Raw genomic sequence first — 130,000 nt, 5'->3', positions numbered from 1 at the left:
CTCTGAACAACATTGTCTTCGGCAAGTCAGTGAAACACAGTTGTCTTGAATGGTCAGTCAAGTCGGTGTAGCGTAAATGAACATCTCCACAATACAGTTATCAGTGTTGAGCTCGTATGTATGCTACATCATACCATTTAGCAGACGCCGTTAGTGAGAGCGTCTGATTTTACATTCATTCCATTTCTACAGCTGGATGTTTTACTGTAGCATTTTAGGCTACCTTCCTCAATGGTGCAACGACAGCGCCCCAGTTGGGAACCCACAGCCTCTGCGTAAGTTTCCAGTGCACTGAATTGCATTACCGCTCTGACATGTAGGATTCTAACATGGATACATACACTCTATCAGAGGAGAATGTTCAACACTAGTGTTGATATACATTGTAGTTCATTGTAAAGTTCAGGTTAATTTGTCAATGCAGTATGTCTAAGTAATGTGACATCACTCACGACTATTATCGACAGGCTCTTGTGCATGATAATAATAATCTGGACCTTCATTTACTGTGTCAACTTTGACGAAGAGAAATATTGTTATGAAAACCTTAACATGTTAATGATATTGTTTCTCATGAGTCACTCTACCATAAAATAAGTGGAACATTATTTGACTAAGAATAAATACGGGATAAATGCAACGCTAAATTCAAGTCTAATGAAAAATAAAATTAAAAGTAATGTAAATTCAAGTAATACAAAACTACTTGTAAACGATAAAAGGGAATTGCAACTTCAATTAAATGAGGAGTGAATGTGGCTAGATTCTGCCAAGGATAATGAACGCAATATGCCCTTTCTGGTGTTTTGTATTGGTAGGTATGTAATCTACCCGATATGTCTGCGAATGGACAAAAACTTAGGCGAATTAGAATTAAAACTAATAATAATAAAAATAAAAATAATACTAATAATAATAATAATAATAATGAAGAAGAATAAGAACAATAATAATAATAACCATCATCGTCGTCCTCATCATCATCATCACAGCGTTCTTTCCTCCTTTCCTGCATGGTCCACTGTCAACGCACCTGTTGTATTTCGATCAATTAGGCTAGGTCTTATTAATTGTAAATGTTCGCTCGTCGTGTTTGTGCAAAGATGAGGCCTAACACCAAACGGTACACTTTTGAAATAAATATTGTGATTAGATTCCTCTGGCAGGCCTACCTTATATGCTACCGTTTCCACACTCTAAATAACGCCTGAATAGCAACTAGCGAATATAGGCTAATACACTTGAATATCTACACATGGTATGTCCAGAGAATGTCAGTCACTTGCATACCAAACATCGTAAGTTGCTTTAAAGTAGGCATACACTGGGTAAGTAATTTTCAGTTTATTTCACATCTTAATTCAGCATTACAATATAAAAAGAAGTTTTTATCCTATACAAGTGGGGCCCAACATCTGACTCTTCTCCTTAGATTGCCTGTAGGCTATATTATATACATTGAACGTGTACACCATTATTAACAGATCACAAAGTAAATTTGAGACCAAGTAATTATTGTGATCAAGTAAATTCCAAATCCCAATAAAACTAAAGACATTCAGTCCGTTAACACGATAGGCTACATATAATTTATACAATTGAGACATACAAAAAAATGATTGTCACCGGTTAAAGCGCTTGATCTGGAATAGAAAAAGAATTACGTCAGTGCTTTTTTGTTCCGTTTCTGTAATCCGTTTCCGAATCGACCTCGAATAATGTTTTCTTTTTTTGTGGGGTACTAGAACACAATTCACCGCTGACTGCTGTACAGCGTGTTAACGAAGCCGACAGTATTGCACAAGTATCAGAGTAACAACGAGTATCAATTCTATCTGTCCTCATAAACAAACCATCGTTCACATTTATACAAAACACCGAAGCACGTTATAGCTACATGGTTTGTGTCGTTTAAAATCGACTGGTAATCCATCAAAATTATTTATCTACAGTGCTTACAAATAAGGTATATTGAAATAATTTACTGCGATGGAATAAAATGTCTTCCTGGATCAGTTTTATGAATGATTTTGATGAACCAATGTAAATTAAATGACTATATAAAAGGATAAATAGCCCTCCAATTAATAACTTAACTGTTCATGTATGGGTCTTTCTATTGTCTTTCTGTGAAACATTTGCTGAAGTAAGGGTGGCTCATATTATCATTATTATTATTATTATTATTAAGAAGAAGAAGAAGAAGGGGGGAAAGAAAAAGAAGAATGTATTTTGAATTGCACAAATGATTTCACACATTAAAAATACTGAGAATACAGTTGTTCCCTGTAAAAATGCAAGCCATTCTGTTTTCTGTTTTTTTTTTTTTTTTCTTACAAAAATAATAATTGTAATATTAATTACAGCCGAAGTAATTACGAATAAATTACATCTTGAATGGTAAAACAGTGTTGCTCAAACTGGTCTCAGCAGCGGCACGGAGGTCACTATGGGGTGTGAGTAATATACCGGGTGGGGAAAGGTGAGGAGCGACTGACTGACTGGCACGTTGCCCGTAGAGTTCCCTGTCTCTGAGGCTGAGTTCTCGTGGTACAGAATGGGCACTCTCACAATCCTCTGCGCTGCCGCGTGACTCAGGTTGGCGGCCTCCAACTCTGCGGCCAGTTGCCTCTTCCACTTATTTCTTCTGTTTTGGAACCAAATCTTAACTTGAGTTTCTGTGAGATGTAAAGAAGCCGCCAGACCTGCCCTTTCCGAACTACTCAGGTAGCGTTTCATATCAAAGGTCGATTCCAGTTGAAACACCTGACTCCTGGAAAAGACTGTGCGTGTTTTCTTTTTCCGGCACGGTTTTTTATCCGGGCTGTCCTCCCTTTTCTTCCAGTCATCTACCTCGTCCTCTTTCTTTGCTTCTTCTGAATCGCTCTCTTCCAGCACGACTTCATCTGCGCTTTTACTGCCGTCATCCTCTTTGGCATCTGGGTCGGATTTGAGCACAAGATCTGGCGAATCTCTGTCTGTACCCGAAGCTGGCGAAGAGTCCCTCACACTAGCCTTCTCCACGGCTAGAATGGAAATATAATTTTTGTTAAACGTCGACAACTAAAATTGTGTTTACATATTTGATCCTCCCTCCCGTGCCATATAAAACCATAGAACAGTATTTTCTTTTTTGGAAATTATTTAGAATTTCCTCGCGAATTTCATTAATGCAACACGATTGAGAGTATGAATTATCTGCGAATTATACTTAATTAGCACGTAAATAAAATAAGGTATTCAGCAGATTAACTCATACTCTTGTAGAAATTGGGAACAAATTTAAATAATCTCTTCAGCCTAACAGTTAAATAGCATACAATTATGTGTCCGCGATAGGCTATGAACGCAATAATTTCGTACAGAATGAATAAATCTATGCAAATATCCTGTAGTTAAACTGGCATTCATCATTTCTAAAAGCATCCTCTCAGGAATATACATGACATAAAAGTTTGTTTATGCCGTGCGATCATTTTCAAAAGTGTAGGAGAACAAAGTGGATAATATATAGATCTCACCTGCTGTCCTGTGTATATGGCCGGACGAACCCAGGGTGTAGGGGTACCACCATGCTGAGGCTCGTTCCAAGTAATGCGCCGGCAAAGCAAACCTCTGGGTCGGTATGTCAAAACGAGGAAAGCTCAGGTCCCCTACTTGGGTGAGTGAAAAACCTCCTTCTAAAACTCCTTTTGCGGAAGCAAGGAGAGGTTTAGGTTTCGACGGTTTGTTGTCACAGTTCAGCAAGTTCTTAATGGAAAAAGGCGAGTCCTTAGAGGGAGCACAGGTTTCTTGCTCTGTCTCTGGCATCGCTGCTGGATTGTTTCTGTCCGATAACCTCAGACCATAAATAACTGAAAGGCAAAAGAGAGCGAGACGGGTGAGTTTAAAGACGGAAATTGTTCGTTTAATTTCTCTTCCTTAAGTGAGCGTATCTTCAGTCTTCCTTCTGCGGATAATTACATAAATAACACGTGAATAAAAACATTTGAAGTAGTATTCAGTCTACATTCAGGTACAGCGAAGATCTTCAGTAGAAATGGAATTGGTGTTCACTGCGTCGGTGTGGTGCCAGATGCTAATGATGAAATAAAAATGTCATCCCAGTTAAATGCGTTGAGTACACGGCGATTGGGCACGTACCATGGCAAATGGGATTAAAGAAGAAATGGGAAAGAGAGCGAGAGTGAGAGAGAATAGGCTTGAAGCGAAGTCCACCCTCCCTAGACCCTGTGCCGTGGCTATAGGCTGCCAGCACTCGCATGTTATTGGTCTTATATAGTCCAATTAGGCAGCAAATGAGGACAACGCTATTAGTACAAAGGGATGTGGGTTTTGCTTAAGCGCCACTAGAAGCGTAGAGGCTACATATTGTTATTTAAAATCTTCAAGGTAGTTTTGAGAATAAATCTCTAGGATTAATTTCTCTTTGGTATTTTTTGACTGGTCATTATAAATACATAATTTAATTGCTGCGGGCGAAGTTAATATTCACGAGCACATTTCTCCTTAATTAAAAATAGCGAGATAACTTGACTTGAAATAAATAAATAAATAAATTACAGCATTGGAAACAAGTGGTCTCGGTACCCACAACGATGACAGTGACGCACAGAGCGCGTGAGCGTGTCTATAGCCCACAAGGACCCTGAATAGCAGTCTCCTAAGAAACATTTCAAAAATGCATCATCACAGTTCCGCATTCACAGCTCAAACATTAGCACCGAAGAATTATAATTGAATAGATGGTCTGTATTTCAACTACATTTTCTGTGTCGTTTTCCTTGAAAGAGACAGCATATTAATGTAAACAGTTTTACAGAAGCCTGTTTACTAAATGTAGGCTACCAAAGCAATATAATTCTTAAGACGTCCATCTGCAAGACGCTTATTAAAAATTGAACAGTTGCTCACGTCTTATGTTAAAAATGTTACAGATCAAATCAAATGTAGATCAAATCAAAAATAGGAAGGAAACACGCTTAATAAACCAATGAGGTTTGATTGAATTTTTCCATGGAAGCTCATTGGTTGGTAAAGCGTGTTTAATGTTATTGATCATGACAGTTGCATATTTTTAATTTGTACAATTCCTTAATAGGATGTGAAGTATCCGTAAATTGTATTTCAATTGTGGAGATCAACACATTTTTAAAATATATTACGTATGATATAGGCCAAATGGAAATGTGCCTGTTGAATCACCCTGTGTGTATAGGCTATACAATGCAATTTGCTGGTTGATTTAGCATGTTTGACCACTAATGGACGCAGCAGCTATACCTGGACAGCTTATAGCCAATAGCATACACTAGGAAATATTATAAATGCATAGCATTTATGTACATCATCATGTAAAAAGTTGTTGAAATCACATGTAATTAACATGACATAACATTAACGTGCAGTGTATTATTATTATTATTATTATTATTATTTACATGATATACATCTATTTATTTTAAGGGAAATCACTGTCCTGGTAAAAAAACAATTTTAGTGAAGAATAGTGTGGCTTTGATTCATATTATTACAAAAAATATAGTAACTATAATAAGTATACATTATTTCTGAGAAGTTTATGCAGGCTCTCCCACAGTTAGATATAGGTCGAAGACCGAGGACCATCTCATGAACCTTTTATGTAACATGAATAAATTTTGGCATGGTAAACGGGGTAATAATTTAACAGTGTTAACGTTTTATTTGATTTTAGCTGTTCATGGTGTTTATATGCTGTTCACTTATCCCATTTTCTTTAAACTGAGCACAATATTTGGTGGTGTTGTTTTGACTACAGTGATTCATTCTGGCTACCCATTGTTTTAACTCAACAACTACTTTCACCAAGTAGCAACATTCGTCCTCGTAGAATCATTGTTTTCATCTGCACATATTACTGCAGCAGTATTTTCACTTTTCAGCAGAAGTATATCTATAACTTAGAGTAGGGCTCTAAATGAAAGCAGGGTCATAAGAACAGCAAAGGTTAAATGAAATGTATTATATAAGCATCTGTACTTTTACTCCATGTCTTTTTGTGTGTACTGGTGTATTCTAATAATGATATACTATTGCTATTACTGCTACTACTACGTATACTATTACTACTACTACTACTACTACTACTATTATTATTATTATTATTATTATTATTATTATTAATATTATTATTATTATTATGTACATCCTAATTTTTTGTTATCCATCTGTCATGCTAGAGGTATTTTACTGAAACACTGCACTCTTTTAAGCTTGAAGCACTGTAATCATATACCTCCAGTCACAAAACAACAGAACGTGAATTTCTGGTGAGACAAAAATCAAGTGAGAGAGCCCCACCTGGTGTTTACCTTTGGAAAACCAGCGTTGTAACTCAATATCTGAGCAAATGTGGCGCCAGCTTCTAATGCACATGGCATAAGTAAACAAACAGAAGAATAGAAAATTAAAATACAATGATGAAATGTATTACTTTGTAACATATTTCTGTACTCCTTTTGTTCTTTTTCTCCATATTGGAATGGAATGGAAATGCTGTACCACCTCACTGCTACAATTGTGCTCAGTTCCGAAGGGTGCTAATTAGCAAGCTCTTATTCTGAAGCACATGCAGCCAGCCACATTTTTTATATTTATTTATTTAACCTTTATTTAACCAGAAAGCCTCGTTGAGATCTCTTCTTCAAGAGAGACCTGGCTAAGGTAACAGCCAGTGCATTGTCTATGTAAAACAATGGGGTACATATAACATATAAAACATACAGTAAAAATAAAATAAAATAAAATAAAATAAAAAAATCACAGATTGAATTTGGGTGTTGTAGCTTTATCACACAGGGCTTTTACGTGCTTCAATTACAGAGTTTTGTATGGTGCTTTTAAAATCAGCCATTGATATGAAACAGGCTAATTTGAGCTCCTTCTGTAGTTTGTTCCAAAAGCATGGCACATAATAGCTAAAAGCAGTTTGACTGAAAAAGCCCTGGGAACAATGAAAAGCATCATCATCTTTCCATCCAACAGCTACACGTTTGTGCAGTTCAGTCAGTCAGTCTGCAGGCATCTAAATGTCAGAGGCCATTGTAATGGCAACGAGGAGGGGAGGGCCCTACTGACTGCAACCTTTGGGGAATGTATTAGCAAATTATGCACCAACCATGGAGCTACAACCGCAGTTGGCACTGAATTTGATTAGGGATTGCGAGGCATATCACTACACCAAGAACTAGTTCTTTAGCTTGATCCACCACACTGCAGTTCCCATTTAATCTGTAAGATTGAAATGTGCTTTCCAAGCTTGAGAGCGAAGTTTCACAAAGAAACTTGTGCCACCTTGATAGCTGATTGCGTGCTGAATAAGTAATAATGTCTTCATTTAGTTATTTATGATTGTTTTTTTTTACTCTTATGCCTTTATGTTTTCATATATTATACCCAGATACCATAAATGTGAATTAAATAAACACACAAATGCTCTGACATGTAGTGACAGAAAGAACTGCTGCCAATAAGCATATTGTGATGAATGAACAACAGATAGCGATGGATAGCTTCCATGTCAATTCGTTTTATGTTGCCTTGCCATCCATCAAAAGGTAAAGGATGGCACAACTCCCTCAAGAATTCACTAAAGGGTCCTCCTTGGAGATCCCTTAAATTAGCAGTTTTGGGAAACATTGTAAAGATCTGACCCACTTAGTTAAAATAAATCATAAGAATCTCCACTGACCCTGCAGCTTGTCACTCTTGGGGGAATGGACAGCTGGAGGATCTTTAAGTTGTTTGTAAAGGACATTAAAACAGATCAGATTGAACAAACTCATGAACAGTAAAGCACAAGTAAAATTAATATGTATTATTAGAGCCATAGGAAGTTCACACTTTATGTGAAGGCAACATGTGCAGATGTTATAGATAATACTAATAGAGTAGTTCAACCCTACTCTCACCCTGTTCAGTTAGGATCAGGGTGAGAGTAGGCTTTGTTGAGATAATGTATAATTAAACCAGCCATACAATTGTTTTGCATTTGTTTTTAAGTAGATGCTGTATAATACTTACCCCCCCCGCCCCACACACACACACACACACAAATATATATATATATATATATATATATATAGAGAGAGAGAGAGAGAGAGAGGTGATCATTAGCGTTAGTGGTGATTTTCTAATCATGATGAATATACCTACAGTAGTTTAAAAGCATTTGCTAATTTGTACATTTTAAGTAGGAAGTATGCTAATTATGACATTATTAAAGAACCACAGCTATTATGATGGTTGATTGTAAATGTAACCCCTGGGGAGCTAAAGCATCACCCCATCTATTATAGCAGTGTTGAACCCAGTATGCGTGTGAGCTTGGAGTATAGGCAAAAAAGATTGCTATCACAATCTAAAACAGCCCTTTGTTGAAGCATTAAATGATGACTATATGCACAGCACTCTAACAATAGGCTATACCATGTAACCACTCAGTCCTTGCCCATCTTTCGTTGTGGTCTGAAGACTCATCTCTTCAGACTATACCTGAACTAACTAACTGTCACCACTCTGCAGGGCACTCCCAATCTGTGATCATTTTTATCACTTAAATCCCTCTACTTTGTTCCTATAGTACTTTCGTGTTACACACCTACCTCCTGTGCCACTTTCTTGTTACATGGCCCTCCATCCAGCACTTATATAGTACTTTGTATCATTATCTTGATGTTGTAGCTTTCCATGCCTCCTAATTTGACTTAGCATAGGCTTGGTCAGAGAGTAATGTTTACTGTGTGAACGGGACTTATGTGTTCATGGCTATGAATAACTGTTACAAAATGAGAATTGTACCTTATCGGACCTGTGTATTGTAGATGTTCCAATGACCTTCGGTATGCACTTATATACTTTGTATACAAGTATCTGCCAAATGAAATATAATGTATTGTAATTCAATGATATTTGTAGAAATTAGAAAACAGTCTTGCTCAACTAGAAGGAATTGCATCGCATTACTTATTAATATGGGATGTTTCGATGGCCATACATTTATTTTTCAGGTAACATTACAGTAAGGTTCCATTAGCTAACATGAGTTCATGCATTAACTAACAAGGCATTTGTTAACATGAACAAATCATTTATTTGAATTTTACCAAATCATGTACTATTCTCTTGTAGCGTTGTTTGTACATTTCTGAGGAAAGCTGTCTGCCCCAATAAATTATATAAAAAAATGCAATGCTATAAAACTGCTGTATGCATGAAAATTGCAATTTGTGAAATGTACAACCAATTTTGTTTTGGTTCCCTCTGTCCAGTCTTGTGGCTATTTGATATACTAATACATTTCTTCTCATTATTTGTGGTTAGACACAATAGGCTGGATAAATGTGACAATGAAGTACTATAACAGATGCATCAGTTTCAATACTTTAGCAGTGAGCTATAGTGTAAGTAAGTAATTTTTTTCACAGTGAATTTAGTCTTTTGTTTTGTCTGAATACAAATCATTTTTATGTATAGCAAAACCAAAAACTATACTTTTACTTACTGTAAAAAAAAATACCTTGAAAAGGCAAAAGGAGTATTATTCTTTGTGCATTATTTTATAGAATAATATCGGTCTATTTCTGTGCCTTTAAGGTCCAGCATGGGGAGATGTAATGTAGCTCGACTTTTATGTCATTTATTTCAAAGCCATGCTATTGATTATTTCACACAGAAAATGACAAATGGCACCTCAGAACAACATGGTCAGCAGGTTCTATCACAGAAATGGTGGCATTGCTCATGGTTTGTTAAAAGGCTCAGTTTAGATACATTATAGGTCTACATCCATCACCATCTAATGACTGGAATGATAAAAAATTTGAACCCAGCCCACCCCGGGCCCGTGCTATAACTTTTATTAGTAATTGCCTCGAGACGTTGCAATGGATTTTTTGTTTTGATATCTGGTTAGAGTTTCTCTCTGGCTTTCCATAAAATGGTGTGATGGTAACTTTAGATGAATACAAAGAAGAGGCATTGGGAAGAAGTGTGCGGGCAGTGTGTGATGGGAAACACAGAAGAAGCCTGTGGCTGGCATTTTGCACCGCTCAACGCTCAAGATGGCGTCATTTCAATACCGCTTTTCAACATTTAAAATCTTTATGGCCTTAGCCAAAAGCTCAGGCAAATTGCTGTAGTAATTGAATTAATATTAGCATATGTTGGGAGTCTTATAATGATAAACTGAAAAAAAAATAATAATGCTGATAACAATAATGGTGATACGGTGAACGGTAACAATAATCGCCATCATTGTCTGTATTTCCATTTTCATAATTGCCATTTTTACAGGTCAGTGATGCGTGACTGAAGGCTGTTGGTAGCTTAAGGAAAATCTCACTGTATCTACCGGCCACAGACATTAGTGATTCCAATCATTTGCAGATAATGCAGCACTATTTCATATTATATAAATTCTCCAACAGCTAGACCTGTGTAAGGGCACACAAGATGTTCACTGCTGTAGGCGTCAGAAAACATCCTCTCAGTTCTCAATCCGTCTAAAGTGGTTTATACAGAGCTGGAATTAACATGTTCAGCTGAACCAAGGGTGCAGTTAGCCTGGGAAGAAGTGAATTGCAATTAGTGTTGCATTTTCACTTTTCCATCTAATCACCTTTTGAGCCTTTTTGGCCTGCTGATGTTCACATTGTATACTGAAATTGATTTGTGAAAACACATTCAATTTGTTTTTGTTATGATAACAAGTAGCCTTGGATCAAGAGAAAATATTTATTTACATTTTTCGTTCCATTTGAAATGCCGATCATATTCATAAGCCCCGTCTTACCACTGCAACATCCTCGTGATGAATAAACGGCAAGTAGCTCATGATCAAAAACCTATTAAGTCTGAAGAAGCTGGAAACTGAAATTGTGCCTGGAAAAAATGGTCAAAGCCCTGAGAAGTGTCAGACAAGGATTAACAAAGTACCAACTGCAGAGATATGAATGCATGTGTTCACCATGCTTTAAAAATGCAGCTATTTGTAAAACATCTTTTTGCCTTGTGTAGTGTTAGTAATAGCAAAATTGTGCGCAATTTAATTTGGTTATGCAAAAAGACTGCTTACACATGTGCATGTCTTCTTTTGCATTTCATCTGCTTGGTACAGTTTATGAACTGTGTAAATACATTTGGATGCCACATCATACAGCTCTGTTTATTTTTTGATTTAAAAAAAAGCATTTTTAGTGAATGAGAATATGTGCTGCAATAATATTGGAGAAATTGGTTAATGTAGATTTGCATTCCAGATACCGTGATCGATTTGAATCTTCGGATGTCAGCTGACCCTAATGGCACTTGTGAGCTGCCATTATGGTTTAATGGCTTCTTTCTATCCACAGCGTGTAAAAAGGACCATTGAAAACCTGGAAGGTCAGGGAGGTCTCGTCTTAAATTTGCAGGGTTTAAACATCGCTCTTAACTTGTAGAGGAATTCGAGCGGCCTCTCTTTGACCCAAGTGTCCTAATTGTAATTGTCTAAGTATTGATTGCTGAAGGACAAGGGTGTCCTGAGTTATGGCGTGATTAGCAACATGCTTGCTGTTTATTCAACTATAGTGAGGCTGAAGAGGAGCGGGGACGTCTCGCTGACATTGAGAGGGTGAGAAAGTGCTGTTCGTCATGTCTCTTCAAACATCTCACCACCGGTTGATTGGTCAACCGTGCCTACGAGGCAGGAAATGGTTTTGGCAGGGAGTTTTAGATCTTATGTGATAACATGCTCTTTTAAATATTATGTTCCTTGTGTAACATATCCCAACGTTGTTGTTTTTTCCCCCCAGTGATTTCAAGGTGACCTTGAACACAGTAACCTTATTCAGGCACATTTGCACATCATTTCCATTTGAAGATCAAAACTATCTAAACGAATCCTGTTGTTGTTCTTACGATGTTGGACGCTGACAGTTGCTGGAAGTTTTCTGATTTGCAAACGTATTTCTGTCAAGGTTCCAAAAAACATACCCCCCCCCCCCATCTGTGCTCATCAAGATTCCTATAAAATACCGGAAGCTGTACAATCGGTCTACCTCTTGATTGAGTGGCCATGGGTGAGACATTGGGTGAAAGTACTGAGACATTGGGTGAATTGGGTGAAAGTACTGAGCTTTCATTAGGGGGCGCTAAATCCAGACAATGCCCCATCGCCACCAGCCATACACACACTCATGCCGATGTGCGCACATGCGTACAGGTGAAGGTGTGGGTGTGGGTGTAGATGCATGTGTGTGCATGCAAGCTGGCCCTCTACATTTCACAGCTCCATCCGTATTCTTCCTGCCTCTCTGTGTCATTACACAGTGTAATCTGGTCTGGGGAACAGAAGGGTTCTTATCAGTGTCAGGCCGGGATATAGATATGGGCTGGGTTACAAATGGCCGCATGTGCAGGCAGGAGAGCGCACCATCAATAAAGCAATTTCTGGTGTCATAACAGCTACGCTTTCCTGCAAAGCCACCTTTCAAAAACTTTTCCCTCTGCAAAGCACTGCGGCCCCGGCCATTAGAGTCTGCTGCGAGAATTTAATGGATTCCGTACAAATAATATTCTGCTGTAATGGAAAAGGTTGAAGTCGCCGAAGACAGATGAAGTCATAAACACACGTAATTGAGAATCAAAGACCGATAAATTTTAAACTGCTATTCATTTTCTCCTCTTAGATGATGATCTATGTCGCCGAGGCGACTGGGAAATGGAAGAGATTATGAGGGAAAATTATAACAATAAATTTTCTAAACATACACCTTGATTATGCTTCGATTTTTCGGGGAAGGCCCGGGGATCGCTGAAAGCTTGCGAGCTAAATGGCGCCATAAAATAGGTCCCCGGCTCCACTGGCTTTGCAACCCAGTGTGCCTGGAGGTGTGATTTTCTCCCCCTAAATGGAGGAAATGAGTTGTGTAATATATTGCAAACTCGAGCGCTGTGAGATCAGATCAGCATATCCCATCAAAGGAACAACAATCAATCAGAGTCTAGTTAACAGCTTGAAACACATAAACCAGGGCACCTAATGGCTTTCCAATTTAATAGATTGATAGACTTATCCATTCCCAGGGGATGAATTAAGAAAATCGGCTACTTTCACACATGCTGTGGCACGTCTGACAGGGGCTGTTTTGTATGTATATAGAAATAAGGGTGAAGTTCTGACAGTTGAAAGCTTGGCGAACTGAGAATTGTTATTCAGCAGGGTGAGGAAGTGTGTGGAATGTAGGATGTGTTCCTCAGATCACCAGGTCTTTCAGGGAATGTTCTGATCTGTGAAATTACTCGTAATACCAGCTTAAGGAGATTTTCATTGGGAACTTATACATTTGACCCCAGAAAGGTCCTCTGATTTTTTGGCAAAAGGAGAACTGTTGTTGTTGCAAACATCTGTGATAACAGACCTTTTAGAGCACATCTCAGCCCCAGCACAAGAGGGTGAACCGTGACCTTCACAAAACCAAGCAAAACCTACCAACCCATTCTAGCCAGGCACAGAAAATGGCTGGAGTCTCTCCTCTGTCTGCTGGACTGAACTAGAATATCAAACAATATGATAGAGGGATGTTGTATACAGGTCCATTGAGGTCAAACCTTTAGCAGCACCAGATAATGCTGCTATTTGTTCCAGAGATCCCAGCTACATAGAAGGATCTTCTGCTAACACATTTCATGTCTGATAAGTACAGTCATGGAGGATGACTGTGTCTGCAGATATTTGTTTCCTGTCAATCAGCAGTCAGTTAAGGCCTTGAGAACAAGGTGTGTGAGCGTTTTAGCCAATCAATGACTTAAATGGATCACTGGTGCTTAAAAACACCAAAAAACAGTGGACACTACAGCCCTCCGGGACTTGATTCTGTTACTTGTGTACTAGAACATGTATCTGTTCTAGTACAACTGTCAGAACCATGCCGGATACAGTCACTCCAGGAAACAGAGTACAAACAGATATGCTGCAACTGAATTAATGCATGCAAATGACTGGGAGCGGACACAATACAATGTGTTCAGTACTTGTGCTTGAGCAAGTGGGTTGGTTGAGATGGGACGCATCACCGGGAGTCTACTTGGGTGACCCTGTGATTACACCGCGTGACGCAAGGCGGAGGAGATCAGCCACAGATCACAAACATTATCGCAACTACTTGTGTGACAATTGCTGTTTTGTTTGCTCTTCATCTCCCAGTCCTCCCTCTCTTCTTCTGCTTGGTAGAGTGCGCTATTACAACATGCGATTAGTATGCATGGCTTCTTCAGCTATGGGGGTGTGCAAACATATAGCATGCTGGGGGTTGGGAAAAATTCTACCTGAAAATGGGAACCGGGGCAGGTTCTTTTCTGTCAACAGCCTGCATCAATCTCACGTCCTCATGTACAGTACATCTCATCCTCTGTTGGCAAGAGCAGCAGCATCTGCTTTGCGTATCGGTAAGCTAAAATAGGCTTTCAGTCCAGCAATTATAAATGAATCTTCAGGGTTCATTTTAATTATTATTCACCTTCACACCCCCACAACAGGAGGGAGCTCCATGGAGTTTTGGCTCCACAGATTTCCCCATGAAGTCCTGAGGGCAGGGAGCAAATTAACCATTAGCCGATTTATGGTCGTAAATTACAGGTCCCCTCAGAAGGACCACAAATCAACTTGATACAAACAAAGGACCCCCTGTCTGGGTCACGATTGGAGGGCATAATTAAGAATATCACTGAGAAGGTAGAAAGACACGTCTCGTTCCATAGAGCTATAACGCAGCAGAGGGAGGCCTGGGAGGGCTTGCCAATATATACAGGAGTTGTTTGAAAACAAGGGCTCCACGTATTGGCAAGCGTTTTACGACACTTTCAGTTCTCTTTAAAAGGTTATATTTCCTCACTTTATTTGTCCTCAGAGGAACAAGTGTGCTGTGTTACTCAAGAAGCAGGTATTGGATAAAAGAGCTTTGCACCAGAAGAGAATTTGGTGACTAGTATAACCGATACATCTAGAAAAACGAGCAATTCTCATGCATTAAGCTATAGGTCAACCACTCCAATTAGTCAATAAGATGAAGAATTGATAGTCCCTTAAAAATCTTAAAGACATGATTTAAAAAATAATCAATGGAGAGGGGATAGGCATTAACCATTTGTGTAGTCACTACAATGGCTTCAATGACATCATACTACCATCTCTTGAACTCTTAAGAAATGTATTCTTAGACTGAGAATGGAAGTTTTATTAAGGGTCTTATTGTCTTTTGTCTTTTATCCTTAATGATTCAAGGGTGCAGTTTTTACAGCTCCTAGTCCTATTTGTATACTTATTCCTTTGAGATAGAAATGCAGGTAAGATGATGAGAGAGAGAGAGAGAGAGAGAGAGAGGGAGGGAGGGAAGGGGCAGACAATGAAGGAAACAGGGTGCTGCTCAATGGGAGCAATCCACATCCTGTTATATTATGTCAAGGCACACAGCAGTATCATGTATTAACAGATGACAAATGTGTACTCATAGAACATCAATTGGCCATTATTAGTGTCTATTGACATGCTGGGCCATGAAATGGAGAGGGTCCCCACACTCATTTTTCACACTTTGCTCTTTTCTCCCTGATATGGTTTTAATGTTTATTCATGTTTTTGCCCATTTATAAAAAATAAATTAAAAAATAAATAAATAAAAATAATGATAATCTACTCATGGATTAAACAATATTAAATTAAACTGGGTCATATAAACTAGCTCAGCTCTGCAGAGGTTTACCCCAGCTCAGGCTATGAAACCTAGCCAGTATAAATTCAGTTTGCTATTAATCTGTGAAGGTCAGTACTTGTAAAGAAGCACCTGTTTTTGAAATTTGACCCACATTCTCTTATATAAAGCCGATTTTTAAGTAAAAAATAAACTCTGTCCTTTCATCAGTTTGTACTTTACATTGTTTTTCAGCAAACACTTTTTGGAAAGCAAAGCAGCTTATATTTCTTCCTCTTTCTGCTGGAAGTGGGGTAGGGAATACAAAATAACGTAACTTGTAAAATTGCATCTCATGTAACTTTTTCCAGGGTTTGTTCAGTGAGGTAATTTTTGCAATTTAATATTTATCGGCACAAGTTATTAATGGTGTTTCTTCAGTCAACCTGTGGCAAGGCATTTTCTGCACACTGAATTGACACTCACTTGTGGTAAATAATGAATTTTGGAGCTTTTCCACTGTGCTTGTGAGATCACACCCTTACAATGGCTGTAACAGCCAGAAAACATTAGCAATTAGCATTAGCAACATTAGCATTCAAGTTGTGGACATGGTTGATATGACACTGAATCAAAGAGAAAGTGGATCTCCACTGTGTTTTTCATATTTATTTGATTATTTATTATTTTTTTTTGCCATATCAAATATCAGAAACATTTCGCAATTATATTACATTACCTCACAATACAAATAATCTAATGGGATCCTTACTTCAGGCTGAATAGAGGTCTAGCCCAACCATTGATAGATTGATAGTCTTAATATGCTGTATATTCTTTCTTTCTGTATATACTGTATAAGTGTATATATATATATATATATATTTTTTTTTTTTTTTTTTTTTTTTTTCTTCTTTTCCCATCCACATCCAGATGGGTTTTAGGTGAGATATGTCTGGGTGTTTTATAGAGTGACCCTAATAAACTGCAGTGTGGCGTGGCAGGTTTGTCACTGTCACAGGTGAAAAATGTAATTAATGGGGCCCGGAGCCGGGCTGCCCGGCGCGTTCCCTTTAAATACTTCTCCAGCTGACTGGGTTTTGCCGGAGCCCAGCTGGACACGGCCGCGGCCGATCGATAAGGTCGGGGGTCAGTCATCCCTCCCGTCATCTCCTGGCTAACGATGCCTGCAGGAGCCGCGCGCGGTCCGCCATGCCTCCATCACGGCCGTCATTAACCTCTCCCTTCTGCGCGAATCCCTCGCTCTCGCGCACCGACACCAGGCCTGCGCTTTTGCAGCGCAGGTAACAAGCACACACGACCACACAAACAAAGAGTCTGTGCAGTTAGTCTTTCACCTCACAGCAACGTGTACATACCGTACTGCGTATATGTGCGCAGTGCACTCTTTCTCTTACTGCGCACCTGCTTTCTCTTACTGCACACGACTAATGTTAACAGTCACCAAGTAGAAATCTATTTGTTTTGTCTTTTCACTTTTCTTGTAGGTAAATTAAGAGAAATGCTTTTTGATTATGTCTAGTACATTAACTTAGGCTTCCTCATGGATTAATGAAACCATGGAGGAGCTGCAACATGTCATGCATTCATTACCATTAATTTCAGTAACACTTGTTTGTATTTTTATGTGTTTCTACATATTTAAACCTAAAATGTGTTTCTACAATATTACATGTCATAAAAAATGAACTAAAATGAGCTGAACTCAACATGTTGGCATGAATGCACTGCATAGTTATTGCTAAGTGCTATTATAGTTTAAATTAAGTAGCTGGACTGGATGTCTCCTTAAATCTATAAAAAAAGGCAAACAGGTCTCGGGAATCTGGATGATTCTGGCAGCCCCAACCCCAAAGGAATTATTTTCCACTTGTTTTCATGAAACCCGGTAATACTACTACTGCTACTACTACTATTACTACTAATACTAATAATAATCACCAAAATAAAAACAACAACATGAAAGACTGATGACAAACAAAATAAATATGAATGAGAGGAACTGTCACAGTGAACATTGTTTTGTCTGACATAAGTGTGTTTTATGCATTGGCTCAGAGCTGAAATCACACAGGCCGCTGGCCAGTGGATCAAGAATGTTTTAAAATGGGCGGGAGCAGTTACTAAATTATCCCTGGACGGGCTGGGCAATCCATTAAGCCGTTCTGTTACTGTGAGTGAAATACTCGTAATAAGGTGACTGTAGGCTCAGAAATATCATTCAGGAAAGTGAGCTATGGTTATCAGGTGACACACGAGAAAAATGTCCCCACTTTTCAAGTTGTACAAATTACATTTGGCCATAGTAACTCAAAACTGGACACTTAATTTCAAGTTGTGTCTGACTGATATGGTCAAAAGCTATTACATCATCCGCTTTATTTGTTGCCTGCAGTTCTTAGGTTCGGATCCTCAAATGAATGATAGTAAACTGCCACTGTCGTCCATGTTACGCCGTTTGACTGGGTCTGGATGGTATTCATTGTAGTTTAAAATAGTACTTCAAAGCAGGCCTAATGTCAGGAGCCAGGTTTGACAGTTGCTGCACCTGCACCAGAGACCAACATCCCAAACTAATATCAGTAACAACTATTAATAACATTAGAAAAAAATCAAATGGCACAAAAAGATGTGGATTTCATTAAAATATCAACAAAATATGTTAAGTCAGAGGTGGTAACATGAATATTGTTGACAGAATATTACTAAATGAAATTCAGAAGTCCAGAATTTTGCCTTTACACATGAATGTGAGAGGGACTCAAATTTCACATTTTTTTAAACTGTAGCTTCATGGTGTTACTTTAACACAAACAAATGTAGCGGAATATATTCTGAAGGCACAGTGGTAATGTTTAAAACTAATATCTAACATTGAGATCTAAACAACACCTGGAGTCCAATTCTGCAAACTACTCGAATTCTGTCTGTATAGCTGGACAGTCTTGAAAACTGAACAGAACTGTCATATACCTCAGTATGCCTTCCAAAGGTAGAACTAAGCGGGGGATGTTTTGGATCATGCAGGAAATTAATCAAGGAAATGGGTTTTATGTGACATATACGAAATCCAATCTGTCCTTTATGCGCGTGTGGCTTGTTCCAATTCTCGAGGACTGCGCGCCCCTTTATGAAAAGCTACTTGTTCCCTGCATAATTAGAGTTCTCGTAGCCGCTTTAAAAAGAGGGGGCGGAGAAGGGGGAGGAGGACCTTGTTTGCCAATGTAAAGTGTGATCCAGATAATAGCATTTTCATCAAAGGCAGCAATTACATTCATTAGACGAGCTCCGGCGTGGTAGCTAGGAAATCGAGAGGTGGGAGACTGAAAAGCTCAATACTCGCTTTCTTTATTCTAATCCGTTCCCTTTTCCTCTTTTTCAAATGCCCCATGCCGAGTCGGAGATCTTGAGGAATAAATAGATTCCGAACAAGAGGAATAAATAATGCCGCAGAAGTCCCCCTTCACCTTTCCGTTGTAATGAAACTAGCAGTGGCGCCTGTGAAGACTTGTTACTATAGCTGCACTTTTCAAGAACCAAAAATCCTTTCTGTAGTGCTAATATCCTACGCAGCTTTTAAATGAGCTCAGCATATGACGGTAGCCTTGAAAAAGGCTCCAGGGCTTCTCAAAATTAATTCCCCCTGCCTTTCAGATGGAAATGAATTGTTTTGTGTTCGGTAAAACTGCAAACAGTACATAAATCAACCCGTTTAGTGGAGACACAAGCTTTTTTAATTTAGTCCCTTTAGATCTGAATTAGGATAAGTGGATAACTCTGACTTTCTTTATAAGCAGGTGTAAACTAGAGGGGTTGCATGTAAAGGGCAAAGGGCATATGCAAATACATGAAACTGGCGCAATACCAAGCTGCATCGTGGACCGAATTCCAGTTTGACTTTTTAAACAAGGAATTGTGAGAAAATGCATGCAATACGAAATATAGGCTACATATACTTTTAAAAAAATGTCTAACAAATATAAGCAAAGTCTACATTTTAGTTTGCATTGCGAAGTACTTGAAAACCAACTAAGTATGCACACATTGATATAGCCTACATAAACATCTGTGTACAAAAAGAATGTATTGAAAGCACAATGGCGATAAATGGCAAGTTGCAAATTATGATAGCAATTGATAGTCTCCTTCCTTGCAGCATTGAGCCTGGCTTCGTAGCTGGAAGGAAGGGAGCTGAATCATGAAACAATATTTTAAAATTTAAGCCCATAAAGAGAAACCCACATAATTTCCAATATAGCCAAGTGCCACAGTCCACGTATTAATGTATCTTGTGACAAATGTCTTCCATTTTCAGCTTGGAATTCTTCATAAACAAATCACAGGTTCCAATATTCTCATTTTTCCTCATTTGTTAGACCTGCAAAGAAAAGGTTGGAACCACTGCACAACCAAGAAGGAATCATGATTCACAAACCTCGATTTGAACGATCCGTAAAAAAAGAAAAAAAGAGGCAAATTTCCTTCGCTCACAACTGGATTAAGATACACATCTGGTGGTAGGACATATGGTAAAGCACATGGCTCTTTCATTACACCAATAAATAAATAAACTAGAACCCAATCTGAATCATACAGGGAAAATAAATGCAATCATTGAGATAAAAAAAAAAATCAAGAAGGATAAGGGTGATAATTCATTTCACCTACTCTGTACAAATCCACCAAACTCAAAGAGATACGCATAGCATTTCTGAAAACTTGTAGACATCCCATAAAATGGTAATGCATTTCAAATGCACTTGTCCTGTTCAAATCTAGATTCATCACTGGTATCCACACCTTTAAGGACTTGCAGAGTCAGTTGTTGCAGTTCACCGTAGCAACAATGGTGAAATTTATTGGTGAACCTCACTGATAAATACCTGAAGAAGAGAAAACTTTCTTACACATATTTTTTCAGTTAGAAATGAACGCTTAGCTTTGTGATCCTCTTCTTAATTGTCTCAGAGCCGGTGCTCAGAGCAGTTTAGATACAGTGAAAAAAAACACCAAAGACTGTAGATGTTCTGTGAACTGCTCTCTTAGTTCATCGTCATTTATTTCCCTGAGGAAAACTGTTCTAGAAAACACACTGTAGGAACATTGATCAGTGTTTATTATTGAGTCATCTTGCATGTTTTCCAGGCAGATGAAGTGACAGTACCTCTCCAGAGCTCCTGGATGCATAGGGGCCCCTTTACTACTTACTTTGAAGTCCAGAATGATGCCATCCTTTGTGTGTAATTGTATGCAACTGTACAATAGTGCTGTTTAATAACATTAATCATTTAGCTATTTTACAAATATCTGAACAATAAATTGCTCCTGTAAAATTTGGAGTAATTTATACAGATTGTTAGCTGCGTTTTGATTGCCTATAAAATTATAGTCCCACTAACATTGCAATTTTCAAAAGACCTTGAAAATGAATTGGTTTTTCTCTGCGGTCTGAAAGGTTGACATTTACTGTTGTTCCTTTGGCTATTCAAACATGTTTCTGACAGCAGTAAAAAGAGAAGTATAGCATCTGCCAGTAACTCCTGTTTAGCAAATAAACAAGATAAAAAAACAGACCAATGTAGTAATGGTGGTAACATTTTCAGTGCATTTGAGGTCAGGTACCATCCAGAGAGGACATCTTCATTCAAAAGAAGCAAGCTAAGCACCCAGCAATCATATTTTACAGGGTCCATTGTTATTGCCAAATTGTGAGGGGTGGAAAATTGTACTGGAGTGGAAATAAGTATTCATAAATTCAGTCCATATTCATTGCTCCTCTGGCCTGTGAAACAAGGTGCATCTTTACTCACATTTTCAGCATACAAAACTGCTCCCAGGCATTAAAAACATTAGTAATGTCAGTACTGGCACAATTCATTATCTTAGCTGGCTGGTTGTTTTACATAGCACTAAATACAGAAGAAACCACAACATAGTACCAAAACTAGCTTCACTGTCAGCTGCCTCAAAACTGATGAATGCTATCTGCCCTTTTCAGGAAAAACCTTTTAAGGAATTTTGTGGAAAAACCTCCCACTAATTAAATTTATATGTGTAAGCATCTCTGTGAGCCCTGTTTTGTGAACCAAAACAGGTGATTAAGTTCATCAAAGGACTATTGGATTCTGTGCAGGAATCATCAGATTGAATTGAACAATTTTTCTTATTTTCACTTGAATATATATCATTTATTTTTATTATCCAAAGAGGTAACTTTGCCAGCTGTTACAGCCACCTGTCTGATTCTGCCCAATGGACTGGTCTCCAATAAATCTTGTTCCACTGACAAATGACGGCTGCTATGGGTGAATTATTTATTGTAAGTTCTCAGTCTGAAACTTGATAATTAAATTGAAACAAAACAGCATTAAGGGCAACAGGCTATTAGAAGGTGTTGTAATTGACCGCTGGTTTTGTCGCAGTAAGGTAGGACAACGGATACATTTACCCCAGCTGTTCCACTCCATGCCAATCATTACAATACAACAGGAAAGAGTCTGGTCTCATTCATTAGTCATTTCAAATGACCTCTCAATATGCAGATGACATTTACACAAAATTTAAATGTCTGTCAGTAATGAACATAGCAATATTTTTTAATTGTGCCTTATAAAAGCTAGGTTTTGATCAAAAAGATTAAAATCTTTAAAAATATGGTTGTACAGAAAAATAAGTATGAACGCTTTAAACAGCATCACACTATTTGAAAATATGGTTTTAGAAAACTGCACATAAAGATGCTCACCAGAAGCCATCCGTAGGTGGGATGTGCTTAATGATATGCTAATTGTTCCACAAAATGACCAATCAATGAGCAGGGAGTGTCAAGTAGTATAATAAAACTTGCACGAGTTCTGAATGGTGGCTTGGCAACTGCATGCCACTACAGTGATTTAGTTCTGGCACCTCATGAACCCTTGCTGTAGGATCATCTTGATGTGATGACACACACGCCCTTATTCAGCTCAACTTGGGGAGAGGCTAATGTGACAGTTACCCTTGCATGTCAGACTTAAATAAAATACAGAACCGTATTTGACATTTTTGGCATTAGTTCAGATTATGTGTGACATCATAGGCTCAGACAAATGCTTGTGCGTTCCTCTTTCTTGTTAACTGCTATCCTGTGGTTTTGTTTAAGGCAAAACCTGAATAATATTTATCATTTGTATAATCAAATTACTCAAACTGAAAAAATTCATTAATTTCACAGCACTGCAGGTGAGAAATCTATGCATCCACTGTAGTTTAAAAAAATTGAAAGTTCCTATGCATTTGGGCATTATGCAATAATTTTAACAATTTAATTTTTTTTTTTTTTTTTTGGGAATAGCACCAAGTCTCACATTTCAATACAGCTTTATTTGGCTGTATGGATGCACGTCCTCAGACATCATTTTTCATGAGTGAACCTGTTAATGTACTGGCATTGTATAATCCATTTGAAGCACGGTACACTTTCATCAGAGTATAGCCTGACATCATGCGCCACCTAGTGTCTACTGCTCATATTGCTATTGAGCAATAGAGGCAGGTTAGGTATAACAATGTTTACATGCAACCTACTAATCAGTAGTTTATAATATTTACAATAAACCACTTAATCTTTTTATAAACACTGTAAAACAGCTAATTTAAAATCACATTTTATCATTCAGTATTTCAACAATGATCATCCAAAATGAGAGAGGCAGAACTAATATTCTTGTAATTAATATTCTATTTAACAGAATTAACAGAACAGACTCATATTTTTAATCCCTTGTCCTTGTAGATTAGTTTATGAACATGTTCATCACTAATAATGTTTTGCAACTTTAGCATTTGCATTTTCAGATGAGAGACTTCATTTCGAAGCATTCATCAATAAGGCTTTAAAAGTGTGGCTTTCTACTAAGAAGGTGAAACAGTCAGGGTGTATCCATGCCAGGTCTTATTCAGCCAAGTAAAAACAAAACACAGACAAATACATTTGAATATTCTATATTTATTGGAAGTCTCTGTTCTACAGTGTTAAAATAGCTTTTTGAAACAAACACAGACCGTTAATTTTTCAGAACCATTTTTAACCCATTAAACTGTGACTAGAAGTGTATACAGAATGTTATCAAATGGACAGATACACACTTTCTTTTCCAAGGTTTCCAATATGAAGCCCATTCACATCACAGTGATGATGAGGGATCTGAACCCAGAGAAACAGGCTATGTGTCTAAGCTGCTCCATCTCTCTATGCTCACATGAGTCCACAATGCTATCATAGAGCTCAGGTATCAAGGCATGTGTCTCTATTGCTGCTCTCCCCCTGCTTTTTGTCTCTAATCTCTTACTGGGGGACATGGGGGTGGGGCAGTGTGGTTGGACAAAAAAAATAATTCTGACCTTAAGGCACTGACACATGCACAAGTTCTGAAATTCACCCAAACAGAAAAATTAAGGAACAAACCTTCATGAGGAACAGTGAACAAAGGACAGTGGATACAAATCTCATTCAGTCACGTGTACACCTGTATTTGCGATTATGATTAAACTGCCCTAAAATATTAATGTGCTTCGAGCATTATTGAAAAACCTGGAAACGGACATGAAAACACCACAAGGGAAACACAGCTACTGTCTCAATAAAAGCCATATGGGAAGGAAACCGGAAGCGGAACACTGCTTTAAATTGGTTACTTAAACATAACATGGTTCCATTCAAGCTATGCTTGCATTTCTCAATTTGTCAACTGCATTTAAAGGAAGCAGAACTACCTTATAGTTACGACAGAAAAATTCAAGTGGAACCAATCTATTCTGTATTGGAATTGCAAATGAATTATGGGGGGGGGGTGGGAGTGCTTTTTATACTATACATAGCACACCTAGTGCCAGTCATCAGTAACAGTTTTCTTAACTTCACTATACTAGTCAAAGAGCTGCCTAACGTATTAGCAACAGTAGCGCATCGACACTACTGGATTTACATTTAATGACAAACAGCCAGTGGGATAGCAGCAAGAAATATTGGTACATTTTGCTCATGTGTCCTGCCAGTATAATTTAAAAACAGGTTATTGGATATCCCCGCCGAGTAGAACGTAATCATTTAGTGTATAGTTGATATGTGAAGAAATCAAAACTACTGCACACTGATATTAAAATGCTTGATTAAACTGTTGTTGCTTTGAAATCATGACGACAAAGGTTCAGCACAGCAATATTCTACAAAAAATACACAACTTCTTAAAGCATTTTCCCACCCACGCTCCAAACCCTGCCTTAGGGCCATATTTACTAAGCATGCGGCAAATTACTGATTACTAATTATTCTGCGTCGCTGCATGTTTTCAATTTAGCGGGGTATTTACTAACACTGGTCATGTAAATGAGCACAGCCGCAGTGAGTTTATTTGAATGGACTGCCCGGCATTTAAGATGCGTTTTGCGCATGGCAGAAAAGCAACACCGCTCTGTAAAAACTTCAGAACTCAGTTTTAATATTTCAAGTTGTTTAATTTGTATCCAAAGACCAACCATCTCCAAAGTCACTGTCTCGCAACTTCTCTAGATGGAGGCACGTGCTTTAAACGTAGAGAAGAATCGCCATAAACGCTTTCTAAATGGATCACGTTCAATAACGTAATGTAGGCTATAATGTGGCTACCGTAGCCATTTCATTTCCTCTACCACCTTCCAAAGGAACGCCGCACTGATATAACCTCTGCGGGAAAACTGAAAAGCTCAGCTCACTCAAAAACAGTTTTCCAGAAAACTGTTTTTGAGTGAGCTAAGTAAATAATAATAATAATAATAATAATAATAAATTTTATGTACAATAAATCAAATCATATGTCAAAGTTTAGGGATGCCGCATTTCTCTCGTTTTACCACCTTAGTAAATATGGAAAAACGCTATTTGTCTCGTTAGATTCTATAAAAGCCCAGCAGATCCTTAGTAAATATGGTCCTTAGTCTTTTATAAAAGCAGTGAATCGTCGAAAAGTCGTGGTTCAGCTGTTGCTCATAGTTCAGTGGTCATACTCTTGGTCAATGAACTTGGCCATGGTAGTGAGCTGGATATTAGTAGTGCCTTCATAAATTGTACCTGTAAAACAAAATGCAACATATGAATACATTAACAAATGCACAATAAATTGCTGAAGATCTAGAGGCCTACAAGAAACTGTGAGTGACAAAATATGATACATACAAGGGAAAAAAACAAGAAAATGAAAATGTAGATTTTTATATTAGGCCTGTAAATATACATTTAAGCTACTGAGCTGAAGCAACTCAAGTTTACCTTAAAAAATACTTACACCAATTGTCGCCCTAATAAATGACAATATAAAGCACGTTTTTCTGCTTAAAAAAAGATACAGCTTTGACCAGACTGGAACTCAATCCCTTAGGTCACTCTGACACTAAAGAAAGGAAAGGAACCATTCTACCTGGACAACTTCTGGGCTGGACGGCCATTTACTGCCATCCATTTCTGCCCATTCAATGTCAGCCAATGACATAACAGCAGGGCAGCGTCGAGTTACTAGGCTCCCACGCTGCCGTATCCCACAATGCTTTGTTCCCATCTGATAGGCGCAGGCCACAAAGCTTGTTGCAATGTCACAACAGTCAGAGATAATATCAGCCCAGAAATACCAAACTAGATGCACTTGGGAGTACAGAACATTGGCTGTAAGGAGCTACCATTCAGCTGAACAGGTTCGGCTTTTCAACTGGCCTTGTATGAGAATGCAAAGGTTCATAGAGCACAAAGGAGATTAAATGTATGGAAGGAAGAAAGAAAGAAAAAAAACAATCACCATGCTTTAACCACTTAGGATTGTAAAAAGAGGGAAAGGCACCAGAAAACCTCCCACAGGCTGACAGGAAACACACTCACCTATTTTGCAGTCTCTGTAGTACTTCTCTATAGGGTAATCTTTAGTGAAGCCCACCCCTCCCATCCATTCTATGCATTTTGATGTTGTCAAAGTCGCAACCTAAGAAATGTCAAAAATAAATAAGTAAATGATCAAAACAATGTGACGTTAGTACCATAAGGACATTAACGGCTCAGCTTGTACTTGTTTTTTCTGCTTTAAACTACACATCAAACAAAGATACTGAACACATAGCCATAGCTTTGAAATAGTAAAATAAAGCCAGTAAAAGCTGGGTCCTATTACAAGTCCTGATGAATACACCCGAAATCATTTGTTTTAAATTAGAGTACTGCAACCTGAGGGAATGCCTGTCTGCAAAGGCATTGTGAATGAATGGATGAATGGACGAATGAATGAATGAATTTATTTGACAATTTAAAAACAAGATTTCATAAGACTGAATAGCAGACAGTAATCCTTTAAAAATTGTCGAGGACAGAAACACGAGAAAGCCACCATTGTGGTCATCTGACATTCGAACATAGACAAGACAGAACATCAAATACTGTACAATTAATGCAATACAAACAGATATGACAGAACAATACATTCACCACAGGACGGACAGCACATCAGTGAATTAGACTGAGTGGATCACCTCAGCAGCAAAGTACTTGGCCATGCAGGCCTCCTTGATGAAGGGTCTACCAGCCTCCTTCAGACGAGCTGCGTTATAGGTCAGGAGCCTGGCCGCCTCCAGCTGAGTGGCCACATGGGCGATCTGGTGCTGCATGCCCTACAATGAAAACCACGCCCACTCAGCCAATCACTTCCAAGCATGTCCAAACATGGGCGTTCTAGCACAGCACTGAAAATTTTTGCTTCAACCCTAATGTAGGACATTTCTATTTGTGGGGTCTCTAGCTGTTCCCACCGGGACCAGTTTTCTATTAAACAAAATAGGGGCGGCTCAAAAAAACACAGTTACCTGAAAGTCAAAAATCCGCTTGCCGAACTGAACCCTCTGCCTGGTGTAAGGAACTGCATTATCAAAGCAGCCTTGAGCAAGCCCCAGCATCTGTAAGGCAATGAAATTGAGATTGGAGGAAAGCAGGGTCAATTATGACCAGACTTGCAAAAATAATTATCACTTTGAAAGCTTCAGACACATGTAAAATTCCCAGTTTTTGATAATGGTACTGAAGCCAAGTGGCCTGTCGTCATGGTGATTCACCTGAGCTGCGATCCCAATCCTCCCCTCGTTCAGCATTCCGATGGCGTACTTATAGCCATGACCGGCTTTCCCCAGAATGTTCTTCTCCGGAACCTGTAGCAGAAGAGACGTAGGGATTACTGCACTTCAGATCATTGGTCTTGCTCTACCTCATAGCCACGTTGTTTCTGGACATGGGGCCCACCTTGACGTTGTCGAAATTGAGGGGGCAGGTGGAGGAGGCGCGCAGTCCCAACTTGTTCTCCTTTTTGCCGATCTCCAGCCCCTCTGTGTCCCGGTCCACTATGAAACAGGTGATTCCTCTGTAGCCCTGGTGGTAAAAACATAACTACAGGGTGAGTACTGGGAAGGAACAGTTCTGAGCGCAAGAAGGCTTTGTGATTCAACATCCTGAATTAAGTCTATTTATTTCCAACTGGAATCCAGATCAAAGAGTACACCAAGAAAACAGCCTTGGAAACAGAGGTCTAAGTGAAATGAATTTTGGTAATCTGATTTGTGATTCCAGTGTTTTAAGACTTAATGTGAGAGTGATCCAATCGCAGGCCTTCCATTTTCAGGGGCAGAGCGCTTGAATTTGTCCTACTCTGACGTTTCTCTGCGGGAGTCACTCACGGCCGACGGGTCCACGTTGGCCATCACCAGGAAGACCCCAGCCTGCTCTGCATTGCTGATCCACATCTTGGAGCCGTTAATGACAAAATAGTCCTTGTGTTTCTCCGCACGCGTCTTTAAAGAGAACGCGTCGCTCCCCGACCCAGCTTCTGACAGGCAGAAGCTTCCAATCTACAGGACAAAGTAAGAAACAATCCAGTAGCAGTTATTCTGTAGCAATAACAAAAAGCTGTACTGAAGATTTGTTAAAGCATGTAAAAGATTAAGATATGAAACATCTGAGAATCCAGCTACATTTGTATTATACCTACAAACCTTACCATCCACCACACCATTGTATACCCTCATGTTCTGATGAGTGCACTCAAAATGCATACTTCTAGCATTCTTAAGTACAACCTCCCTTACATAAATGGAACTAAAAGGCTACTCAAAATACAATACGAAATTGTCGATAGTAGACTGTCTGGTGGCAGGTTTAGTCAGAAGCTGCATTTGTAATGGTCCTTTCTCTCTCCCTATGGAATCCCCCCTCACCATATCTGTAGAGAGTGCGGGGAGGTACTGCTGTTTCTGGGCCTCGGTGCCAAGCTTAGTGACCAGTGTGTTGATCAGCGTGTTCTGGATATCGCAGAGCACCGCAACTGAGGGGTCCACCTTCGCCAGCTCCTCGATGACCAGGATGGAGGAGAAGAATGAAGAACCTGTGCCACCATAATCTGAGTCGATCTCGATGCCCATCAGCTGTAATTGGGAGCAGTAAGCGGGGTAAGTGGGGGGGCCAGGAAATACTAAACTTGAAGAACACATCAAGAACTTCACTGTTCATTACAGTTGTATTTATATTTTATTTGCATCAAAGCATTTACCAAAATAATACATTCAGGCAAGACAGTATCAGTAAAAAGCCCATGCATCAATGCTGTAAATCCAGACATGATCACTTGCCATTCTTATAGCCAAGCATTGACATGATTCAAGTAACACTCAGCTACTGTTATTTCAACTGCTTAACCATGGACCATGAAAAGGCAACATACCCCTTGCTCAAATAGACCATCTATCACCACCTGATCCATGGAAGAGTTTTCATCCATCTTTGACACAAATGGGGCAATGCGCTCTTGGGCAAATTTCTTGACTGTTTATAAATGAAATGATACAAATGAGTCCATCGATAGTTATTTCACTGTCTACACATTTAGCTGTCAAATTAGCTCTCATACATTCCCATGTTCTCACTTTCTTATATAGGTTAGTTATAAAAAGGATGTACGATTGGTACATGTAGCTCCTCCTATGAGTGATACTGTTCTTCAAATATGAAATACAATGAAAGAAAAAGCAATTTCTTATTTAAAGACCACAAATACATAGCCAAGATATTATTAAATGCACAAAAGATTATTTTTGTAAAATTATGTAGTCATTTGTTATGACTGGGACAAGGACCACAACAATAACATATGTGCTTCTAACTGTTCTGGTGCTCTACTGTCTCAGCTGAACTGCTGGAAACAATTCTTCCCTTTGAATTTACCAATCCTTAAAACTCACCCGCCTCCTTCATCATGGTTTCCTCTTCGGAGTAGGTCTGCAATGGTGGGTAAACTCCAGAAACCATGCCTCCCTGCTCTGCAGCTGCTTCTGCCGCGGACTGGGACGTCCCTCGCTGCAGGCTCCACTGCCTCACACACCATGGTCGGGACAAATGCCTCCCGAGCTGTGATCAAGTTCAGGTCATGCTATATATTCACTAAACAATAGAACACTATTGCACGCGCTGTCTCTTTGCGCTCTTATTTGAATTTGAAAAGCCAATATCACATTTTCACAGCTGAAGGCGAGTCCCTAATGCAATTATACGTTTGGTAACTAGTATTGGCCCCTAACGAACTTGTTCTCCCTAACAGCATGTAGCCTACCGTTGGGGCTACCTAACACCACTAGCTTCCTGACATTGCAATATCAATGTATTCATTTACAATTACTTTACATGCCATTAACTGTCACAATACCCAGCGTTACCTAACATCACAAAGCTAGTCTCCATTTTCTTGGCTTGGGGTGTATTCTGCCAGAAATGGCTAGCAAGCTAGAAAAGGAACCGATTCCGTAATTCCATTACGAGTGCAATCACTCCTAACTTTTAACAAGCATCAGATTTATACTTTCCGCAAGACAAAATGTAGTTTGCATTTCCATAAGATATACTTTCTACGTTGTATACCTGAAAAGCTGACAGATAGCTAACGTTAACCTTACCACAGTCAGTAGGTGCTAGCTGCTAGCCTGCCAAGTTGCTGTTACGCAGGAAGCTAGCTAGTTATACTAGCTCTAGCAGACTAGCTATAACTCGGAGATTGTTCTAAGGCGGTTAACTCATCGCGGTAAAAGGATAAAAATATAGCATTTCCTTGAAACAGTCGGTCAATCCTTCACTGATAAGTAATTTACTCAGGGAAAACATCATTTCATATCATCGATCCTCTCACCTTCCCACAGATCCTACTCAAGGGGGCCGCCATATTTCCCTTGTTTACATACGGGTTCTGAACAGGAAGGTGGGAGGGGTCAGGCAGTGAAGCCACGGAGGTGGGAAACAGCCTCTACTGCGCATGTGCGAAAATATTACATTTTAATACCTTTTTGTAGCCTAATAGAAACCTGCTCTCCAAAAGATGCCTTTTATTCGCATTAGCGACTTTTTAATTGAGGACTAAATACCGACTTTTCAGCGTTAAGTATTCTTCAGTGTGAAAAGAAATGACAGAGAAAGGCCTCCATATATAGTTTGTACATCTACCAGCTGATGAGTGTCTTAATTTTCTAATGCAGTCTTAAAGAAACAGTCACAAAAACAGGAACAGTTAATTTGAATAAATGTTAAGGAAACACATATTACACATTCACTTATTTTAGATTAAAGCTACTGTATGTAAACCCTCTTTTCCTACAGAGCCCTGTCTCCAATCTGTTGTCCCTATCTATACCCTGATGCCTCAGTAGCTCAGAATGCCACTGGTCAAAACTGATCAAGTGACTTCACTGATACAGCCTGAATATAGATTGAATTGCATTTTATCATGAAACTCTATTTAATTGAATTGTTTGTGAAATGGGTAATTATAACAAGTTTGCTTCCTACACATAATTAGTTGCTGTTTGGCTAAGAACATGGGGAGTAATCGTAAGCACATTACTTCATTACCAGCTTTTAAAGTTTACTGGTTGTACAATTAACAAACTTACAATATTGCTTCTTTCAATGCCCAGTAGCAGTAGCAGCTCCCTTGGCTGAGTTCTGATATCTGCTTGCAGCCAAAGACAGCAAGAGCATGCAGATCCACGCCACCCAGCAAAACATCGACACCATCTCACCTCTCCTCATCAGACAGTGAGCCTGGCAGCTTCCCCTGGCATAGCAAAGAGAGCAGAGGCAAAGATATGGGAGATTGTTAGCGACGGGTGTGATCCTACCCATCTGAAAGTCCCTGGGCCTCCCTTGCAGCGCTGGTGCAGAAGGATGACTCTGCATAGGTTACAGCCACAGGCAGCTTTATGCAGTCACCAGAAAAGGCTCAGCCCCTCCCTGGCATGGATGACACCCTGAACAGCATAGGGGCACCACCTGCTTCAGGTCCCTTGCACAGCAGCAGCCTGTCCCAAAGTGGCCTTTACCATCAGGGAGGGGCCTATGGGAATTGAACATCAAGTGACAGTGACATTTGAATGACTGATGGACCTGGTCCTAATGGACATACCAGCTGCAGTGTCGTGTACCTAGCCAATCTCCTGTTCCACGCCTCCAGGTTTGATGTAGAGCTGCAGCAATTCAGCAAGGCCAACCTCAAACCTCCCTTGAGTCTGCTGTTCCACAGGGAGACCAGCTTCCTAGGCCACGTTTTGGGGAAGGACTGGGTCGTCATTGATCCAACCAAGTGGAGATAGTGAGAAACTGGCCCACCTCTCATACTGGAAAGAGGTTCACCACTTCCTGGTGCTGGCCTCCCACCACAAGCGTTTCATCATGGACTTTGGCAGCACCACAGCTTTTCTGCCTGCCCTGACAGGGAAGAACAACAAGTTCCATTGGTCCACAGAGTTCTAACAGTCCATCACCCGCCTATGCACTGCCCTGACCACAGCACAGCACAGCACAGTGTTTGCTCTGGTGGACCCAGCAAAGCCCTTCATCTTGCATGCAGACGCGAGGGACAGGCCTTGGCGCGGACCTTTTGCAGCTGACGAAGGGGTGTGAAAAGGGGTTGACAATAATAATTTTCGTACCAATCCACGAGTACAGCATGCGGATCGGTCGCCCCTCGGTTTCTTTTTTTTTTTGTGTAAATATTTAACGTTCCTAATCGGTATTGTCAATCAATGTATTTATCTTTAAAAAATAACCTTCTTCCCAGGAACGCTTTTTCGCAGACACATGCTTCGGCAACCGGAACTATTTTGCTGTTGCGCTGACCTTTTACCCCAGGAGACCAAACGGTTTTTTTCCCCCTTTGTGTTTATGAGGTGGCTAGCTAAAACCCAAGGAAACATAGCCAGTGCTAGCTACTTCAACAAAAATCGTGTATTTCTATTTTAGACAGCAGGAGATATTGTTGTACGCAGGCCATACTGGATTTTTGAGTCTTTACCAGCTAGCTATATGGAAAAATCCTGGATTTCAGCGGATAACTGTGGTCGTGTCGTTAGTGATGCTGAGAGCTGCCTTGGAGTGTAAACACTGAATTACTAGAAGGTAACGTTAACGTAAATGACTGCATTTGTACATATATTAGATTAATAACGGGCTAATTTGCAAACCGTAAGGATTTTGATATCTAGCTAATGTTGGGTGTGTAGTTTCATTCGCCGATCTAAATGGCTATTTTACAGTGAGCTTTTCTACCACTACTACCTTGAATATCTGTCGATGATGGTTAGCTAACAGTTGGCAACACTCGTCGCAAGCAAAGTGCCACTCGGCACTCCACGGCTATATTGAAAGCAACGTAATAAGGCGATGTAGACGATAATCTCGATAGTTAAAACGCAGGTTAATGACTTGCCAGGCATTTTACTAACTTGGATATGAACTTGCTAGGTGGCTAACTGTCGAGGTGTCCCACTCAAACCTGCTGATCGTTCCGTTGCTCGCAGAAGAAATATCGAGCAACTTTAGTTACCTAAATTGTTTTAATGAGTTTTAAAATACCTATCTTGTACTGTTTATTATACCGCCAGGTGACAAATTGTATATTTCGCTGACGTTATTTTGAAACTGCAAGCTTGCATTGCTATTTTAACAACGTATAGAATAATAAATCAATTTCTGTTGAAAAGCGTGCTTATAATGTATTCATAAGGATAAGACTGTGGTTTCGCTAGTCTAATATTATAAATCCGATTCACTCTTTTCACATCAAACTAACTAACGCCACGTAGCCTACAGTTGCGGAGTAGCCTATGTGGTTCTGAACAGGTAGCAGGCCGTGGGATAGATCTAAAAGTTAGCGTGGCTTCATATTTCGGAAGTTTAAATATATATATATATATTGCATGAAAGCTTAACCAGAAAGTTAACATATTTCACTCCGTGCACCGCATTGCAAAGCGATGTCGTTATTTATAGAACTACAAAAACAACTAATTAAGTTGAGAGTTGCTGACACTTGATCTGGAAAATGTTGAAGACAACGAGCTTATTAAATGCATTGAAAGAATGTGCTTGCCACAAACATATTTTGTCATGCGATATTAATTTATAATATTTTTAGCTTTAGTTTGAATTTCCAACGGCCATGTGACTGTTTAGCTGGAATTGCCCTGATGCTGTATTTGTCGGTAGGTGTGGCACCAGATAGGAAACGGAAAGAGAGCGTGCCTTGATAGAAAAATGGGGGAGAAAAAGCCGGAACCGCTGGATTTCGTGAAGGATTTCCAGGAGTATTTGACGCAGCAAACGCACCACGTCAACATGATCTCAGGTTCTGTGGGTGGCGATAAAGACCCAGAAGTGCTCCAAGGAGGTGAGACATGTGAGCAACACTATGGCTTCTTCTGTAAAACTTACATTCATGCAAAAGTAGGGATTATGAATGTGTATGCATTTAAAAATGACTATAACGCATGCTGTAGGTGTTTGAGTTTCACCTAAGTTTGAAAAATGTTATCCCTTTCCAGTATATTTGGCTGATATAAAGTTGTATGATCATTGTATTCCTCAACAATAAAGTGTAATTTTTTGTTATTATAAATAAGAAGTGCATTTGTGTTAGTTTCACATTTATTTTCAACCAGCCTGCTTTATGTTTATTCATGCAAGAGTTCTTCTGAATGTAATTGTGTCAATGGCTTTTGGCACCTATGAAAGATTGAATAAATTACCACCATTAGAAATAATAATACTAATCAGGTAATTACACACATGACATCTGGAGACAGAACAGTGCTGTACAAGTTACTTAGGAGTTACTTGAATTGTGGTGTCTTGTTTTAAAATAACCCACAATTGCCCCTATATGAGCCATTCAATCTGGCAGTTGTTAGAAATGTATATATCTCCAAGATCCTACACTAAAATTGAAGTAATATAGAAAATAAATTAATTAATTAGACAGTGAACTGTCCTTGTGAGGACAAATCTCAGTGTGGTTGGAATGATTTTAGGTGTTGAAACTTGCCGTGTCAGAAACTGTCATCTTCAGCATCACATATGAGTGGCGTTATGTTCCAGGTCTGCAGTCAAATCCTGTGGGAGTGCAGTCAGAGGATGGATATGAAGGTGATAGTGCCAGTGTAGAGTACAGACCTATGTTCTATTTACCGGCAGCCGGTACAGAGAACGACCAGAATGGGCTGGACCACCCATCCGTGGAGGTGTCCCTGGACGACGGCTCAGGGATGCTGGTGGACGGCTTCGAGAGGACGTACGACGGAAAGCTCAAGTGCCGGTACTGTAACTACGCCAGCAAGGGCACAGCACGGCTTATTGAACACATCCGAATCCACACAGGTAACAGGGTACAGGCTCGGCTTTCAGTACCAGTACAGTGTAATTCTGACAGTGGCAAATCCCTCTGCGGACGCAGTCCTTTTTGTCGTGTGCTGTTGTGAATGACGTCACTTTGATGACCTGAGCTAGCATCGGCGCGCCGCCCCTAACGCTCTCCCTTCTCTCCCGGCCGGCTGAAAAAACAGGAGAGAAGCCCCACAGGTGTCACCTGTGCCCCTTCGCCTCGGCGTACGAGCGCCACCTGGAGGCCCACATGCGCTCGCACACGGGCGAGAAGCCCTACAAGTGTGAGCTGTGCTCCTTCCGCTGCAGCGACCGCAGCAACCTGTCGCACCACCGGCGGCGCCGCCACAAGCTGCTGCCCATGAAGGGCGCGCGCTCCTCGCTCTCCAACAAGAAGATGCTGAGCGTCCTGCAGAAGAAGTCGGGTTCGCTGGGCTACGGGCGGCGGCTCCTCATCAACTTCAGCCCGCCCTCCATGGTGGTGCAGAAGCCCGACTACCTGACCGACTTCTCCCACGAGCTGCCCCACTTGCACCCGGAGGCCTACGAGAGCATGGCCAAGCCCCGGGACGCCCACGAGGCGCTGGCCGACAACCCGCTCAACCAGCTGTCCACCCTGGCGGGGCAGCTGGCCAGCCTCCCCCCCGAGGCCCAGGCCCCCGCCTCCCCCGACGGGATGTCCTGCCGGGACGAGAAGCCCTTCCTGGTCCAGCCGCCGGGCGTCGGCGGCCCCGCGTCGGCGGCGTCCGGGGGCGGGGCCCGGGCCTCCACGCCCACCACGCCGGAGCCCCGCCCCCCGGGGCACAGGAACTACAGCCCCGCGGCGGGGCCCAGCAGCGAGCACAGCGGGCGCACCAGCACGCCCAGCGTCAGCAACAGCCAGCCCAGCACCCCCGCGCCCGCCCCGCCCTCGCACGACCCCCAGCTGCTGAACAGCTGCCAGCACTGCGACACCTACTTCGCCGACAACATCCTCTACACCATCCACATGGGCTGCCACGGCTACGAGAACCCCTTCCAGTGCAATATCTGCGGCTGCAAGTGCAGAAACAAGTACGACTTCGCCTGCCACTTTGCTCGGGGGCAGCATAAACAGTGATTGCACCGAGTCAGAGAGGAACCGAGTAACCGCTGCGTTTTTGTTTTGTTTTAAAAGAAAAGAAGCTTAACTTATTGTTTTAAATTTTTTTTTTTAAATTGGGAGATTTGGTTCTATTCAGGGTTCAGTGCGGGAAGTGAAACAAAGCATTTCCTCATTTTTTTATATCTTAGAGAAACAGACTATTTCTTCAGAAAAACAGCCTCAACCTGTTTTGGTTTTAAATCCGGGAAGCTATTTGTTGATGAGGAAGTCGGGTGAAAGAATAGGGAAACTTAACATTATCCTCGGCCCTATCCGGTAACCTTCAGGGTATGTATCGTCTAAAATGGCTGTGTTGAGGGAATAGCGTTACTAAGCACAGTGTGTACTTTAAACAGTCCCACGCTCCCGCTGGTAATGACTACGATTGTTGTTCCTGACATCCAATCGAAAGAAACCATTACAGAATAACCGACTGTTAAAGTGGCTCTCGTGACACGAACGTTTGTCTCCAGTCTTTAAGATGTAGCCTGACTGAGTAGCACAAAGCACAGTACCTATACCGGAGTGGCCCGTGACCTCACTGCCTCACTGGCGTGAGCACACCCAATCACGAGAGTGCATTTCTAATCACCTGTTGCATTATGGAAGCGAACATCACATAGGAATTTACAGTAACACATTTTACATATACTCACTAAGAAGCTGTTTAACAATGTTGAGACTGATCTTGTTAACCCCATTCGGGATACATATGTTATGACTGACAGCAAGAGATTTGTGGGGATCAGTTTCACAGTTGGAGATGAAGTCTAGTCCTAGGCTAAATTCAATTTTGAATGGAGATTCTTTGTACAAAACTCAAATTAATTCCAGGACTAAGTTTAATCTGTGCCTGTGAAACTGGGCCTCAGAGTTAGGCCTAAATGTTACTTTCATAGGCAATTTCATAAGTTGTTTTGCATGAACGTGGTGGTCAAGTACACATTTGACAAGAATCACCAGATTTATCTGGTTTTAGCACAACAAACACGAAACACTCATTCATCTTTCTGGACAATGGAGTTTTCATGTCCAGAGATGGATACATTTAATTATGGAGAATTAAATCCCTGAATTAAATTCAATTGTTAATGGACACATTTCTACAGGAATGTCTCAAATCAAGTCTCAAAGCAGTTTTTTTATTTTTTATTTCTTATTTTTTACAAGTGAATGTATGCTGAAGCTAGGTGATTAGACATGAAAATAGTTGGAATTGTGCATTAACTGTTTGACCACGTTAAAGCAAAGAAACTAGTTCCCCTCCCCCACCATGTGGGGTCATGTCAGCCTGAACCAACCTCTCGGTAAGCGATAAACATTCCCTGAACATCCATCAGCGTTTCCCATGTCGCAAAGATATAATTGGATATCTTTATTGACGTATATTTAACATATGTCAGTCAAGGTGAAAGACTTAGTTTTCCCTCTGTAGGACCATGCGACTGGCTAAAGCTAGCTCTGTATTAGCTAACAAATGTACACTCCCTGAAAATGCATTGACTTATTCCTGAGTAAAAAATACTATCATATTTGGAATTTTACTAAATATTTTGAAAAGAGTCTAGTCTTGGGAGTGTTCATCTTCAAGGTTACATATAAATGACTCCAGTTTCTGCTGCACAAGGTTGGAGAACTGACTAAGGTGCCAATAATATTGCCTTTTTGAAGTTGCTTGGTAGCACTTTAGTGTTTTGTTCTGCAGTACATTTCATAATAAAACTCCCTTCATTTTGGACTTTTTTAAAGATGATTCCATTATCACGTGTCCCATATTAACAATCACAGGATGTATGGTGTGAGCCAAGTAATTCAACATTTTAAAGCTAGCCAAGGAACATAACACAAAACTAAGCCTTTAAGAACTTGAATTACTCTCATCATTTCAAGGCCAAAGTATTCTAAACCTTTTAAAAGTATTTTTTTAAATAGCATATTTTAATAGCATTGTAGCACCTCTATGGAATCACAGTAGTGTTCTTTACAATCAGCAGTTTAACAATTGTGCATATGTTTGAGTATTTATAATGAGTTGCACATTTTAACAAGTATGTTTGTTATCAGTTCTTATACTGGTTTGTACCAATAATTCATATATGTAATGTTTTATTTCTGGAGAAAAACGAAAGATTGGACTATGTTATACTTTGTAGAGATGTGGTGATATCAGGTACCGTGTACACTAATTAATACAGTCAGCTTTTTTATTTTATTTGAAATATACAGCCCTCTAAAGCTATTCATGTTAGGGTCTGGTGTGTGTACATATTACCAAATTATTTTTTTGGTGGTACGTTTATGATAAGAGGATTTTACTGAAGCAGATGTGTGAACATATCTGTGAACCTTCAGTGACCTAATACAAGCTGAAATTAGGGTAGATTTAAATTTTTGTATTTAATATCCCCAAACATCAGTTTAGCTGTTGGTTACTGGATAACCACACTTTTTTTATTTAAAAAAAGCGATAACTGTCAGTATTTTTCAGTTGTTGTTCAAAACATTTTTTATTTTTATTTACCAGTTATATGTCTAGTTATATGTTTATGGGAATAAACTTTTTGTAAAGGTGTTTACTCATTATTATATTATCAGACAGATTCAAGACATAATAATCTTTTGGTTGTAACAAAATGACCTGCTAAGGAGACTTTGTAGTTGGTGCAGATATTCCTTAAATCTTAAGTACCATATTTTTAAAATCATCTTGCTATTTAATGGTGCAATATGCAAGTTTTCACCCTAGTGGCAACAAATGATAATTACATCAACGTTCAAATGTAAACAAAAATGCAATGGGAGAGACTATGGGAAAACACACACCGAAAATGCGGATATTATTTGGTGATACCCCATGCTGGTCCTGTTGCAGAGTGAGTGATCCATGCTTGGCAACCTGACAGGCTGTGTAGCTGCCTTCCTGAAGTAGCAAGGAACATTAGCAGGATTTATAAAACGGCAATATCAGCTGCTTTGCAATTCAGTGATGAGATGTTGAATGTTTTCCATCTAGGTAACAAGTTAGCCTTTACGTTTTATCTGTCAAAAGTCATGTTTTTACCTGATTGAATTACCTATTATACATCAGTTACTGTCTTTTGTGTAATGCCACTTGAGATGTAAATTGTTTAGTTTGAAACAGATTATGCAAACTAGAATGCTAGCAGAATATTACATACATTAGCAAAACAGCCAATACAATCCTATAATAGTTTATCGATTTCAATAATACAAGTGGTCAACTGATTGATAGCCACGGAAACTACCTGTCTTCATGACAAAGCAATTATTGCATTTACGTAAGAATAGTAATGTTAGAGAAACACCCACAGGGGAAAAAAAAAAAAAAAAACTAAATAAAAAATATTTGCATAATGCCATACATGTACTTTTCTGTTTATCATTTTGATCAATAGCTAATTAGTTACCACCTTTTGATATCCAACATTATTCATTTGTAAATGAAGTTTCTGAGACTGATGTTGGCTTTTAAAGTTGGGTTTGCAGCTAAATTTATGAACTAAATTAGGTAGCTAACATGGATGTCTAACTAGATTGGTTGCTGCCATACACTGTCTGTGATTGTGATTGTACTTCTGAACATTTGGACCAGCAAGATTTTGTGGGTTTCTATCACAACCCAAAAGTAGTCACTTGTAGTGATATAATTTTGTTTACAAACAACGATACCACCCAAACAGAGCCATTTAAAAATTCTAATTTAGAAGACTCAAAGAAGACCTAAGGTGCTTCTCCCACCAAATCTCATTCTGTTAGCTGCAAATTTATCATGGTCATTTAGTGGTAAATTATTGAAAAAAGTAGCCTTCTGCACCTTTAAAAGCATTTTCTTTTCCCAAATGCAAGTTATCAACGGTCAAATTATGATCAGAGCAAACTCCAAAAGAAATTTGTGTGTTAAGTGTTTTCTTGCCTTAAATATTTTTGAAGAGCAGTGTATTGAGATAAAAGCCTAAAGATTTTATCCTTCCATTCATGACTGTTGGTCCATTATCCTGGCCACAGTTGAGTATTTGATTCTGGATTGTGGGGTTTGTCCCTGCATCAAGAGCTAGCTCTTTAGCTGGGTGTTCCACTTCAAGAGTGGCCTGAAGTGCTTGGTTTTTCCTGAGTGGATATCCAAGGTTTTTTTTGGATTTATCTGTTGTTCTAGACTTCTGTTCAGGTCGTTTGTGCTTTCTGGTTATTATATATCCTTGCCAGTCTGCTTTTCTTGCAAGATTAATCCCTGAAGAATTTGTTTTGTGTTGATTGTCCATGAGCATGTTTCTGTTTTTTTATGCTCTGGAAAGAGAAAAAACAATAAGGTCAGTGTTTGTTGCTCTTTATGTTACTGGAAGTCTGAGAACTGTACTTATACTGAGTTAACAACTTCAATATTTCGCTCCCTCTCGAACAAGACAACAGAACATTTGTTTTTCTTGGAAAAATCAAGTGTAGATTCATATTAGCACAGTCTTGCAAGAAAGGTGTACTGATTAGGATTCAGCATAACCTGAAAAATATATTTGGGGAAATCTGACTTGAGCCAGCTAGTCAACTAGCCAAATGCACACAAACCAAAACTTCAAATATTTTTTACAGAAAAAGCTAAATAACCCTCCAATTCTAATTGAATTCAAGGTAAATCATAAAATAACTCTAGTTCTTAACAGTGATACCTTACGCCCAGTGTTTACACAGTGATGTGTGAACATCCATACCTTCTGATAGCTACTGTAAAACTGATAGCCTTTAAATAACTTGCACATCATGATATATAAGATTTAAGGAAATCTGTTTTAATAGGATTAATCATACATCATTTGATACTCTAAATGCTGTACTTTGTAAAAGGAAACCTGTTCAATGTTGCAACTATGAAGGATGCAGTGATAGAATGATTGCAATTTATGTATATTTATTTAGTTTTACGGCTGTTTCACCAGTTTGAATGTTGTAAACACACCTTTACAAAAGGGCCTTTATTATTTAATAGCAAATTCAGCAAAGGCAGCCTTTGTGCTTTATTACCAGTACTAAGACTGAGATTATTCTTATTCCTTGCCTTGAGTCTAAGTAAATACAATGTAAATAAACAGACTTTTATTACTTGGTGAAAAAAAAAAGAAGAAAGAAAAGTTGTCATCACCATGTTTTCAGGTTTTCCTAAGTGTTCTGATTTTAGAATTTTGTCTAACCAGCGTGTGCTGATTCAGTTTGAAGTAGAACATCATAGTGGCTGTTAACTTTTAACAAATGGATGGAACACAGATATGTGCATTGCATTCAAGAGAGCATAGAGATTTGTTTATTTGTAACGTGCAGATGTGTACTTTCATCAAGAGACTTTTATTTTGCCTGGAAGTGAAGTGTCACTTTTGAGACTGTACTGTCATGAGTAAACCTTTGCTAGTGTTTTGATATGTAGAATGTTGTGTGTGTATGCGTAACACGATTTTGAAATGTAGCTGCTGTTCCCACTGCAAAAACACACAAAAAAAAAAATCTGGCAAAGAGGAAAACGGGTAGCTTTTGTGGTTTGCTCTGGGAACAACACTCGCTGCAAATCATGCTGTGCTAAATATATTGTACATGTAAAAACACAACTTGTGTTAGAGTAACCTGAACTAATGTCTTTTAAAAACAGAGCTCTGCGTTTTGTACATCCCAAGTAAACAACTTTCTAACTGATCTGTTTTCCGTTTGCTGTTTTAAACGCAACATACACAACCATTTATTACATGATATAGGAAGACAGCTCTTACACAGTGCACATTCAAGATTGATTGAAACCATAAAATAAAATAGCATGACAGAAAAATCCACTTTATGAAATTACAAGTGTATTTTAATATAATTTAATACAAAAATACTCTGATTTCTGAGGGAGTCGGGGATATGAGACATACTATTCAAACAACTTCATAGGTGTTTCACAGGTTCTGTGGAATATTTTCTCATTATGTCATTTTTCTCCTGGTCAAATACAGAAACTGCTCTGCTCACCACCAGCTCTACATTTATGGTCTCCCCAGGGCAGATGGGATAGCCTTGGAGAACCTGTTTTCGTAGGTCTTCCAGGAATTTTGTCTTCAGCTGGTTTAGCTCGGCAGCTAGACTCTTCATGTTACTTGCAGTCCATTTACATTCTGCGAATGGGAAGATGTAGAATTTTACAGTCAGCTGAATGTGGTGCATTAACAAATCACCATTTTTAAACCTTGAAATTAATAACTACTCAAAATTACGTGTGGTATATACAGTATATATTCTATAATGTGGGTTTAAACATTCCAACCCCCTGAAATGCTTGTAGAAATATGTGTACAATCACTGCACAGAACGACTCAATTTACTGTACAATGACATCTTATGGCAGCAGCTTATATAATTAAGAAGTTCCTGACAACCTGCCAGCTTTATAATGGCAGGTATCAAAGCATTTGGGGGTTTTCGTCTAAAGTAAGAAATTATACTTACAAGCAACTCCAAAGCAGCTTGTTCAGTTATGCCTTATTAGGACAACAATTATGGCCATGTAACTTTGCTCAACACATCTGGCACAACCATAACTTCTGAAAACACAATGTCACTGTAAAATCTGCTTTGGAGTTACCTGAAATGTATTTATCTTCTTTACACCACAAACTCCCAAATGCCCCGATATCCAACACTGTAGAGCTGCCAGGTTGTCTGAGGCTTTGGTATCTAAAACATCCTGCATTGCACACAAAAACTTTCTGGGCTATACATACACAAAACATACACTAAAACTGAAATAAAAATAATAAAAACCTCTCTCTTAAAGCAGTTTATTTCATCTGCTTTTAAACAGATTGAATAGTTTATCCAATTTACCACTCTACTACTCCAATTAGTTAAAAATGAGTATACTGAGAGGTGAACATCCTAAATTATATGGCAATTTAATAATTTCAATTAGGTGGCTTTGCAAGAGATGGAGTCAAGGCAGAGCACTATAATATCAATTTTGTTTCAGTAAAGGCCATGATTCACTACTTCATACCGCTCCTGCTTTGAAAGGTTCAAAGCTGATTTGAACCTTTTGATCAATTCCTGCAAAAAAAAACCAGTGGATGCAGGGTGCCTCCAGAGCCATGGTTATAAAATGAGTACTCTATGAATCAATTCATCTCTCCTATGATTTTCACCTCTCTCCCTTTTCTGTCATAATGTTCATTCATGACACACTTTGCTGGGAACAAATCATGGGCCCTTCTTTTGCTCTGGTTTGGTGGTCTGGGCCCGACTTGGCCCCGGGACTAGAGTGAGGCTTACCTTTGGCATCCCTCATGGCCTGGGAGACGAGGCGCCGACAGGCCTGGTCAGCCTGGTGCACGATACTGGAGGCACAGCTCTGCCGGTCGGCCTCCTGTAGCACAGAGAACAGGCTCTATTGTGTTTAACTGTGCTTTGAGTGACAACACAGGCTGATTAAGACATTAGAAGGGCAGAAGCTAAAAATAAATCCAACTTGCCATTTTATAACTTTATAACTTCACAATGTACAAATGAATACCTTTAAAATTTCTATATTAGTGAAATGGAATGCTTTGGTTTCTTCAAGACAGACTAGAATACTAACATGGTGAAACCATGTTAGTATTTTAGTCTGTCTTTCCATTTCAATGTAGAATAACTGTTAGGGAACTGGGAGTTTGACTCTCACTGTAACTTTGAGTTAGGTACTCATCCTGAAATTGCTTTAGCTGTATAAATTGATTACATGTAAAACTAAACTGTGTAAGTCACTCTGGACAAAAGCATATCCTAAAATGTTAATGTTATAATTAACGTATGTAGGTCAATGACTGATAGTCGCACATCCATATTTTTTTAACAAATATGTATATGTGCAAGTTTAATTAAAGACATAAAATGTTATGCCTTTTGTTCAGTGTTGTCCTGGATTGGCGTTAATGGATTCTCCAATGCAGCACCAAGCAACTGAATCAGCAGCTCTCTGATTAGGGAAGAAACACATATTCAGTACATGACATAAAGCCTGGTCATATTACAACAATAAACAATTAAAACAACAAATTACAACAACTAAAACATACTAGAGATACCACATGTTTAGCAGTTGCCTTCACCGATTACATTCAAAGCAATTAGTATTGGATTACAATTTTAATTTGTCATTGTTGAATGACGCATACATGTCCTGTTGTGAAAAGTCGATTGTACTGGTCAGTGTGAGACTCTTCTGCTCCCAGGTGTTTTTGAGGGGGTTTGGAGGCTCAATGCGCTTTGCCATCTCCACTATGACTTCATCAGGCAGGGGGCAGCCCCTCATGCGGTTTCTGGTAAGGCAGACGTTCAGAGGACACCGGAGATAAATCTGGCAGAAGCCTAGAGAGTCTGCATCAAAGGACGAACGAGAGGAAAAGGCTCTTGTTGAAGCTACCCACATTTCAGAAACACTCACAAATATGAACATTTTGGCTCTGTGTTATAATCAGGCGACTAACTCTAGTACTTCCCCGAATTTGTAGCTAAACATACCTAAATTAATGTAATTATAAAACATGTTTATATGCACTTTATATAATATAAACGACGTACGCTTTTTAGCCAGCTGGTACACTTCGTATCTCATGCTGGGATAGTAGAAGTTATCATCAAGCAGAACGAAGAGTGGCTCGGATTTTATATGCGACATTTGACGGAGTGAGTCATCTGACGCTTTAAGCACTTGCTGGTCCTGTGCAACCCGTTCAAATCTCGCCCAGGCTTCACCTCTATTCGCACATACGGGCGCATTCTGACTCTGCAGGAAGGCGTCCAGACACTGCAGCACTTCTTGTCGGTATGACTTCCAGCTAGATTGCTAAGGGATGCACAGTAAACATGAACAAAATGGGGACAGTGCAATACGAGTTCAGTGATAACAAGCTCACACAATGTCAACAGGCAGAAATAAACGCAGTATCTCCTAAGATTTGTGTAAATGACTGTAGGCCTACATTTCCAAAAGAACCCGTCTTAAACGACTTGAGAGGATGACAGAGCCAAGTTAAGTTATTACCGTGTCCATTAACGCGTCATTCTCTTTTCGCAACTCGTACGCCTCCTCCGGAATTATTTCATCATAGGACAAAATAAATATCCTCCATCCCTTCTTTCGAGTGTAGCTAGGGAGAGTCCGAACCAATGTTGACTTTCCTGCAGCTGGTAGTCCACACAATACACACAAGCAGATCCCAGAACGATCTATTTCTCCAGAAACTGTATCCATCAGCAAAATTTAATCGTTTTAATACAACTGCTTTGTGGTATCATGGGTTATGTTATAGTATATGTTTCTGTTATGTGTTAAATAGTGCAAGGTCGGAGGTTGCTCGGTAACCAGACATGCACTGTACTCCCAGCTTCCGGGTTGTGAAGTAAACAGGAAGTCTCAGAAACATTGGACAAATATGATTGGCCAGGTCAAGGACAAGGAGGGGCTTATGTTTTAAATAGAGAACCAGCTCCCGAGTAGGTGTGGGCCTCACATTGGCATAGAATACCAACTCCACACACACACGCAGACATAGATGTATCCGCATATCTATATAAAGATACATGACAATAAAGCAGTGTGTCAAGTACGCTAAAACACAGCAATAAAAGTAGAGTTTTAGCGCCAGCAAATCACACAAATTTAGAACTGGGGAGAAAAAAACAGAACTTGTTTAACAAATAAATTTTATTTATATCAATCAATCATACGTTAATATATTCATTTAAAAAAAATTATAGTTTTTCATTAAAATATTTGCAATCATAGTGCCTTTATAAAATATGCATTTTTCATTTACAAATACTTGGAATGGAATTAAAAATGACAGAAATGGCATTCTGCCATTCTCTCTGTTCACTGACTTGATAAAACTGTGTACAAAATCACAGGTTTATTTTATGACTGCATTATGAATAAAGTAAACACTCTTTTTACATTAGCATATTGGGAGAAAATGGGCTGAACACACCTTTCACTGTAATGGGCTTCAGTTCTGTTCAAACAAAATAATCGCATCTAACAAAATCTTAACTGAGTAATGACTTTTAAGTTGCCCATGTAGAAAAGAAAAAGAAATCCTGAAGTCTTCACGAAAAACAAAAATCAAATTCCACTTAAAGATGACACTGCCTTGTAAACTCAGGGCACATCCACACAGTGAGTAGAAAACAATGAAAGAAAATCCACTGAGTGTGATGCGAAGATCAGCTAGCTGAGTCAGGGGTCTAATGGGATGGACTGAGGTTGCTTGAAGGTATGGGTCTGGGTACACCCGGCCCTTGCCTTGGCGCAGGATGATGAACATTGGCCTGGTACAGTTCTTCGTAACTGGAAGCAGCACATCAAAACACATACAACGTTATTAATGTTGTGAAAAGCATGTAGGTTATTATACCATGAAATATCAAACACTATACACCGCATGTTTATTGTGTATATAGATTGTGATGCAACTCATTCAAATAAATATATTTGGATTAATAGAAAACATTCCAATGTGAAAATGAGCATAAAATTAACCTAGAATGAAATTAATGCATGTAAAACTTTCTTTCTTGAAGATTGTGAATTATATAGAAACATTCACAAGAACATTTCTGTAGGATATCCCATCCCAAAAATTTTAAAATAAAACAATATTATAGATACATTACTTTTTATTTTTAAATTCAGGCATATGTTCTATAACTATATCTTCAGTAATCACCATTTATAAAAAATATTCAGTATTAGATGGTTAACAGTTAAAATAAGTGTCAGGTGATACTTTTATTTTATGAGAGGTTTACAGGTGGAAAATGGGAAACAAGGTGGTAAAACAAGCTGCTGCAACAGAAAACTAATCAGTTTAAATTGGTGTCCTGTTTCAGCAGCTTGCTTTTACCACCTGGTAACCCCAACCTCTCATAAAATCAATAAAGGTATCACTAAATTGTTTATGGGTCACATTTAATTGAATGCATACCTGGGTGGGAGTCCTGAGACAACTTCTGGGTATGCAGGAGGTGGCTGAAAACAATGTATAGAAAACAATCTGAGAAACAATACTACTTGGATATAACAGTTCCCCCCATAAGTTTCACTACATGGAATGCTGGCTTGGGGATATAATGGCATTGATATTAATTTTATAAAAAATTCTGAATGTAAATTTCTGAAATAATGTTCCCTTTTGGAATCTGGCCTACTCAGTCATGCATATGACATGTTGTCTGCATGTTCTCACCCCACCAATGTCCTTTAATAGTATCATTCAACTGAGAATTGACTATTTAAATAGTTAACCTTGAACAAGTATGACTAGAACCAGGGGCTGAGTTTCCTTCATTTTAACAGCTTACCTGAAAAGATGGGGTGCTCTGTGTCTGGGTCTGTGGTGCTGCACGTGTCTGGCCACTGCCACTTGGTGGATTTCTTGGTTTGTTCCTGTGGAAGTGACATCATAATCGGAAGGTTAAAGGTAAAAGGCTTTTTGCAAGCTGGCAGGCTGTTACACTAATTTGAGCAGATTGTTTCTGCGTAGTGATTATTTCTGCAGTGCTGTACTTACTGCATCCCTAATACAAGGAAGAGAAAATGCAGGATGTTTGCAATATCATAGTATAACAATAGTATTATATATAGCTGAACATAAAAATGTATAATTTAGATTACCTTCGTGTTGTTTAAGCCCAAAAATGTTAGGGTGCTTGGGATAGTTTAGATATAAAAAATAAACACTCATATAAAGAAATAACCCTGACAGCACAGCTACATGACACAGGGCCGATCCAGGCACCATGTCACGCTCAATCTGTGGAAAGTAATCGTAATGTAGCAGGGAGGTAGTTTGCCAAAGATTTTTTGCAAAGATGTTGCTTATCACGGAGTCAGATTTTTGTCAAAATCAAAGAAAATATCATACTTTTGACACAGATTTGTGTCAAAATTATCAATCAAAACATTTGGTTGTCGGAACACGTTATATAGCAAATAGGTTCCTTGCACAGAAAAAACTTGTAGGGTCTAATTTACACCAGTGTGGAATGAGGATTGAGTCACTTGAGACTGTGGAGAGAGAGGTAAATATGTCTGAATGGTGCTTTACAAGTGACCTCAAGCGACCTGTCTCCTGACAGGAGCAATGGAATATTATGAGGTTCTTACTTTCTGAAGGGGCACTGAGTGTACCTCTATAGCCTGGAGAGAATGTACCTGAAAAGGACCATTATCCAGTCCCTCCTGAATATGTAGATCAGCACAAGGGCAATGAGGATGAGCAAGGGAACAACCAACAAGAAGAATATCAGCAGGCCGTTCCTGAGGGAGTAGTCTGTGGGAAAAAGCAAACCAGTGCTGGTCAACTCAATGAATACTAGGGTGATAGCAACATATCATTTTAAACAGAAATCAGAAAACTTCGTTGAATTCTTTGAGTTAAAATAAAAATAAAAAACAGAAACACAGATGAACAGAACTCTGTCTACGTGGAACGTTAGCGTATATTAATAATCTCAATAACAGTCAAATACAAAGCAGGACAAACGGCATCCAGAACAAAACTGATGTATGTCTGTTATTGACTTGCATTGAGGAGGTACCAAATATGACAACCTCCCACGCCCCCCTAATGAAAAAGGGGAGTGACATTACAGAAGAGGAGAAGCAGCCAATCGTACCTATCTGGGCGGGGCCACTGTCAATGCTGCCCCCTCTTCCTGCTGTGTTACAGGATGGTGGACCCCACCCATCGTTACAGTGACAGTGTCCCTGGTCATTGCACACCTGAAGAAACAGATAAACGTTGACTGCAAGCTGTCACACCTCCACCCCCACATCCCCCCCCCCCCCCCCCCCCGCCCCCCCCCCAACATAAAAAACCACTCACCCCTTGGCCATGACATGTCGTCGGAGCATCACAATCTTTTTCCTGTATCAGTGCTGAGGAGTTGATGCACTTGAAATCCAGGCAAGCCTAAAAATGGTATTCCAAAGTGTCATCAAGGTCAGATTATAACACTCCTCTTCCTTCACCATGATTTTGTGCAGAAAAATCAGCAAACAGAATATGGTTCTTCATACCACAAGAAACTTTGTCTACCAATTGATTTTTTAAATCATTTAAAAGACAGAAAAAAAAAATCATATTCAAGAAAAGACTAGCTGAATATATAGTGATTTAGCTATTTCAGAATGTGATTACACATCAATATACATATCAAAAGCGGTTTTAGGAAAATATTTTCTGGTAAGTAACGAAATGGAGCAAAACAATTAAGAAAGTTACAAAGCATGATTTCACAGTGTATTTGACAACCATTTAAAAAAAAAGAATAACACCTACATTAGACGCTGAACGGCTGAAACCATTACATAAAAACATTTCAGGCTGCAAACAATTATTAAATTATTTTTAAATAGTGCAGTTAAATTAAGCATTGTACTGCTGCAAGTTTCTAAACATTTGTCAGGGGCATAATGTTGGTAATGTTTTATAGTGGCAGTTGGTAAATGTAATTATTCTTTTATTCCATTATTCTTTTAAAAACTGTGATACATGTTGAGTGCAGGAAGAAGTAGCTCCGCCTGATTAACTAGATGTTGGATGAGTTGGATGTTAAGACACGATCACTTTAAGCTACAAGTGCTTTCTTGTTCAATTCATAGAGCAAGGTGGCAAGGTTTATTATTGTCTTCTGAATGGGTGTGACAACATTCCTCCAGGGAAAAGACGGAAACCAGAGTTGCATGTGCAAGAGCCTCTGGTTTACTATATTTTAAAAGGTAATATGTTTGAAACCCTCTTGAGTGAACAGGTTCCTCTAAACACAAATCAAGGCCCACTTCCTTTGAACTTACCTTCCCTTTACCGCAGCCACTTCCTGTATTAACATAGCCGGGGTCTAGGACGTCTGTGCCCAAGTTAAAGTCGACATTCACACAACGAGCACTCTGAATGTCCTCCACAGTGATTGTGGACCCTTTCGGTGGAAAGTTTGCATCGACATTGGTGCACTGAACCTTCCCACACATAAAATTCCTGCATTCACAAGATAGACGCACAGTCAGGATGGAAAGCAGAGGAACCATATTCAGTGTTGAAGGTTCCATGACTTTATTAATATTAATATTCATTTTGAAGGCATTCATATTTTGGGCAGCCAAAATGGCATTAACACCTGAGGTTCTTTCATGGGTTCTTCACAATCATTTTTTTGCCCAGGTACAATCAATTAATATCTGTCATTGATTGCCTGAAGAGGCAAACAGTGAACAGTGAAATGGAATCCTGTGACACGCCATTCTTCAGTGTTCTAGAATCACAATAAATTTGACTGCAAACAATTGTTCAAAATAAAAACTTTTCACATTAACCATTCCCGTCACTGAACATGCCTCAGATGATCAACTACTCATGTTAGCAGAGCACTGTTGCTGCTCTAGCGTGCCTTTCTAGAACACTTTCAGTCACGTTTCACACGTGAATATACTACATACAAGAATATAAACAAGATCTGAGATGCTGAATGTCAACAGAATCTCATTATGTTAGCTCCAGATTTATCATTTAGTGATATCGGACTGAAGAAGTTTGCACACTGTACCTCAATTCGTACCTAAACATAGTAACTTGGACTACTTACTCAGAGGCACATTGGACATACTTCGACCCTTGGGAACCACAGTTTCCAAACCGGTCTCCTCTTGAGTTGACCACGTTGAAGCAAATGTCATCTGCCTTTCTTGCAGCTGTAAATAAAAGTACAATGACAACAACACAGGCGGATGGACTTCGCTCGTCTCAATCGTCCCCTTGGGTCATTCTGAATTTGCCAAAAGTAATACATGCCAGTCTAGTCTCCCGTAAATAATCAAACAAGTATGAAAACAAACGAATGTAAAAAAAAAAAAAAAAAGAAATAAAAAGAAAAAGAAACTGCTGAGACCACACCTCCACCGAAAAGATGCTGACACTGGAAGTCGTAAGTCTGGCAGCGGCCTTCAAAGCAATAGGCGGTGTTGTTGGCGCACGACAGTCCGTCCATGATGTAGAAGTCTTCAGGGCAGAAGGCCGACCGCCCGTTACAGAACTCCGGCAGGTCGCAGATGTTGACAGACGTCCTGCATGGCGTTCCTGCCACCTTGATCTAGAGCACAAAAACACCAGCTTGTTTGAAAGACCTTGAGTGCCCTCTGCACATAGGGAGGACACTGGGAGACAAGTGCATAGACAAAGGCTACAGGGTCTGTATAATAAGCATTAGCAAAAAACAGAGATATTCCTCAATCAAATCGTTAATTACATTTAAACAATATCAGAGGAATTAGAAGGGCCTTCAGTCCTTCACAACTTGAATATCTGTACTGGAGCACTGCTGAGCAGTTTTATGCGTAAATATCGACTGAGCTGTGACGTAACTAACACCCCCTGTTGAAGTTTCTCATGGAATGTGTTACGATGCTTTTTAAAGGCTTGTCCCTGTTTGTCCTACATAGTACGTGGAGGCTACATAACCTGTCCACTTGCGCTTCTCTGAACCCAGCACATCCTCAACTCCGCATTCTTAACACCGAACGCTCTGTCTTCCTAGCACAGAAGCCGAGGCATTTCAGTTTCGTGCATCTCATGAATATTCGTTCAGGTGTATGTCTGAGGAAAATACCGCGTCGACCGATATTCTGTGCTCTAAAATAGCACCAGAAACTCCTGTCACCGGCCAGAGCCTTGCCAGCCTTAGGATGTGGGGAGAGGATCGAAGGAATGCAAGACAACCATCTTTGTTAACCTATACAATCTGTGGCGACGCTGATGCCGCTCTGTACTCACCTGGCAGTCCTGGCAGCAGGCGCCCTGCGCGCAGACCGATCCCGAGGTGAAGTTGCAGGTGGCCGCGTTGCAGCACTTGTCTTTGCACACCTGCGGCGCACAGGAAGGACGCAGCTCAATGTCAGAACAGAGGGGGTTCGAGTCCCTGCTAAGGGGCCCAAATTACTGGAGTAAAACGCGATACTGAGAAAACTGCTGGACGTGCACAGACTGTCGTGTGCGTAGCATTTGTGTAATCACGCATCGCTATCTGCAATGCAACAACTGTAATATCCATATTAGCGCGTCGTCTGTGTTGAAGGAACAGAGCAACTTTGAGATGCACGGCCAATGAAAATCTTTGAAATAACTCATCGCCTAATCTATCTTAAAACGGCGATCTGTCCTGCTGAGGCACCTCTGGTTTGCCACAGTCGCACTGCTCCCCCGCCTCCAGCAGCCCGTTGCCGCAGTCCGCCACCGTGATGATGTCCGAGGGGGACGGCTGGTTTTTCAGGCAGAGCCCGCCCCCTCTGAGGACCAGCCTCTCGAAATCGTTGCCGCTGCAGTCGCTGAACTTGGTCGACCCCCTGAAGGCAGAAAAAGGACAGGGTGAAACCAAAGAGCAATACGCCTTGTGTACACATTCGAGCAGGCCTGTACTTCAAATATCAATTAAATAATGACAACAACTGCGCAAGTTAGCACCCAGCGCATACGAGCAGGTCCATACTTGCTTAAGGAGGAAATGTGTAGTGTAGCTGTGTACTTTCGTGAGGTTTTGAGTGGTGTGCAATGTGGAAGTGTGAGGAAGGGGGAAGAGCTTCACCCCGCAGAGGCAGCCATGATGCAACTCCCTTCACCGCAGTTGCAGTTGACTCCATCGTGGCTCATGCCCAGGTTGTGGCCCATTTCGTGCGCAACCACGGTGGATACGAACTGCAGACGATTGTCACTAAACTATAAGAAGCAGAGCACAAGATAAGGGTCACAAAGTACCGGTAAGGCGGAGAGAGAATGCCACAAACAATGTAAGGAATTCAAGAAGGTGAAATGGGGCAGCGATGGTATTTCCCGCGGTATGACTTGCACATTGTCTCTTTGGCGGTCTCATTATTTTCCAGTCAGACGGCTGACTGTAACGTGCCACGGTACATTCACGCAGGGGCGTGTCTAAATGGGTGGCATCGCCCTCCCCCCCCGCCAAATATGATTGGCCCCCCCTGGTGCCCCCCCAATGCCATTGGGCTAGCGTACTGTCAATTTGACAATGCCCAATGCCATAAGATCAGAGCACTGTCAATCGCTGCCTGATTCCTGTAATACCACCTGGGCACAGAGCACTGCACAAGAGCCTGAAAATCGTGCCCAGTGTTTTCTAAGCCAATTTTCAATGCTGTATTTACTTCTGATAGACTTTTCTGATTTCCCATGCACCCCCACCCCCCCCACCCCCCTGACTGGTTCTTGGTCCCCCCTGTGCCACCTCATTTTAAAAATCCTGGAATCGCCCCTGCTATCGACGACAGTCGCAGTCGCAAGCAGTGCTGGCAATGGTGCACGTACCACACTGATTCCTCCAGCGGAGGCCGCGGAACACACGCTGCCCACGAACGCCATGCCCAGGACCCCTTCATACGACCGGTTCCGCCCCCTTAAACGGCAGCAAACGGGGGCAGAAATTTCAACGACGTTGCAGGAGCTCGACTGAGTCAGTATTATTCTGTTTGCAAACACTGCGTATATTTGAAAATAATATTTATAAATAATGATATCATCTAACTTTTTAAATAATAAAAAAACATGTTTTAAAGCCACCAGGCTAGATTAATCACCATAAGCAAAAAAAAAGGCCAGCTATTTTACAAATATTACTGTTATTGATGTGATATTCCATGTAATGGGACATAATATTCCCATTGACCATTTCATCCAAGCCAACTGATATTGTAATGGCTACAGTACAATCTGTATCCCAAAATACAAATGGGGTGATACTGCCCAATGCCTGACATGAACTACTGTAAATGTGAGAAAACATTTTTCATATTACTTCATACCATAAGATGCTATACCCCAATACTGAAGGTAAAAAAGATCAAATGAGTGAACACGCAAGGACTCAAGGACACTGTAAGAGTCCCCCCCCCCACAAAAAAATAAATAAAATAAAATAAAATTTTAATTTAAAAAAAGAGTGCACCACACTTCATGACTCACACAATCAACTGCGCCACGTCATTCCTGATGCGGGGGAGCAGATCCTTTTTCCGCCACTTGACAAAGTTCCCCAGCACCGTGGAGGGCGGGTCATCCACGCTGAAAGGGTTCTGGTCCTCGAAGATCTCCAGTCCCACCAGGATCACGTAGATGTTCAGCTGCTTGTAGTACTGGAAGAGAAATCGCATTGAGGAACTGAGAGCAGAGAAAGGGAGACACGGTGTGAACGAGAATGCTCCATGTGTGCCGCTTCATCCCAGGGGAAGAGGAAGAACTCTACTGGACGTATAACGAATTGCTTTCTCATAGCAGTATATAACAACAGAGACACAAATTAAGCATCTTTCACTTTATCCACCAACTGTCAGCACACCTGTAAGGACATTATGTACTCAATGCAGAGGGACAATCTCTCACCCCGTCCAGTAGGTTAGCCAGGTCCACCATTTCCTCTCGCACAGCTGTGGCATTGCCTTTCTTGAAGTCAAACTTATAACACAGAAACAGACCACCATTATCTTGAGAAACATGTAAAACCAGCGGTCACTCAAAAATGAATTTTTTTTTTAAAAACTCACCCTCTTCTTGTCCACAACCAAAACCAACTCAACATATCTGGGTTGAGGCAAGTTACGTTTTTTCTGTGAAAGTAAAGAACAGAGCCAACCTTTCAATGGGTACAGGAGCAAATAAAACTTATGATATAATATTTACAGTCACAATGTAGATATGTTTTTCAGCATAATTCTTCTGGTTAAATTTTAACTGTTAAAATGGAACCTAAATAGGTCTGTTTAACTGTTAAACATTGCTCCATACTCTGAAAAGCCTGCTCATTGTAAATGAGGGGTCAGGGAAGGTGTGGCCATTAGATTGAGACATCTCATCAGTCACTCCACAAACAAATTGCTCAGGGTGGCTGTCCCACAGTGGGAACAGGAGGTGCTCAAAGGTTGTAGATTTGACAGCTGGCTCAAGTCCATAACTCTGATTCCCAATAAGAATGACACCCCTGGAATGAAGCAGAATGACAAAGATGTAACAAATGCTAGCAGCAGGTCTACATTGAGAACATGGCTGCCATTTCAAAGGAAGCAAAAATTCAGTTACCATAATTTCACCAATTTAGTACAGCAAGACCACTGATTGTAGACAAGCACCATATCACAAATGCTTTTTACCCCCACTCAGCTCGATTTATTCACAATTTAGTAAGTCATTTATTATTTTATGACAAGGGGAAAATGGCAACATTCGCTTTCCAAAGTAATGTATACTTTGGAAGTAGAGTACACTACATTCTGTGACATGAAACCATTTTAAACAATCATGATTCTAACATAGTGGTCCTGATGCTCTTTGATAATGAGCAGGATAAACCCAGTCAAGATAATTCAAGTACTGTAATTGCTTTTATATCTATCAGCAGCTAATAAGTTGCTATAGCGGGCCATGTAAAAGAGGTGTGTTCATCATTTCAATGCAAAACGAAAAAGACCTGCCTAAAGTTTGAAACATAATTCCCTCTCTCTATCTCTCACATATATATACTCCAGTAAGGGACATACTTCAGGCCTGTGCAGGTGCTGAGAGCCACCAGGGAATTTTCATGCCCCTCCACATGTCCATGATAATGACAACCATTCTGCAATGGAGTAACAACCATCAGGGAAATACATTCAAGCACAGGCCTCGGAATCAAACACTCAAATATGAAATGCTTTCATTAGCTCATACACCACAGGATTATCATAGTATTATTCAAAAACTCATTTCGAATAAAAACCATTTGTTTTTCAAAACGACATCCAAACAGGGACTTTTGCAACTTGAAGCAAGATAACTGCTTGAGACTACTCACATGGCTAGTGTTTTCAAGTCAAGTGTTTTGTTCCTGAATTCACATCCTCTATCATTAAACATTGGGGCATGTCATATTTATTTTCCTGTTCATATTGAGCAAGACATACGCAACATAATAAATTACAAATGATCATTTAACCTTCTGAATCTTCTAACAATGCAATCTTTTTATGAGCAAACACATTCATCATAATCTTCTTGTTATTAACCAATTAGGAGTATGTATCTACTTACAGTCACTTTAGGATAGGAGGTCACCAGATTACCATTGGCACCATGAGAGTGCTGCACAAAGGACTTTGCTATAAATTCTCTGAGCAAAAAAAGAGGGGCAGTTATATCAATGTGGGTCTCTCTTAATCTAAAGTGATAAAAAATGTTAGGAGTTAAAGATAACAACCGTTACTGAACAGACTGTAGAATCAAACCATTTAATGAAGAAAAAAGCTCACTTGTTCTTTTGCAGATGGAGAAAGTGGTCCTTGTTCTCAATGCTCAAAGAATATGTCAGCCTCTCTGGCTTTACTTCCTACAATAGACCATACGGATTTGTAGTTTTTCGTTGATGATCCCCCAGTTTTAAAATGTGATGTCACCACATACCCCCAAATTGATTACAGTAAAACTTCAAACAGATAAAACTTAAACTGGATTTACCTCTTTTGATCGTTCACTAGGTTTGTCCTCCCTTTTTGATCGGTCCAGAACAATGTGAGGGATGACTACTTTGTAGTTACGTAATTTTGATGTCTGTGCCTGAAATAGACCTGGAAATGAGAGTGAACTGGTTTCATGTGATTCTTGTATAAACACAGCAGTATGGCTTTATGAATGCCTGGGCGTTGTCTTCCTGGTTAGAAAACATTCTGAAAGACTTAATCTGCATCTTTCCTATGGGCCACAAATGACATGGAACAGCAAACCATACATCAAAGACTGTCATTAGAATTATCTATGAGTGTTAATTTCAGAATATTTCATTTTACTTGGGGCGTCAGAAAAATTGGTAATTTATTGAAAAGTTGAAGATAACCAATGCTGCTATGCTGATCATTGCATGATAGAGGTATTTCAACATTCTAGTTTTACATGGTCCAGAAGTAACATATGAATAAATAAAGGAAGCTCAACTGTACCACTGCCTCAATTTGTCAGGCATCATCACAACTATACAAAATACACCTATATGACAAAAGGGAAGTATATGTGTGTTCACAAGCTTTTTAAATGTATTGAATCAACTATATATGCAACTATATTAGTATATAAATAGGCCTATAAGCAAAATATGTGCACGCTGTAGTACGGGCTAATGAATAATTCACTATTTAATTTACTTCCTGTCAACATTAGAATGGCAGACGGCTGACAGTTTTCACTCTGTCACAAGTCACTTTTCAAAACGCATTTCTTAGAATGGTCTTTGGGCTAATTATGTTTTCACTTTACGTTGTTATCATTTCACTATTATTGTGCATTTCAATGTTCTCTTATCCTTTTCAAAGGTGTCTATGTTTTGTTGGACTAATTTTACCTTTTGGAAAGCGCTTTGAGCGTTATGTTCCGAAAAGCGTTATAAAACATTAGTATTATTATTATTATTATTATTACAATCGCGATGGGGGATTTTCACATTTGCCGAGCAATTAAGCGACCTCTTACTTTTAAATAACAGGACTCCTAATCCAAACAAGTTCAATTAAAAGACACAACGTTCATAAAGAATGGGCTAAACCAGTCACGTGTACTAATGTAAGTAGCTAAATTTAAGATAATCGATCAGGAACTTTTTTCAACATTACTAAAGGCTAGCCCCTTCTGAAATCGAATGCTTTTTATGAGGCTAGTTGTGGAACTAAGGGTTTGTTATCATCATATTGTAGGCTATAGGCGGAAGCGCATTTCCTATTTCCCTTGAATTTTTAAAGTTTAACAAGCTACTGACAGCTGATTACAATTCATATGCAACTGCTACTTCTGAGATATTAGAAATAAAAAAAAGTAAACGAAGTAAGGTGACTGTCGTCTTTTTATGGATAGTTGCCATGATAAACATAGGCTACACTACCGGTGAGCTACGCGTCACTGTAGCTACCAAGATGTAGCCTTGTTCAAGTACATATAACAATGGTCTTACCGTTGCTTTTGATTCCTGTTAAACAACAAAACATTAAATAGATTATCGAAAGACGTAGGCTTGTTCGTGACATAGTTGTTCATCCAATTTATGTCACCTTTGAAGGACTTCGCCTATGTGCTGGTATGAGTGTAAATGGAAAGCGATTTGAGTTGCACCAGGGGTTCAGGTAATTCGACAGGTGGGGCGGGTATGACTGGAAAAAAATGATACCGCGTAGCAAAGAGAAGGTGCAACAAAATCCGGTTTAGCAAGTAGCGCATTTACATTTCAACAGCGCACAATCTGGGTTCAGTATGTTCCGTATCTTTATATTAAGTTCGTTTTAAAATGCTAATTGATTATTGTTTTTTTCTTTCGGGATTAAAATTTCTTAACATACATATCTTCTCAGTATTTACAAGCAGCTTGTTTTGAAGTAAAGTGCTTTTTAATCTGTCCAATTAGTTTACAAACTTCACCTGGTGCCTGTTGGCCTGTGGTCGCGAGCTCGGGGCCAACAGGTCAACATATACAGCCAGGGCCTCAATACTTCTGATAAAGAAATATATATGTTTTATTGATTTGGCTCTGGATTCCATAATTCTAGATTTGTAATTAATTCACATGTGGATAAAGAGCATGTTATCAGCTTTTATTTAAGGGACTTTTTAAATATATATATTATGGTTTCACCATGCAGAAATTACAGCACTTTTTATAAACAGTCCCATGTCAGGGTGTCATAACATTTGGGACAAATGGAGTCACAGGTGTTTCTGATTAGTCAGGTGTGTTCAATAGTGCAGGTATATATGGGCTTTCAGCATCTATTTAGTTTTGATTCTGGGCTTTTTTTCCCTCTTTGGAGTCTGTTATTGGTGTTTGCCAACTTGAGGACCAGAGCTGTGCCAATGACTGAAAGTCAAGGAAGCCATTATGAGCTTGAGAGAAGAAAAAAAAAAAAGACAGAGACATAGGCCAAACCTATTTTTATACAGTCTATGGGCCAAACCTTCCACTGCTATTCAGTAGTAGTAGTAGTAGTAGTAGTAATTTATTTTGGTCCTTATTAACAATTTTCCAAAAATAATGCACATAGAAATAAATGAATAACAATAAGGCATTACATTAAAAGGAAAACAAAAAATGACTGAAAAGGTGTAGGCTGAAGCTTTAGCTTATTATACCTACCCTTTTTACATAACATATTCTAATAGGCAACCCTTTCACTACTAGGTTTAGGCTATACAAAAATAAAACAAAACAGAAACAAAAACAAAAGTTCCAAACGTTTCATACACAATAATGATCATAACTCAGTTATATATTTGCTTACCACATTATTTTTAAACATTTTTTTTAATTTTCAAAGTGAACTATTCCACAAGTTAACCCCTTTGACAGATATACATCTAATCTGTATATTTGTCCTTACCCTTGTATTTTTTTTTAAACATACCTATTCCCTTAAATTCATACTGGCTCTCTCTAATTTCAAACAACCTCTGAATACAGTTAGGAAGCAAATTTTTTATGCTTTGTACATTATCTGTGCAGTTTTAAGATCAACTAGATCACAAAACTTTAAAGCATGTAAGTTGATAAATAGTGCGTTGGTTGGTTCATAATAATCCGTTTGATTTACAATTCTTATAGCTCTCTTCTGTAGGATGCAAATTGTAGTAGTGTTGGTTTTGTATGCGTTCCCCCATACTTCCACACAGTAGGTAATATATGGAACTATGAGAGAACAATACAGTATGTGATTTCTGATTCAAGATTCAGGACACCATTAAGAAGAAAGATCCCTGGTGGGCTCAGAAATCACAGAGACTGGTAAGCCAAAAAATACCTATACAGTTAACACACGTTAATAGACGTTAACTATTAACTATAGTTAATAGACGAGATACTGAAAGTTCAATGCCTGCAACTAAGGAAGCAACTGAACACACCTGACTAAGACACGTGATGCCATTTGTCCCAAACATTATGACGACCTGAAATGGGGAGGCTATGCATAAAAATGTGCTGTAATTCCTATATGGGGAAACCATGAAAAATATCTTTGTACCAAACGTTGATGTTGTCCCCATATAGGCTACTCCAAGGATTTTCCGGACTCTTGTGACTACAGTTGATTTTAGAGCGGCGAAGTCAATGAATTGGCGAAGTACATCCGTCTGTAGCGCCCGACCCGAAGTGATGATCGTGAGCGAAGAACTTACATATACTACTACTTGTTTCCACAAATTGCATGTAAAATACATATATATTAACACTCGTGATGGATTAGGATTGTCTGGGTTTCAGTTAGTAAACAGAATCGTTTGTTTTAGCTTAGGCGAGCCAAGGGCAAACATTGGGTCCTTTCACTAAGCAGTAGCTGTCTCGCTATTTTTTTAAATCAACATACTTGGAGAGCAGAGTTAATTATCTTAAACGTTATGTTAGCTGACTTAAGATTCGGAAACCGTTACGTTACACTAGTTGGTAACGCGTTCAGGAACGATTATAACTCACAACGGTTATGATTCAGCAAGAACAACATGATTTGAAATCGACATGTTCACTAGCTACCTAGCCAACTAGCTGTTTCACTGGAAACCTACATTTGTTTATATAGCTACCGTAGATGTTCTAGCCAGTTAGCTAAAATTATTAACTGTATCCTGGAAGCACTTGATTTCTAGTGAGTTCATATAAATGTTATCGTCCTGGCAGTCTAGCTAACCGTAGCACACGAGGAATGTTGCGAAATGTATCTGTAGCTTGCTAGTAAGGTAGCTAGCATCTCCGATTTGCAGTCTGTTTCGTTCCAATGGCACAACAGTCAGCTGGCTAACTAAGGCTTGTTAGATATTATATTTCCTACCAAATCGTCCACATTAATTCTAGTATACTCGCTTGCTAGCAGAGTAGTCGGCTGGCCTGATCATGACCACACAGAACGTGAGCTTTAGTAAAGACGGGCTTGTTTTTGCACACGTTTCTTGGGATTGCAAATCAGCTGAACGCAACCTTTGTGGCATCCTACATCCAGTGACTGCCAGCAGTTTAGCCAGCCTTACCCAGGTCTACACAGAGAACTCAGGCGAGTAAGTCACATTTTGTTGCGGTTACCGTTTTATATATGCAAGTCTTTTTTAAATGTACATTCAACAAGTTTGCGATCAAGGAACATAACAAAACTATTTCTCAACGTTGTTTTGTACAAATGAAAGAAAACGAATTCCCTAAGTGTAATTTTCATCGCAGCTTTAGCTTGATAAGAGCTCTGCTTGCTGATTTACTAGTTAAGACAGTGCTGTATTTTAGGCAAGTAAAGATTTTGTTTTCATACTGTTGCTTAGTGAGAATGACTATTGTGGCAGGTAGGGGCCATAGTGCCAGAAAGCAGGCAGTTGAAGGGTGAGCCAAACGGCACACAACCGTGGTTGTGCAGGGTTGCACTGCATGACAGTGCCACTCCCGTCTCTCTGCAGGATTGACCTGGTGTACTTGGAGCAGGATGCAGACACATCGCCATGCGTGCTCAGACTGCAGTGCGCCCCGCACTCTTCGGTCCTCATCTCCAGCCTGTTGATCGTCACTGAGGCTCGGACCATGGAGGTGTACTCTGGAGCAGGGGACTACTGTGGCACCTGCCGTGGGGAGCGACATCACACCCTTCCAAATGAAGGGTAATGTATGTTTGTTTAGTTAGTTGTTACTAGTGGTGTTTATTTGTTTTTAGTATATTGGGAGAGTGAGGCCTATTGAACGCAAAATAGAAGAAGGCTTTGTGACCTGTCAGTCACTTATTTACTTTCTAGAAGATTCTATTTTCACATCAGAACAATTGGTTTAAATGGGTGCCTAGATCTGAGGTGGCCAACCCTGGCCATGGGGGGGAGCTGCAGGGTCTGCTGGTTTTTGTTTTCACTTAAATGCAACAACCACTTAAGAGCTAAGAACCAGCTTGCCAGAACTTGAATCCAGTTTTCTGGACCTTTAAAACAACACCTTTGGATGTCTTTGTTGATGTGATCCCTTATGGATGGAAACTTATATCTTTGAAGGATACAAACTAAGTTTCATATGCCCACAAAATTTTTAAACTTATTTATGTGCATCTTTTCAGTGCTGCTGAAGACATCTCACTTTTCAAGAAGTACTTAAAATTAGAGAGTCCACTGGCATCTTGTGATGTGAAGGTAAGACCAGCATTGCATGTAGTTTCAACACACCATTTAATGCGATGAAGTAATACAAGATATAAAGGACTGGAAATGGGGTGTTTTGCAATTCATCGGTCAAATTGTGACACAAGCAATGCAATTAATATTTGATTCACCAGGGTGCAGCACAGTTGCACTTTTCTTCAAACTAATCTACCCAGCAATGGTCTGAATCAGTGCAATCACTTCTAAGCCGAATATGAACTCTCACTTTGTATTTGCTCCCTGAAGCACCTGTTCTCAGTGCGATGGTTGCAAAAAGTAATTGGTATTTTCAGAAAGTAATCTTCATGTAAGTAGCATTGCCAGCTGATGACTTCCGGACTTCTAGTAGCTGACACAGCATAATCAGAACTCAGTCTAGCTTACTAGCTGTTTTTGTTGATATTTTCTTTCTAAACTTGCATGGTCTTCTGATTATTAGATCTCTTTTCCACAGTGGAGTGTTGGGTCCTGTAAAGTATGTAAATGGTAAACGGACTGCATTTATATAGCGCTTTTATCCAAAGCGCTTTACAATTGATGCCTCTCACTCACCAGAGCAGTTAGGGGTTAGGTGTCTTGCTCAGGGACACTTCGACACGCCTAGGGCGGGGATCGAACCGGCAACCCTCCGACTGCCAGACAACCGCTCTTACCGCCTCAGCTATGTCGTCCCTCTTATAGATAATCCTGTTGGCTGACACATTTTTCAGTAGGCCCACATCAGATCGTGCCATAGATCAAAAGCCTTTCACTTCACTAACAAAGCAAGCTGTTCTAATCGGCGAGCAAGGAAACAAAGGATGTGCCCTCCAGCCCGCTGTTGTCGCTAGCTTGCGGTTGCTACACGCGGTTGCTATGCGCGGCGGCGGCGCTTCTCGAGTGAAGCCAGGCGCGTGCTGAGCAGAGCTGCCGGCTCCCTGTTTGCACAGCTGCTGTCCCTGGGCGGGCGGGACCGAGTGGGGATCGCCGGGATCGTGCTGGGCCTGCAGGATGATGGGAGGGATGGCGGCTCCCCGACCACGGGCCAGGGCATCGACCTGCGCCGCGTGCAGACCATGGTGGAGTCCATGGGCACCGGCCTGTCGCCCGGAGCGCAGAACCTCATGGAGATGGTGCAGTTTCAGCAGAAGGTAAAAGGGGGCGGGGCCCACGGTCCGTTTCTACAGGGCTTACAGTACAAATCTTGGCAGACATGTTTCCGTGGCTGCCTTACCTTTACCCTTACCACAGATGAGGATACTTAGATTTTTATTTAACTTTTCATTTTCTAAACCATGTGTTTCCCTCAAACTATATATCTAGTCACCCGTTGGCTTATTTGATGTAATGTTAAAGTTTGACTGGGGATATATGGTGTTGGTGACTGAAGCAGACTTTAGTCCTCAGTCTGTGATGGTAAGTGTCAGGGTCTAATTTGGTGCATATGTATATTTTTCTTGTAGAATAAGGCCGATGCCCTGAGTGGGTTTTTGCCGCTGCTCCTGGGTAGCGGGTCGTTGGCCGCAATGGCGAAAGGCAGCGCGGAGTCCAGAGCGGCGGCGGAGGACTCTCGAGCGCACGCGGACGCTCCGTCACCAGAGAGCGCGGTCGCTGGAGCGGAGGACCCGCCCGAACCGCCTGGCACCGCGGCCCCCGACCGCAAGCTGATGGATGCGGTGTCGTCCTTGCTGAATGGTCGTCCCGGGCGAAGGCCGGTTGGCTTCGGTCCCGACCTGCTCCCGGTGCTGCAGGGGGTCTGCGGTCAGGTGACCCAGCTCCGAATCGAGGACAGCTCATCAGCAACTGCAGCGACAGGGTAAGAAACTCACTGTGATGCACACGTAAATAAACTGTTTTTTATCAATCGGTGTATGATCTAGATATTCCATTATACATTATCTTATTAATCCAGATCATTAGCAAACCTAACTGGTATTGGAACTGGATAGTGTGTGCCTTCCTTGCTTCAGTGCAATTTCATGTCAGGTTGAAGTATGAATTTTGCACATGTTGTTCTGACCAGCCATGAATAGTAATTAGTTAAAAAAAAAAAAAAAAAAAAAAAAAAAACTCAACCTGGATTTCCTTGCATTTTTACAAACTTTAAATGTCCGGATATAAAAAATAATTTAAAGTTAATTTCATGGGCATGGGAAAGTTGTTGAGCTTGGCGTGAGATCCAGGACTGTAGAATCATTTTCCTATTGGCAAATCTGAAATCGTCCAATCAGCCGGCTTCTAGCACGGTGACAGGCGCGTAACGCACAGATCCCCCGCCACGTGCGTTCTCCGCAGGGAGGAGCGCTCCTGCTGCCGCTCCCTGGAGCAGCGGGTGGAGAGGCGCATGGAGGAGATGGAGGAGCGGCTGAAGCGGCACATCGACCGGCGGCTGGAGGCCCTGGAGCAGAGGCTGGAGCGCGCCCTCCTGGCGGCGCTGCCCCTGGCGCACGCCCCCCCGGGCGTCAAGGGCGCCCGCGCGCCCGACTGGAACGGCGCCCACGGCCTCCTGAACGGAGACGCCTGACCCGGGTCCCGCCGCGCCTAGGCGCTAACGATAACCGCCCCCTCGCCTCCACGGCGCTAACGATGCCCGCCCCTTCGCCCCTCGGGGGTTACGCCCATCCTTCCCCGCCCCTCGGAGGTAACAACCCGCCCTGCCCCGCCCCTTCGCCCCTCGTAGGTAACGCCGTCCTGCCTGCCCCCTTGCCCCTCGGAGGTAACGCCCGTCCTGCCCCGCCCCTTTGCCCCTCGTAGGTAACGCCGTCCTGCCTGCCCCCTTGCCCCTCGGAGGTAACGTCCGTCCTGCCCACCCCTTCGCCCCTCAGAAGTAACGGCTGCCCTGGCACCGTGGGTGGGGCACACCTGCGCTATCACCTACGGACACCCGTCGACCTGAAGGGGTTCCAACTGTGTCAACAAAGTCGACCTGAAGCAGTGCAGAAGTTGGCCGACGATCACTGCTGCTGTCGAGAAGCGCGGTTGTGCTAACTCCGTCAGCCCGTAATAATTTACATTCAGCCTATGCAAATCACAACGTCCCCGTCTGCGTTTTTTTGTGTTTTAGAATGCGTTTCTGCACTGACGTACCTGATCTTTAAGCTGCTGGCATCAAGTGTAAATTTACTTACGTCTGTCTCACTATCCATGTTTCTTTTTGCGTTGATGTTTTTTTTATTAACAGTTCTGTCAGTTACGTAATTGTTTTCATTGTATTTGTTTTTCATTGTTGTATTATTAATACATATATATGTCCTCAAATGGTTTGTGGAATTATTCTGTTTATTTTATTAGATCGAACTTGGGTTTTATATGAAAATGTATTGACAATGACATGTATTTTTTGAATGGTTGGAACTTAGAATGGTTTGATCACCTTCGTAGCTGGTAGAAGGCAGTAGTTTAAGGGGAAGCTTCAGTTTTCCTGAAACCACCTAAAAGTCATTCATTCAATTTTACGTTTTGCAGAAGTGTAAAGACCTTTATATTACTAAAGTAAACTCAGTGTTTCAGCCAAAGGGACCTTTTCAAGCTATGATGAGAGTTGTGTATTGGAGGTTACTGTTGAAATATTTATTGGAGTTACTATTTTGCATACCCTTGGGTTTGAGGATAGTCATCCCTGTACTATAACAAATAACTCACAATGGAGTGTGATGACATCCTTTAAAATGTGATTTTTACATTGAAAAGTGAAAAGATGGGCATCATCCTTGAAAGTCAATGTACCTTTATTCACACTAAATAAATTATAGGAGTTATTTCATATTATGTTGTGTATTGAATGTTTTTGTTTGTCTCACTAATTAGAACGTATCCAGGCTATCCGTTGTTAGGCTGAAGTTAATTATTGCAACTGCTACCTGTCCAACTTATACATTATATGACCAAAAGTATCTGGACACCCCTTGATCTCGGCCTGATGTTTATGTTTTGGGCTAGGCCCCTTAGTTCCAGTGCAGGCAAATATTAATGCTTCAGCATACAATCACATTCTAGACGGTTCTGTGCTTCCCTGACAGTTTGGGGAAGGCCCTTGCCTGTTTCAGCTTGACAATCCCCATGGCACACAGCGAGGTCCATATAGAAATGGTTTTGTCGAGAATGGAGTGGCAGGACTTGTCTGGCCTGCACCGAGCCCTGACCTCAACCCCATCCACCACCTTTGGGATCAGTTGGAAAGCCAACTGCGACCCAGGCCTAATTGCCCAATCAGTGCCCAACTTTAGTAATGCACTTCTGGCTGAATGAAAGCAAATCCCTGCAGCAATGCACCAGCATGTAGTATAAAGCCTTCCCAGAAGAGTGTAGGTTGTTAAAGCAGAGAAGGCTGGACCAACTTTATATTAATGGCCATAATGTTGGATGTTATGTTTGATGTCAGGTGTCCACATACAAATGTGTATATTCTTATATCTAGTAATTGGTATTTACAAGGGTGCGCCTGTGCCACCCTCATACACTACTGGTCAAAGGTGTTGGTACACTTTACTCATGTTTTAATACTCAAGCAGTTAAGTATTAAAACATGCAGTTTAACTTCTGTAAATGACCTCAAATGACACAAGGTAAGAAGCGAATAGACAGAAGTTAAAAAGAATCTTTTGCTTAACAGGATGGTGATGTAAATTTTGGAGTTCATTAAAAACCATCTTTGGCTAAATAAACAAGTGAACAAATGATTTCCATTTTCAAACAAGAGAAGTAAAATCAGGGTAGTTCGGGACCAATTGAACAGAAAGATCAAAGCGAAGCAACCCTCAAGTGCAACATATCTGTGGGAACCTCTACAGCAGTGCTGGTGTGAACTTTCTCAACCATGTGACTTCCCGTATAGTAAAAATGCCATGAATATGCTCAGTAGTTATTGCAAAAGGTGGCTATTTTGATGAATATAAGATTTGGATAATGTTTTTTTATTTATTTTTTATCTCTGATTTCTTGAAAATTGTGGGTGTATTAGAACTTCTGACCGGTAGTGTATTAACCGCTCATGTGTATTCAGGTGGTGGTTAGACTACGTAACTGAGAGTAACCTGGTTGGGATTGCTCCATCCTGCCCCTGCATGTTATTTTGCATGAATTTATATATTAAAAATAGAGCTGGATAAACAGGATACTCCGCTCCAGATGAAATGTGTGAATTGCATGTTTCTGTGGGTAAGAGAATCTGCGACTCATTTTGCCAAACAAACACTTTTGGCAAACGAGTCATTTGTGCGGTTTAGAATACATCTTGAATGAAGGTCACAAATGCCACAGCAGCTTACAGTAAGTATCGAATCAGCAAGTCAAGCCCTCCCTATCCTCTGGTGAACTCTGGTTTGTCTGCGTATTTCTTCTTGGCTGGCCCTGCCAGTCTGCTTACTGTCCGCATGACCCAGAGCTTACGAATGTTCCTGTAACGGCGCATTACGGACTGAGACGGCCTTATTTTACCAGCCGAACTCAGGCACCCGGCAAGCTGTTCAAACCGCAAACGCATGAGTCTCCAGAACTGGGGCGCAGCTGTCTCGCAAATAAAACGGCAACCTGCAGACAGCCGTCGACTTGAAGGGGTTCCAACTGTATCAACAAAGTCTCCCTCGCCCCGCCACAAAAAAGGCCTTTTTATGGCGCGTTGGTTCGCGGTGTTGACGGCTTCCTGGTTCTGTGCAATGTTTCGTGTTGCTTTGGAGAGGAAAACTGGATTCTAAACCATCGTGCGGTGCCAAGTCTAGCTTGTAAGGGGTCCAAACCAATATCCTCCACATGTTCTGTAAAAAGACCAGAACAAATGGAAATATTGAGAGTTACAGTACCGAGTCACATTCTGAAACATTTTAAAACATAGTCTACTTCCTGAATCAGCAGACATATAAATGTGTGTTTATCTAGAGACAAACATGACATGGCCAAAAGTTTGTGGACACCTGAACATCACACCCATATGTGCTTGTTGAACATGTTATTCCAAAACCATGGGAATTAGTATGGAGCTGTAGTATGGAAGGATTTCCAGTAGAGTTTGGAATATGGCTGCTGGGATTCGCTTCCATTCAGCCACAAGAGCATTAGTGAAGTTGGGCACTGATGTTGGGCAATAAGGCCTGGCTCGCAGTCGGCGTTCTAATTCAGCCCCGTGGTGTTTGATGGGGTTGAGGTCAGGGCTCTGCGCAGGCCAGTCAAATTCTTCCCCACCAAACTCCGCAAACCATTTCTTTATGGACCCGCTTTGTGCATGGTGGCATTGTCTGCTGAAACAGGAAAGAGCCTTCCCCAAACTGTTGTCGCAAAGTAGGAAGCACACAATTCTCTAGAATGTCATTGTATTCTGTAGCATTAAGATTACCTCTCACTGGAACTCAGGGGCCTAGCCCAAATCATGAAAAACAGCTGCTGGCCAGTATTTCTTCTCCACAACTGGCACTATTTGGGCCAGTACAGTTGGCACTATGCATTCCTCCAAACCCAGGTTTGTCCGTCAGACTGCCAGATGGTGAAGAGTGATTCATCACTCCAAAGAACGCGTTTCCACTGCTCCAGAGTCCAATGCCGGTGTGCTTTACACCGCTCCAGCTGATGCTTGGCATTGCGCATGGTGATCTTAGGCTTGTGTACAGCTTCTGTAGTGAAGCTCTTGACGAACAGTCCTTGTGCTGACGTTGTTTCCAGACGTAGTTTGGAACTCTGTAGTGAGGGATTTAACCAAAGAAAGATGATTTTTACGCGCTACATGCTTCAGCACTCGGCAGTTCTGTTCTGTGAGCTTGTGTGACCTACTGCTTCGCGGCTGAGCTGTTGTTGTTCCTATATGCTTTCACTTCACAGTAAGAGCACTTACAGTTGACTGGGGCAGCTCTAGCAGGGCAGAAATTTGGCAAACTGACTTGTTGAGAAGGTGGCAGCCTACGAGTGCCAAGTTGAATGTCACTGAGCTCTTCAGTACGACCCATACTAATGTTTGTCTGTTGAGATTGCATGGCTGTATGCTTGATTTTATGTACCTGTTAGCAATGGTTGTGGCTGAAGTAGCCAAACCCACTAATTAGAAGGGGCATCCACATACTTTTGGCCATGTACTGTATGTGCTTGAATGCATTTTCACCATGTATTATCTGAAACATTGCCCTCATTAATGTCCTGTCATCCATATGGTAATGTGTGGAGAAGATGGAAAATATTTCAGGGTACGTACTGCAGTTAGGAATTTACAATATTGTATCTGAATTGTTCTTATTTTGTGGCTTTATTCAATAAGTATTCCATTATTATAATGAAGAAATGTGTTTGTTTAGAAACTTATTTCATATACTAGTGAAGTTACTTTAATGGCAGATACTCTCAGCTTCAGAAGCAAGGTGACAGAGTTGAGCCTCTCCATACGGTCTGTACAGTAAAATGGCAGGTCACGTAATCAGGACAGGCGCCCATAAATCTGACGCTGACACACAACCCACATACACATATAACCATCTCAACTATAAATGCATGGCAGTCTGTCACTGAAGCTATTCTGAGGGTAACTGTAGCTGCTCCTGGGGATATTACTAGAGGTAGTTTACGAGCGGGAGAATTAAGAACAGTCAGCCGTCAGGTTTCATTGACGCGAGCGCAAATGTGTTCTAGTCACGGGGCCGTCGGTTAAAATAAATTGTGCAAACAGTCATAACATCCATCAGCTTCATGAGGCACTTACTGATTACACGTGCATTATGTTGCTCGGTTCGCATCTGAATTGCCGGTAGTCCTGTAATGGCATTTGAGCCATATATCTCACTCGTACCTTGCAGATGGATAAAGGCTATTACAAAATGTTTAAGACCGCAAGTAAATTTACTTGAGGGAGGGAAAAAAGTACCTAATTCAACTGATGCTTTATTACCTGTGGTCCATACTGGATGTTCACACTCTGACCTCATAATGGTCCAGGCATACACGTCAATTATTTCAAACTTACGTGGTGGGAGTTTTACAATGCAAATTTATACATGCATGTATTTTTCATTTTAAATTACATAATTTAAACCAAACTCTTTTGCACAGCAGAAGGAATAATCCTAATGCAGAATATTAATGCAGAATAGTGCAAACAATGGGGTATATCTTTTTCATAACCTTAGTGGTTAATGGAGATGGCGGTACCAGATAGATTTGTGAAGTACATGAATTATATTCCTTCAAAAGGTGATTTAGGTATGGTATTCACACATAAATAATGCCTATGCATTTTACTTATGGGATACAAGACCTTGACGGTGCCTGGCACATGACCTTGAAATATGTTTGATATGTTCAAATAAATGTTAATTTTTTATCAGGCCAGAAGCATATTGAACAGGTTGTCAGGGCCGGTGTCCTTCCTCGTATCTATAAACGATGCCCATGAGTTCAATAACTGCTTAAGAGATATAGCCGACCTTGATGTCTGACATGTGACCGCACAATGGGTGTAATGTGCCTCTGGGCTGATAATATTGTAAAATTTATTTTTATAATGAAGGCCACTTTTTATAGATTAGTTGCGGCATCTTACCAGGAGAAGCCTGTGAAAGTGCAATACCACAAAAACACCAAGAGGGGGCAGCATAGTCAAGATGACGATCTTCTTGCAGTAAGTGATACAACACAGCTCACATTTGTATTCACAGATGTTACATAACATGTCTGAATTTGCTCCCCCCCCCCCCTCCTTTTTTAAATGTTTCTGCTTGAAACATTGAACCAAACCCAGGGATAACATTTTTGCATGAAGTTTTTGATGGATATTGGAAGACTAGGACAACTGGTTCTGTTTTCCATTCACGTTTCTGTCCACTAGATCTCTTGCAGGCATTCTCAGGGGTCAAATAAATACTAAAGGGACATGTCAAGTCAGTGATCATTGGTCATCGGAGTGGAGAACTAGCATTGCAGCAGTATTTTTCCCTACAGTATCTGCTTAATGAAAGCTTAAGTCCAAAAGTATTTACTTGAAATGTTTGCATTATACATGAAGTTGTGCAATAGTTTAACGTTTGCATGGCAGAATATGGCTGAGCTGGGCACTGTATGTACCCTGATTTGTGTCAGCACTATGGGCGTATGTATTTGTACGTTCGTACGGGTACAGAACATTTGCTTAGTCATAGCCGAAGTTCATTGATCTCGCCGTGGGATAAATTTAGATAATTAGTCACTCCGCTGGAACGTTAATCAAAACCAGGCAGTGATCACATTCAGATTTCATCATTTGCATCTACCATTGGGAAGAGAACAGTTGAGGTGCTTTGTGTGCATAAACATGAGGAGGGAGTGTAAAAAACACAGCTCTACGTAAGGTTGTGATTATAATATTAAAAGTGTTCAGTAGATAGACTATTAAAATATTTTATTTCCCTTTCCCTTTTGTCGGCCAAAAGAAAACAAAAACACGTCAACAACAACAACAACAACAAAAAAAACGTAAAAAACTACGGTAGCCTGCAATGCCCACTCTTCTTTCTGCTTCTCCACTTCTCAATAGACTGGTGGGTTCCACTGGGAAATTAGAAATTAAGTACAGTATAAAAAATGAAACAGGAGAAGGAATAAGGAAACACTGGTCACTGGGGCTGGATTAGGTGACAGTACTACTGGCTTCTGAAGCATACATGGCAAAAAAGTAAAATACACAGATAGCTGAGGGTCTAAAATATGGTTGTGTTTTTCCCTGCACACAGTTCAGTTCCTGGAGGTGGAGTTTTCAGCCCTGCCAGGCCGCAGGGAGAGAGAGACTATTGGTTACAATTCTAAAGTGGGCGTGGCTCCAGACACACCCAGCGAGGGTCCATAGTGAGACACTGAGAACCAGCTCGTGGCGAGGGGAGTGGTCAAGGCTCGATCTCCTCGGGGACGATGGTGAGGAGGACGTCCTCGTTCCCGCGCCGCACCACCAGCCGCAGCGTGTTGTCCGTCTTTATGGCGCTGCTCACGTCGCCGGCGGAAGAGATGTGCTGCCCGTTGATGCTGATGATGACGTCGCTCTCCTTCAAGCCGGCACTTGGGATAAGAAGGGGAGGGCACAAGCTGATGAGCTACTGCAGCGCCTTAAATTATAGCTTTTGTATACACCACACTGCGTGTTTTCTACTGGTCTGTGTCACAGCTAGAAATCAGCTCCCATACACACTGCACTGTGTATGGTCTATCTCCTTGCACATTCATTAGAAAACTCTTTGGTTGAGCTGAAGGATACCCTGGTGAAATACATTAAAGTGAGATAAAGACACAAAAAGACTATAGAAATGTGTCTAGGTTGGTTCTTAAAGAGCATGTTTGGTTGCACAAACAGCATTTATGAATCAACCTTTGTCCAGCTAAGGACTTTCCCCAAGTTTCATTTTGAAAATGTATTTTTGCAGAAACTCCCATCAGTTAAATGGTGTGTGTAAAGTGTGAGGTAAACCACTGGGAAAGTAACAGGCAGTGCATAATGCCTTGATTACCGTATATGAATATCATATACGGTAATCTATTGCTCCAGATTGGGATGTGATGTTAAATGTTGCTTGACATAAATAGTTAAGCAGGTATGTTTTTAAAGACGAAACCTCAAGCCCCGCCCACCCGTGCTTCAGTTCACATTCCCAAAATGCCTTTCAGCTGCGGTGTTTTCATGGTAACCATTACTTACGTCCCATTATAACCCGAAACATCTCGTATAACCATGACTGCTAAGAAAAGGCACAACAGGAAGTAAAGATCATAATTTCCAAAACGAAGGAAACTGCTGAATCAGTGGGCAATGGTTTTTCATCACTGTGGCCAGGGAATTATAGACAGACAGGAAATCTTTGAGCTTGAATAGCAGACAGGGGTCTGAATGCATTCTCATGTTTTTTTGAGGTTTTGTGTGTGTGTTTGTGAAAGAGAGAGAGAGAGAGAAAGAGAGAGGATATGTCTGTGTGTATGTTTGTGTATGAGTGGGCGAGCATGATGGTACAGCAGAAGTAAATGGAAATGTCTGGGACTGGAAAACTAGTCTACACAGAGAATAAAATATCAGCGTCCCACTGCAGAATGATGCAAAGCATCGGAAATTGGGTCTACCTACAAGCCTAGTTTTCTCGCCTGTCTCCACCTCGCCAGAATAGACAGGAAAACATGTACTCCCCACACGAACGGATCCTCCGAGACAACAGTCAAAACAAACAATAACCGCGCTTGTTTTGCAAACCCCTGCTCGGCTACTCGGTGCACAAGCGAGTAAGCGAAGTGGGCTTATCTCTACTTACGATGCAGCTGGTGTTTTGTCGATGACCTCAAGGACGTATGCCCCCGACGTGACATCGGGGAAGTCTTTCTGTCGCTCCTTCAGCTCCTGGGCCAGTCTGTGGGGTAGAGCGGCAAAGCATTAAGAGCTAGTGAGTGGTTTGGCCCTACTGAAGTACTGGGGACAATCAAATAATAATTTCTTTAGAATATATATATGCAGATATAAACACACATGAGTTGTAAATGGTGTTCCAGGTACTCACGTTGGAGTAAGAGTCATCATTCTTACGCCAATGTACTTCTTCTTTGGTGCCGCTTGCCCTGTAGACCAGAAACAGGATGTGGACAAACGTCAAAGAGAAGCATGGTCAGGTTTGTTAAGACTACAGACTTGTGAAGGTTTTAACATGTTTCAGGTCAATTCTGTGTCAGGTGTGAGTGTGTGTCTCTGTGTAAGTGTCTAAGACATGCGTGAAGTGTCAGTGTGACGATGAATGACATCACCTTTGGCCTGCCTGTCATGTGACTCGGCTAGAAACTGCCGGATCTTGTCGGAGGGGATGGCAAAGGAGATTCCAGCAGTAACTTTAAGAGTGTTGATCCCAATGACTTCCCCGTCCTGTAAGAGAAGTTCACCTCAACAACTCACAAACTCACAAACCCGTACAGTTCATCACCTCCTACAGGTGTTTGCCCTTGTCAATCACTACTCCCATTCAGCCTGATTGACAGTGTTAAATAAATCTTAAATAAAATTCTAAATCATGCATTACAAAATATAAAATATAGTCTGAATACATTTGTTTTATTTAGCCAAACTAACTCTATTTTAAGGCAATATAGTATAATTTTATCAGGGTCAAGTGAGGATTAATAGGAAACAGTGTCTTTTGACAAATTTTTATTGGAACTGGAAAAGGTAATATTGAACTATAAGAAATTGTGAATGAAGGTGCAATACTATTTGTTTCCCTGACTGGCTTTTTGTGCCAGGACTTTTTTTAGAGCGGACTGGACTGGAAGAATGAGAAAAGAAAGAATTCTTACCAGATTCACCAGAGGGCCTCCTGAGTTTCCGTACTGAAAGAACAAACAGCCAGGTCAACTGAAAGGCCAGCCCACAGCAGAGCAGTGTCTACATGCCCTGTGTTTAAATTCCTTCGGCTGCGATGCAAACTGATAAAAACAAGCCCCCCTGTCACATTAGTCACAACAGCTCAGATACAGATCACAGCTGTCTCTCTGCACACAGTCTGGAGGGTGGCTGCGTATGCCCTGTGCTACAGGAGAAGCAGGTGAAGGTTTTTGCAACAAGCGCACCTTGGGTCCCAGTCGAGGGTTCAAGCCTGGTTCCCCCAGGGAGGGTGCCTTTAAAGTCACCCAGGGTTCCATCCAATGCCACCTCCATAGGCTATCAAATACCAGTGAAGGGATCTGCCTCTACTTTGATTGGCACTAGCTCTCCCCTGTAGTGCAGTGGAGACTGTAGGGTGTAAAAGACTGAGACTCCAGCTTAGAATGGAGTACTCCTGGTGTGCAGGCAATGGAGGACTCAGCAGTAAACCGATTAGAGAGAAAAAAAATTAAACAATGGGGAAAGAACTAAGAAATAAAATGGTGCTAGGTGGTGGCAAGGGCACTCACGTTGATGATGGCGTCCGTCTGGATGTAGTCCATGTCGGAGTTGCGCAGGCCGAGCTCCTTGCCCCCGCGCTGGGTGGTGCTGACGATGCCGGTGGTGACGGTGTTCTGCAGGGAGAAGGGGCTCCCGATGGCCACCACGAACTCGCCCGGCCTCAGGTCAGCCGAACGGCCCAGCAGCAGGACCGGAAGCTTCATCTGCAGAGACAGGACAGGGCCACTGGTCAGGGACATGTCTTCACTGGCCTGACTGACCCAACCCTGAGTTGACCCAACCGATCTCACAACACTGAATCTTTGACCCCTTCTCCCACACTGGCTGGTTTCACTCTAGTATGCTTCAACAGCCCCATGATGGAAATACTGCTGGGTCGATCCATTCTTCAACTGAATTATTCTACAAGCTACATCTCTTTTGTTTCTGCAAGCAAGATTAACAGCAGATAGTATAAAATCCAATAAAGACAAGCAAACAAAACTATGGTACAAGGGAGGTTTAAAAACACCCTGAGGACACTGTACCCACTCTCATTGTGCAGACAGATCAGGGTGAATGTATCCCAGAATGCTGCCCAACCTCTCCTGTTTTCTTAGAAAGCTTTGTGACAAGTAGCGCTCTCCAGTGGCATCAAATTCTCAAAAAAGCAGAGCAGCACTACATACACGGGCAACCACAGCCATGTCACATGGACAATGACCCAAGAACTTGTGATTTACTGTAAGCACCCTTCTGTTTTAACAACTGTAAACAGGATTAACGCTGGTGGCAAGTCTAATCGACTAAACGCAGCAGTATCTTTGGAAACCTTGTGAACCTTGTTCACACCTTCCCCTCCTTTCGCAAACTGTGAGAAAAATCCAGAAAAGTCTGTAAGCAAAAGGAAAAGGACTGCTAATCGATGGCAGAGTCAGGGAGTTTGGATAGCTTTCAACCCTGGCCAGAGTGGAAGCTGGGCTCAGACTTGGCTGCTTTTCCCAGAACTACTCCGCTATTAATAGCAGGGGAGAGAGAGAGATAGAAAGACAGAGAGAGAGAGAGAGAGAGAGAGAGATAAAGAGGGTGTGGATAAATGTGGACAGGAAACTATCACCCTCTGCCCAGCGCAGGAGGAATCCAGACCTGACACAGGAATAGCAGCCAGCTCTGCGCAGGCATTGAGCACATAACCAGATGGGGTGGAAGTGCCGAGGAAGCGTCTGCGTTCCTGTGAAGAAGTCAGGTGGACCAAAAGTGTGTCATGATGTGTCATGTACTTAAATAGTTCAAATATTACCTTTATTTTACTGGATTTAAAAAAATAGGTTTTTTCTTCCTCAGATTTGGCACATTACTGGTTATAGTGCACAGACGTGTGCCAGGTCCTTTCCACTGCTCAAGTCTATGCTTAACTATTTCATAGCATTCAGTTTTTCGCCTTTCATTTGAAAGACTTCCAGTATGGTGTTCATTTTCTGTCAACATAGAACAATATCAGTACATTTCATGCCATGACACATATTTACATATATACTTTCGAAATGATATGTTAATATACAAGTACACAAATATAGCCTCATATTTCTATTATTAAATATAAATTAACTGTTTCATATTATAAGTGTTCATACCATAATATGCACTAAATATATTATTTTGATTGCTGATTATTTCATATTCCATGTTTCTTATCACATGACCTCAAGTGAACTCCAAGATTATAGTGAGTTCAACCTGACATCAAATTATTTATTTGACATTGTATCGCCAGTGGTGAGAATATGCTCAATCAAAGCTATCGAAATCCAGTCAGTATTGATTCCATCATGTGACAGGAGCCCTCATTAACAGGATCGACTGACCTCTTTATTTGTGAATGTGGGGGGAATGGTCTTAATGACATTCTCTCCTGACCTTACACAAAATAAATAAATAAATAAATGCATAAAGCACTGACAAAGGAGCCAGTCACAGCACTGGGCTGGGGTAGAATGAGTGAGAACAATAGTGAATGGCAGTGATTGGCAGAGACTCACTATTCATACACGCATCAACGAGTGTTTGTTTTTTGCTCGTGATCAAAACCCCCTCAACAATGCAGAGTGCTCAACACACCGTGCTGCAATTCACAGGCCTTTTTTAATAGCGACACAAAAGCAATAACACAGCATTGAAGACGGGGACAGGAGTCTTAGGATGCCCATATTCTTTGGTTTCACCCACGTGACCGTTTAGGCGGCCTGATGTTATTAAAATAAAACAAACAGGTGCAGGCCAATGGATTAGTTGGAACAATACTGGGAAGTAGAAACAAGATTACTTTTAAATGCCAAAGAAAACAAACTGCACTTTGGAAAAAGTTCAAAATACAGTTGTGATATATAAGTTTGTACACTCTAAAGTTTTCACCACCTAGTTAGCTCATAATCCACCCCTGGGTTTTAGAATATGCTGTTGTTAACAAGCTAGTTAACTACTTAAGGAGTTAGATATCAAAGGCAACAAACTTATTGGATTACTCAGTGAACCGATTCACTCATCAGTTATGAAGCTAGCCAGCTACCTTTGTTATTTCAATACTTACTTGCTTATTTGAATGAATTCTGCCAGATTCATAGCTGTCACATTGTCATCAAAACCTTGTTGATGCAAAGGGATAAAACCATACTTAACTTAAGGCCCTATAAGTCAATAAGCTGGCCAAGGGAGACAGGATTGTGCAGTTATGCACAATTGGCTTATTTGATTGGCTCACTTATAAAACAGCTGCGGTAGGGGAGCCACAGTGGTCCGCATTCCACTGGGCCAGGTCCACAAAAGCACGACCAGCTCCGTCTCCCCAGTAACAGCTCCGCTCAGCTGTTCTCTCCCACTCACTTGTGATTGACCCCCCCCCCCCCCCCCCCCCCGGCACATATCTGCTCGGCACCCGCCGTGCCAGCCTGGGCACCAGAGGTGCGGGCAGAACCACCCTAATGTTATCGCCGCAGCTCACCGCACCTTTCCGGGGCAATTACGGTTAAAGATGGGGGGACGCCACGCTTCGCCACCGTTTCCCAGTCACCCTGGCTTTCTTTTCCATCAGACCGGGCTTGTCATTCAATCGAGGGCTTTGCGGCGATCTACGATAAATACCGCCCGTTTCTCGGTTACGCTCGGTAACGTGCCAGCGCGGTTTGCAACGGGAGAGCCTGGGGCACGCCCCACGGGGGGCTTCCGTTTGACTTTCACCTTCCTGTATTTTGCTTTTCCCTGAGTAACAGGGTCTGTAGAGGAATGATAAGAGATTATTTTTGGACGAAGTGCAGGCTGGATGGGTGTTATATTTCTGCCGTGAGGCAGTGGTGGTGTAACTGAACCCTGCTTTGTCTGCCCTTGAGTGTTAATCAATAGAACAGGACCCAGCCGGACTGCGGCACGTGCTAATTTTCCCTCGCACAGCATTAAGCAGCAGGACAAAATGGAGATTTTGCAAGCTTAATGGGGCACCGACTATGGCGTCCATTCCCGTAGTATCCTCAGCAGCTTGTTGTACAGTAAGCACTTCAGGCAGGCGTTTGATTAGGGGTTGAAGTTAGCATCTAAGCCTAAGCATTTTTAAATGGTGTCCCCAGGGAAAGCGCTTAGCACGTGTGCACCCCCCAGATTTTAATTATATACCGTGCTGACATTTATGTCTGAGCAGATGCTACCCGATATGCAGTGCATCTGCATCGCTGAGAGTATGAAGGCAGCCAGTGATGCAGGAGAACAGAGGACAGTGGGTATAAGCCCTCCTCGGGTATTGTGAGGAGTGCGTAGTGGGGCGGAGGCAGCACTGAGGTCACTGTCCCCGTGAGCCTTGATTGACAATGCACCTGTCAGTGCCGTCTGCAATGGAACTGGGCTTTGGCCCCAGCGGCAGGTCAGGGTGTTCTGTTTTTCTGTGTGTCTGGACAGGCTTCCAGAAAGCAGACGGCCAGAGGGACAAATAGAAGGCAACGTGCTTCCATTGTGCTTCAGAGCATCACCAAAGTTCAGGCTGCACTGAACTGCCAGCGGGTGTTTCATTGGCAGTAAAACAGCACAAGTTCGGTCTTGTGTACAAAAGATCAGAGAACAGATGAGCGTGCTTTTCGATAAGAATTGGTTTTACAGTCCCGATCCTACCAGTGTGACTGCCAAGATCTGACTTATCTAGGCTTTTCTTTCCATGACCCCAATTAAACATGCATGAGTGCATCTACCGGTAAATCTGGCTTCAATTATACAGTCACTGGCTTTCTCGTTTGCCTCTGTTCAAGCCAACAGTACTATTTCAGCCCAGCAAATGCTTTTAAAAGGGAACTCAAGTGATATTCCATAAGTAACCTTAGTGCTTATCTTTAATGGTAAAAAAAGAGGTAAGGTGAGAGATGGAGTAAGATCAAAAAGACTCTTACTTTCCTGGCATTCATCAGGACTAGTGCTGCAGTTTTCCCCTCTCAAATTCAAAATAATGACCATTTCATCATGGTGCACACAAAGTTCAGCACTGAGGACAATTTATTACATCATAAATAAACTGATGTTATTTAGTGAATATAATCAAAAATAGGTGTCGTTCTCATTTTACCTTATCTTTCAATTTACCTCTCTTTACCTTTAATCATAAACATTACTTAATTATTTTCCTATATATAACTTGTGATCTAGTGATCTGTGCACTACTCTAGCTAGGGGCTATCATTTCACATTATGGACATACTCTCCCTGAATAAACACACACAGGAAGAGACATGCTCAGCACCATTTCCAAATGGTGGTAATTCTCGGTTTCCCCGCCTCTCTGGACTGGTCTTCCTGATGACGGACAGGACAAGAAGGGTTTACACAGGTTCAGGTCAGTTGAAACTTGACCACAGTGTAACCGCAAAGTAGCGAAAGTTTCTTGAGAGCTTTTACCTTGTTTCCCCACATAATTTTGAATTTTTATTTTTAATTGGAGCATGTGTGACAGATTTGTCTTGTCTAGACTTGACATTTATTACTCATACGGTCTCCTTTAGAATGACCTAGATAAGTAGGCCAAGTTTGAAAAAAATTAAATGGTGCCACATTTATGCAGGGAAAGGATTGTCTTGTGCCTTTTCCTAATTTACTACAGCAGCTTGGATCTTAATGGAACGAAGAAACTGAAGTAGAGATCGGGAAATGACTCATCACTCCGAGGACTGCACTCTCTCTGCAGAATGGAAGAAGCGTATGTGACACACCATGCAGATCACATCCAATACCCCCAAACTGGAAACATATGGCTGAAAATCTACATTACAATATACTTCAGAGACCTCTTTGAAATTGCTCTAAATGTGCCTTCAACTTCACTAACACACACACTCGCACATGTACACACACACGCATGCACACACACACACGCACGCACGCACACACGCATGCACACACACACACACACACACAAACAAATGCACTCATACAGATATAAATCAGGTCTAGATGAGACATGAGTCTCATCTCAAAGGCTGTCTACTTCGTTGTTGGGGAGGCCTGTGATTCCTGCACATAACGTAATAAATACGGAATATTGCAAAATCTGTTTCAATAGAGAAGTCAATAGGTAAGTCGCTCCGGATGGGAGCATCTGCTAAACTAATATAAAGCAAATGTAAATGAACATCTGAAAACTTTAAACCTAACTCTTATATCAACTTCCATCACTTTTCCCTTAGTTTTAAGGCATGACTTTAATGCGATTCTAACAGTCTCATGCAGCATTTTACCAATATCAGTCACAACTAAATCAATTATGTTGGACTGTGTAATGAAATGGGTAGCACTTTGGAATTAGCTTCTCAAATTTAAGAGCAAAGCACATTGCCTTTCCATTGAATTGAGCCGGGAGTTGGCCCAGTCTTCCTTCATAGTAACAAAACTCAAACAAACATTGGGGTATCTCAGAAACCATTTTAGAGCAATTACCAAAGCAAACATATTGATTCGTTCGTACGGATGCAGCCTCCTTAATGCTCTCCATTTAATGACAGGCACTTTATAGGTTCTGCCTGGGGACAGAGAGCACAAAATCTAACCCACTTTTGAGAACTCCATCTGTGCGTGACAGATACAGACAGTAAACTTCACTGAAAATTGCCCAAAGCCTTGAGAATAGCTATGAAAGACGTGTTTTGATGACTTATGATTTTGTACCTGCCAGCACTTAAATTAAGAAATTCAACACCCATCTTTGTTCGGCTAGATAAGATGCCAAATTCGTAAAAGCACAGGTATGGCCACCTGTGGGCCTGTTGTTGCAAAGGTTGTTAGTCATGCAGTTCGTTGTTAGGTGTGGTCACAGGCTCCACAGTTGCTCGGGTCGTGGCATTAAAGGCTGTTTACGCTGCTTTCCTGTTTACCTTCTCTTTAAAGGCAGCAGGCTTCTTGGCTTACAGTGAAGGTCTTTCTCTAAAGTTGGGGAATTGAGCCCTTCCTTGTGTGTATGGATCGGCAGCTGATGCTAAGATATGGCACCATGCCACCACGCCCTCGGGGAGAATACAGTGCCCCAGTCTTGTGCCGGGATGCAGTACAGTCAAGGGCATCAGTCACCCAACACCCACACCCTAGCCCAACGCTGGCACCCCTTGGGGTCCCGCTTGACTTAGCCCATCATGCCGTTGCGCAAACTGGTGCTGCACGGACCAAGGTAAGGGTTCACTGTGTCCCAGATTCATTCCAGAGAGTCTAGTCACCCTTTCTCCTTCTCAATGAGCCAAACATGGGGCAGCAAACATTGGGGCAGTTTGGCCACTTGCATTGAGGAGAGGAGGTAGAGGAGACCAGGGTGGATAAAGCAGGTGGATAAAGCATGAATATACCTATGCCACCTGCCAATTTCCTCTGGGATAACTAAGGCTTGATGAAGGCCTGAATTCAATCAACTTCTGTCCTCAGATTTTTCCTCACACAGATTAATATGTTGGTTTGCTTTTTTCTGCACAAACTGTTGTTTATTGGGCAAACTAGGGAAATTGGAGAGAAAGAGCCTTAAGATTAGAATATTGTCATGCACCTACAAACTTGCTGTTGAGTGTTAAAATAAGCAACTATCGTTATACCAAAACATGCAAGTCAATTTCTTGCCTATTCAGAACATTTTCTTGGTCAGAATATATCCATCTTGCACTTCACACCCATTGTTCATGCATGGTAATGAAGTCTTAATTAATGTGCAGAAAATGCTAACAGAATAGCAATTGAGAGAGTAGGGGCAGAGTGGCCAGTAATGTTAAAAAACCCATTGGGAAGATCAATGGAAATGGCACCGTATGAAAATAACTGGTATGAATGTGATGTACAGTAGGTATGGGTGTGTAGCACAAAACTATGCTTGCAGACTATCAGAAAATGCAAACAAACCACAACCCACCTGGGTCTTTTCAAATCCAAAGACCACAACAGAAGAACAATACACTTACTTGTGTGGTGCAAGACTTCCTGCCACATTCCTGTGGTTTTTTTTTTTTTTTTTTTTTCAAACCTAGAGTGAAATAGCGGTTAGTCACTCTCACAGGAACGAACTTAGAGACACTTCAACAAAGATGCATTTGCTCCTCTGTGAATGGTAATTACAGCGTGCAAGCTCTCCTGCAAGTCCTGAAACGCGTCTTGTCATCTGTCTTCATTAGAGCTTGGCATACTATTATTATTATTTGGCATAAGATTTTTTTCATGATTATCTCATTATGGCTTTTGTTAAGACCTCAGAGGAAGTACACATTCCAGGTTTAGATACAAAGTATGGAAGTTATGCTAAATCCTGCCCCCAAGGCTGTGGTTGCACTGTATTTAAAATGCCTGAAAAGCTTTTTCATCTCCACAAAGTAGAATTTCTTGTGACACGTGGCATTCTTAACGATCAATTGTGTATTGTGTATTTCATGTCTAGACACTTCATTTTCTAACACAATATTAAATTTGTAAGATCCGAAAAGCCAAGGTCCTGGATACAGTAAGAAAGATGAAGATAGTTATGACGGATTGCATTTCTATAGCATCTATCATGTCAGAATCTCAATGCACTTTACAGTATAAAGGGAGAAACTCATCCATCTCAGCCATCAACAGCATTTAGCACTCAACTGACTCATAGGAAATGCACCATTTTTTTCCGGATATTTCTATGCATTCATATAGCCTCTATTACACTTTTTTAATGGTTCATCAAGTGCGTACTGAAACAGCTGGTAATAAATCCAGACCTGTCCATCAAAGATCACCCTCAGATGAGAACGTGCACCAGGGGGAAGGCCACACCCATCTTTTTGCACGTGCTCAAAAACAGTAGGCAATTAAAACAGCACTGAGGGGGAACTATAGCCATGCACAGCCACTCCAAGAGAAAAATCAAAGAACTAAGGCAAAAAACTAAACTAGAGGCAGTTATTTTATTCACTTCTTTTCAGTTTGTTTATTCAGCAGAGCCCATAGCCTACTGACACTTGTCCTCTTATGCCAATGAATTGACGTAGACGTACGCACACTGCATTAACACGGCAGAGAAACACAACCCTGGAGCTGAGCACTGAACGCCACCACAGATATCGCCGAAATAGAGCGTACACATAAATGGCCACAAAACAAATGCACCTAGACCTGTTCTATAAGTATATATAATCCCTTTCAAATGGCTTGGTTGGATGAGCCAAGCACATACATCAACCCTGCTTCTGTAAATGCAACTGATTTAGTGAATGCTTGGCACATTTAGCAAGGGAAAACGCATTGACTCCAGCACTAAATTGTACAGTTTGTTTCGCCCTTGCTGTGTTAAATATGACCATTTCGATACTGTGTGCCAGGACCCTTATGAAGGCCAAACCATTGGTCAGATTAAAGGGGCGGCTCACATAGGAAACTGATTCCAACTGAACATAGAGAACAGGACAAAACAAAAATATTAAACCTAATTTTGAAAATGAATAATTGGGTAATATACACGCGTATAACTTCTGAGGGCATAATGTACTGTACAAGCTGCTCAATGGTCCAACTGAAACTCCCTGCATAAGTAAATGCAAGGTGATGGAGTAATTGGCATGCTAGTGGGTGGTTGAGTTTACGATATATTAAGCCAGACATATCCAAGCTTAGACAACTGAACAAATATATTCAAAGCTCTTGGCAGGCTATGCTCATTTTGCTAGTTTAGCAAACCGAAAGGGAAAATTCAAATAAGGCAATTACCCATGAATAAGATTTGATGTGCTCGGTCACCTCAGGTGTATAGAACGGTTACTGCAAAGTTCTTTTGGCTGTACTGAACCATTTCGAAAGAAACCTTTAACGAGACCGTTTTCCTTCTGAGTTTCTCTGCATGTTTTGAATGGCTCAGACAGTTGTTATGTGTGATGAATGATATTTCAGATATTTACAGAAGTTTCTGATGGCCTGCAGGCTTTATATTGACAGACATAAGGATCTGTTTAATCTTATTTTCTTTGGAACTATATCCTATGGCCTTGTGTACTCTGATTAAGAAAATTGTTATGTGGTTTCTATATCAACATTACTACACAGGTCCTTGGGAGTGAAGTTTGCACTGCTTCAGAAATAGGAGGAAAATAAGTACCTGCACGATATAAAAGATGATATTTATGTTAATAATTAATTGTGAATATATGGGATAAAATTAATCTGCTTATATCTACAGCCTCCGGAAACATAGGATTGCTGATTAAGCTTTTGGAGCTACATGAAGCGTATCGCACCCGAATGACCCTGCAGCTGCAGAAAAACTGGCAGGTTGTCAGAATATTCCAAAATATCCTTAACTGCACATGGAAACCACCTTTATCAATCAAAACATTCAGTAAAAACTTTAAAAACAGCAACGGAATGTGCGTTGTTCGTTATTTTTCAGTTTGTTATCCATCAGTCTGCCCCTGGTTCATTTGAGTGCGCACCCTCGTTTTCCCTTACTCTAACGCTAACCAGAAAATATATGTTTCAGACATACACATGATGCCCAGTGGACACTAAGTACACTACTTATAATCATTTAGAGAACATTCTTTGGTGCCTCCTAAGTCAGCATTCAGCCACTCAGTCAAAAAAGAGTTCAGAAAGTTCAGCCGCACCCAAGAGGTCACAAGTTCTTGGTGCAGCCATAAAAGTTACCTCTTTGTTGGTATCAGCTTTTGAAACATGAATGGCAAATGTATTTGCACAATATTCTCTGTACAAGCCACATTAAATTTAAACTTTGACTGACTCAAAACTAACTCACTGCTAAAAAGGTTTCAGTTTGATACAGCAGCAAAAGCCTTCTTGTAAACAAAAACACCACCATTGTGAAGTTAACAAAAAAAGGCAGTTAGGTTACTACTAGAAATGAACTGCAGCCTGATGGTTCAAAATGAAGCAGATGGGTATTCCAAAGGGATTTTTAAAATAGTTTATGCTTATACTTTACTCCTTTTTAAACTCCAGAGTTTAATATTTTGGGTTTAATATTTTAAAACAAGAGTTGTGGTCTAAATGGCGAATGCAAATGTGCCTGATTGTTTCCATGAGCTCAGCTAGTCACTTGCAGTGAGTGACCGTGAAGAGTCAGCCAGGGGTCAGGGACACCAGCGCATTCTAGCGACGTGGCAGTGTTCTCTGCCAGATTTGAAGACAGCGGCCTTTTTGCACAGAACCTCCATATGCATCGCGTTGCACCAAAGCTATTTCAGCACATTTTCCTCCGATTAGCGCATTTGGATGGGCGAAGGCGCTCCTGGCTAAGCTCTCGAACGTCAGTGGAAAACAAGAGAGGAGACTTAATTTTTATGAGTTGATAAACAGCCCCCTCCCCTTCTACCAAGCTCTCTCTGCAGCCCTGGGCAGGACCTCGAGAAGAAAGGCAGGCCAGTGCACTTTCCACAGCGATCCCCAGGGGGACGGAGTGTGGAACTGCTTCACACAGCTTTGAGGGATGTTTTTCTTTGTGACACTGACACAGCCCCTACTGTCAGCTGGGTGATTGCTTGTCTACTAATGGCTTGGGAGAGGCGGCCAAAGTAAAGCATGTTTTGACCCTTGGTTTTAGAGGACTGGGTGAAAAAGTAAAGTTAACCCTCGATGAGGCCTAAAGTGCAGGCTTCGGTCCATTAGGCTGGCTGTTCTCTCAATGTTATCATCATCTATTTTTTCCAGTACATCCTATTTACTGTGCAGGGGCAACTTACAACAGCTCTACTAAATCAAATGCAGAGATTCTCAAGAAAAGATGAGCGTTTGGATAACTATATGACCAAAAGTATCTGGACACCACTTGGTCTGGGGCTGTTTTTCATGGTTTGGGCTAGGCCTCTTAGTTCCAGTGAAGGCGAATCTTAACGCATAAAATCATATTCTAGAAGATTCTGTGCTTCCCCAACAGTTCGGGTAAGGCCCTTTCCTGTTTCAGTATGACAATGCCCCTGGGCACACAGCAAGGTCCATATAGAAATGATTTTGTCGAGAACGGTGTGGAATAACTTGACTGGCCTGCAGAGATCCCTGACCTCAACCCCATCCAACACCTTTGGGATCAGTTGGAAAGCCAACTGCAAGCCAGGCCTAATTGCTCAATCAGTGCCAGACCTCACTAACGCTCTTCTGGCTGAATGGAAGCAAATCCCTGCAGTAATGCTCCAACATCTAGTATAAAGAAGAGTGGAGGTTGTTACAGCAGAAAAGGATGGACCGACTCCATGTTAAAGGCTATAATTTTGGATGATATGTTGGATGTCAGGTGTCCACATACTTTTGCCCATACAGTGTATTTTCTCACAGTAATTCCATAGCCCTGTATAAACAGCAGTCTTCTTACAATGACCTAAGTGACGAACTACAGAAACTCTCATTTGTCTGGTTAACGTATGTTGTGTTAATTACTCTCAAACCATTAGTCATGTGACAGGCTGCGCATACTTCAGAGGAGGCGGGACTTACCGGGGTGTCGATCTTGATGAGGGCGATGTCCGCCTTCTCATCCACGTCTTTGATCTTGGCGTCGTAAGTGGCGCCGCTTTTCAGCTCCACCTTCACACGGTGCTTGTTGGCCACCACGTGGGCGTTTGTCACGATGAGGCCGTCTTCCGACACCACAAAGCCTGACCCGCTGGCCACTGCCACCTCCCTCTTAGAAAACACCATCCTGATGGGCCGAGGGGATGAGAGAGACAGCAACGTGAAACGGAAATTACCAAAGAAAAGCAGAGAGATAGAGAGAAATGAAAGAGAAAAATGAGAGACGGAAATGAGAGAAATTGAAATGGAAGAAATCAGTGACGAAACTAAACAAACTGAAAGAAATCTCAGAGAAAGGTGATTTGAAGAAAGGTTTATGAGCTCATGAATGAGAACTGAGAGACGTAAATTAGCCGAGAGGTAATACTGAGAAGGAGATAAAGAGAAAGAAATAACAGACATTCAGAGGAGGCAGACACACAAATAGTCCACTTCTGATACTCTTTGTCAGGGTTTCCACTAAAATCTGAACTCTGCTTCATTACTTCCTTCTGAGACATCTGACATCATTGAGGAGCATGACTTAGCCAGTCCAGGTTGGCATGATGATATGACCAAGGTTGACCAGGTGTATACCCCTCCATATCCCACAAAAAAAATAAACCATTAATTATTTTCACACACCTGCTGCATACACTGCAAAAATGTTCAAACCCCTCCGCTCATGTGGTTGAACTCAAAGACACTCCCCACCTCAGGTTCATAACATCATCTTTCACACCATGTTCCTTCCCCACTTGGGGAATAACAACATGAAAAAGAGAGTTACAGATTGCTCACTTTCAATCTCAGGCTGCTGCCAACTAGGGGAAAGGCTGTTTTGACCATATAAGGAGTGAACTGTAACGGGCACCAAATAAGTGCTTTTAAAAATAGACTGCTTCAAACCATTTACCTAAAGAACTATAATGTACATCTTGTAGTTATATGTTATGTATATTCTGCATCTTCTATCATTTATATGTTTAGATATGAAGAACAACAACATAATGATGTCATCTTAACTTGTTCCAGTTGGTATGCTACCTGGGTGATTTTGTAAATTAGACCCACAAATAAACTTGTTTGCATGGGGTTTTATTTGGTCATGCATAAATAACTGGTTCTGTTTCTTCATATATTCACATTTTGGTTGAGCATGTAATCTCTTTACTGGACAAAATTCAATCATTTTACCTCCTTGCTGACTCCCTCTCTGTCCCTCATGCTAACACACAAACTTTCAGACAAACTGGTTATCCAACATGATATTACCCTCGTTCTGAACCCAATTGTGTTTTCAAAAGACAAGCCAGTAGGAAAATACATAGGCATATACTTTAGCCCCTACATTACCAAAAGCTCTTCCCACATAACATTTTTGAATATGCAGTTATGTATAGAGTATGCCTACATATAGTTTGTGGTTCCAAGTACATTATAAGTTTACCCAAAGAACTAGAGAGACATAAACAGTAAAAGTACATAGGCCGGTCATGAGCAAATTTCAGCAACTGGATTCATGGAAAAGTGAGAAGACCAGGATAAGAACAGCCAATCAACTCAGTGACCACACCCTTTTCTATTAATAAAAGAAAACATTTTATGATGGGACAATTGAGGTTCTACATATGAATATTATTTTCAGGAAGCACAATAGCTAACGATCGCTTAGGAAGCACTCAAGAACAAGACAGACATGGACCACAGTGACTTGAATATTTTTACTTGTCATTAAACAATTTATTTACAATAATTATCATTGTTTCATTTTGCATTAACACTGTTTCTTTTTCTGGTCTTTCTAAGAACCCTGGTTTAGTGATTACATGAAGGGCGAAGCACAGACTTTGACGTCAGGACTGTCAGTGTGATTCCTTAAGTAATTCAGTCTCCAAACAGTAGAGGGAAATTGATCTCCATCCCAGAAAAGGGTGGTGAATTTGTTATTCCTTGTTGTCACAACGGGATCCATTTTGTAAACGGCTTAGTCTGTCTACTCATCCCTCAACTATACAGCTGTGCGATGCAATCCGGCCCCAGGAGCAAACTCACTCCTCTGACAGAAACATTAACCTCACCCTGCTCCTCCACTGTTCCTCTGAGACTCATACAATGCTGATACTGAGGTTCTAACCCATTACATCTTCTGTTAAATATCCAGAGGTACTGGCTTTTACACATTCTACAGCCTGGCTGTCTGCTTATGAAACTAAGTCCCATGCAGCCCACAATCATTATGTTGTTATGAAATGGAACTGTAAAGGGGATTTATTGAATATTTATGCTAGACACTAAAACAGTCAGTCAAAAATTTTGAAATAAAAAACATTATCTCTATGAATAAGACAGCAAAACAGCTCATTACTTTGCATGGCGAATGTGAATACACTTTCACCATATCCACATTAGAATTACTGAACCATATTTTGAATTACCCTCAATACAATTATAAGAAATAAACACAGCATTACAATAATTGAAAAAAAATCCAATGTGAATCGCATGCATTATTAAAAATACAATCATTAGATTTGAAACGTGTCCTTAGAGTGAAATAAACCACTGGTGGTTTAATTATCACGTGGATTTGCTCAGTGAAGCCAAGCCAGCTGGTCCATGACGTAACAGAGGGCTAAAAGCTCATGACTGCCAAGAGAGTACGGCACGAGGTGTCTTCACAGCGCCATGTAAAGAGGGCTTTAGGGGATAGGGTACTCTCCTAAATAATCCAAATTAGTTTTACTGGGATCTTAGGTCTTCCCATGTATTAAACAAGTTTAACTGCAGTTTCACTGCTGTGATGAACTATAGGCGATCACTATAGTGAGGCTTTTTGAAATCTCTGAACGAAGAAGCTACTATGTGAAGAACAGGAGTTGAGATTGATTCCTCTAATTCAGTTACAATTCAAAATACCTCATTTCCAATTCAGATAGCTTAAATACCACTTTAATTCCAATTCGAACACTTACAGTTTCTTGTAAATCCCAGTCATAATCAATAATGTTTCCCCTAGGTAAGGTTATCCAGTTCACTGTCCATAAAACACCCCAAAAAAGCCTAAATACTGCATAGGAGGTGCAGAAAGAGGGCCTTACTTGCGATACAGTTCAATATGGACCACGGCAGGTGCGATCTTCTCCACGACATCAGCAATGAAGTTGTATCTGTGCCTCAGGCTGTCTGGATTCTCCTGACCTGCAAGATGTCAGGAAGAGGGACAGCTGTGTTGAAATACCTAAGGACTAATAAAGCAAGCATGATACAGTAGATCAGGATAGGAATCATATGATCGTGATAATGGTTTGGGAACGTGAGCTCATGAAGACTTTAGCTTTATATAAATAGAAGCACACAGAAGGACATATTCAACATCATTCATTGTGTCTAATGAAAAATTACAGCTTTCCATTTTTCTTTGCTCATATGCCATGACTAAAATTATCTTCAAACAAGTCATGACTCTACAGGCATGATTCACGTTGTGTTTATCCACTGAAGAACCATTGGAAGACAAGTCTGGGAATGTTCAGTTCATCAAATGTGTGTGACTCAATGTATCTCCAGATGGTACACCAAAGTTATTCCTAACCTCATATTGTTTCCATCAGAAAAACATTGATTGTTAAGAAATACTATCTAATAATCAAAAGATGGCTGTGGGTGGAGGCCTAAGTATTCTGCATTGTGCTCACCAGGTTGATAATCACCATCTAGGTGCATTCAAAAAATGAACTTCAATGAACTTCTCCTCCTTAATTGCTTGTGACTTATACCTTCGGACACTGATGAAGGTCTGATTGAGTGAAACGTTTGTCCTTGTTTTACCAGAACGTGAGCTTAAATTAACTGTTGTTGATTCAGTGAACACTGATATTTTGGCAGTGTGTTTGTGGGGGTTTTTTTTACTCATTTTTGGCTCTACACACCTGCAGTATATTTTGAACAGTTATTTTTTTTGGACTGAGCGCAACAACATCTTTCAAAATATGGCACCTGAAAAAACAGTGCAGTTGTTTTTCATTCCATCAAACACTGATGCAGTAACAACCATCCTTGAATGAGACCACCTTCACAAATCTGCAAATTCAGCTGAAATTCAAGACAGAATTTGTGAAAAACAACCAAACCTCCCAAGCTTGACTGGCCAGTAATTTTAGGTCAAGAAAGCATAAAACTTATAGTGCTGTGTTATAAAAACTCAGGAAATGATTCAATCAGACCGTCAGCAATTTTGTTTTTCCTGTAGTGACTTTCTACTCTTCTTGGATTTCAGAACAGTCCAACATATTTATACAATGCAGGTCAACTGAGATTGATAGCACCTTTCCAATCCCTTCCTGGAATACTTCCTTAAAAAGTAAAAAGAACTGTTTTCTTTTTTCCCTTTGGTCTCACATAACATGCAATGAAAAATGAACAGGGCCTGTTCTAGCACATTGTGTTGGAAATGGTACAGCTGTCATGTTATCTGTTAGCCCAGCCCTGAATGAACGACAGACAGACCTGTCCAAACCCTGTTCCTTTCTCACAGTTGAGCCAAAACCACAGTTATTAGAATGCAGTAGGCCAGACTTTGCCAAACCTTTCTGGTAAAGTATTATCTGAACAGAGAAAGAAATCTACTCTTCTACAGCATATAGCAATCTGTTGTCTGGTCTTAAGAGAATATAACTTCGGTTTTTCAAACTTAGTGAATTATTAAATGTATGCGTACCTATGTCAAAGAGCAGTAACTGGTGCAAATAACCTCATGTTTTCCATTAGATATACAATATCTTCATTCTCAATCAAGTTGTTGTTTATATTTTGGCATTTAATATGGACTACCCTATCCAGAGAACCTTTCAGAAATTCTTAGAAAAATACAATCTATTCATACATCAGGGTACTTTCACTGAAACAATTCAGGCGCTGAAGAGCCACTGAGAATATGAAGGTTCATTATACTTTATCATGTGATTATAGCATTTGACACTCATTGGTATAAATCTCTTCTTGCTTTCTCCATGCGGTCAAATGCACAAGACCAATGAGCTCAGACAGACCAATCAGGTTTCAAGTTCCCATTCTTTAAAGGAATGATTTTTAACCATGTGTCCTCACCACTACATTTCATTGGTTTGTGTTCTTTCCTAGAAAAAATGCAGAATTCGATGATGGGGTGGCTTTGACCATAACATCTGTCCAGTTGAAATGCTTTCTTTTATACTGAATAACTGTTTGGAATTAGGAAATCTTGCTGACTAGAATAAACATAGACTAGGCCACAACACAGCAGGTGGCCAATATTCACTCTAATCCTCAGCCATGACGAGTCAGATTTTAATGTAACAGCTCTCCCTGGTGAGACAGAAAACAGACCAGGAGGAAAATAAGGGAGGAATTTAGTCAACCTCCAGACAAACACAAAAACATCTGCTTTTACACTCCGAGTCACAAACACTCCTTTAATAAAAATAAAAAACACTCCAAAAAACCTTGAAAACTAGAGAGAGAAAGAAAGAGAGAGAGAGAGAGAGAGAGAGAGAGAAAACATGAGAAAGAGAAAGAGATCAAAGGGTACATTGAAAAAAGCAGACCTTTTTACTTTTGGTAATTGCACGCATACTGTAAGCACAGAGCATGGAAGCAGATCCTGCTATCATCTTTAAGTAGGGCAGCCCACTGACTACCTGAAATATTCCATGCCAGTCCAAACATACTGAGCAGATATTTATGTGAGGGTATCTATTTACAAAACAAAACCGAGCAGCAAATAATAGATCCTGGAATCGGAATCAACATATATTTAGAGATCTGGGCCCTTGGTCCTCAGACACTGACTGGGAAGGGTTTGGGGTTTTTGGGGTGGGGGAGCACAGGCCTGGGAGAAGGACAAGTGAGGACAAGATCCTGTACCTCGACTGCGCCCGTTTGCATTCGTATCTTCTGATCTGTGCAGCTAGAGCAGGTGCTGCTCCCAATATAGCCCATTTACTGTAGGCTGCTTTCCCAGTTTTCTGAAGCAAAGCTAGAATGTCTTTTAAATTTGCTACTGCATTACATGTTTTCAGAGGGGCAGATTGCATGTCTGGACAGAGCTCCCTACCATACCCACTGATATGAGGTGTGCAGGCATACAGGCACCTATTTAGAGAGGTTACTGGAGAAGCGTCACCTGATATGATGTCCTTCTAAGGTATGGGGGGAGGGGGGGGTGGTGGAGAGGACATAAACAAACAAAAACAATAGCCGTCTTAATTTCAGCTGTCAAGTATCTTTCCTGAACGTGGAACACAGTCTGTTCTTACCTTCCCGAAAGTGATTTGTCACTGCTTCCTCCTCAGTGACTATCAGTTACCCCCACATAGCTCAATCCCTTCCCCTCCTACCTGCACCCAACCACCCCTGATGGTAAGCTCGTGGGGGGGTCCTGGGTGTTCCATCAGCCAGGAAGTGGGTCTCTGCGCCCTGGATTTACAAGCTCCTTTTGCTTGTGGTGAACAAAAGCCCCCAGAATGAAGCAGTAAAATGATACAGCTGGAGAAAAAAGCATTTCTGTTTGATTTAGGGATAGTCACGGAGGACGAAGAGAATTAAGTGTCCTTCCATTTGTCTCAGTACCAGCTAAGTACTATGCTGTTCATTTCCCTAATGGCTCACGCAGTCCAGGAATGCATGGGCCTAAACCTACGGCTTCAATCAAATTTAGGTCCATAGTCAAGACACAAGGGGAATGTTGCAGGCTGGAGCAGTGGGTGTGGAGCAATAGTGATTTAAGTGATAACTGCATTGCTTTGGTATGCAATGCAAGCCACCCTGTACACTGGAGGGATAAAACTGCCCTCCCAGTACCTCTACAGCCGGTCTCACAGCTCCATTGCGTTGAGAATGCCACCCATCAGGCAATGCACACTTGCCCTCCCTCCCCCGTTTCTACTTTTGTTGGTCATGTGACCGCACAGGCCAACTGCCCCCTCTTCACTTCCACCGGTACTCCACCAGGATTTTATGAGATTTTCTATTCGGAAGCTGTCCTTCCTTCTCCTCCAACGTGCAGGGGAGGGGGAACGGCGGATTGGGTTGCAGGACACATCCCTCTGTGCCTTCACCCCCCCACCTCCACCCCATTTGCCCCCCCACCCACCCTCGCTCACCATGCTGCCTCAGCAACCACAATGAGCTGGGCGCTGCAGCTCAAGGGCTGTGTCCCTTGGCTAGGCCGCCGGATACTCGCTCAGCACTGAGCTAATGTTTATCGAGCGGCGAGGTCTTTCGACCTCTCTCCGCCGCGCAGACTCCATAAACTAGAGAGGACATCGAAAACAAGCTCCCCACAAGTCCTTAACTTTCAGTGCCACATCTACGCCTTAAGCGCCAGTTAATCTTGTCATCTTATCGTGTTTTATTTTATTCAACAAATGGTTGTTGTTTAACAAGTGAAACAAAAGTTTCACAGGCTAAAACGAGTTTGTAAAAGCAAGGGAGAGACAGCATCACAGTTGTTGACTGAATACAGACAGACTGAACAATGGGCAGGAAGTTCACCAGCAAATTGTGCATCCCTCATGCAAAGAGAGGTCAATCTGAGGCAAGGAAATATGAAAAAAAAAAAACCCAGCAAGTAATAATAAGGATAATGAGAGAGGTTATCCACCCTCCCTCCTGTTAAAAGAGAACACGGTTTGCTTTGAGGCACTGCATAATGATTCTAATACTGGCTTCCATTCCAGAGACTCAACAGAAACCTTTTGAGAAAGTTAATACCATAAAAATAGGGTCTAGCGAGAAACCCATTTTCTCAGAACTTACATTTTTATTGTTTGTTTTAAAATGAAGTTAAATCCAAAATTACCATGGATTCAAGACCAGCCATGAAATACGTATTTCTCAAAGCCGGTGCAAATCAGGAAATGGTTTTAGGTCAATTCCTTTTATGTTATAACGCTTAACTTATAACTGGAATTTTATGGTGCAGATTTCCCCATGGAAACCCTGGCTTGTCCTGCCAGTGTGGTTTCAATCATATTCATACAGTGCATATAATCACATGATAAAAAGGTTTAAACAAACATGGCTAAATGATTGCAGAATTTGACCTAGTTCTGGAGTCAGTTTGAATAAGTTATATAATGAACTTATTCAAACCAGATGCAAGTGACCTCATGGAATGTGAAACCTCATGTAACGGACTGAGGCATCCCAGAGCCTATGCCCAGCCTGATGTGCTGGTTAGCTCAATCAGATTAGCATTGGTCTGTCTTACCTAAAAGGGCCAGTTTGTGAGACTGAGGTACAACAAACACACACACGTACACATGCACGCGCGCACACACGTGCACATGCATGCACGCACACACACACACACATGCACACATACTGTACACACATACAGGCACACACACACAAGCATACACAGACACGCACACACACACACACACACGCACACACACACACACACACATACACAGGCACACACACACACTCATGCACGCACATATGCACATACACACAGGTAAGTTAATCAATCTGTTTATCCAGAGGGCTGAGACAGTTAACCAGCTAGGACTGAACTGGCATAATGACAATAATTGACTGCATCAACCAGGCAGGAAGTCGCAATCACCTCTGCTCTGTGCTCTTACCAGGCCTGACACGCATAGAGAGAGGCTGTGCTGAGATTCTCTCCACGGTGTGCCCTGGCTAGACTTGACCGACACATGGAGAGAAGCTACGCTACCATTCTCACCAACCCTGTGCTGTACCGTGTAGCGACGGATAGCATGAGGCTGCACTGCAGGCCCTGGACCACGCTCAAACTCAGCTGCATGCTGACACAACGGCTTCGATTGCACCTTCATCACCGACGCCTCACGGCCAAACACCGCAGCCCTCAGAGCCCCAGACGCTGAAGGCTGCTGTCTATTTTCAAAGCAAAGCCCCCCCCCCCCAAAAGAGAGAGAGAGCCCAAGAGACGTTGGCGCTTTTTCAGTACGGTCTGACCCTGCTAACATAAAAAAAATAATAACTGCAGAGGAAAAAATTCCAACTGGCTTAAAAGAGCACCACACTAGACCATTGAAATGTCTGGTACTGCTGTGTATATCCAGCGCAGTGCCAACTCAACTGAAAAATATTGGCAGACATGGACTGCCCGAGATTTGTTACCCGAAAAAGGTCATAACAGGAGAAAAAAAAATCTGAGCAATGAGAAAAATAAAGCCTTTGAAATGAAGTAGAACACTTTTAGCACATCTGCAGCAAATCCTTTTATTAAATATTAGGAATATTATGGAAAGTTATGGAGAATTAATAAATTAAGGTTTTTCTTTGGGTAAGCTTATGGAAGTAGCAGAGCAGTGTTCTGACAGTAAAGGTTCTCTTGGTTCTGTAATGCCCTGATCCTTTCCTGGCATACTGCAGTTGCGTTCATACCTTTACCAGCCAAGGTAGATAAAAATTGTTGCTTAATGGTGTAAATTGAGTGATGATCTTCAAACAATGTTAAAACATATCTTTCCAGCAGAGGGGGGTGTCTTTCGAACAATGTCCCTATCCACAGAAAGTACCCAGTGGCTACCACACAGTAAAATGTTCAACATTAAATCACCTCTGATAGAGTACAATTACTATGACAGAATAGGTCTACATTTTACACTGGGCTCCTAAAAACTGTTTGAATTGAATTAACACTTTACTGCGTAGTGGTTGAGCTGTCAGAGCAAATCATTCTAAAGAAAGCTTCCACTAAACGGTTCTATCGCATGGATCCAAAACAAATCAATAAGGACATAAAAGGCAAATATTTTGGAATAGTTGAAAAACTTGGCAAGCCGGCCCAATAGTCTGTGGCTGACACATACTTCATGAATTTTCGCCTTGGCTGCTTTTCAAAGCCATTTTCAACTGACCCAGATTTCCAGGTCCGTTTATTAAAATGCCGTTGATTAATTAGCCTAATTATGGACATTTTTGCTTTTCCACAGTATTTTAATAACAGAGTTTAAAAAGGAAGCGTTTTTTCTGGTCGGTGTGGTCTCACACCTCCTCTGATGACCGGGGGGTCTCGGGACACTTTCCCGGCGGAGAAAAGCCTGTTCTGTTTACCCCGTATGGCTCAGATGAGGAACAGCGGGGTGTAGACTTTACTGAGTGCTGGTGACGCACTTTGACACCTGCTTTATCTGGGCCTATGTTCCCTGGTGCAGATAGTTGGAAAACAGCATAGACCTATAGCAAGTTTTTTTATTCACATTTTCCCAACTTTTAGTAAAGTACAAAGGTACAAAGTTACAAGAACGACATGCCCCTCATAATGTTATGCATGGTACACGATTCGTTTATATGTTGAAAAATAGCATGCGTAAAATGTTTGATGGTAAATAATAACAGTGACAGAATAACTTGTTTTGTTTGTTTCAATGTCAAGCGCGAAGGAAACCTAACATCCCTAAGTGCCAATCACGTCAGAAAAAAAATATTTCTTAGCTATTGCTGCAGCAGTTTGTTCTTGATTAGGTATAGTTTATTTATAATTTGGGAGGAAGTAGCCTATTTGAGAGTCTATACAAATGAATCCTGATTATCAATATTTATGTGTAAGTGGTATTTCTGAGTGCAGACTACGATACTTTGAATGTTTGGATTTGTGTTTGCACTCAACAGTCCTTCTATTTGAAACCACTTCAAGTGGTGTTTTTACTTACCTTGCCCGCAGACTCCTCTTTGGATGAAGATGACAGGTGGCTGCTGCAGTTTTTGCGCCCGACTGCTAACCCTTTTCAGTTCGCATACGTTTCGATAGGAGACGCCATCGCTGCCGCATACAGGGTCGGAACTTTTGCAAACGCACACGCCACTCTTGCCTCGCTTTCTGACTGTTGCGGTGTTGCCTACTCCGTCCGACACCGAGCATTCCAGCCCCTCTGCGCATTCCGGGTCGCCTAATCTGCCTGTACCACCACATATTTCACCCTCTCCAGATGCACAAACCGGACAGCAGTCGCACTGGTCCAGTATATCGCCGGCCAAGCAATCAGCCGGGATAGGGAGACATCGCGACTTGTCACAGCGATCTGGACAACCGATGACGTATCGTTTGGAGACCCTAGCTTCGGTGAGTAAAGGTACAAGCAAAAAACCGGCGCAAAAGAATAATGAAAACATTTTTGAAACGGAATGCAAGCTTTTTTTTAAATTAGCGCAACTTTGATTCTCTACTAAACAAAAAAATACTCTAAACTATGTTCACAATGTTTGCAGAAATTACTTTAAAAATGTATTATTTGCAAAATAAATAAAGCATTTACTTAAATGCACATATAATGTCTATGGTCAGCTTGGTTGAACCGTTCGAGTCTGCCTCACTCTGCACAGAGCACGTAATTAACTGATCTCTTTGATGAGAGATTTATAAAAGCACGGCGCACAACACTTCAAAGACAATATAAACAAGCTCAACCATTGGCTGAACCAACTGACGCTCAATTTTAAGGAGCGTGTGGACGTGTAGGGGAGGGTCTGTAAACCACGCCTCTTACAAGCGACCTGAACTACTGAAATGTAAATACATTTTATATCAGGAGAAGAGAAAATCATATAATCTAAGTCTAGGTTAGTTCATTATGCAACAATGGTATTTCAACAAACACTAATTCTGTCGGGACATGTGTCTCAATGTTAATTAAAGCAGAATTACCAATTTGACCAATATAGTGTAAAGGGGTTGTATTCATAATGTGTCATACGCGCAGCTTCAAAAACATACCACTAAACTTTAATGTTATTGGAATACGGCTTACGTCTTACCAAATAAATCTCATGTTACCTGCAAGTATGATTGTGCTTCATTATTTAGAATGGCAATTTACCAACCTGTGAGACTGTATTGACTGTAACAGTGATAGACCAAAATTTACATTTTAATTGAAGGACATAACAAGGGTATGGCATGTTCAACCCATCCTGGAGGTCCAGCTGGTGTTGTTGGGTAATGTCCTCAAAGGCCAGGGTCTATATTGTGCTGCTCTCTGAGGGAAGTCCACCCAAGACTCATTAGAAGGGGAAAAAACAGAAACAACAGGCTGTCCTGGATATGAACCAAGATGCCGCTGCAGTGTTAGTTCCAAGGCAGGAACTGTTGAGTAATTCTGCTGCAGCCCCTCCTCCCCAGAGTGCCTGAGAGCATTTCTGTGTAAATACGCATGTGTGTGTGAGTGTGTGCCTGTATGTGTAGTGGATGCTTAATGTCTCTGTGTGTTTGTGTTTGTGTGTGTGTGTGTAGTGGATGCTTAATGTCTGTCTGCATGTGTGTGTGTGTGTGTGGAATTGATGGTGCATGACTCCGTATGCGTGTGCTGGATAACTGTGTGCATGTGTGTCTTTGTGTGCAAGTGTGTGCGTGTGTGTGTGTGTAGTGGATTCTCTGCATGTGTGTGATCTGAAATGCGCATGCATTTATGTCAGGTGTGTTTTGTGAGTGGATGTGTGTGTGTGTGTGTGTGTGTGTGTGTGTGACTGTGTAGTGGATGCTCCATGTGTATGCTATTCTGTATGTGGGTGGGGAGGATGTATTGGTGGGTGGACAGTTGGAAGTCCACATCAGCCATGAGGAATGTTTAGAAACTACAGCAACACCCCAGGCAAAGATCTGTGGGTTTACTGCATACTAATGTGTTTTACATTATATAATACAATGCTTAAACAGTTCTTCACAAAACTTCAAGGTTGTGTTTTAACAAGAATGATGTGAGTTCTCATAAAATGGCATGACACAGGAACAGAAAGCTGACAGCTGCTGGTCAGAATGATCTTGTTTATATCCAGATGTGGAGATGGAGGCTGTGTGTATCAAATAAATGTAAGCTGGTTGGTCTGCTATGCGAATGCAAACAGACTCAACAGAAACAGTATAATGGTGATATACTGTGCACCTGCACATCAGATCTGATATTTAAGTCTATTAACTAGCACGGTAAACGGTAAACGGACTGCATTTATATAGCGCTTTTATCCAAAGCGCTTTACAATTGATGCCTCTCATTCACCAGAGCAGTTAGGGGTCAGGTGTCTTGCTTAAGGGACACTTCAACACGCCCAGGCCGGGGTTTGAACCGGCAATCCTTCGACTACTAGACAATCGGTCTTACCTCCTGAGCTATGTCACCCCTAGCATTAGGAGCAATTGCATTGCTTTGATCATTGCACCAGTTATATAGTATTCTGATTGGATATTAGTAAAGATACTATATCCTTCCAGATCTGTAGTGTTCCAATTTCTTTAAATGTAGGTCTTATGGTAGGTTCCATTCCCCCCGCCCTCATTCTGGAAGTGAAAGAAACAGTCTCCTCTGTTGGTATGGAGCGCTTAACTGAAGGGGCTGCTATAGGCGAAGAGTGTGAACCCTTTTCTGTGTAAGAACATGATGCCATTTTACAAACACTTTGCTTTTCTGATAAGGTTGTATCTCCATCCATGGTCTGTCCCTGTAACTTCAGTAGCATCATGCAGTGTGTTCTACCTGGAAAATGAACCCAGCCAAGGTGCTACCTTAAAAAAAGTGACACAGCGTGTAGGTCCAAAGAAAGCATTCTTATTTGATGTCCTAGTTGGATGAAACATCATACTTGTAATAAAAGAGTAAGTTCATATTTTCTTATGAGTATATGATCTTTTCTTAACCATCATGCAGTGTGTGATATATTCATCTCAACATGGGTGCTCTGTGACAGGCAGATACAGACCCACTGTTGCTTTTGATCCAACAGTCTCCATATGGAGGACCAGGAAGCCCATCCAGCCAACTGCCTGACTAATTTCCCTCTCCTCAAGTGTTTTATCTAGCTTTGAACACGATCTGAAAGCTATATGGCTCTTCTTTCCTGGACCTCCAGATGTACTAATGCCTTCCAGTAAAGGAGAAGAACTTTCTGCCAATTCTAGTGTTCCTTTTGATTCATTTCTCAGTGTTGTGACTCCATCATCTAACTGCAACTTACATCTCACAATGTAATAATTATATTACAACTATTAGGTGTCTTATCAGTATGAACAGCAGTGTGCAGGGTCGCAGTGTGACAGTGTGGTGGTTGGGGAACCGGATTTCCAAGGTTGCAGGTACCCAAAATGTACAGTGTGGCATTGTCCGTGTACCCTTAAATAAGTAATGTATTGCTTCAATACATATCCAGGGTAAGTATAGTACCTATACTGGTGACATATATTTTTTGCACATACCTAGTGGCATATGTTCTTAGCCTATACTGCTTCAGTACACACCCAGCATTATAGATGGATACTGTGCAAACAAAGTTATGTCAGACACATTATGAAAAAGAAACTGCTGAGATAACATATTAGAATAAAAAGATAATCAAGTGCTTTAGGATTTCAATGCAAGCATCTCAGGACAGGTCTCATTCAGTAGGATTTGAATGACTCCTGAAACTAATGAAGTTGCATTGCTCTGCTGGTTTGTGATTGACTGGAATCAAACAGTTGCTTTCCGAGAATTAAACCCACCACCCCCCCCCCCCCCCCCAAATACTTTTTGAACGAGGTCCCAGCACACATGAGTCACTCTCATTTATTATCTGTGCCATTCAAAGCCCCATAACTCACTGTGAATCATCGAACCGCAACCGTGTTTAAGGCACTGCATACAAATTAAATTATATTCCAAAAATGCTGTCAGGAGCTCTGCTCATTCTGGGGCTGTTTATGTTACCAAACAGGCTGTTGACAGTCAGCAAAACAAGCTTGACTCTATTTGGGATGTTGAAATACAGTGACCTGAGGAGTCAAAACTTATTGGTGTGGACCAATGCCTGTCCAACTCGATTTAAATAAAGCTCAATCCCCTCTTATGCATCACAGGAAACATACAGACAAGATGTTTAAAAATCAGCTTTAAACCATTTGGATGCTGACCTTAAGAATGGGCTAAGAAAAGACACAGTCAGGCCAAGAGACAAGCCAAAGGGTTCAGCTCCACTGGAAATGAATCCTTCCTTGCACTGTATTTCCTGACTGCACGGTCAGAACAAGACACCGGTTCAAAGTGTGTGGCTAAAGGCCTATTCTGCAGTTTTCTAACTGGCGTAGGGTTGTTTCCTATGAAACGCAATACTGCAACAGTTTGCTCATCTTTTCTTTTGCTGTCTGTTGCCACTTTAATGGGCGGGCACAACAAAACGGTGTCAATTGATTCTTACAGATCTTCATAACAAATCACAGGTCATTTGTCTTTGCAGTTTCTCTTGAACTTACCAGTCTTCCAGTACCAGTTCAAGTACTATCATATTCAGTCTATCACAGAACATTCCCTCATTATCTGCATGGCGTCTGTTCAATCAAGGGCTGTGTTTATTCAAGGGCGGCAATTTTTTAAAATGACCTCAGGAACTGTAAAAATATTTTACACCCAAACACATCTGGTCATTGAAATTCAAAATGCATCAGCAGGGAACTGTTCCAGTAGTAACATGCTCCGTAGTTTATCTTCTAAGGGGATGAGCTGGTTGCTCGTCCATGAACATCATTTAGATATTTCCTGGAGTCACTCTTGTGTGTATAATACTGGTAAAATGCGCAAATTTTAAATTTTCATCGGCGTAATCACAAAGTTATATAAAGAGTTTTGGAGGAATGCCAGGGAAAATGTTTTATTTATGTATTCATACTCATAAATTTTCAAGCATTTTTTTTAATGCAGTGTTAATAGTGATTTGAATTTGATATTTAATAAGTTCAGTCTTGCACATAAAAAATAAAAAGGTTGTATAACACACATAAAAAATGTAAAAAGTTCTCTTTTTTATTTAAAATTTTTCCTCTATTTGTATATTTGGTAACCAATTTAAAATGCTACTCATGTTTGTGTACCCACCTCTTGCAAATCACCACTACATTTTATTATGTAGTCTGCTAGCTGAGCTACAATGTCATTGCCTTGGCAAAGTACACTTCATACAGACCTATGGGTTCTCAACAGACCTGAGTTGTTGCTCTTGTGCAACAGGACAGTGACAATCCTATGAGAGAAAATCTTCCCTTCATGGGTGACACTGTGGCCAATTGTGGCACAGTCAGCACGGGCAATCACAATCAGATTCAAAATCAGACTGCTGGCACATGGTTATACTGAGAGCCAGTTCTTTAGAAGGATGCACAGCTCAATAGCCCTTTCCATTTGTTTTAGTAAATTGTCAATTTAATTTTGTGATGTGTACTATGACTTTAAGTACAATTACTCACACTGGGAATCATTCGTAGTGTGATTGGATTAGCTTTTGTCTATCAGTTTAAACAAAATAAATTCCAAAATTACAAGGAGTGTGAATATTGTCTTCCTCTGAGCTGGGTAAAGTGACTGAGGTCAGCAAGGTGCACTGTAACCAATAAGTATGTGACAAGTCCTTAATATCTTAACAAAACAATGATTTTTGTGATGCACTTCTTATTCAAAGAAGCAGGCATTCCTAGGACAATGTCAACTACAGACAGTACTTGTATGTAACAACAGGGTTGCGTAACTGAATCTGGCAAAGCAATGATTGAACTGTTCAATGGTCTGCCAGTGTGTTCCAAAGGGTTCGTCAGAATGAGCGATGGCTTTTGGGATGCTGGGATCGGGGAAGAGAACCAAGCCAAGAGAACTTCAGTGTCCCAGAAAAATAATGACACAAATGGATCAAGCTGTTGACGGGCAGCGTGCAGTCGAGGAAGTGAAAAGCTCCGTTTCCTGTTTCCCTGAAGTTGTTATGGTTACTGAACTTCTCCAGCTGTTCTAGTTGATGGTTACATAACCACCTCTCAAGGGCTTATAACATCATTACTGTCCACTGCAGAGCCTTGCTTGACCAAAAAAAACATGATCCCCCAAAAGCATCCCTTGATGACCACGCACAGGGAAAAGAGGTCTAGAACCTCTCTGCAAGGTTCCAGACAAGATTAGTGTGACCTATGACCTTCACTGTAATTATAACTGTAGAACTTTTTGAATCATGACTTTCCAAGGCAGTTGAGTGTTGATGACTCCATACACTAGTGTTGCAAAATCCTGGTTTTTGAAAGTAAGCACAGAACACTCCAAGCACATGGCAGTGATCCTGTATCCAACACTGCCGTACCTTCAGGGACCAATATAAATGTGGATCCTCCCAAGATCATCATCTGGTTACCAGGAAAGTTGGAGACTTTTCCGAGGACAGAACAGTCTGTCCGTTTCAGCGTTCAGTGAAAAAATAAGATGTAAAGTGATTCATCTGGCCAGCAAATTATGTAATAGCAGCATTCTGTTGACTGCCACCTGAAACTAGGATATGACCTGGCAGCAAGCAACAACTGTGGGGGCCAAGCCCAACTTGAGAAAAAATGAAGTCTGTACAAAATACTATAGCTGTAGTTATTTAGTTGTAAAGGCTTTGTGTCCCATTTGAAGCCATCCGAATGTCAACGTGACACCTGTGGGAATATGGCCCAGTAACCTCTTAATTTAAACCTGGTTCCCCATCACACCACCTAGGAGCTCAGCTTTTGAAGGTCTGTGCTGGATTCCCATGCCACACTATGAATTTCAGTTATGAGTTTAGAAATTCCACTTGACGTGTCACCATGTGACCTACACGGCTACAGGTTCCTGGTTCCAGAATAAGGCTTTGTTTTTCAAAGCAGGGGTGGGTATATGTGAACAATTTATCCAAATAGTTAAGTCTACACTCACAATTCCAGCAGGGATCCAAAAAACCTCTTCCAGCTCCTCTAAATCTGTCATTATTATAACTGACAGACCTGCAGAACTTGAATGTGATTCCAATTGTGTCTACGCTTTGAACCGTCCCAGTAAACTCATAAAGCTTCCAGTCATTTCTGGTCATAACATACTTAGTCAAGCAAATAATGTGCTCAAAGCAGGATTCAGATGCGAGCCGGAACAGCCAAGACCCTTAACCAGCTGGGACTGGGTTTCGAGGCAAGGCACAGGTCCAGTCGGATAAGGAAGGGAAAAAAGAGAAGGGTTCGGTGCCGTGATCCAAAACCGCAGCAGGGGGACTCACACGACGAGTCGCCGCCTCCCTCCTCCGAAAGTGGAGCGGATCCCGGCCGTATTGAGTAACAAACGGGGGGAGGGGGGGCCCTCTGCTCTTTTCCAGGGTGAAGCTGTTCCAAAATCCATTTCAGTTGTTGCGCACGGGTCGGCGAGCCTGCGAAACTGGGGAACTGACGTTTCGATTCCTAACGGTGCCGTCTGCACAGGCGAGCGAACGTAAATGAGAAACGGGCTCGAAGCTGAGGCTTCGTGTTTCAGAGCAGACGGGGGGGTGAGTGTCCTCACCATCTCGAGGGGCTAAAAAACCTTTTTCCTCTCTGTGATCCTGCAGTTAGTGACAGATTCACAGGCAATAGACTACTTTATGCATGGAGTAGCCTAATCCAGGGACACTGGCTTATAACCACTAAAAAAGGAACTCTGCAACAGCAGCAACCCATTACTCAGAGCTGGAGAGCGCAAGCAACACCAGCAGGGGGCAGCGTTCTCACTGCAATACGGTGGCATTTCCACAGCATAATATCCAACGGCACCTAACGTTATTGAATTTTAAAGAGGACCATAAACCATACCAAGGATCTTCTAAAGGTGCGGTAAAAGGTTTTAGTAACACAAACATAAAATGGAAGTGTAGATTTTAATCAAAGGCCAAGCACTTGCAATAAAACCGATTGCTGAAGATTTTAAGTTTGATGTTTATGACAAGGTACGCAGATGTTTCAAAGAACTGTCAGTTCCACTAGCAGACTCTAGATGGCAATGTTACATCGTCATGCCATTCGACTGTGGGAAAGGAAGCTATAGGAACCTTTCCCATTGGAATGAACTTGCCATAAGCACAGAAGTTAAACAATGAACAAGCTATTTAACCCATGTAGGTTTTCCTAATGGCTACAAAGCTCAATGACACCACCCGTCTGATCCTAAACTAGGTTTGGCTGGGCCATTACTGTGAAAAAGTGCCATCTCAAAAATTACAGAGGAGAAAGTTGCATTTCAAAAATGTGCTGGAAAAAACTTAAAAACATTTTCTCCTTATTTGACCGAATGAGATAAACTGCAATACAGACAAAATGCTTCCAGCAAAGACATTTTAAATTGGTTGATTTATTTTCCAACTCCAAGTAATAAATAATACATGATTTAAGAACACCAAGTACAGAATAATAATAATAATATTAATAATAATAATTAAAAAAAACGGGACCAAAATAGCTTGTTTTGTATAGAAAGAATGCAGGCACTTTACAGCTATACAGTAAGAGTTGTGCAACACAATTACAGGCCACAGGTTACCAGACAGCAGAACAGCTGAGATCAGTCACCCGTGCTCTTCGGCAATATAGGCACATGTTGAAGCTCCCACAAGACACTCGCTCTTCTTTGAACACGCGTTCTTAAGAATACGAAAAAAGGAACAAGACAGACCGGCCGTACCCATGCACCCGAGCGTTTCATGCAGTCTCAGTGCCTACACCCACAGGGTGAGCTAGCCCACGGCGTCTCCTCTGTTCTCTCCACCAATCAGCTTCAACCTTTGTGTCGTCCCAGGGTGAAAAAATAACCCTTTTCTGAGTTTAATGGCAGTGGAAAACCCCCTAACTGAAGCATTTTCTGCATGACATTTTATGACGCTACCATTACAAAAAGTTAAACGTTGCCCTTTTGTTTATATTTTTATAAAATCGGTACACCGTCCGGGCACAAAAGTTGCCTTATGAGTCTCTTAACCCTGCAGTTATTCAGAAGTCCAAATCAAAGCGCCACAGATCTATTACAGCAAGAAAATCAACAATGATGTAGTGGTGGAGACTGGAAAAACAGTCACTGGACTGTGGAGTAGGAAAAGTCTTTCACTGAATTACTGATGAGTGACAGGATGTTTCTACATAAAAAAAATACTGATTTAGGGTTTAAAATTAAATGAATAGTCTTCATCACAGGGGTCGACCGAGGGCGGGTCATTTATGACCCTGCGTACGGGGGGGCGTATACATAATATGCAGACAACGCAAGGGTTAAAGCACCTCCCCTTCCCTCAGTGCACATCTGACACTGTCTAAACACAGAGCAGCTGGTATTTATAGTGTATGGGCGTAGGAGGGCTGCTCTTGGGCTAGCCTTTTAGCTCACGATGCATAATAAGGTAAGGATGCGGACGGAGGGAACAGGACCCTGGGTCAGAGCTCCGAGAGGCTTCATGAACACAAGGCTCGAGGACCCGACGCAGCACAAACACATGCCCTGCACGCGCACCTAAAATGGAAGTCAGAGACTGAATTTGGCAAACAGTTGACATTCAAGCGAGGAGTATGTGTGTGTGTGTGTGTGTGTGTGTGTGTGTTTGTGTACGCATGCGTGTGTGTGCGTTTGCCCGGATCTCTTGCTATGGAGCCAGGGTCGCCCACCGCCGGACCTGACCGCAACGACACGTCTGCTAGGTCGCTGCCCTTGCATCAGCCGCCAGTTATGTCAGCCCAGGGTCACGACCCCTGTCTCTGCAGAAAGGGAAGATTAGGTCATGCCGTGGGCATGCTAGCCAGTCATTAAAGATTAACAAAAAAATAACACCGATTAAAATTACCAGAATGTCAAAGAGTTCGTAAGATGGCAAGAAATGTAGACACCACATCGCACATGCTTAGTTTTACAGGATTACAAGGGATTGTGGGGAAAAATGCAAGGGTTCTCATTGGCTGCAAGTATGAACTCATAATATTGGTGATGCCTTAAATTTCCCTTACGCACTCTTGGCCTAGGTTGGTCAAATTTGAAACTAAAATCTCTCACTCCAAAAAATTAAAAAATAAAACCTACACAACATATGCTTTGTGCACTGGTATAGTACATTGTTAAACGTCAAAATACACATTTTCTGTTAATCATTCATCTTATTTTTTAAAGTCACCTTAGTTTAGCTCCCATAATTATCCCCCAAAACAAATAAAAGTAGAAAATATCCCGAAAAGGAGAAACGGAGAGGGCGAACAGTGGGCAGTTTTTAGGTTGATTCGTGACAGACCGACTTGAGCTACTGCTAGCCTCCACTGCCGCAGTCCTCCTCTCTGAACTGTGACCTTCAGCTGCTTAAGGCAGTGAAAACTAAATTTAAAAAAAACAACTAAACAAAAAGCTGAGAAACATGGAGCCCAGCGTGAGCGTGAGTCCGTCCGTGAGCTGGCTGCCCTGGGGTTGCAGCCGTGCTGGAGGCTGGCAGGCATGCAGGCAAGTTCGGTCTGAAGATGAAGAGAGGTGTTCGAAGAGGAGAAGTCCGCTCCGCAATGTCCCCGTTGGAGAACGCTAGGCCCCCCTGAACCACGTTCCTGTTTCACTTCTGCACCCCCGTCCCTCCTCCTCTTTCTCCTCTCGCTTCCTCGAGCGCTGTTCCATCCAAAAACCTGCCGTCCTGTCCTGATGATGTCATATGTCCTGGCTGCACCCCCAGGATGGTCCTGAGAGGTTTGGTGGTGGGATGGGGGCGGGGTGGGGTGGGGGTGCGAGGCGGGGAGAGGTGGGCGGAGCTCAAACCTGGCTGACGGGCAGGTCTCCTCCGTCGTCCAGCATCAGGGGGGCCTCCTCGGGGGAGCCGCTCTCGAAGCTGCTCCGGCGTCTCCATGGCGACGGGGCGCTCACTTGGAGAGCCGGGTCTCCTGGAGGGACAGGCGGGCCCGGGCCCCCCCTCGCTGCTGGCTGGGCCGGGGCAGGAGGCTCATGAAGTCCTCGCTGTCCCACGCCAGGCTGCGGGTGGCCAGGGAGTGGGCCCGGGGGGGCGGCGGCGGGGGCGGCGGGCTGGAGAACAGAGCCTTGTGGGTGAGGCGGGGGCCGTGCGCCGAGGAGGGGCGAGCGGGGGGCGGGGCGCCCCGGGTCGCTGCAGAAGAGCCCGGATGGTGCGGGACGCTCGCCGTGCTCCTGAAAGAGGGGGTGGGGGGGGGGGAAGCAGGGAGGGGGTGAGGGGTGTGCCCGAGCGGACACACAAACACAGTCAGAGACAGGCTCGCCGCGTGCGGGGCACGCCGCACCGCTGGCAGCGGCAGCAGCAGGAGCTGTGGCGGGTGCAGTGGCAGCAGCGGCGGCAGCAGGTGTAGTAGCAGGTGTAGTTGTAGTAGTAGTAGTAATGGTGTAGTAGTAGTAGTGAAAGTAGTAGCAGTGGTAGCTCTCATTTTTGGAATGTTAGTAATTCAGTGTCAGATTTTACTCTCTGCAAAACAAAAAGGGGGGGGAAAGGACAAAACGAACAAACAAAAACAGACAAGGCGAAAGCGTCAGCAAACGAACGTTAGCATGCACTGCCTGAAACGCGCTCTTCGGTTCTGCACCCCCGGGCGGCTCTGCAGCCGTCATATTCAAGGACCTGTCCGATGCGCTGTCCTCGGCGTTACTCCGGAGCGTGCGTCGCCATGGTGACGCGAATGTCAGATTTGCAGATCAACAGAAGCGTGACTTGAAAGCTCGGTAAATGACCGCTAAACCAGACTAGAGAGCGTGCCTTTCCACGGGCTTTCCAGAGAAGAAAAAAAACCCCACTATTCTGAGACTGCTGTTTGTTCCCCCACCGCAGTAAAATCCCTCTTTGTGATGCTACACACGCTACACTGGGTAGAGAAGAATCCTTTTTTACTGTTGCCTGGGTTCTTCCGCTAAATGGGTCTGGACAGCAGGTTAGCGTCTGAAATGGTTTCATGCCCAGGAACCTCATCCTCGTGAGCAAGGAGATCAGTGTTGACTTCACGAGCTCCTTAAGTCCAGTCAGTACCTACCGATGCGGTTAATGTGAGATGCCATGCCCCAAAACTACCCAAAAAAACAAGCAGCGCAATCTACGCGGATAAATAAATACCTAAAAGTGGAAAGGGTATTTAGGCTGGACGCCATCTGATTCTTAATGTTGAAATGCTGATACTGCAAAACTGGAGGCTGTCCAGCATTGTTTGTTCCGGCGTGCAGGAAAAGCAAGTCCGAGATTCCCAGAATGTGCATCTCTGGTCCAGCCCCCACAATCAGAGGTCCACAGAGAGGTCTTAAGGAGGGCGATACACAACAAGGAAGCGGAGGTTTGCTAACACAGCAATAAAAAATAGCCTGGAAATGGACAATGCAGCTCATTTGCGCCAGCGTACTATTATTGAAATTGTATCAACGGGTAGCGACTTCCCGAACTTAAGGGGGACTACAGAGGATAGCATTTACCGAAAATATAATTGCCCTGGTGGTTTAAGTTCCGTGGTAGATCAGAGGACTTCAACGAATGAGGTTTCACCATTTTGGCCAATTAAGGTAAAAGCAGCGAGCCAATTAGGTTATGTGGGGAAAAAAATCAATTTTTTTGCAAATTGAAACCTTTTTCTGAACCTTATCTAAATTCTTTCGTAAAAGTCAAATTATGTATGTGCTGACAGAGATCAATATTTTAGAACTCTGGCGACTTAAGATAAAACACATTTCGACATAAATCACGATGTGCTGTGTCAAATGATGGACACACTGCAGCATCCTTTCAAAATCATTTTTTTTTTTTCAGTTTCACGAGTTCCCTTTGAATTCGGTCCAAGGCTGCACTCCCATTGTTCCTTTCATTTTAAAAGGCTTTAGGGGCCTTCGTGGGCAACATCATCCAGAAAATAAAAATCGAAAAGCATGAGCTGGAAATAAAGCCAAATTTTTTTTATCGCGGAAAATAAATAAAAAAAAGTATGAAAGCTGAATCCTGGCAAGCCCAGTTACACTGCATTTCTATCATGGTTTGGGCGTGCGAAAAGAGTAACACTCCAGAGGCTACGGCGAGAAAGAAACCGAACGCACAGGAAGACAAAAACAAAATGGTACGGGCGACACAGAGACGGGGATAAACGAGAGAAGAGGGCAAAGCTTCCAAATGAGAAAGTTAGAGCTCGGGAAAGTGAGAGGGAGCGGAGGGAAAGCATGCCGGCATTCACAATAACCGCCATTCACAGACAGAAATACGCAGAGCCACCAAAGCCAGTCAGACAATAAGCATTCACACGATTCACAATAAGTAAAGCCACATTCACATGTACCGATTGTTGATTTTGCAGATGCCCTTATGTAGAGAAACTCTCGTGTCATTTGAGGCCGACATAACCTAGAGCTACAATAATCTATGTAATAATAACCCTGTAATGTACCTGCGTGAGCTAGACTTCTTAAAGCACCCTGGCCTCACTTAGCAGACTCTTTCATTTCAGCTGGTCATTAGCAGCATCAAATACAGAACAAAAACGAGATTTGCACTTGTTTAATCAAAGAGCAAATTTTTAAGTAAGGGGATGTGAGAGTCAAGCCGAATGAGTAAGTCTGAGAGTGACATGCATGATCCCATGAGCTGCAGGAAGAGGTTGGGTGGGAGGGGTGGGGTGGGGGTTTCCGTTTGTTAGACAGCCAGAGCATGAACACCTCTGCTAAGGGTCAGTGTGAGGAGCCGTGGTAATGGTTAGCGTTAGCGGTTGTGTTAGCGTAATAAGGAGGAGGGCCATGTTAGCATTTGCAACGGCTGCTGCGTAGACGTCAGCATGACTAGCAGGGATGTGTACACGGGGGGTGACGGGGAGGGGGGGTGGTAGTGGGCGGGGCTAAAGCTTGTGTTTCCACACCTCGTGAGCTAACGAAATGACGCAGGTCACCCAACTACAGTGACCAGAGAAACTCAAGATGCTGCCAGTAATGAAGCTGATGAAACTAGCATATAACAGTATATTTCTAAAATGCATAAATTATTTTGTGAACAGTGGTCGCTCATATAGATATATATATACATTTGAATGTATAAATGTGCATGGACGTATGCGTATACTGCTACAATCATTTTCCTTCAGGGTATCAAAAAGTAATGGAAAATGAATGGGCAAAGATTAAATGGGGTAAGGTTATATCCAGACGTTACCGCCCCCTGCTGGCAGAGCCTACAGTTCAGGAGTGTGTCTGGGGATACGCAGGGTCAGGGAGGGTATGAGTTAGTCACATTGATGAGTAGTTATCAGATAACCAGGTGAGGGCACGCTGGGTTGGATGGGGGGGTAGTGGGAGATGGTACAGCCCCCGAGGCGAGGGGGGGGGGGGGGGTCTGTTTTTAAAAACATTTTTAAATAGCCTGCTCGTTTTCTTTTGTTTGCTTTTGGTAGCGACAAGCCGGTTAGGTTCCATTCGGCTCAAACTGAATCAGGACGACTACGCTCCAAACAAACAGAGAGAGGGGTGGGCTTTGGACACAGGCTCACATACGTGCTGCATTCACCATTGCGGGATGTATACCTGTGTATACAAGGGTTCGACAGCCGTCTGGCCTGACGCATCTGCAACAACACATTGCAAAGCTCGATTAGAGGGGGAGGGGGTGGAGGGCCACTCCAGCCGAAAGAGGAAAAGGGGGGAGAGGAGGAGAGAGAGGGAGAGAGAGGGAAAGGGGGGGGGGGGGACAGAAAAGGAGAGAGGGAGACACAGAAGGAGAGAGAGACAGAGAGAGGCTAGCGTGTGCTGAGTGTGCTCTGACAAGCGGGCCTGCCTTCCTCGGATTGGCCCGTTGAGGGAAGGCCGGGCCACGCCCCTTGAGAGAGCACGCGCACGGGAGCACCTGACCCAGAGCACGGTAAGCATGCTGCGCATGGTGTGTGTGTGTGTGTGTGTGTGTGCGAGCGCGTGTGTGTGTGTGTGTGTGTGTGTATGTGTACTCCAAGGAGCAGAAATCAAACAGAGGACACCCTGAGGGTAAATCACCATCAACTAGGCATTCCTGCACCTACCAATTTAACCAATAATATGACTGCAACTTGGCCGACAAAAAACACAAAAAAAACTAAGCGAAAAACAAAAAAAAAATCTTCCCCTGAGGAGTTGGAATGGGACAAAGTGATCAAGCACACGGCACGAGAGGAACAAATCAAACGTGAATCTGAGTAACTGAGTAACAACCCCCCCCCTCCCCCACCCTCATCCATCCTCCCCCTCCTCCAGGAACCCTGGTCCCGGTACATACAGAGGCTGCAGATCGGCCTGGTCCCCTCTGGGCAACGATGGCCCCGGAAATGGCCTTGATCCAGCTGTGCATGTCCTCCGGGCTGTCCGACTGCCAGACAGGAAGAGGACGAGGAAGGGCAGGAAGAGAGAGAGGGGTGACACGGAGAAGACACAAAATCTTACTGCCATTGTCCTCTTCAGCTGTAGTCATTAGTCAGGAGGAACAGTGACAAAACCGGCAAGGTCAGGGCCCATGTGGTACATCCTAACCTGTTCTTTTGATAACATGTATCTCATTGACATGAGAATGCGAAATCATTTTTTCTTTTTTTTTATTATGCTCACCTACTATAATTAATGGGCCTTCTTGTTAAAACCACACAAATGGAGAAGGGTACAATCCACAGAGCCCATAAAAGCTTCATTTCCAGCTCTTACCTGAACATAAAAGGTCCTGGAAGTGGTAACGACTTCAAAGAGATTGTCCCTCATCATAATGTCACTGTCAAGAGAGAAAAAAGATAATAAAAAATGGGGGAAAGAGGAAAAAAAAAAATCACACAAGAGTTTCACAGAGACATTCATTAACAGGGGAAAAGGGAACAGTAATCTATTTAAAACCTGCTCTGCGCGTGCATTCACATAGAAAATGGAGAAGCAAAGAGAGAGGCGGGTCGAGGCGGTTCAGAGAAAGGGCGGCGGTGCGCTGGAGAGCAACCCGCGACCGGGCGGGTCCCTCAGCGGGGGCGAGGGTTCACGACCCGCGTCTGGGCGGGTCCCTCAGCGGGGGCGAGGGTTCGCGACCCGCGTCTGGGCGGGTCCCTCAGCGGGGGCGAGGGTTCGCGACCCTCACCTCTGTTTGCACTCCTGCACCTTGTGGACCTCCTTCAGGGGGATGACTCGCAGCGGATCCTTCTCCTGGGGAACAGACCGCGCGTTAGCACCTTCAGAATCACCCAGAGTTCTCTCTGCCGGCATGGCAATTAGAGTGACTCCGCCTACTCTGGAAAAGCACGTGTTGGTGACGGGTGTGGAGAAGTGCTGCCTGAAGCTGCCAGTGTGATCTGGGTTTTGTTGAAGAGATCATGTGGAGAGTTTGGTGCACGTGCACCAACACAAACACACAGACACACACACACACACACACACTTGCAAACACACACACACAGCAGAGAGACAGCCGTGCAGGTCCACGTGTGAACAGTACCTGCAGGCTGTATGCAGGGCAGAGAGAATGTGCACAGAATGCCTTTTACAACAGGGACAAAAAAAAACAACAAAAACCACTCAGGACTTGCGTCACTTTCCCCTCTACCCTTTAATTACCCAGCCCGGAATAGAACTTTTATTACCATTGTTCCGCTTGATTTAGAGCCTGACAATCCCCCGCCCCCCTGCCCACCCGCCCCCGGCCCCCGGCCCCCAGCACAGCGGCTGGCACGGCGACAGGCACAGCGACAGGCACGCTCGGGGAGTCGTGGGCGGGTTGGAAGTCACACAGCGCCACCGACTTCCTGGGTCCTCCGCTCTGGACTGCTAAAAGCGGGGGGCGGGGGCAGGAAGTGATGCGTAATGCCGGGCCGCGGGAAGAGGGCGGCTCGCTTTGGAGTATTCGCAGAGGCCGGAAGACGGGCCAGGCGGCGGGGCTGGGGGCGGGGTGGGGTGAGGGGAGGGGCTGGGGGCGGGGCTTGAAAGGGCCGGTACGGTCTCTGGAGGCTTAGGCGGACAGAGCCGCGGTGCAGGGGGGGGGGGGGGGCGGACGTGCTGCGGCACGCTCCCGGTTGACACGGAGACGGCGAGGAATGGAATTTCGGGGCACATCTCGCAGCGTGTTGAGACAACCCCCCCCCCACCCCCACGCGCCTTGGCGGAACCACACAAACACGCTGCGTGCCTTATACCGTGATTCTTACAGCTGCAGGAGCCCAACACGACTGAAAGTGTGTGGGTGTGTGTGAGAGAAAATGTGTCTGTGTGTATGTATGTACATGTGTTTATGTGAAAGCGTGTGTGGGTGTGTGTGTGTGTGAGAGAAAATGTGTGTGTGTATGTATGTACATGTGTGTTTATGTGAAAGTGTGTGTGTGTGTGTGAGAAAATGTGTCTGTGTGTATGTATGTACATGTGTGTTTATGTGAAAGCGTGTGTGGGTGTGTGTGTGTGTGAGAGAAAATGTGTGTGTGTATGTATGTACATGTGTGTTTATGTGAAAGTGTGTGTGTGTGTGTGAGAAAATGTGTCTGTGTGTATGTATGTACATGTGTGTTTATGTGAAAGTGTGTGTGTGTGTGTGTGTGTGTGTGTGTGAGAAAATGTGTCTGTGTGTATGCATGTACATGTGTGTGTATGTGTAAAGCGTGTGTGTGTGTGTGTGTGTGTGTGTGAATACACTAACTGGGAAGGCGCTTTCACTGCGCAGATCAATTCGATAAGATACAGAATTACCCTTCCAAGAGGTGCATATACTCTATGATCTACCACATTGTGACAGTACTAATGGGCGTGAAGAAAAGGAGGGAGCAGCACAAACAGCAGTCCAGCGGTGCTATTCCGGCGGTACGCTGAACAAGGGCAGCACTCCCAGAGTGCACCCGGGTACGAGAGCGCAGCAGTGCGTCGAGCGTGCAGAGATCACAAACAAGCTCGCACCGTTCCTCAGAAGGGAATGGAGTCTCGCCGCTCCTGTTCAGACAGGCCTTCCAAAACCCCCGATCGCTCGGATGCAGGAGGCAAGCCTGAAGTGTGTAAACAATGCACAGCCCTGAAGTGCTTATCGGATGGGTCCGGAGAGGGGGTTGGGGGGTGGCATGTGGGGGGGGCTGCCTGAGACTCGCAGGTGTGACACCGAGAGACCAAACGGCCCTTTGTGCTCAGTGAAGCGGATGAAAGGAGCCGCGAGGCGCTAAAACAAGCCCCCTTTCACATCGCTAACGGCAAACGCTACTGAATCTGCCACCTCCGAAACGGCGGCTTTAGGGCACTGGGGTTTCTTTGCACCGCGAGTGAACTCACCTGGTCAGATTTGAAATAGCTCACTGAGTGCTCGTCTAACAGGAAGTATCTTCGTTTCCAATTTTTCATCTGAAAATGAGGAGGGGGGGAAAAAAACAAATACACAAAGCGAGTTAGGACGGAACACGAGCACCGCGGACAAGTTCAAATCCGTCAGTGATGAAAGTATGCAGTTATCAGCGCTCCTACCATCTCTTCAGAACGCCCACGCACTGGGACAAATCAACAAGCTGGCAAACGAGCTTTAAAACTGTTCCCGCGGACAGGAAGTGCCCCTGAGGTCCCCAGCATGAGCGTGTGCTGCTGCCGGCCCGCCCCCCCACCCCCCCGGGGGTACTCACCACGGCCCCCTGCTTGACGCAGTACCCGGCCTTGATCACCGCGTGGGGCCGTCCCACGAAGTACGGCATCTGGCTGTGGGCCCTCTTAAGCCCCCCTCGGTCCGCCCCGTTCTGCCCGTCGCCCCCTTCCTGCTGGGGAGAGCAAGGACAGGACAGGCCATTCAACCGCGGCGATAAGAGTAGGATGTTCTGTTGAGAAAACCCCAAGAAATTTTGATTGGCTGCAATGTCTCAACAGGTGATAGCCAGCTGGGAGAGAAGGGAGGGACAGTCTCCCCACCAGGGTAACTACAAGAACCGTGACAGGCTTGGTTCATGGTCAGATGGATGATTTAGATTGGCCGGGGGTAGTTGGCCCTGGTGACAGTTTCGAAACCCCACCACCTCCCACCCCACACACACACAGGAAGTGGTGGTTGATCTGGATATTTCATGTGTTCCATCTCAAGCGCTACTGATACAACTAATCAAGCCCTTGATTAGTTATATCAGGTGTGCTTGACGTGGAACACATCGAATAACAGGATTCGGCCAGGGGTACCCAAGCGGAGGTTTAGGTACCACAGTTCTAGCCTATAAGAAACCTCACTGCAACTGGCTTGCCCATCCCCCCATGTCATACAATAAACAGGACAATAAACAGGCTTTTCCACAGATAGCCCATGGCTGCGATTATCCAGTGCCTTGTGGGAGGGGAACATTCGATGCCCAGAACCGTGCTGATCGGTGCCTACCTGCGTCGGCGTGATGATGGGCACTCCTCCTATGATCTCGGTCTTGTAGGAGACCTGTTTCTTGCCACCCAACAGCTCTGGCAGATTATCGTGCTGTACGTCACCCGATTTTGGCACCTGCGAAAGTGAGACAACATCCTCAACGGCTCGTGGTCAAGTGCTAAAGCGTCTCTTAAGCGTCTTTCAAGACATAAATAACCAAGTCAACAGGCTCGGCATGGCACGGGAGAAGAGATGAGAGAGTGTTGGGTAGGTGGGCGAAAGTTTCAGGTCGGTGTGTGGGTGAGGGCGTTAGGTGGGTGAGTGGGTGAGGGTTTCAAGAGGGTGGGTGGGTGAGATGGTTTTGGGTGGGTGGGTGGATGAGAGGGTTTCGGGTGGGTGGGTGGGTGGCTGAGATGGTTTTGGGTGGGTGGATGGAAGTGAGGACTTGAGGCTCAACCTCACAGGAATAAGGGATGACCGAAACACCCTTCCTGAGAAAGACTCAGCGTTTCCCCAGACAGGAGGAACTATGGGGAAAATGCGGGGACTCAATGGGGAACCACTGTGTGCTAGCTGAGCGATTCGGTGATGTGGGCCCACAGAGAGGGGGAGAGCCCGGATAGCAGACAGACTCTCCTTCTTACATCTACTGCCGCGGCTACGCTCCGGTGCACCTGCGGGGGGGGGAAGGGGGGGGGGGGTGCTGGCAGGGGAGGGAATGCGGGCTCAGGGCTACAGGGACGGCGGGACAACTAGCGATTATGCGCTTCCCCTCCCTTCGCTGAGGTCAGTGAATGAGAGCCCTGTCCCGCGGGACGCCATCCCAGAGCGCCCAGGGGGACCCATCTCCCACCCAAACACCGTCGGTCCGCTGCAGCTGCGAGGGGGGCGGGGCGGGGAGGGAGGGACGCCATTGGCTCCTCCAATCCCCGCCCGCTGCCCGTCACGCTACGGGGAGAAAAGGAGCAGAGCGGAGTGAGTCACCGTCTGACTCACCCATCCGAGCAATCGTCGCGGAAACAGCGCTGATTCTGAGAAAGGCAAACAAAAGCAGGCCGAGCGGGCCTGGCTGTTTCCACCGGGCGCGCACGGGAACAACCAACCAGAGGAAACCGGGAGCGCCTCAGCTCTCAGACGGGATTCGTGTGACAGAGCAAAGCCGGCCCCTTCTGATAAACGTTTTAAAAAAAACGCTGCCGAGGTCGAAACAATCCCAGCAGCCGCCGGAAAGGCATTGCAGAAACATTTCTGATGTCATTTATTAAAAAGCAGGGTGTGTTCAGGACTGCAGACTTCTTCAGGACAGCCCAAGAAGCGGGAGTCCACACCCAAGCAAACGCATAGAGTGTGCGTGCTAACACTGAGAGTGAGCTATCACAGAGTGCCAACACAGTGTGTGCACACGCACAGAGGGTGTGCTAACTCAGAGGTTGTGCTAACATAGAGGGTGTGCTGACACAGAATGTGTGCTAACACTGAGCGTGTGCTAACACTGAGCGTGTGCTAACACAGAGCGTGCGCTAACACAGAGAGTGCCTAGCATATTTCTCAGCTGCAGAGCAACAGCAGCACAACCCTTTTAAGAATGATGAGCCTCTTTTGAATCCCGGCCAGCTGACAAAACAGCTCAGGCGTGCATTGTGCCTGCCGCTATTAATAGGCCGGAGGATGTCAGAGCGCTGCATTAGCGTCCTGCGCGGCGCTGAGCGCGGGAGAGTGACAGCGCTCAGACAGCGCTCAGACAGCTGATGGCGCCTCGTGCTCCAGCGCCTGGGGGCCGTGTTCTCCACCCGGCCGATCGATGGCCCCCCCCCTGCCCCCCCCCACCCAACCAACCAATCACAGCCACAGGGGCCCATTACACGGGGACGCCTAAAAAGGGTTTGACCGGCAGCACTTCGGCGGGCACGACAACATGGGTGTCACAGGGCAATTCAGAGATGGCTTCCAGTGCCGAGGGAGCTGACCCAGGATCAGTTTCTACCGTTAGCGCGAAAACGGCTGGGATTGGGGCCAGCGGTGAGGAGGCTGATCCTGGAGCAGTTTTGTCTTTCGGGTAGTGGGCAGACCCAGGCTGTAAGCAGAGATAATGCAGGACACTGCCACAGACTCCTCAGGCCTACGGTCTGACAGGCAGCCAGCACTTCCCCATCACAGAGGCGCCGGTGATGACAGAGAGCCTGTCGGGGGGAGCTCAGCGATCATTCACAGACACAAAGCCCATATCCGTCAAGGCCAGCTCAGGCGCGACGGGCGCTCGATCGCTCACTCGGTCGCAGGTGCGCCGCCTGACGGCTCGGGGGGAGGAGGGGAGACGAGGGAGGGGGAGGGAGGGGGTAAGGGGGGGGACTCACTGTGATTTTGGTGGCGTTGTTGAGGACGTTCACCCACTCCACCAGGTCCTGTTGATCATTAGCCTGCAGGAAGAACTTCCTCATTCCGGCGTTGATGACTGCAGAGAGACAGAGGGAACGGCGGGGTAAATAAATCGGCGGGCGTGACAGGCCGTCGTTAGGGGGGAGCTTGTTTAAAGAAAGTTAAGCGTCCAGACCATTTGGGGACAGGGACGGGGGGACGGGGGGACGGGGGGGGGGAGCGCTAAAGTGATTTTGTCAATTAGCGCCGCTGGTTACCGAGCAGCCCGTCCGCAGGGAGGCGGAGCTAATGGAGGCCATGCGGCGCAGTGCTGGAAGACGCCTGGAGCACTTCACATTCAAACAGCGCAGTCCAAAGAGACTGAGAGGAAGAGAGAGGCAGAAACGCTTACAAAAAAGAGAAACAGAGGGGGGGAGAGTGAGAGACGCACAGAGAGGAGAGGACAGAGAGAGAGAGAGGCAGAAACACATCCAAAAAAGAAAAACAGAGGGGAGGAGAGTGAGAGATGCACAGAGAGGAGAGGACAGAGAGAGAGAGGCAGAAACACATCCAAAAAAGAAAGGTAGGGGGGGAGTGAGAGAGAAGTGAGAGAAAATAAAAAGTTGAGAGAGCAGAAGTCGGAGGAGGAGAAATGGAACACGCACTCCATCTTCTGTGTTCTCGACCGTTGTTTTTCGTTTTTGTTTCCCCCCCGACGCACAGACCGAGTCCTGCTTATCGAGCTCTCTGCCGACTAAGCTGAGGCCAGCATATTTTTGCACATTGCCTGCTACCCCCTCTGCTAGAATGCAGGCCCCACTAAAGACCAGTAGCTAATCACCTCAATCTCCTCAAGCTAATCTTTCAGCCTGAACAAACATCCCGACTGTATACTGAACAGTCTCGGCAGGGCGCTATATGGAAGCAGCGGTTAAATGCTATTCCTTTGAGAAGGCTGCTATAAGAAAGCTGCCACTTTTCAAGTACAAGGATCATTAAGAAAAATATATATAGTGGTGTGGACTGGTGCCAACAGACCAGTACCTTAATAAACTCAAAAAATATATACTGCTCACTTATATGTATATATATATATATAAGTGAGCAACAGTACACGTGTGGTGGTTGTACTCGAGTGGGCTGCCCGGCCAGGCTGTCCGTCTGCCAAAATGGGGGTGTTATAGAGCTCCGAATCGGGAGTGCGTTACGGCTCCCGCGAGGGCCCACCCATTACGGCAAATGAAATGACCGGCGCCCGAGCGGGGACCGTGAACGAGACCGCGCGAACGTCGCGTCGCTTTAATATTAGCCCGTTAGCGCTCGGGGCTTCGCTTCAGCGGGGACGCCGTCTCCGCAGCCCGAGCTTAAAAGCCACCCGGGGGGGGTGGGGGGGGAGCAGGAGGGCGCGCGACGGGAGCAGCCGGGAGGGGCTAAGGCGACCCGGCGAAACGCTCGCCGCTTGACCCGCTTCGTCGCGAGGGAAGTTCCGCGAAGGGCGCGAACGCGGCTAACCCTCCGCGGGGAGTCGTGCTGCGCGTGTGACAAACCGCGCCTCCGCGCCGCGCTCTGTGGAGAGAAGGGGGGAGTTCAACCGACCAAATATTTGCCCTCGACACTCGTAGAATATTTGAGCGGCTGATTATTCCGAGTGTGGGTCAGTGCTGGAGAGACGCTCTCAAAGGAACAGGCTCCCCTCTCTTTGTCTCTCTCTCTCTCTTTCTCTCGTTCTCTCTCTCTCTTGTGTCACCCGGAGCATGTCGGCACACAATGGCTGCATTCTTCCTCGGTGTGGGCTAACGCATGCTCGCCCCTCCCCCACCGCGCGCTGCAGGCCCTGCACCCAGCACGCTCTCTGGCCCGAGCGTGTGTGTGTGCCTCTGGGTGTGTCTATGTGCGTTTATTATGAGGTGCATATGCGCGTGTGTCTATGTGTGCGTGCATGAAGTGCATTTGTGTGTATGTGTGTGTGTGTGATGCGTGTGTGTGTGTGTGTGTGTGTGTGTGTATGTGTGCGTGTGACATGAGTGTGTGTATGAGTGTGTATGTGAGGACCCTCTCTCCCACTGGAATACAGGAGGGGACAGGAGAATCAATCCTCCAGAGAGAGGACAGTCTATCACTGCAGATCTGAAACGGGCCACTCACCAAAGCCAGTTAACAGACATCGAAAGACAAGCTGAACCGACTCTCTCACTAACAACTCACTAATGGACCTCAGCTCGTTAACGGGTGTCAACAGGACCTGTAACTCCCTCTGAAAAATGTGTCTGAGTATTGAACTCCATTTTTTTGCCGTTTCCCTGGGACAGACACCAAGGAACACATCCTGTGTCTGAGGAGTGAAAAGGCTCTTGTGTCCAAGCCTTCCGCAGCAAGCGCTCAGCGCACCGCCGCCCCCGGGGGGGGTCAAGGGGACGCCGAAAATGTGCGGGCGAGAGAGGGGGGGGCTGACTCACGACAGGAAGCCGTTCCGCAGATTCCATCCGCGCGGCTCACTCCTGGTCCCCCTGCGGCGGGGGGGGACTTCTGTTTCCGGCCCCCGCCCCCCCCCCCTCTGCCCTCAGACCGATCCCGGACCCTCGTTAGGACCGATGAGACATCCATTAACAGCCCTTCTTACTGTAAAAGCCCCGTGAAGAGGAAAACTTCCCACGGATGATGCATGTTTTACTGAAAAACAGCGGTCTGTGGGGGGGGGGGGTTATGGGAGAATGGAGAGAGACTGAGAGACAAAGAGAGAGGGACAGAGGGGAAGAGAGAGAAAGTGAAAGGAGAGAAGGAGAGGAAGGCAAAAGAAGAGAGGGAGTGAGGGAGAGGGTAGTAGGACAGGGCAGGTAAAACTGCAAACGGGACTCGCGAGTCGGGAACTAAAAATACCCCCCCCCCCCGAGTTTTGCGTTGGGGTTCCGATCTGGACGCCAGCATCCTGCCGGGGGAGGGGGAGGCTGCCGGGTCGGCCCGCGCGGTCAGCGACGGGTCACCCCGCCGCTTCCTGCCATTGAGGGCCGCTTCGACAGCGCCGGGTCCGACAGGAAGCCGTCGCACGCGGGCCCCGACGACAGAGCCGGGGCTTCTGGGAGAGGGCGCCGAGAGACGGCTCTTCCGCGGGAGCCGCGTGGGGGGGGGGGGGGGGGGCGCGCTCGGTTGGGACAGAACCGTCTGCTCAAATCGGGACCGGCGTCCATGTGATGGCATATGGGTAGGACCCGCGTTTGGCCTTCAGAGAATGCCCGTGCATGGAAGAGCAACCTGGGCCATGTGGCCTTGAAAAAGGGGACTCTAGTCCCCAGGATTCCCCTGTGCAAAGTGTGGGAGAAATGACAAAACCAGCTGAAACTAGACCATGCAGCACGGTGAAAACTCCAGGCGACTGTAGCGGCTAGGCTGGGGACACTGAGAGCACACCCATCAGCTCTGCATCATCCTCCCCGAGGACCAATCAGAGGCGAGAGGTCGCACTCATAGCCACCCACCGACCTGCCACCTGCTTCCTCCCACACTCACAAACAGAGCGCTCTCTAACAATCTCTGTGAGCTCCCCTAATCCCCCCCCGCCTCCCCCGCCTCCCCCAGAACAGCACGGGCCCCATGGGGGTCCTGGGACAGGTAGAGTACCGCTGGCGCCGTCCCGTTTTGGCAGGGAGCGAACGCGGGCGTGTCTCACTGACCCTCACAGGGCCTTTCTTAATCCTACCATCAAACGCGCCACCTCGCTTTTAACGCATACCCAAATTTCTACGGCAGGAGCAGGTGAAAGGTCTGCTCAAAAACCAGGTTTACCTGCTTTTCAGGGCAAGCGTTTAATGAAAGGAAAACTTAGAAGACAAATGAAGGCCTCGAAATGGAACACTGGGGAGTGATAAAACACTGACGTACAGTATCAGACAACATGAACAGACGACAGTAGTCCACCATTACCTTCTATGATTTTTGTACATGATGCAAATGGGTGAACGACTCTCCTGCCTCTATGACAACGATGCGGACACACCTATTTATCCAGGTCTCCTAATTTGAGCCGTTGAATAACGATGTATAAAATCGCGTTCGTCATTAGCGGACAGGCTGTGGGGTCGGCCATTTTAATTATTCACAAACCCGTGTTTCCTGCCTTATTCCGCCTCCATTAAAGCAGCACTCTGTGAAGCAGCCCATAAAAGCCTGGGCATGACTGCTGCAGTCTCACGTGGAGTCTCACACCTGCTTAACCTCGCGATCACTAATGAATTTAAAGGGCCATACACACGGAAACCCATTGAACATTTTGTTCTTCAAAATTCTAAGTCAGTATTCTAGAACTCCAGTCCTTTCAATTACCGGTTAGTGATTGTTACATCATCATTAGAATGTTCCGTTCGGAATGTTCTGTTAAGAACATTCTAATGACACACCTGTGATCTCACACCTGTGATCTCACACCTCTCACAAAAGGGGAATTAGCAGCGCTGCATAACTGAGCCATGATCTGACTTACTGAAATCGGCACAACAGTGTGGAGAACTTACCGAAGCAGAACTCCGCCTTCGGTCTCTGCTTGGTGGCATCGCTGACCTGAAAAGCAACAGAAGGCGTAAGGGAGAAATAAAACCGCCAAAAAAAAAAAAAAAAAAAAACACAGCGCGTAAATTCTTTCCAAAATGCAGACAAACAGGTTTTTCCGGTCCGCCTTGGAAAATCAACCGGAATTAAAGCAGGGGCTGCCGGTCACGCCACTGACCTTGGAAATGTAGGTGAGCTTGAGGGAGCCGACGTGCGCCGCCCCTGTAGGGAGGTTCTGCAAGGCAAAGAGAGGACAGTGGTGAGGGGTCAAAGGTCACAGAAAGTTCCTGCTCGGCCTATCAAGGTCACGTTCAAGGACTTCCTTTTTTAAAAAAAATTTTCTTTTAAATCCGAGTTCAGATATTAAACAGTGGGTTGAACCTCTTATCTTCGGATGACTCATTCTGCCGCAGATACCGAAAATTGAATCTTTGCTATTGACCAGGTTTAAGCACTCAGTCAGTGTGATTCCATTATGTAGTAACAGGGTTCTGTTTCTGTCTGGTGGCATAAGGAGGGGGTGGGGGGGGGTGGTGGGATGCGTGGGTTTATTGGTTTTGGAATGCAAAACATTAGATCCACAAGTCAGGCGGACAAACCGGGTTCTGCAGCTAAGGGGGATTTCCACATACAGCCTGAAAGGCCGGTGTTTTATCTTCAAAAACCAACCTGTGAATAACTAAGTACGCATGCTCGTTTCCTCTAGAAGCGCGGGCTCGAAAAATGCTTCGGCGAGGTATTCTTGAAAAACGGGTCTAATACCAAAAGCAATTTGTCACTCGGTTCGGTTCCATTAAAGTGCCAGTCAAACGAATCGCACACGCTGTGCTGCGCGGGACGGCAGCGTTCATTCTGAAGCGCTCGGCGGAGAGCCGGGGCTGAGCGCGGCGCTTCCGCTGCCCGGGCGGGGCCGAGCGGCGCGTCAGCTCTGCCTGAGGAGAGAGTCAGAGGCGGGCGCTTTCCCCGAGTCAGCGGGAACCTGTTCTCCAGCACGGCGCGTGCCGGCGGGTTAGCCCGGCGCTAACGCTAACGTCAGCCCGGAGGAGGGCAGGCCTGCTCGTCACTGGTGCCGTCAAGCTGCGCGACGTCGCTAAACGCAGCTTCGCTTACAGGCTAGCGGACGCAGCAAAGACTGTGTATTTAACCACTGGTCTCACCCTAGCAAGAAGGGAACAAAGTCTCGTGAGCAGGGTGTAGGGTAACAGATTATTAATATTCAGGCTGACTGAGAGAGCCCCACGCATTTGTATTTCTGCAAAATATCACGCCATCAGAGAAAGGGATGGGGATTATCGCCGAGGAAAGATAAGACGTAACGCATTAAAGATTATCAATCCCCGACATCTTTCGGTTGAACTGTCTTTCTAGCAGGAATAATAATAAAAATGGGAAGAGAGAAGACATCTTCCTCTGCTTTCTGCAGGCGAGCAAACACAAACGCCTTTTTGTTAGAGCCTGCTCCTTCATTTACAGGTGCATGTGAGAAAGCTGGGTGTAATAGGCAGGGGAGTGAGAGTGAGAGTTCTGGGACTGCAGTCAGCAGCACTAAATACACTGAAACACAACCCGACATTCTTGATCAGATTAGAAATACACCGAAACGCAAACCGCCATTCTGGCTCAGATTAGAAATACATTGAAACGCAAACCGCCATTCTGGCTCAAATTAGGAATACACTGAAACACAAAACACCATTCTGGCTCAGATTAAAATGGCGCACGCACACAGCTCAGGAGGGGCAGTGAGAATCTGGTCGGGAGGAAATGTGAACAGAGCTCTCTAAAACTTTGAGAGTGTCTCCAGGGACAGAAAAGCAACGTGAGAGGTGACTTATTTAAAGCCCGGCGGCGCATTAATAAAAGATGCGCTGTACCGTATCGCCGTTTGGTCATAAGTACCCAGTCCAGATATATGCCACTGATCTCTCAGGCCCAGGACAGGGATTCTCTGGATCCAACATGACGCCAGCTCTGCAGGGCACACGCACATGCACTGCCTCTCCAAACAGGCGCTGCGCATACTTCATGCACCAGTGGTAAAGCCCTTCAGGGGCGATAAACCACACTGCTTCTCGGCTCCTGTCACTTTCAGACGTTGAGGGAGCTGAGACAGCGAGGGTGTGACGGAACACGCGAGTCTGTCAGATTCACCACTGTGACCACAGCGAGCGAGCCTGAGGAGCCTCTCCTCCCCATGACTCTGCAAGGCTGAACCTAGAGGGGGAGGGAGGGCGGGGGGGGGGGCGGACGGACCCAGAGGACGCGGTTGCATCTTCAGAGAAACACTGTAACCAAATTCTCTTCACTTAACCGCAGCCCAGACCTACACTGCCCGCCCACATCCTTTTGATTGGCAGGAGCGGTCGGATCCCATTGGCGGATCGATGACAAAGTGGGCGGCTGTTACAGTGCTTAATCGAGCGACGTGCAGGCACGCGGTCCACACGTGCCGTAGCGAGCGGATCATTCCGGAAACGCTCCCGATGCTCAAAATCAAACGGGCGGACATCAGCTCGGGCGTCGGTTCCCACGGCAACCACGCTCTCAGTGCTGACAGCCCTGCTTCTGGATCGGCCTGGCGTCATCAGTGCAGCTGGCACAGGTCACAGAGCCCTCTACCGGAGGCCCAAAGGCTCGGTGCCGCTTCCTCTGTTCTAGCCTAATCCGCCATGCCCACGTGGCCCGATGTCCAACTCCTCTGAGATGACTGACATGTCTCAGTGTGCCGGCGCCACAGCGCCCCCTGTCTGCCTACCTGCGGGTTGTCCATGTACCAGACCAGGCTGCCCTCCACGGTGTCCAGGATGAAGTAGCGGCGGAGGAACTTGCCGCTGCTCTCATTCTCCTCGATGTCCAGGAAGCCACAGATGCGGTTCTGCCGATCCACGTAAGGCATCTCCGGGCCTGCACATTCCACTGCTGCGGGCGAGAGGGGGGGAGAGAGAGAGAGAGAGGGAGGGGGGGAGAGAGGGAGGGGAGAGAGAGTGAGTGTGAGAGAGAGGGAGAGAGAGTGAGTGAGAGAGAGAGGACGTCAGGGAAAGTGGGAGCGAGGCAGGAAGTGCAGCTCGGGCGGCGGGAGAGAGCGCGCACTTCTGGCTCCCGCGCCGGCAAAGCCGATCGACCCCTTCCTCCCGCTCGACTCCGCCCCTCAGCCGTGACACGGGCCGCCCGCCCCACCCCGCCCCGCCTCCCTCCCTGTTTTTCCGCCAACATCTGGCCGGCGTTCCGCCGTCTGGGGACGGAAGTTTGTTAGCTTTGAGCGCTGATCGCAAGCGTCCGCTTAAGATGTGAATCAGAGATCAACGACCAGACTTCTTTCAACGTGACTAATCCGGGGAGGAAGTGCAGATCCTGCACGCGCTACGCGGGCCTCTGCTCTACACAACCAAACACGAGGTTCACATGCTGCTCGAGGGAGACGTGTCCCGTACCTGAAGGCGCAGTTAGCCTGAACCCGAAGCGCGTGAATTCTCGTCAGTGTGATGTGTGGAGCTCCTAATAACGGAGGGCTAACAAAGACTGAAATGTACAGCCCGTTGTACAATGACCTCCAGATCTAGACTGAGAGACAGAAAAGAGAGAGAGGGTATGAGAGAGTGACTGAGAGAAAGTGAGAATGAGTGAGTCACAGTGAGTGAGTGAATGAGAGTGTGTGAGTGAGTGAGAGACAGTAAGACAGTCACAGGGAGTGAGTGAGTGAGTGAGTGAGAGACAGAAAGAGACAGACAGAGAGAAAGAGAGAGAGAGAGACACACAGAGAGACAAAAGGGAAAGAGTATGTGTGTGTGTGTGTGTGTGTGTGTGTGTGTGTGTGTGAGAGAGAGAGACACTGTCCCAAGGTCAGTAACAATATAAAACGAATTTGCCTTTCTCCCATGTGACAGCCTGGCTCACAGATGAGCCCTGCTAACTCTTTCACCCTGATGAATACAAATGGGCTTCTTTTGCACTGTCACTGCCTGTAATACCAGGAATCAAGAGTCCAGCAGTACAGCAGCGACACACCAGTCACTGAGGTCACCAACACAAGCTTTCATTTTCACAGCTTCTTGAGAAATAAAAAATGTGTTTAGCAAAGGCCCACGTCAGATTCAATAGTTATATTTTACTTAAATGCACTTAGAGGCCAATTAACAGTCACATGAATGTATTTACCCAAGTCCAATTTCCCATCCACTTTATCACCAATCTGCTACTTCAGAGCAAATAGAAAAAGCACTGAATAGGCACTGAGGTGAAGATACTCCGCTGATGGTTCTGTGATTGAATGGTAAAATGACAACTACTTAGAGGGGCAACACAGTCACTGAGCGAACAAGGGAGTGAATGACTCACTGAGTCTGTCAGGCAGTCAGTCAGGCAGTCAGTCAGGCAGTCAGTCAGGCAGTCAGGCAGGCAGTCAGTCAGTCAGTCAGTCAGTCAGTCAGTCAGTCAGTCAGTCAGTCAGTCAGTCAGTCAGGCAGTCAGGCAGTCAGGCAGTCAGTCAGTCAGTCAGTCAGGCAGTCAGTCAGTCAGTCAGCCAGTCAGAGAGAGGGAACATTGCGTGTGATTCCTCAGTTCACAGCAGATCCTAAAGGCTGTGTGAGGATAACGGTCAGATGAGTTTTTCCACTTTCCCACGAAGCGGGCTCCAGCCACACAGAGCTCTTTGATCCTTCCCTCTGAAGGCACTTGTAGCCGATGGCATGCGAAGCGCTGCGGTTTCCGTGGCGATGTCGCTGCTTAAACACACCCCCCGACACACGATGCATTACGAACAGGCCTTACGGGAAGAATGGGGGGGGGGGGCGAGATCACGACACCCGTGCAGCCGTTTGCCGACGGGGCCGTTCACAACCCACGCGCCCAACCGACCCCCCCCCCCCCCCCCCGACCCCCCCCCCCAAAGGGAAATCACGACCAAAGAAATGAAAATAAAGCTCCCGATTAATAAGCGATTCTTCAGCAAACCGTTTCAGCGCGGCGGGCGGAACAACGCGCCCCTTGTCCGAGATCGCATTCCCCCGTCCCACGCACAGCTCCAAAATACGAGAAAAGAGAAAGAGAAGCCTTTCGCTGGTATCGAGTTATAAGGTCAGGGTGTTTCTGAGATCTTCACAAACGCGCTGTTGAAGAGGCCGGCTGGAGAGGCACGTGGACTGCAGGCCTCTGTGCGCTGCTCTAGGTCACGGCTGCCCAACCCTGTCCCAGGAGGTCTACTGCCCTGTAGGTTTTCACTCCAACCCTAACAAAGCACACCTCATTCAACAGCTAGACATCTCATTGAGCTGCTAATTAGGAGAACCTGGTGTGCCAAATTAGGGTTGAAATGAAAACCTACAGGATGGTAGATCTCCAGGAACAGGGTTGGGCAGCTCTGCTCTAGGTCCACACTGCTGGCCTAAACCTGAGCAGGATCAGTGT

At 43.2% G+C, this 130,000-nt stretch overlaps 8 protein-coding genes across 18 annotated transcripts in view; 2 read left to right on the top strand and 6 right to left on the bottom strand.

Annotated features, from left to right (window-relative positions):
* Positions 1 to 1,329: 1,329 nt before the first annotated feature.
* Positions 1,330 to 4,232, bottom strand: LOC118221377 (homeobox protein HMX3-like). The gene is made up of 3 exons (XM_035406402.1): positions 4,144 to 4,232; positions 3,522 to 3,854; positions 1,330 to 3,026 (listed from the first exon to the last, which is right to left on the bottom strand). The coding sequence occupies exons 2-3, from the start codon at positions 3,808 to 3,810 to the stop codon at positions 2,416 to 2,418; spliced, it is 900 nt and encodes a 299-aa protein (XP_035262293.1). The 5' UTR covers positions 3,811 to 3,854; positions 4,144 to 4,232; the 3' UTR covers positions 1,330 to 2,415.
* A 19,466-nt stretch (positions 4,233 to 23,698) lies between these two features.
* acadsb (acyl-CoA dehydrogenase short/branched chain) lies at positions 23,699 to 31,030 on the bottom strand. Its single transcript, XM_035399460.1, has 11 exons — positions 30,944 to 31,030; positions 30,006 to 30,171; positions 29,489 to 29,589; positions 28,986 to 29,192; positions 28,449 to 28,619; positions 28,018 to 28,143; positions 27,834 to 27,926; positions 27,588 to 27,677; positions 27,258 to 27,395; positions 26,617 to 26,716; positions 23,699 to 25,818 (listed from the first exon to the last, which is right to left on the bottom strand). Exons 1-11 carry the CDS (start codon positions 30,974 to 30,976, stop codon positions 25,742 to 25,744), a joined length of 1,302 nt encoding a protein of 433 aa, XP_035255351.1. The 5' UTR covers positions 30,977 to 31,030; the 3' UTR covers positions 23,699 to 25,741.
* Positions 31,031 to 32,500: 1,470 nt separating this feature from the next.
* Positions 32,501 to 42,280, top strand: LOC118217560 (zinc finger protein Pegasus-like). 3 transcript variants are annotated; one of them, XM_035399431.1, is made up of 4 exons: positions 32,501 to 33,204; positions 34,294 to 34,474; positions 35,182 to 35,460; positions 35,646 to 42,280. In XM_035399431.1, exons 2-4 carry the CDS (start codon positions 34,342 to 34,344, stop codon positions 36,560 to 36,562), a joined length of 1,329 nt encoding a protein of 442 aa, XP_035255322.1. In that variant the 5' UTR covers positions 32,501 to 33,204; positions 34,294 to 34,341; the 3' UTR covers positions 36,563 to 42,280. The 3 variants fall into 3 exon arrangements, with proteins under 3 accessions (XP_035255322.1, XP_035255330.1, XP_035255336.1); XM_035399439.1 differs by having other exon boundaries at positions 32,802 to 33,204; positions 34,294 to 34,483; positions 35,278 to 35,460; XM_035399445.1 differs by having other exon boundaries at positions 32,812 to 33,204; positions 35,278 to 35,460.
* On the bottom strand, positions 41,875 to 45,994 carry LOC118217580 (L-seryl-tRNA(Sec) kinase-like). Its single transcript, XM_035399474.1, has 6 exons — positions 45,642 to 45,994; positions 45,179 to 45,443; positions 44,773 to 44,974; positions 44,498 to 44,573; positions 43,889 to 43,982; positions 41,875 to 42,738 (listed from the first exon to the last, which is right to left on the bottom strand). The coding sequence occupies exons 1-6, from the start codon at positions 45,849 to 45,851 to the stop codon at positions 42,512 to 42,514; spliced, it is 1,074 nt and encodes a 357-aa protein (XP_035255365.1). The 5' UTR covers positions 45,852 to 45,994; the 3' UTR covers positions 41,875 to 42,511.
* Positions 45,995 to 46,377: 383 nt separating this feature from the next.
* On the bottom strand, positions 46,378 to 58,830 carry zgc:174164 (uncharacterized protein LOC570656 homolog). Its single transcript, XM_035402623.1, has 22 exons — positions 58,625 to 58,830; positions 57,145 to 57,254; positions 56,940 to 57,016; positions 56,722 to 56,800; positions 56,193 to 56,269; positions 55,444 to 55,636; positions 55,203 to 55,265; positions 55,042 to 55,113; positions 54,625 to 54,794; positions 53,971 to 54,058; positions 53,234 to 53,364; positions 52,823 to 52,994; positions 52,426 to 52,515; positions 51,550 to 51,745; positions 51,242 to 51,347; positions 50,457 to 50,637; positions 49,486 to 49,572; positions 49,277 to 49,382; positions 48,813 to 48,930; positions 47,960 to 48,044; positions 47,584 to 47,627; positions 46,378 to 46,946 (listed from the first exon to the last, which is right to left on the bottom strand). The coding sequence occupies exons 1-22, from the start codon at positions 58,695 to 58,697 to the stop codon at positions 46,844 to 46,846; spliced, it is 2,421 nt and encodes an 806-aa protein (XP_035258514.1). The 5' UTR covers positions 58,698 to 58,830; the 3' UTR covers positions 46,378 to 46,843.
* A 1,993-nt stretch (positions 58,831 to 60,823) lies between these two features.
* Positions 60,824 to 66,558, top strand: c2h10orf88 (chromosome 2 C10orf88 homolog). 2 transcript variants are annotated; one of them, XR_004764193.1, is made up of 7 exons: positions 60,824 to 61,704; positions 62,092 to 62,289; positions 62,730 to 62,802; positions 63,741 to 63,941; positions 64,254 to 64,606; positions 65,086 to 65,431; positions 65,507 to 66,558. XR_004764193.1 is itself a non-coding variant. In XM_035407285.1 (6 exons), the coding sequence occupies exons 1-6, from the start codon at positions 61,544 to 61,546 to the stop codon at positions 65,312 to 65,314; spliced, it is 1,215 nt and encodes a 404-aa protein (XP_035263176.1). In that variant the 5' UTR covers positions 60,824 to 61,543; the 3' UTR covers positions 65,315 to 66,558. The 2 variants fall into 2 exon arrangements, 1 of the variants encoding a protein (XP_035263176.1); XM_035407285.1 differs by having other exon boundaries at positions 65,086 to 66,558.
* Positions 66,559 to 71,358: 4,800 nt separating this feature from the next.
* On the bottom strand, positions 71,359 to 99,035 carry LOC118221524 (serine protease HTRA1B). The gene is made up of 9 exons (XM_035406656.1): positions 98,323 to 99,035; positions 90,733 to 90,832; positions 87,575 to 87,779; positions 75,646 to 75,840; positions 75,049 to 75,081; positions 74,506 to 74,620; positions 74,265 to 74,322; positions 74,022 to 74,117; positions 71,359 to 72,786 (listed from the first exon to the last, which is right to left on the bottom strand). Exons 1-9 carry the CDS (start codon positions 98,780 to 98,782, stop codon positions 72,618 to 72,620), a joined length of 1,431 nt encoding a protein of 476 aa, XP_035262547.1. The 5' UTR covers positions 98,783 to 99,035; the 3' UTR covers positions 71,359 to 72,617.
* Positions 99,036 to 106,753: 7,718 nt separating this feature from the next.
* plekha1b (pleckstrin homology domain containing, family A (phosphoinositide binding specific) member 1b) overlaps positions 106,754 to 130,000 on the bottom strand; it is a 29,253-nt gene continuing 6,006 nt past the window's right edge. Inside the window, exons 2-13 of one of the 8 annotated variants that reach the window (XM_035405712.1) lie at positions 127,353 to 127,516; positions 124,776 to 124,832; positions 124,564 to 124,609; positions 120,058 to 120,155; positions 117,722 to 117,838; positions 116,988 to 117,176; positions 116,647 to 116,715; positions 114,488 to 114,552; positions 114,073 to 114,136; positions 113,654 to 113,743; positions 112,903 to 112,973; positions 106,754 to 109,575 (exon numbers count right to left, since the gene is read on the bottom strand). In XM_035405712.1, coding sequence (XP_035261603.1) covers positions 109,296 to 109,575; positions 112,903 to 112,973; positions 113,654 to 113,743; positions 114,073 to 114,136; positions 114,488 to 114,552; positions 116,647 to 116,715; positions 116,988 to 117,176; positions 117,722 to 117,838; positions 120,058 to 120,155; positions 124,564 to 124,609; positions 124,776 to 124,832; positions 127,353 to 127,493 — 1,287 coding nt within the window. In that variant the 5' untranslated portion in view covers positions 127,494 to 127,516 and the 3' untranslated portion in view covers positions 106,754 to 109,295. The other 7 variants (XM_035405715.1, XM_035405716.1, XM_035405717.1 and 4 more) reach the window with 7 other exon arrangements.

This window comes from Anguilla anguilla, chromosome 2, assembly GCF_013347855.1.
Source record: "Anguilla anguilla isolate fAngAng1 chromosome 2, fAngAng1.pri, whole genome shotgun sequence".
NCBI lineage: Eukaryota > Metazoa > Chordata > Actinopteri > Anguilliformes > Anguillidae > Anguilla > Anguilla anguilla.
This window is presented reverse-complemented; position numbering and strand designations above follow the sequence as displayed.

What these genes read in the sequence shown, in the direction of transcription:
- LOC118221377 (XM_035406402.1), bottom strand. Translation starts at nt 3,810, where the DNA reads ATGCCAGAGACAGAGCAAGAAACCTGTGCTCCCTCTAAGGACTCGCCT. An exon ending in CCATATACACAGGACAGCAG is followed by an intron (nt 3,027 to 3,521) that starts GTGAGATCTATA and finishes TTTCCATTCTAG; the next exon opens with CCGTGGAGAAGGCTAGTGTG.
- acadsb (XM_035399460.1), bottom strand. Translation starts at nt 30,976, where the DNA reads ATGGCGGCCCCCTTGAGTAGGATCTGTGGGAAG. An exon ending in AACCATGATGAAGGAGGCGG is followed by an intron (nt 29,590 to 30,005) that starts GTGAGTTTTAAG and finishes ATTTATAAACAG; the next exon opens with TCAAGAAATTTGCCCAAGAG. An exon ending in CCAACGTGGACCCGTCGGCC is followed by an intron (nt 28,144 to 28,448) that starts GTGAGTGACTCC and finishes TTTTACCACCAG; the next exon opens with GGCTACAGAGGAATCACCTG.
- LOC118217560 (XM_035399431.1), top strand. Translation starts at nt 34,342, where the DNA reads ATGGGGGAGAAAAAGCCGGAACCGCTGGATTTCGTGAAGGATTTCCAG. An exon ending in CCCAGAAGTGCTCCAAGGAG is followed by an intron (nt 34,475 to 35,181) that starts GTGAGACATGTG and finishes GTTATGTTCCAG; the next exon opens with GTCTGCAGTCAAATCCTGTG. An exon ending in ACACATCCGAATCCACACAG is followed by an intron (nt 35,461 to 35,645) that starts GTAACAGGGTAC and finishes CTGAAAAAACAG; the next exon opens with GAGAGAAGCCCCACAGGTGT.
- LOC118217580 (XM_035399474.1), bottom strand. Translation starts at nt 45,851, where the DNA reads ATGGATACAGTTTCTGGAGAAATAGATCGTTCTGGGATCTGCTTGTGT. An exon ending in AGGACAACACTGAACAAAAG is followed by an intron (nt 43,983 to 44,497) that starts GCATAACATTTT and finishes TCTGTGCTACAG; the next exon opens with GAGGCCGACCGGCAGAGCTG. An exon ending in GGCCATGAGGGATGCCAAAG is followed by an intron (nt 42,739 to 43,888) that starts GTAAGCCTCACT and finishes TCCCATTCGCAG; the next exon opens with AATGTAAATGGACTGCAAGT.
- zgc:174164 (XM_035402623.1), bottom strand. Translation starts at nt 58,697, where the DNA reads ATGTCACGAACAAGCCTACGTCTTTCGATAATCTATTTAATGTTTTGT. An exon ending in CCTCCTATCCTAAAGTGACT is followed by an intron (nt 56,270 to 56,721) that starts GTAAGTAGATAC and finishes ACTCCATTGCAG; the next exon opens with AATGGTTGTCATTATCATGG. An exon ending in CGACATGTCATGGCCAAGGG is followed by an intron (nt 49,383 to 49,485) that starts GTGAGTGGTTTT and finishes CTGTTTCTTCAG; the next exon opens with GTGTGCAATGACCAGGGACA.
- c2h10orf88 (XM_035407285.1), top strand. Translation starts at nt 61,544, where the DNA reads ATGACCACACAGAACGTGAGCTTTAGTAAAGACGGGCTTGTTTTTGCA. An exon ending in TGGTGCAGTTTCAGCAGAAG is followed by an intron (nt 63,942 to 64,253) that starts GTAAAAGGGGGC and finishes TTTTTCTTGTAG; the next exon opens with AATAAGGCCGATGCCCTGAG. An exon ending in TCAGCAACTGCAGCGACAGG is followed by an intron (nt 64,607 to 65,085) that starts GTAAGAAACTCA and finishes CGTTCTCCGCAG; the next exon opens with GGAGGAGCGCTCCTGCTGCC.
- LOC118221524 (XM_035406656.1), bottom strand. Translation starts at nt 98,782, where the DNA reads ATGTTTTCATTATTCTTTTGCGCCGGTTTTTTGCTTGTACCTTTACTC. An exon ending in AGACGGACGCCATCATCAAC is followed by an intron (nt 75,082 to 75,645) that starts GTGAGTGCCCTT and finishes TTGTTCTTTCAG; the next exon opens with TACGGAAACTCAGGAGGCCC. An exon ending in ACATGACAGGCAGGCCAAAG is followed by an intron (nt 74,323 to 74,505) that starts GTGATGTCATTC and finishes TCTGGTCTACAG; the next exon opens with GGCAAGCGGCACCAAAGAAG.